Source organism: Lolium perenne, chromosome 7, assembly GCF_019359855.2.
Source record: "Lolium perenne isolate Kyuss_39 chromosome 7, Kyuss_2.0, whole genome shotgun sequence".
Classification (NCBI taxonomy): domain Eukaryota; kingdom Viridiplantae; phylum Streptophyta; class Magnoliopsida; order Poales; family Poaceae; genus Lolium; species Lolium perenne.
The window spans coordinates 283,829,817-283,973,995 of record NC_067250.2 but is presented as its reverse complement, the minus strand read 5'-3'; the positions used below and the strand labels follow the sequence as shown (position 1 = coordinate 283,973,995).

Below are 144,179 nucleotides of genomic sequence, written 5' to 3'. Positions count from 1 at the left end.
AGGAAGTTGAGCTTAAGGAAATGAAAGTTGAGTTCAATGCACTTGGGGTGTCGAAGAAATTTGATCTCTACAAAAACAAGGTTGAGCTCATGTATAATCACTAAAGTAGAACCAAATAACGATGAGCGACTTGAGCATCATGCACCATAAACGGATTAGAACGGAATCTTTTCGTGCCCGTTTTAGGTGGAAGATGCTATTGTATTTTTTTTCTCTGTAAAGAATTCTCATGCGGTTGTAATACATACTTTTTTCCACTGCCCTCTTGCTTCTATGAGTTGGAAATATATATGCTATGCTTGGACACCAGCTGATCCTAGTCAGAATGATATCCAGAGTTGCATAGTCGATCTTGACTACTTGGAATTATTTTTTATCATAACAGGTGTCCCTCGAAGTCTCTATAGATGCAGGAAAAAAATTCAAGAACAAGCTAGCTCTTTTGGTTCGATAGAGCGCGTTAGATAGACTTTTTTTCGCTTTGGGCTTCAAGCCTAACAGTTCGTTGCTAATCTCTAGCAACATTCTTTGTACATCACTTTACAAAATATTTGGGGAAACCCACGATACAATCAAAAAATATACATACTTTTCCTATTGTTAATTCGCCGCCCTGCATCAGTTGGAGTAGTATAATCATTTATGATCTTGGGTGCATACGGTCATGCCATCGGAAAAGCATTTCAAAATATCAAAATAAAAAATCTAAACAAAAATTTGTAAGTACATTTCGACATTCTACGCATGCACACCAAGTTTCACACAAAACCAATATTTATCATATCATGTGTAAAAAAGAGAGAAATTTCTCGTGAAGATCAATTTTTTAGCATCGAATTTTCTATTTTTTATACATGAAACTAAAAATATCTGTTTTCGTGATATGAATGTAAGAGCGTATAGAATATTGAGATATACGCACGGCATATTTTACCGAAACCTTTGTACATTTTTAAATATGTATAAAAAATATTTTTGAACAAAAGGGCAGTTTTAAAACAGATGAATCAAAGTCTCGTCTTCATTGCAATGGTTTGTGGCACACAAATAGGACCTTGGGTGCATATGCTACTGCCATCGAAAAATCATTTTAAAATTCTAAAATAAAAATGTGAACAAAAAATTTGTAGGTACATCTCGACATTTCGCGTGCACCTCAAGTTTCACAAAAAAACAAATATTTAACATTTCATGGGTACAAAAGATAAGGAAATGCCTCGTGAACATTGATTTTTGGCATTGATTTTTTTAATATTTTATACATGACAATTAAAATATCGGTTGTTAGTGATAGGACTTTCCGAGCACATAGAATATCGAGATATATGCGGCGCATTTTTTTCCGGAACATTTGTACATTTTAAAATAGCCTAAAAAGCATTTCAAAAACTAGGATGCACCGGGTGAAAAACGGCTTGTCCAGTGAATAGGCACAAACGAAAAGGGTACTGCTACGAGGAAATGAAGTAGCCGACGTACGTAATTCCTCCGTTCTGAAATACTCTACATTATATCCCCAAAAAAATTTGTGAAATACTCTACATTGTCGCTTTTAGTCAACAACAACACTAAAAATGAAGTGATTTTGCTCTCTTTATTGGTTTTTGTATTTTTAATGTAGCTTGGACTGATTGTTCAAATATCTAAATAGTACTAATAAATGCAATATTAGTTTATCTTATTTTTTTTAGAATGTAAACTAAATCAGAACGTACGGAGGGAAGGAAGTACGTCACAAAGTTCAAGGAACCAATCATTATGTTTTTCCGTCACAGCTGGTTTCCATGCACGCACAGGCTCAGGCACAGCGCCGTACTACGTCCGTCGTCCTCGCGCGCGTCGCCTTCCGCCTGCGGCCGTACGTGAGCGGACACATCCCTGACTGTGTAGACGTATGGACCTGCCGGGAGAGTATGAAATGCGATGCATTTGTTTGTGCAACGGGTAGGTCCGGCTGGTCGACGGCAAGCTGCGCCCGGCAGGGACATGAAGGTCACGCAGGAAGTTCGTGTCAGCACAGGTGGTGGGAGTGAGAAACATGATATGTTACCAGACGATATTTTAATGAACTTTGCACAAGATTGTCTAAGGTTTACTAAGATTTAGATACATCTAAATTTTAACAAATATTAGACAAGCTTCATGGGACGGATGGAGTAGTCGAATTTCGCTCGGGCTTCGAATTAAGGGCATATCTCAGTTGTCCCGCGGCTCGAAGAAAATCGAGGTGGCTTGAATTAGCCAGCCCAGATAGAATAACATAGAAAACGTGTGTTGGATTGTCCGTGTATTCTCCCTTTTTTTGCATCGGCCCTTCTCACAACGTCTCTATGGCCGCTTCGTTTTTTCTATGCGCGCAGATTGGAAGTACCGACGGGCATCGCTTGTCTTCGGCGCCACCATCAATAGGTTGCGCCATCTTATAGGATGTCATCAATGCCACCTAGGTTTGGAGTATGACGACAACATTGATGGTGGCCCTCCTCAGCGTGGGAGCATGACCAACTAGCGGCCATGAAGACGTTGGACGAACTCCCTATTCAGCCACCCGACCTCCCATATGAGGAGGCTCTTGATATCACCTTGGCTACCTCGTAGATAGAGGACCTTGCCAGATGGCCTTGCAGTGCAACGGTGCTTGCAGAGGGGCGCACTGCCACACCGCCATGGACTCCACATAACCAGGCCACATGGCGCTGCCGTTGGGTACGTCCCTCGACCGAGACGGACAAGAGGAAAGAATGTAGCCTCATTTATATATGCACACCGACAAAAACAAACATAAATGGTATCTAAAAAGGGTCGTGCCCGCTAGAGACACCCGAAACTCTCACTTTTCCCGTTGTCCTTTAGGCGTGCATTCAATACAGACCCATTTTAGCCCGTTGGCCGCAGTAAAAAATTCAAATAAACTTAAAGTGCGTGAAATTATGAATAATACTCCATTCGTTCAAACATAATTTACATATAATTTTTTTAAAGAAACCCCAAGCCCTAGTTTCAGGCATCGCCATCTTCTTCCTCATCGGTGGTGAGGTCGATGAACGGTGGAGGCTTCTAGGCCCCTGCTGCGCCCACACTGGGATCACTAGCGGCCCGTAGTGCTGCAGTTGCGGCACCTACTGCAGTTGCGGCGGCATGTAGTGCGTTGTTTGTGGCTCGCACTGCGGCGTAGTCGGCGATGACATGTACTGCTGTGGAGGAGGCGGCACCATCTGACTATCCCTCTCTGCATGGGAGAAGCGGTGGTGGAGGTGGCAGGGAGGTTGTGTGGTCTGCCACCATGGCCGTGAGCTCGACGACCTGTCCAGGCATGGACCAACAAATGTGACATTTTATGACGCTCTTGTGACGATACAGTGAAAAAACGTCGGGAAATAGTCATTTTTTCACAAACTGTGACGTATTTTGACTGAATCATCATGGAATGAGCGTCATATAATGTTACACTTTTGGCCTCCTCCTCGGCCTTAGACAACTCCATGGCTTGGGCGATGGCTGCTTCCTCGACGTACTCGTCAGGGACGAGCACCTACAGCTTCACCGAAGTGGGAGGCACGTCGTCCTCCATGTTATCTTCATGGTCGTCGTGTTCCTCCTTCTCTATGTCCTCGCTAGCAGTGGCGGCCTAGACTCTGGTAGTCCTTGTTGGGCTGAAAATCCCGCACGTCCTGGATCACACGCCGCTCCTTGTGCTCCCACGCCAAAAATTGGTGCGCATGGAGTACCAACTTCTCCGTTCAAAAGTATGCAACTGAACAACTCATTTCGTATATGTTAGATATTCATTTATGCTCTTTACTCTACTAGTGATATCTACTATTATGCAGTTTATATTCTTTACTCTGCTAATATTATTCAGTACTCTTCACTGTTACAATAATGTTTTAGTATATATGTTAGATATTTATACTATTTTCATTTAGAGAACTACTTTTATCTTGTTTGTAGAATGGACACATCTTTCTCAAATATACAGACTAATATAGAGCTGAAAAAGGACCTAGAGACATGCCACCATGATGAGAAAAATGAGTTGAATGCAGGAGTTATGCATGCGAGTCTAGAAATTATGTTTTCGATGTATCTATGCATGTATGCACAATTATCTGATGTAATATAATTTTTGATTCTGTGATTTTTTATTTCAAACTTATACATTTTTCTTTTTGTATTTCCAAGCCATATATGCACTATAATGATCTGATGTCATATATTTTGCTGAGGTTTCGCACCAAAGATCTATTTAGTAGCTAGTTTTTCTTATCATGTCTCGAAATTCTATTGTGAATGATTGCCTCTTTTTTTTAGAAGCGACTTCTTTTTTTTTGTTGAGCTAAAGCATGTTCTCGATTCAGTTATACTCTAAATGTTATTTTTACAAGTTTGGTATCCATGTTATGCATATTACCTTAGTCACTTAACCACTAGTAGAAAATGAGGCTTCCATCCGGCCCCATTAGTCCCCAAATCTTTCGAACCGTGACTAATGGGATCTTTAGTCGCGGTTCGGGAGGCGAACCGCGACCAAAGGCCTGGGCCCAGGGCGCTCGGTGGCCAGCTGGTGCACGTGAGGGGCTGCCCAACCGCGACTAAAGCCCCTCCCCTATATATACCCATCCAGCAGGCTCACTTAGCCATTTTGTGCCACTTTCTTCACAACCTTCACAAGTGGGTGGTTGGTTTGATTTTGGTTCCTCTTATGCATAGAAGATGTTCGATGAAATGCCCGAGAGATAGAAAGAAACATGATATGAAGTGTCCGAGCCACACTTGAGCTTTCTCATTTATTTTTCCTCGATCCTAGTTAGCAACTTGAACCTTTCATGTGTCATTGATAAAATATGCATGTGTGTAGTTCATTGTTTAATTTCTATTATTTCTAGCTACACTACTAGGAAAAGGCCTAGCCGTAAGATGGGTGTTAGTGGCGCACCAGGAGGGCAGTGCGCCACTACTACTTAGCAGTGGCGCACCGGAAAGTGATGGGCCACTATAAAAAATGTAGTAGTGGCGCACCTCTTCTGTGGTGCGCCACCACTAAGTTTGACCATGGGTTTGACCCAGCCTTGTACATAGCAATGGCGCACCATGTAGAGGTGCGCCACAGCTATTTTATGTAGCAGTGGCGCACCTCTACATGGTGCGCCATTGCTATGTAAAGGGGATGATGGACATGTTTGGGCATCACTTAGTAGTGGCGCACCATGCTTGCTGCGCCACTGCTAAGTGGTGCCCAAACATTTCCACACCCCCCCCCCCCCCCCCCGTGGATCGCCTTTTCGGGTTTGGAAAAAATAAAAGAAATAGATAGAAATTTCAAAAAATAAAATCCTTCGAGATGCCCATGTAATATGTCATCTAGGTTTAGTGAAATTTTAAAAAAATGAATTTTGATATATTATGCAAAATGGCGTCATCTTTCGGTAAAACGGGATTTCTGGTTGCATACGACCTCCGATGAAAAACTTTTTTATATCAAAATCTATCTACGCGAAATTTTCTATTCGAATTCAACATCCTACGACCGTTTGGACAAAAAATGGATTCCTCAATTGGAAAACAGAAACAGGACTTTTTTCAGGTTTTAGATTTTGGGAAAAAATAGAAAAAAAGTAGCGGTGGCGCACCCATGCCTTGGTGCGCCACTGCTAAGCTTCCCGCCCACGAATTTCAAAATGGGAGGAGCCGGCCACTTAACCCCCTCCTCCCTCCTCCCTCCTCCTCCACATATTCTCCTGCTTTCATTCTCCTCTCCTCCTCCTGCTCTCCTCCTCTCCTCTCCTCCTTTCACTCCGGCGACCTCCTACTCTCCTCTCCTCCTTTCACTCCGGCGACCTCCTCCACTATGTCGAGCTCCGGTGACCTTACTTTCCGGCGAGCTCCTCCACTATGGTGAACTCCGGTGACCTTACTCTCCGATGACCCTCCGGCGACCCTCTAGCCTCCATTACCTCTGGCCTTCGTCCTCTTGTTCATCCTCTCCTACATCTCCTCACCTCTCTTCACCTCTCCTACGTCCCTCATCCATCATCACCGGCGGCTAGGCTAAGAAAAATGAGAATGAACATTGCACAAATAAATCTAGTAACAAGAACGAGAAAAAATAACGAGCCAAAAAAAATCGAAACAAAATGTGTCAGATCCAGATCCAGATCCCGATCCAGATCCAGATCTAGAAATTTCAAATTTTAGTAGTGGCGCACCTTTTTTCTATCCAGTGGCGCACCTCAGATGTTTAGGAGTGGCGCACCATGAAGCTAGTAGTGACGCACTACCTGGTGCGCCACTGCTAAGCCAAATAGCAATGGCGCACCACTAGTGCGCCACTACTAAAAGTTAGCAGTGGCGTGATAGCAGTGGCGCACCACTAGTGCGCCACTGATGGGTAAAAGTGGTGCGCCACTGATTGCCCTTTTCCTAGTAGTGCTAGTTAGTTTAACAAATGCATGACGGTTAATTATATACTTTATATAATAATAATGCAGATGAATCGGCAATGGATGTACGGTAACCGACTCTCCGGCGAGTTCACTACGGCTTTGAAAGATTTCCTTGTAGTGGCTAATGCGAACAAGCAGGGGGGTTTGTTACCTGTCCATGTGTTTGCTGTAAGAATCAGAAGGGTTACTCTTCCTCAAGAGAAGTTCACCTGCACCTGCTTCGGCACGGTTTCATGCCAAGCTATAATTGTTGGACCAAGCATGGAGAAAGAGGAGTTATAATGGAAGAAGATGAAGAAGGGGATGATTTCATCGATGACAACTATCTTGATCATTTCGGTGATACTTTCATGGAGGATGCTGAAGGTGGGGAAGGTGAAGGGGAAGGCGAAGGGGAAGGTGAAGGGGAAGGTGAAGAAGAGGCACGTGATGAGCCCGTTGATGATCTTGGTCGGACCATTGCTGATGCACGGAGAAGCTGCGAAACTGAAAAGGAGAGGGAGAATTTGGATCGCATGTTAGAGGATCACAAAAAGTCGTTGTACCCCGGATGCGATAATGGTCTGAAAAAGCTGGGCTGCACACTGGATTTGCTGAAATGGAAGGCACAGGAAGGTCTATCTGACTCGGGATTTGAAAATTTGCTGAAAATGATGAAGAATATGTTTCCAAAGAATAACGAGTTGCCCGCCGGTACGTACGAAGCAAAGAAGGTTGTCTGTCCTCTAGGCCTTTAGTCGCGGTTGGCCAGAAGAACCGCCACTAAAAGTTCTCCGCCCCGACGGTCGTCTGGTGCCCACGTGGACGGGCCTTTAGTCGCGGTTCGTAAACAACCGCGACTAAAGAGGGGCTTTAGTCCCGCTTATTTAATACCGATTGTGCAACCGGTATTAATGGCCGTTAGAAACCACAACTATTGGCCATTTTTCCACCAGTGAACTAAATCTTCCAAAATAGCCAGATAATTATTTCTACCATAATGGACGCACGCACCACGCACGGCCATGTATGGCCCCGGACGCGTTAGATTAAAGGTGCGCGGTGGAGCGCATCCCATGCGCCTAGCAGCAGTTTAAATCCCTCCAGAGGGTGATCGAGATCAAGTCCCCAACGTACGTGTCAGCTTTCAGCTCCCCTTAAATACTCTACACCGCGCATGCTGGATCGATCCGATCCATGCTCCAATTCGTCATGGTCTCTAGCTAGCCCCACTCTCTCTAGATCTCCCTGGAGGCCTGGACCCTGGCTGTGCCGATCGAGCTATCTTAGCTGGCACACATACGATCGATCAAATGGCCTCCGAATGCGACACCGGCTTTTTTTTTCCATGGAGTCATGGGGTACTACGTACGTAGACCCAGCCACAACTTGCGAAATAGTATCTTGCGTGGCCCTCTTATACGTACGTCAGCGATGTAATCTGTACTATGCTGTAGCTAGGTTGTACCTGAACCGTAGTAGTAGAGTGGAGGAATGGAAGATGAGTTTTTGAATTATTCTTGAATATCCGACAGCGGTGGGGTCGCAGTTTGTAATTGTTCTTACTCTGTACTGATGCGGTGCTGATCTGGAGTACAATATTATGTCCGCTACGTACGGATGCTTGTTTTTTCCTCTCGAAACTAGCAAGGTGGTTCTCGCAAGGAATAGCCGGTCGGAGATGGAGAGGAGAAGACGCTGGCTCTCAGCCCTCTACAGTAACTGCCCCCCTCCTCCTCTATTCCGGGCCGCTCCTTCCTCCTCTCCGCCGGAATAGCCGGTCGGAGATGGAGAGGAGAAGGCGCCGGCTGTATATACCTAGGTTTTTTCTCTAGTTTTCGTCCCCTAGTGGCGGTTTGGAGCCGTTCCTCAGATCCCGGCGGCAAGATCTGGGGATTAGGGTTCCTCTTTTTGTTGCTATGTCTCCGATGATCGGAGCATGGAAACGAGAAGGGAGCCACGGTTTCTGCAAATAAAGTAGTTGCTGCGGGTCTTCTGATGCTGCCGAGGCGCTTCGGAGCAGAGTCCCCCCTGGCCGGCCATGGAGGCGAGGGGGAGGGGCGATGCTCCCTGTGTCACGCGGTGGAGCTTCTCCTGGCCGGCCGTGGAGGCGAGGAGGAGAGGCCTAGCTGTGTGTTCTCCCTGGAGGAGCAGAGACCCAGGTACCTCTCTCTGGCGCTGAGTTTGACGAGTTCTTGGGCTTCTCTTCCTCCTCCTTGTGGTCGTGGAGACGGACAGGAGGGTGAGAGACCCGGAGTTCGTCGATCTGGAGCTAGAAGGCACACTTGTGAGCGTGTGGTGCTCACCTCGACGGAAGCTCACTATCGGCGGCAGATCTCAAGCGGCGGCGTCCTCCGCCGTCGCTATCATTGGCCAAGGGGGCCTCTCCGCACCTCGGAAGGAACTGCTCCGGGGAGTATCTACTTCCTCCAGGCCCAAGTGCTGAAGGGGAAGATCTTCAATCTTGGGGTGGTGATCCATCCTGGCGGCGGACCAAGTGGCCTAGTCCCCGGCGTCGCCGTCAGCGACCACGGCCCAAGATTCAATCATCGATGCGGTGGAGAAGAAGGACCCGATTGCTTTGTTTTTTATCTTTCTGGGTTCCTTTCTGTAATTTCTTTGGACTCTTGCGCTATTGTCACTAAAGCCAAGGTCCTTTTTGTAAATGTACCCACCGTCTAATGGAGCTTCTCGGCCCTTCGGGGCCTTATCTGTTCAAAAAAAAAAAGAGAAAAAAATGACTTCACAGCGAGCGATTTATATGTGCGTGGGGATACGTGCCCAGACCACACACAGTTTACATACTCTCCGGTCAGGTTCAGTCTACAAATCTCGATGATTCCATTCCTTCTCGGTTTGGCCCATGGATGCGGTGGATGTACACGATTCGACGACCAGGCGGGCTAACGGACATGATTTTACAACGTACCAAATCAAACCATGGAAACACTTTTACTTTTATTATTACGTATAGATAGAAGTGACCTTAACTCAACTGGTTGAAGGAGTGGATATACAAACCTAACACCTAAATTTAAATCCTCACTAAACTGATGCAAGGACTAGACCTTGTACTCATATAATTTATCTTGAGAAGTATGCTTTAATCTTCACCAAGATTAAAATCCATTTTAAAAGGATGGCCCACCCCCTGCACCCAACCATAACCCACCCTCCCGCACCCCTCATCCCGCCGCAGCCGCCGGTGGTGCCGCCGAGCAAAGCTGCGTGGCGTGGCGGTGGTGGATCTCCTCCTGCTGCGGTGGGTAGCGGCGGCAAGGACCTTCCTCGACGCTGGCGGCCGAGGGTGGGTGGACAGTGGCAACTTGATCCGCGACGCAGGTCTCGTCCATCCCACTCCACGATTCTCAAGTGACGGCACGCCGACGGTGGCGATGATGTCCAGTAAGTGGCAGCCAGGTGTTCGATATGTGCCACAACACCTTCTGCATCTCCCCGCCTCCGGACGGCGCGAGGCACTGCTCATGGGCTTATCTCGCGGGATGAGAATGCATGGGCCAGCATCCCTGGGTATGATGGTGGAGGCGGCCCTCTTCTTCGCCGGAGATGGTCGGCCCGAGGATGGTGTGGTGGGTATAACGACCTGTCACCGAGTCCTGGCGGCGGGCTGGGGAGGCGTGGAAGCCGACGATCTCTGTCGTAGGCATGCAACGATCTTGCAGGTTCCAGCGGGTGGCGTGGGGCTGCTTGCCTGGTTGAAATAAAGGTGGATGTCCTAGAGTTCTTCTTTTGCGAAGACGGTGACCTTCCTGAGGCCGGTACTTCTTCATCTGGCCAGAGTGATGAGTTTCGGAAGGTTCCGCTGGAGAATTTAACAATGCACCTTATGTCTGAAGTTTGCTGGATCGGGTTGTATTCGTTCGTGTGCACCCATGCTTTTATTCCGGCCATTTGGTTCCGGAGGAAGCGACACAAAGCTCTGTTATGTGTTGTCATTAGATGTCATTCTGGTCCACAGTGAAATCAGAGGCGGAGAGTATCATGAAGGCCCTATTAGGGAACTAGCAATGGAGGTTCAAGTTTTTGTGATGTTGACGGACTTGCTTGGTGTTTTGGATGTCGCAACAAAAGTATGTAAGTGCGGTAGCAGCACAAGTGAGGTTCAGAGTCTTACCTCTCATGGTGAAATCCAAGGCCTGCCTCAATTGGTTGTGCCTGACAATTATTGAAGGCATTGTTTTGAGAGCGGGGACTATCCTCAGGGTGAAAACCTAACATTTTCTGATCGGACGACGACGACACTGGTGTATTAGGCATCGCTTTTGGAGAGACTGGAGTTCATTTGTTGCCCTGGTGGTGGTATATTGTAGCGGGAATTTTCTTAGTTTTTCTTCTTTTTCCCTATGTGTGCTTTCGTACTATCATTAGGGTGTTGTGTTGTTGCAGATGCTGGGTGTAATTGGTATCTATCTATATTAATATATTTCTTTTATCCAAAAAAGTTAGTTTTCATTCCTAGAACCGATGACAACTTTACGCAATAAATAGATCATCCTCTAAATTTCAAGTATTCTTGATTTTTTATATTCTATCATTTTCCCTGACCATGTTTCAATTGTTATGCTCGCTGGGATGCGATGGGTAAAATTACCAACCCAGAATTACTAAGATTGTCGCAGGCAAAGAAAATATATTAAATATAAGAAATATTAAAACTTGAGAAGGTAGTTACTCCCTCCTTCTAAAAAAAAGTGTCTCAACTTTATCTAGATACCTATTTTTTTAACGTGTGCTTATATTAATTAAGTAACATTGTTACGATAACAATCATGCTCTGAAAATTCCATCACACAAGAAGGAACCGATCCAATCAACACTTGCCCACACAGCTCACAAAGCAAAATCTGGGAACAACTGTAATAATTTTTTTGATCACGTCCACAATATTAGCAATAGCAGATTTGCTCTTCTCCACCATCTTCACTTCAGATATCAGAGTAGCACAATCGTTTTCAACAAGAATTGGACCACTGTAGTTAGGATTATAAATGACAGACTGGAGACCAAGAAGATCAGCAGTAGCTTCAGCAATCTCAATATTTTTACAATGGTTATTTTTTTCATGCAGAAAAGATAACATCTCCCTTTTTGTTTCGAAGAACAGCACCTCAAGAACCAGAGTTAGATTGTTCATTAAAACCTGCAGCAAAATTAAGTTTAGCCCATCCTTCCAGAGATTTTGTCCAATGATTTTTGGCCTTACTTTGCTTCTCACTATTCACATTCATTTGGACTAACATCGGTTGCTTTCCTTTTAGATCTGCAATTATCTCAATCTCCCTACTGTCCATACCACCTCTCAGATTATTAGCAACTTCACCAAGACAATTTGGTTGCTTATGCATAGACGGTAGACCATGCCAGATCAATTTCCTCGCTCCCAAAACACCTCATACCTGCGCATAGGCGTAGATACTTATACATTTCTAACTAAAATATATCTAAATGTATCTATATCTAGGTAAAAGTGAAACATCTATTTTTAGATGTACTTAAATGCAAAAGGAGCCGGTACGAAATCTCTGAGGATGGCATGAACCGAAGAAGAAAAGGCTGATCATCTATCCCCTGCTAATGGCCTGATCATGGATGTATTCAAGTGTTTCTTTCTTTGTCCAGTGCCATTTGTCTGCTAGACACGAGCCATCTCAAATGCCAGACATGGTGATTAGGGAGCCGTTGCATCCATCCAGAAATCTGCTGCACGTCTCGATCGGTTTTAATGTGTCACAGTACGTACGCCATCGCCGTGCCAACCCTCTCAGGCGCCGCTGCTGCTCTCTACGTACAACGCCGTCCTGCCCTGTCTCCTCTCCTCTGGCGCCAACTCACACGCACTAGGCCGTGCCTGCAAGCTCCTACTCCCATTCGCCGAACCATCCATACATCCAGCACGCAAAGCTTATCTCCAAACCCCTATATAAACCCCTCACGCCCTGCTCATTCGAATCACACGCAACACAAGCTTCGATCGAGCTCTCTACACTCTTCTCATCTTCTTGGGTACACGACACAAGCTAGTTGGGTAGAGTAAGATTTCGGATCGAGCAGCATCATGGCTCGCATGGCAGTGTCGGTGCTGGCTATCCTGCTGGCCTCTTGTGCCATTGCGACGGCGAGCTTCGACAAGGAGTTCGACATCACCTGGGGTGATGGCCGCGGCAAGATCCTGAATAATGGTCAGCTCCTGACACTGGGGCTAGACAAGACCTCCGGCTCCGGGTTTCAGTCCAAGCACGAGTACCTCTTCGGCAAGATCGACATGCAGCTCAAGCTTGTTGCCGGAAACTCTGCCGGCACCGTCACAGCCTACTACGTAAGCTTGCTGACATTGATTTCGCTGAGTGGTGTGATGTGCGTGGCTAATCTTGTGTGGTGTATTTGCAGCTGTCGTCGATGGGGGCGACGCACGACGAGATCGACTTCGAGTTCCTGGGGAACGAGACCGGCAAGCCGTACACGCTGCACACCAACGTGTTCACGCAGGGGCAGGGCCAGCGGGAGCAGCAGTTCCGCCTCTGGTTCGATCCCACCAAGGACTTCCACACCTACTCCATCCTCTGGAACCCCAAGCACATCATGTAAGCTTATTTGCTCATCGCCGGCCGCCGGAGCTTGACATTTTTTATTTCCAAGATCCCAAGTACAGGGACTGATCGATTTGTTCAAAATGCAGCCTCATGGTGGACGACATGCCGATCAGGGACTTCAGGAACCTGGAGGGGAAGGGGATCGCCTTCCCCAAGAACCAGCCCATGCGCCTGTACTCCAGCCTCTGGAACGCCGACGACTGGGCCACGCAGGGTGGCCGCGTTAAGACGGACTGGTCCCACGCCCCGTTCTCCGCCTCCTACCGCGGCTTCAAGGCCGACGCCTGCGTGGTCGTCGCCGGCGGCCGCACGCGGTGCGGCGCCTCCGTCAGCACGGAAGCTGCACCGGGCACCACCGCCGGTGCCGGGGCCGGCGAGTGGTACAACCAGGAGCTGGACCTGACGCGGCAGCAGCGTATGCGGTGGGTGCAGAGGAACTATATGATCTACAACTACTGCACAGACCCCAAGCGCGTCGCCCAGGGCCTCCCCGCCGAGTGCTCCATGTAGTGCTGCGCATTCATGACAGCAGCAGCGGACCGAGTCGATCGCCGGAGCAAGATGGCTGGCCGGAGAAAGGGAAGAAAGGTGGCGTCTGTATAGATCAAAATAAGGATAGGTGATGGGAAAATGTGTATTGTAGGACGGTGGTTGGTAGATTCTTCAGTTTGTTGTTCGGCACGGTCAGTTCCTGTGTAATATATGCTTCCTATCTTGTTCTTCTTCAAGTGTAATGTGGCTCTTGGAAACAGCGTAATCTTTATCGTTCCTTTCAAAGCACCTCCTCTGCTGGTCCACCGCCGCCCTGACCATCCCTCTAAGCCCCGACCCCTTCTTCTCGGACGTCGGCAGCCTGCACCTGCAACCTGAACCCTAAGATCCCCGTCGTCACCGTCGCCATTTCCGCCACGGCCAACCGCGTTGTCATTGGCTCCGGATCGGCGGACGCTCCCGGCCTTCTCCATCCTCCCACTTGGTCTGCAAGGTAGAAGACGAGCACGAATCTAGTCAAGATTCAACGGCTGCACGAACCGTTTAAATATAATGTGCATGGGAGAAGAAATCGAAAATCTCATACAAATGATTAGGGCATTGGTTCATGGTTATAGATGAGGGAAACACATATAGTTTTGGTTGAACCAACCCACTAGTTCAAATTCAAACTACAAACTAAAATGAACTATAATTTTTTACACGATAAACTCGTTTACGAGATGAAACGGGAGTTTGGTTACGAACCGGTAATCGCGGTATCTCTCAGTAATAAAATTCCTGATTCAGATCATCCGCTGGACATAGATGCAAGTAGGAGTAGCAGTCGCCAGGTGTTAGCATCGACGTCGCAACTCCCCGTAATTCCATAGCCAAATACGTCATTAGGTACATGTGGCTAGTGACGAAGGATGAAAAAAAATCTGAGGTAGGGCGCAGCTTTAATGATGCAAGTACCAAAATAGTCCTGCAACAATAATGACGTATATGGTTCAAACACAATCATTAAATACCAACTCAATGGCAAAGTTTTACCTCTTTTTTCAAAATCTAATGTAATTCATACGATTAAGAGATTTGATTATCTCTCGTTCGATGCACAACTCTATCTTGATTATCATCGTTGCAGGAAATTTCTTTTAATTGTTGATGCTGCCCAGGGTAAAATCAATGCCATCCTAATGGGGTGATAATGCGGTTGAAGAAAGTATGACATGTCTTTTAAATATCTAGAAATCTCCGAAGTCTCCAATTTCACGAGTATAAATAGTGAATAACTCGAGCTAATTATCTTATATATACTAAGATCCAATCTATAATAAATCTCTATAATACAAGCAATGTTATTTACATTAAATCCAGAATACGAGTCTATGTTTGGAGATAATAGTCTATGTTTTTGGTTTGTAATCGATTTTGTGTAGTGTTCATTGAAATAAACATAACTTTCTTATACGGAGTTTTTTTTTCCGATGTATGGCCACCTAAATTTTTTACTTTCTCAGATTCATATTAGTAGACCACTAATATAGATGTATTTAGACATATTTTAATTCTAAGTATGTGAAGTAATATAAATTAGAGGGAATAAAAAAATACACGTATCTAAATGTATTAGGGCGGTTCCCTGCTGGAAGATTCGCCCCTGCGTGTGGCTCTTTCGTTTCACATAACGATCGGCATCCTCGTTGGATAGAAAGATCTACCCGTTGCTCGGTTCGTGTCAGGGCATCCTAGTGGCGCGACGCAAACGAATGCTGAGCGACCGTTTGTATCCGCCGTGACCGAAAATGCGTCGTGCACCACCTCCAGTGGCGTGACGCAAAGTGATCGGACCGTCTGCGGAGACGCAAACCTGGCACAAATATGCGCTAGGTTTGCGTCTCGGCGGACGCTCGGCGGACGCTCGGCGGTCACGGAAAATGTCCGTTCGGTCCTCGCACGGGCCCGCCTGGCAGCGGCACAACTGCTTCGTCTTCCGCGGCATTACTTCCGGGCGGCGCGCTGCATCCTTTGCATGGCCGTGTTAATGGCGTGCCTCGGCTTCCGCGAGCGTGCGTAGCGTCGATGCGTCTTCTCCGCCAGTACTGGCACCGAGGCGTCGCTTCGGCAGTCTGCGGCCGCGTTAATGGTGAAGCCTCGCGTGCCGCGCGTAGTAATGGCGATGCCCCGTGTGGCGCGGCCGTCGCCCTGTCTCCGACCTATATAAACAGGGGCGCGAGCATCTCATCTCCTCCCCACTAAACCCTAGCCGCCGCTTCCGCTCAGCCCTAGCAGATCCGCCAAGAGCAGCGTCGGACGTGGCCAGGCTGCCGCGCCTCCACCTCCACCTTCACCTCCCACTCCTCCTCCTCCGGCCTCGAGCTCCGACGACGAGTTCGACTCCGAAGACAGCACCGACCTCCTCCACCCGGTCAGGGACGCCGCGGCCCTGGCTGAAGCGGAGAAGGAAGCACAGGAGGAGCTGGCGGGCCACGCGGCTTTGGACGCCGAGCTGGAACAGCGCAGGTTGGCGGCCGCCGCTGCAGCAGAGGACTCCGACTCGGAGATATCTTGGTCCTCCGATGACCCTGATGCACCGACGCCGGAGGAGAAGGCGGCGGAGCAGAGGGCCATCGTCGAGTCTTTCGAGACGCTCAAGGACGCCGCCGCCAACGCGAGGCTGGAGCAGGCACTAAGCCAGGACGCGGCGGTGCACCGAGCCATAGCGGCCGTGCGGGAGGCGGCGGAGAAGCAGACGACGGAGCGACGCAACGACGGTGCCGGCCCGTCAGGAAGCAAGTAGTCTAGGCCTATATATCTACTTTGTATAGTTTTTATGCATTTTTATGTACTACTTTGAATGTTTTTAACTATGTTGTAATTCAAAAAATGGGTCACCCCGGTGGAAGCGCACCCAGACGCAAACGGACGCACGGATAAAATATATCCGCGGGGCGACGCAAACGGACGCTCGCGACCATTTTTGGGCGTCCGAAATACGTGGCGCCACTGGAGATGCCCTCAGGTGACAACAAACTCCGTCAGTGCAAGGCATGGCCACACGGCCCGGGCGGCAAGACGACGAGAAGATCACTGACAAGATAAGCGACAAAGGACATGGGTCTCGTAATGATCCGTCAGGTCCCAGCTGCACCTGCACGCCTTCGTCGTCTTCACTGCTGCAATGGCCAAAGGTTAATGGCGTGCACGCACGCACGATACCGCCCAAGCTGCAGACCGCCGATACGTTGATGGGCAAGCTAGCTAGCTCATGCTCGCCTGTGATCTTGCCTCGGAGGAGCTAAGCTACAGGGCCTTATCTTTTCGATCTTCGAGTACAGATGCAGGCACAAATTGACACAGAGTCTAGAGACCTAGAGTGATATCTGGAATTTCTGAAATTCATTTCCCTTCTTTTGTCGCACGATTCTATTTGGAGTGTCGTCCATGTATGTTAGGTACAGTTACGGATCTTCTGTGAAAAGGAAAAAATTACTCTTCAATGATAGACACGGTTGGCAAGAAAAAAATTACTCTTCCATGGCGAGTGGCGCCGATCGGTGCATGATTAGTAGTTCAGTACCTTGCTGTACACGGCGGCAATGATAGACTCAGGAACAGGAGAGACCTGCAAGATTGTCAGATTTATGAATTCTGACGGAGACAATAATAGGGTGCCCTGGGCGTTTATTTCGGTCGCCCGGATCTGAAAACATTGAAAAAGATTGAGAAATGTTACCCAGTGATGTCACTTAATCAGAGAGCGTTGGAGCAAATGTCTGGTTTCTTGTAGGATTTGTGCAGCTAGTTGACATTATATACCATTTCCATAAAAAAAGAATAAATATGTGACAGATAATTAATTAGACACGGCTAGTTCTCGATCGATATAGAACTAACTTAATTTTCGACCAGACGGCGGAGGCAGCGTGTCATTCGAGCCTGACCAAATATAGCTGCAGCTTATTTGTTGAGTATTTTGCCCATCCAAAGCCAATCTCTAATCACTATTTCTTAGTAGTTTTTCATGAAGTTTGTCAACTTATTTGTTGAGTATTTTGTCCATCCAAAGTCATGTGTGATGTCACTTAATTTATGTGTAATTCATGTGCAACTGAGCAAAATGAAGTGTAATTGTACATCCATGTGAAATTTTAATATGCATGAATCAAGATGCCAATCTAGCGGTTCAAGATGCAAATCAAGAGACAAACCAAATTCTCAATCGATCTAGAACAAGCAGTAGGGTTAATTGGTTTTGTTGCAATCTCATGATCCAAATAATACGGATAACAATTTCCCCTATGATTGGAATCCTCTGTTTTTCTCATTTCTTTGTTCTGAAAGAGCCCTAAATTAATCAAAACCAATCAACTGATGATGTTAAAATGAGTGGAAACCTAATGCATAAGGAGGTAAAAGAAATATGAGAATGGACATGATTCAACACACTTTTTTGTTAGGAAACAAGCATGCACATTATCAAGAATGCGATTACAATGGGGGCAATTTACACAAAACTAACCTAAAGTTAAAAGGATTTCGAAAAATGAACTATCAGCGAAACAAATTCACGAATCTAACCCCTCCGTGTCATGCCGTAGGCTAGGGCGTGGCATCCCATTGTGTGACGCCCCAGCCTACGGCGCCACACAATGGGATGCCACGCCCTAGACCATGGCGTTGCACCTGTATTTTGCTGCGCCCCAACCCAACGCGTGGCACACCATTGTGCCACGCCCCAGCCAACGGCGCCACACAATGAGATGCAACGCCATGGAGACCGGCATGACACAAAAGGGTTAGATTCGTGAATTTGTTTCGCGGAAGGTTTACTTTTGAAATTTGTTTTAACATTAGGTTATTTTTGTCCAAATTGCCTACAATGGGGGACCAAATGTGCGGTACCTAAGGTCTGAAGGTGGACCAAATTGTGTGATGTACTGAACTACCCCAACCTGTACCAAAACCGAATTGCATGAACCAACCAGCTTGCCAAAAAAATCATGAGAAATCAACAAATTAGTGCATCTGTTGTGCATGTACTTTTCAAACTCAATAATAGGGCATCTCCAACGGTACGACGCGTCCGCCGAGCCGAAAAATGCGTCCGGTACCACCTTCACCGGGCGACACATAGTGACCGGGCCGTCCGCGGCAACGCAAACCTGACCCAAATATGCGCTAGGTTTGCGTCTCCGCGGACGCTGCGCGGTCACGGAAAGTGTCCGCGTTCGTTGCATCCGGGCCCGGTCGGCAGTGACTATTGATTGGCCAAAAAGACCATCTTTACAGAGATGGTTAGTCGAGTTAACCTAAAACTACAACGGTCGTACCTACTCGCCGTCGCACGGCCTACCACGGCCTGGGTTACTCGCAGTCGCGCGGCCTACTACTGGCCACCGGAGGGGCCAGCGCCGTCGTCGAAGCGGGAGCGCTTCACGCCTTCCGCGCACCGCGCACGCCGGCGATCGAACATCTCGTCATGCCGCCTGCGGCGTTCGAGGGCCTCGGCTAGAGAGGAGTCCCACAGGACTCTCCTGGCCCTAGAGTTGGTCGCCGCCTCGGCCGCTGCCGCCTCGGCCACCGCCGCCTGCGACCCCGCCAGCTGGGCGTGGAAGTGGGCCCTATCCATGGCCGCCTCCGCCACCGCTTCGTCCCTGGCGGCGATGGCGCCCGCAGCTCCCGGTTCTCCTGCTCGACCCGCGCGGGAGAAGAGCCCCTCCGCTGGAGCGAATCCAGGTCGGAGCACATGTACCCCCGAGCCATGGCGACCGCACAACTGTGTGGGCTTCCTCCTCCGCTGCCCAAGCCTAAGGGTGCAGGGCGCCCCAGCCAGGGTCTTGAAGGACGCGACCAGAACGAACTGGTCGCGGCCGCAGTCGAAGCGGCCGCGTACGACGTCGTCGGCGGCGGCGATGTCGTGGATGACGGCGTCCCTCCGCGGGTGGGGCCGCCGGATGGGCCGCCATCGCTGCTCGCGCCTCCGCGAGTGCCGCCCTCGCATCGGCGAGCTCGGCCCTGGCGTCGGCGATTTCCGCCCTGGCCGCCGCGAGGCGCTCACGCCCTTGTGCGCGCTCTGCCGCCTCCGCCTCCGCCACCTCCAGGTCCAGCTGGTCGGCCTGAAACGCGGTGGCGACTAGCTGCTCGTCCTCCTCCGGGTGGGCCTGCCGGCACATCTGAACAACTTGATCCCAGCTAAGGTTGTGCTCCATCATGGATGGATGCTAGGGTTTAGCTTGAGGTGTGCCCGTGTCCACCATATATAGCCACGGCGGGGCCGGAAACGGCGTTGCCGCGCAGGTCGTTTCCCGTGCGCGCGAAACACTAGCGAAACTTGCCAATGTATTGGGCAAGCGCGGGAACGACCGTCGTCGCGCGGGAACCGGTAATCGCTGGCGGCAGGCCTCGACGGGTCGTAAAAAGCCATTAACAACACTGACGATGTCTCCGCTAAAAAAATGCATCCGCACCGCTAGAGGTACCCGACGCAAACGGTCGCCCTGCATGGCATCCGCAGGCCGACGCAAACAGATACAACCGGACAGTTCGGACGTCCGAAATGCGTCGGCCCGTTGAAGATGCCCTAAAACCATTGTTCAAAAAGAAGGCCGATTCAGCGATTACTAGGCCGATTAATCGCTACTAGGGGCCTGACCGTATCGATTACCATTAATCTCTTGTGTTAATCCTTTACCCCGATTAATCGTATCGAAAGTCCGATTACTAGGTATATTCCCAATTAACTATTGCACTTGGTAAAAAAAGTTACAAACTTTTCAATGCATATAGCTAGTACAGGTGCTACCCCTCCCAAATAAAGTAGGTTTTGCAAAGCTTCCGCTTGATTGCAGCCTCCAACAGCTCGAATTCCACTGTCGCTAACTAGTTCCTTGCCCTCCCAGACCAGTTACTCTCAGTTGCCTAGATACAAAAGCTCGACCACCTTGAGTAGCTCGTGCAAGAGCTCAAGGGGTTAGGTGGTTGAGGTGTAATAGGGATCGTACCCTAGCTAGGTAGGTGGTGCGAGAAGATAAACTTCAGAGATGAGAGGATAAGAAGTGGAAGGAAGAAACGCGGCTTCGACTAGTGGATCCTGATTCGCTCGTGACCTCGAAGATTAGGTCACGAAGGAGAAGCATACATGTTTTTCTGGGATTTTAGGCTCTAGAGAAGTAGGACCAGACATATAGAGGCTCATATACTATTATTTTTCTTATATAAACTGTTTTTTACGTGCTAATTTGTGTAGGTTACACCGATTAATAGCCGACCGATTAAATCAGTTAATCGTCCAAATTCCGATTAATCGCTACTCCCAAGCCGACCGAGCAGTTAATGATTACCGATTTCCTTACCATTGCCTAAAACTATATCACACATGGTTCTAAAGAGTAATGTATTTTACATTTTAAAGAGTAATAAATTTTAAGGAGGTCTATAATTTGCTAGAAGACTCCAGAAGATCCAAAATCGCTGGTCCTGCATTTTGTGCAACACATGTTACTTCTCTCAAATCACAAAGGGAAAACATAATGATTGGTGTTACTAATTGAACCAAATTCTTCTATTGCTGTAAACCATATTTGCTTCACTATTTGATGATTGCAAATGGTCCTAAAACAAGAGGATGGACTCAGGGACAGTGTGTCTACAGTCTACTCAACTAGATAGCACCTACAGCACCTAAGATTCAAGACCTTGTCGTTTGTTTTGGGTGCACATATTTCGAATATGGAGTCTACCGTTCGCATGCCTATGCAAATGAAACCTACATCATTGCATGCTCCCTCCGTTTCATATTACTCCGTATATAAGGATTAGTCAAAGTTAATCTTTGCATTATTTGACCAACTATGTATGATAAATTATGAAAATGATAGTAAAGCAAATAGGGCAGAAGCTTCGGGTCGGCCGGTCCCGCGACGCGAAGGCCTAGGGTTCCGCCCCGTCGCGCCGCCGCCGCCAGGCCGTCCTCGCCTCCGCCCCCGACCCCCACCCCCACCACCTCCTCTCCCCCGGCCCTTGCTGCCGCTCCCCGCGGGCGGCAGGAGGGCCCCCAGCACCTAGCGCCCCCTCGCCTCCTCCTCTGGCCTCGCCGCCCGCGCCGTCGGTGCGAGCCGCCGGCAAAGCCCCGTGCGGTGCCGGCGGCGGTGGAGCAGCCTTTCCCCGCGCGCGTGGAGGGGAGACGCGGGGTCTCCTCGGTCGGCGGCGGTGCGCTCGGGTCGGCTTCGGCTCCGGCGGTGGAGGGTCTTCCTGGGTGGCGCGGCGGCGCATCCCGGGGCGGCGCAACGTCGGGTGGCAGGGGGACGGCGGCGCAACCTCTTGGTTGCGGGGCGGCGGGATGGCTAGGGCTGGCGCCTGCCTGGCCCAGATCTGGGCCCTTCGGGGCCCATCTGGGTCCGGGCGGGCCGGGTTCTGCCCCTGCTGCTTCCGGCGGTGAGAGGAGACGGCTTGGGCTGGGTGCAGCGGTGCTGGCGGCACGTGTACTGCAGCGCGCAGACGGGAGCTTCACGAACCCCCTCTGGTTCGGCCGGGCCAGGTGGGCCTGGTTTGCTCCTGTCGATGCGTCCGGCCGGTGCTCGCAGGCGGCGGTGGAGGCGGGTCCCTCCAGCGTGTCTGCCGACCTGCTGTCTCTCGTTCTCGGCTGGTTCTCCTTGATCCTGTTGGTCCCGTTTTGTTTGGCACGGTGAGACGGCGGCGATGTCTGCAAGGCCGTGGTGGCGCGTGCTGGTGGGCGGCAAGTATGGTGGAGCACGACGGCGCGTCCGGGGCGGGGTTGCGAGGGTCGGGAGAAATCCCTGTCGGCTTGGCTGACACCGACGTGGTGACGCCCGAGGGCGCCACCCTACCTTCCTGAAGGGCGTTGGGTGAAGCCCTCCTCCGTTGCCCTGCGTGTACCGGGGGAAACCCTAGGATCCGTCCGGGCAGCAGCGTCGTCATCGTCGCATTCCTTCTTGGAGGTGTTGCTTGGTACGGCGTTCCAGAGTGCTAGGAGCGTGGTAGAAATTTCCGGAGGGCGCAACGGCTGCGAGACATCTCCGTTTTTTGTTGATCCGACCATGTCGACATTCTTTCTCTTTTCTTTCTTTTATGTTTTCTTTTGGACGTGCTTGTGCTGATGCCCCAGCAAGTTGTATCGGGTTGTTGCTATATTAATATAGCGGGGCGAAAGCCTATTTCGAGGACGAGGAATATCTCAATATAAAATACAATGTTGGTTTGCTTCACTATATATGATTTGTCAAATTTTGCAAAGTTTGACTTTGACTAAGCTTTTTATATATATGAAGTAATATCAAACAAAGGGAGTAGGTTATATGGAGTTACATGGGGTTGTGGTGGTAAGTTTTCATTTCTTAGTGAGCATTCGAGGGCGGATCTCGCGCATTGGGTTTTCCTACTATCTAATCAGCAACCTCCTCCTATCATTTGTATGAACTTAATTATTTCCATTGCTAATGGAGAGAGGTTGAAACCTGTTTGGAAAAGAATAAGTTCCATCGCCCAAACAAAACACAGTCTCCACATGTATAATTGGTTCAACATACTAGACAGGGGGCGTACTAGCTTTCACGAATCATGGCAATACTAAAGCGACTTTTCAGGACCAGGCCGTCTTCATGCAGCCAGCTTCAGATAGCCCTGGATCCTGGACATCTTAAGCTAGTCAATGTGGAAGAATTCGGATCACCAGATGGTTTTTTGCCACGCAATTGAGCTCTCTTGATCAATAGTTTCCGTTTGTTCGTCAGAACTTTGGATCGTTTGGCAGCCTGATGATATACAGAGATAGAAGTTGATGTTGATGCGCGCTATAAATCAGCCTATCTTCTTGCCAAGATAAGCATGGCACGCACAAATGTAGCGTCAACTGTATAATCTGTCGGGCAGACATACAAGCCAAGTCACGGATGAAGCACGGGGGGACACGATACCGGCAAAGCAATATCAAGAACTAGCACAGATTGTCTGATTAGCAGGCTGATAGCTTCGTATGTACATGCACGCACAGCAGTTAGAGCGTCTTATGCTGTAGCCATAGTTACACTTGAACCTGTCTGCACGGCTATTCATCGAGCTGTATACAGCTAGCCAGCTAGTAGCGCTGTAACCGGGAGCTTAGATTTTTCCTCCGATCTCCAGCTGATCTAAGATCAACAGTGAGCCCTGCGTATTGGCTCAAATATAGGTGAAACAATGTATTCAGGCAGTCAAATACACACTTGATCCCAACATTCTGAAACCAAGAGAGTACATCGGAAATTTGGTTTGCAGTTTGTACAGATTCCAACTGATGTTTTCAGTCCATCGTGATAGACTACGTATTTGTATACGTATGTAGATAGGACTATACGGCTGATGTTGTAAACCGTGTAAACTCTGTGTCATGTACACTATATAAATCAATGACAGGCCACCCGATTGTGGTGTGCGTTCCCCTCCAAACTAAACCCTAGTCATTGTTCTTTCATGGTATCAGAGCCCACGGGCGATCTAATCTAAAGCTTCCGCCTTCGTCTACTCCATGTCGACGGTTCCCTCGACCAGCACCGCCATCATCGACGCGCTGTCCAAAGCGCTCACTACTCCGTCGGGCATGTCTCTCCCCGCCGGGAGCTCCTCCAGCGGCGGCCAGTCCGGGCCGTTCAACTTCGCAAACCTGATCCCCATCAAGCTCTCCACTGAGTCGTATTTGTTCTGGAAGGCTCAGGTGGTGTCGGTTCTCCGCAGCCATCTCCTCTTCGGCTATGTTGACGGCAGCTTTCCAGCGCCCTCTCAGACGGTGCCCAACCCCCAAGCTGCTGATGCTGGGGCTCCTCCGGTCATCGTCAATCCCGCCTACGTAGCGTGGCTGCAGCAAGATCAGGCGATACTGTCTTCGATCCTCGCCACTTCAACTGAATCGGTGGTCGGCATGATCCATCTTGCCGCCACATCTCATGAAGCATGGACTACTCTTGCCGGCAGCTTTTCTGCTCAATCCACGGCTCGTTCCATGCAAATCAAGCGTCAGCTGAACAAAACGAAGAAGGTTGATTTTCCGTCAGTTTCAGCTTACTTCAACAAAATCAAGTCATGTGCTGATACCCTCGCCTCGATCGGGAAGCCACTTGGAGATGAGGAGTTTATCACATACGTTTTGGATGGACTTGATGAGGACTATGACCCGCTTGTTGCTGTTATCAACAATCGCACCACACTGATTCCAATACGTGATCTATATGCTCAGTTATTGAGTATTGAGCAGCGGATGGAGGACCGTAAGGCTGAACTTCAGGATGGGCTGCACTCTGCGAATGCTGCGTCGTTTGGGAGAAACAGTGCTAAACCATATCGCTCGGATGGACGTGATCAAGGGAAGTCCTATGGTGGCAACGGCAGCTACGGTGGAAATTATGGTGGCAATCATGGTGGCTTCAGCGGTACTGGAGGACCGCGTCCTATACTTCCCTCGCCACCATCTTTCGCGCCATCGTTTGCTAACAACAACTCCGGTCACTTCAACTCGGGTGCCAACACTAGCGGAGGAGGAAACAGGCCAACCTGTCAATTATGTGGCAAGCTTGGCCACGTCGCCTCCAACTGCTTCAAGCGCTTCAAGCGTGAGTTTCGGGGTGTCGGCTACAACGACAAGTTCGCTGAACGTCAAGCAGCTTCCGCTACTCAGGGCCATACTCCATCTTACCCCGTTGACCCAAGCTGGTATGCAGACACCGGCGCCACAGATCATCTCACCAATGAGTTGGCAAAGCTGCACATGAAGGAGCCCTACCAAGGCAAGGACCGCGTCCACACTGCAAACGGTTCAGGTATGCGCATACTCCATATTGGTCAATCTTCACTTCCCACACAATCTTCATCACCACTTCGTCTCACCAATGTCCTCCATGTTCCTGATGTTACACGTAATCTTCTCTCGGTCAAGAAACTTACTCGAGATAATAACGTTTTTGTTGAATTTCACCCTTTTGATTTGATTGTTAAGGATCGGGGCACGAGGGAAACAATTCTTAGAGGACGTTGTCGTGGTGAGCTCTACAAGTTTGATCCTCCTTTTGGGCGCCAAGCTTTCAGCAGTGTCTTCAGTGGTGTTCGGGTGTCGCGAGAAAAGTGGCATTGTCGTCTAGGTCATCCAGCGTCTCCAATTATTCAGCATGTCTTAAGTCGCCATGAACTTCCATCTTTGTTAGATAAAAGTAATTCAGTTTGTGATGCCTGTATGCAAGGCAAGAGTCATCAGTTACCGTTTTCGCTTTCGGAACGTGTAATTTCTACTCCTTTGGAGTTTATATTTTCTGATGTGTGGGGTCCCGCTGAAACTTCGGTTAGTGGACATCAATATTATGTCAGTTTTGTTGATGGTTTTAGTCGCTTCACTTGGCTTTATTTGCTCAAACGCAAGTCCGATGTGTTTCATATCTTTCTACACTTTCGAAGCATGTTGAGCGTCTCCTTGGTCATAAAATTATTCATGTTCAGACATGGGGTGGGGAATATATTAAACTTAATTCTTTCTTTCAGAACATTGGAATTAGTCATCGCGTATCTTGTCCTCATACACATCAACAAAACGGTGTTGCTGAAAGAAAACATAGACATGTTGTTGAAACCGGTCTCACACTTCTTGCACATGCATCTCTTCCGTTTCGGTTTTGGAGTGATGCGGTTACTACAGCTTGTTTTCTCATCAATAGACTTCCTACTCGTGTTCTTGACATGAAAACACCACTTGAGTGTTTGCTTGGTGAGGTCCACGATTACACCTTTCTTAAAGTCTTCGGGTGTGCATGTTGGCCACATCTCCGTCCATATAACAAACACAAACTTGAGTATCGTTCCAAAAAATGTGTCTTCCTTGGATATAGCTCACTTCATAAAGGATATAAGTGTCTCCATGTTCCCACAAATCGCGTCTATATTTCTAGGGATGTCGTCTTCGATGAAAATGTCTTCCCGTTTTCTGCCATATCCAACACTATTCCTACACCAGAGTCTTCTTCTCCTGTCACTTCTGACCAATTTCGAGATGTTGCATATCCTGCTGTTTTGTTGCCTCATCATGGTGCAGGTGTTGGCAGGGGAGCTCGGCTAGAATTACTATCGGATGCAGAGAATCCAATGCTCACAGGAGCTCACGTTGATCACAACGATCTTGTGGATGGCCATGCAAATGGGAGCGCTCCCGAGGCGCACGACGTGCTGCGTCACCCACGTCATCTTCCACAGCCTCTTCGGATGGAGGCCTCGGTCCACCTCCCTCGCTGGGCCGGATCTTGGCTCGGCCCACTCGGACGCCTCTCACTTTGGGACTTCCCCGTTGTCTACTATGCCACGAGTTCCGATGGGCCGGTCACTCGGCTCCGAAACAATGTTCGCCAGCCCAAGATTCGGACCGATGGCACTGTCTCCGGGTTGCAACGCGTATGTCCTGTGTGCTCGCCGATGCTGAACCTCGTGATTTGCAAACTGCACTCCGGTCTGCTAATTGGAAAACTGCAATGGATGTGGAATTTGCGGCCCTTCTGCGGAACAATACATGGAACCGGTTCCTCCTACTCGTGGCGTCAACGTTATTGACTCCAAATGGGTATTCAAAATTAAGCGGCATGCGGATGGATCGATTGAGCGCTATAAGGCTCGTTTGGTTGCAAAAGGGTTCAAGCAACGCTATGGTCTAGATTATGAGGAGACATTCAGTCCAGTTGTCAAACCCACTACTATCCGTCTATTGTTGTCTCTTGCGATTACTCGTGGCTGGCATCTCAGACAACTTGATATTCAGAATGCTTTTCTCAATGGAGTTCTTGAAGAGGAGGTGTATATGCGCCAACCTCCTGGTTTCCAGGATCCGGACCGTCCTCATCATCTTTGTCGTCTGGTTAAGGCGATCTATGGTTTGAAACGAGCTCCCGTGCGTGGCATACTCGACTCGGTGGTGTCCTTGCTACTCTTGGTTTTGTGCCCTCTACAGCAGATACATCCTTGTTCATTTTTCAGCGATCCGATGTGACGGTTTATCTATTTGGTCTATGTTGATGACATCATTGTGATTAGTTCATACATTGCGGCTGCGGATCGTCTTGTTGCGGGTCTTAGTACTGATTTTTCGGTCAAGGACACAGGGACCCTCCACTATTTCTTGGGATTGGAGGTTCGCCGTGTTGGTTCATCGCTCACGCTATCTCAGCCCAAGTATGCACTCGAGCTTCTTCGCCGTCTTGGCATGCTCAAGTGTAACCCTGCCCCGACACCCATGATACCTCTTGATAAGCTCTCTGCTGGCGATGGTACGCTTCGGCGGTGATGAAGCCACTCGATATCGCAGCATTGTTGGTGGTCTTCGGTATCTTCTCATCACCCGGCCAGATCTTTCGTTTCTTGTCGTTAATCGTGTGTGTCGGTTCTTACATGCCCCACGATGCTCTCATTGGACAGCGGTGAAGCGGATTCGCGATTCGTTCGGTTGACTATTGGTCATGGTCTCTCTATTCGACCATCCACGACTAATTTGTTGTCTGCTTTTACGATGCGAATTTGTGGTGATCCTGATGATCGGCGATCAACCGGGGGATATGCCATATTCTATGGGCGTAATTTAATCGCCTGGAGTGCTCGAAAGCAACCCACAGTTTCTCGCTCTAGCACGGAGTCCGAGTATAAAGCATTGGCCAATGCCACTGCTGAGATTATATGGGTACAGGCGTTGCTTCAGGAGCTTGGTATCCGACAAGGCAATCCTCCTATCTTATGGTGTGACAACATTGGAGCCACTTATCTATCCTCCAATCCGGTGTTTCATGCGCGTACCAAACATATTGAGGTTGACTTTCATTTTGTACGTGAAAGAGTAGCTCAGAAGTTACTTTCTATCAAGTTCATCTCGTCGAAGGATCAACTAGCAGATATATTTACTAAGGCGTTACCTCTGCCCTTGTTTCAGGCATGTAGACGCAATCTCAACCTTGTAGACCAGGTTGAGATTGAGGGAGGGTGATAGACTACGTATTTGTATACGTATGTAGATAGGACTATACGGCTGATGTTGTAAACCGTGTAAACTCTGTGTCATGTACACTATATAAATCAATGACAGGCCACCCGATTGTGGTGTGCGTTCCCCTCCAAACTAAACCCTAGTCATTGTTCTTTCACATCGGACCAGTTATATATAGAGGCAAGCAACTTACAGAACAAGAAAAGAGTACATCAAAAAACAACATTGCAGCAGCAAAGGACATAAGCATGTATGGAACCTAAAATGTGCACAGAATGTTCAGTAGCCAAATATATTGGCTTCTCAAAAAAATTGAAGAATATTTTTCAAAGGATGTAGTATCTACACACCATATTCAGTCACCAAGGTGTCTTCGGCTTCACCGGATGCACAAACTATGTTTTTCCATCATTTCATGACAGGTACGTAAGAAATTTCAACGGTTACATAACTGAAAATGGATGTCCCAGACTCATGTTTAGTGCATAAACACACAACTTTCAGCGAGGCACATTTCGAACGAACATGAAAGATGTTTCATCTAGCACGAGAAGTGCCTTCAATTTCACGTTCCGCCATTTTTTGACAAAGGAAACACAACTATTATATTGACAAGTCAAATCCCAACACCAGACATACGCTTTACGCAATCTTCAAACAATATACACGGAAATTCCAAGCCGCACAGGACTGCTCAGCTTCATGCTCACAGATACTCCGTATTACATCTTCTATGATGAAATAAGACATCAGCAGTGTGAAAGCCCCATTCGAGCATTCGCCATGTAGCAAAAAGAAAATTAAAAAGCAATATGGATCGTTGTGACCATATCATCTGCTTCCACAAGTAAATAAGTGCACATACTTTGAACATCACTTCCAAGAACAACCTGACAAATGGCGCGTTGTTAGACAGCCTCCAGATCATGCACATCAGCCATGTTCTCTACAGTTGCAGCCATTACAAATTGTATGTGTGCATCCCCGGGAATTGCTCCCAGCCTCCTGTAGTGAGGACCTTTACTGTACCCCTGAGTAAATAGGGGCCATCCATTTGGGCTGATCGAGTGGCCCAGACGCTTTGGTACTCCACTTCTAGCCCATAGAGTACCCATCCTTTTTTTTCTGAAACGAGTGGAGTACCTCCTCAGGAGGGTCAAAATATAATTTCTTGTATTAGCTGCTCCTGTTAGGGGTACGGACGTGATTTTTCATTTTTTAGGGTGTTTCAGCGTAAGGTACCCACTTCGTCTCAAATCGCGTCTAAGAACCCTAGGAGGAGATGTTTGTTCCCGGCGGCGTGCTGGGGAGAAGGAGGTCTTGCCGACCGGAAAGGGGGGAGGAGGCGCAGCCGGGCCGTCGCGTCGAGGCCCCCGGCTTATGCGCGCAGGAGGAGCCAATTCAGGAGGGGTACCGCACTTGCCTCCTCGCGCCGGTCGGCCGGTGGTCATTTGGCCGTGGCGTCCATCCCCCGACGGATGTCGCGCTGGAGGGGACGGCCGGGCAGGGAGACAAGTCAGCGCCAGGGCGTGGCGTCCAGGCCGTTGTCTTAAAGGAGGGGGACGGGGATGCGGCGCGGCCGTGGCGTTCAGCCATCGGGTCCCTTGGGCGGCGATGGCGCACGGTCTAGGCGTCCAGCCGTTGGCTCCATGCGGTGGCGTTGTGGAGCAACGGTAGGAGCGACCGTTGACTCCATGGACGGATGGGCTCCGAGGGGTGGGGCAAAGGTAGGAGCAGCTCTGGAAGCAAGGTGGTCAGCTCCATCGACGGATGCACGGGACCTGCACCAGTACGAGCATCCACAAGTTCAGCAAGTGAGGATCATCCCACTCCCTATTATTTTTTTGTAGCGATGGGTATTACTATCTTTGAATTTAGAATTGCTGCTAGGGCCAGTCTCTATTTTGCTTTGGTTTGTGGCAGTTACATTTTTATAATTAATGTTGTCCTCTAGATAGGGCCAGTTATCGGCACAATCTTGAGTTATGAAATTTTGAACTACCCTCAGATAAATGGAAACGATGTTCATTTGTTCATTCCCAGCCTAATTTCCCCGTGAATTCGATCAGTCCAGAAAAAAATTGTCTCCAGATTCAATATGATGATCTCCAAAATGCTGATGATTGTGGTGGACTGGAGGTATGACTAACATATCTTAGTATGACCATTAAGCTGGATTATGCATATGAAGGGAAAATTTATCACAATATTTAGCATCTTGTTACTCATTCTATTTTCCCCAATATTGCAATTTCTTCTGTTTTTCGTGCGTAAGTGTATATTTTGATATGACAGATGAGGTTCTTTCTTGCTGTGTCAGTTGAACTTCTCTTATTCTGCTGTGTAGGAGCGTGTACCTGCCCCTACATTGGCTCTTCCTGATAAACTTGGACTAAGATGCCCAGGCAGGCTCAGAATCAGGCAATGTCCTGAACAAAATACTTTGGTTCATGACACTGCTCTTTTACCTGGAAGTGATGTTGATGTCTGGCAGTTCAGCGGCTGGTGGGAAGGAATAGTTGTCAGTACATATTCCGGTTTATCTTTTTTTTTTTGCGAGGCTATTCCGGTTTATCTGATAGTCTGCAAATATATTTCCCAGGAGCCTTTTCTTACTGAAATGATGTTTTCCCGTACTTAACTTTGTCTTCATAGAATGATGGTGAAATACACAAGAGAGTAAAATCTAATATGGAAGATCTGAGGAACAAAACAAAAGCGAGATCCTAACAACAAGAACAGAGTGTTTGTATTCAAAACAAATGTGCATGGAAGGCTCATCCGTGTATACCGAATAAAACATAATTGTTCCAAGCAAACGTGAGTGGTATTTAGTAAATAAATCTCACTCTTAAACCAACTCTATGAAGTGTGTGTACTAGTTATTGAAATTTAGAAGTGTGTACTAGTTATTGCAACATGTGTAAATTTTTTTGGATAGTTTTTTCCCTTCCAGTACTCTATGAACCAAAGCACAAACAGGCTGCAAGAGCTCCTGCAGCAAGTACCAAGCAGCAACAGCAAACTTACTGTGACATATAAAATATCAATGTGCCCGAGGTGAAATTTCTTTTGTATTCAGTATAAACTAACTTGCAATATCTTCTAGGATTATCCAATTACATTGCAGTAACTTTAATATGGTATGATGTGATTAATCACAGGGCGGCTGTAGTTTATCAATTCGGGAGGACCTTCTCAACAAATATGCTGAAGAGACGCTAAACTACTGCACTGCGGCTGCGGCTTCAAACAGTACTCTGCATGATGCATTGGATTCATCAGCAAACCTTGTGAAGGAGAAGGAACAACAAATATTACAACTACAGAACGAACTTGACTTTGTCTCTTCACAACTGTACAATTATAAGGAGAAGGAGAAAGCTCAGAACAAACAACATGCCAGTAGACTGCAAGATGAGAAATGCAAATCTAGGAAATATTGTAAACTTTTCTAGTTCATGTTTATATTGTATGTGGCTAGAGTAATGACTCCCTCCGTGTAGGAAATATTGTAAATTCAGCACAACAACAAAAATAAACATGCCCAGGGCCAAAAGGAATCTATGGTACTGCATAATTTGCATCCCAAAGTACCCAGCAGCACAACACAAATAATGCCATGCCCAAAAGGAATCCATGCAGCAAGCACCAAGCAGCAAGTTTACTGTGACATATAAAAAAATCTGGTACTACATAATTTCTATCCCACAATATTCATTTGTTGAACACACTGTAACCAACAATATTCAACTGAAACATGTGTCTCTGCCAACCCAATGATCAAACCAGCAATATTCAACTGAAACCCAATCATATCAGGCTATGAGCTTCACTGAAGGAAATTGAAGGCCGCAGTTTTGTTCAAAACTTGATATGATACCAGATACACTGCTATTTGTGTTTCTTTTCAAATTTTAGACCACTTCGAACGCACAGCATATACATTCAAGAATTAAAATCTGTGCAAAGAAAGTACTACTCTATGGACATTAAAACATCAAGAAACATCAACTCATTGGGCCCAAATAGAATGAGATATTTAGTATAATTTTTACCATCAGTTTTGTCCAAAACTAGATATGATAACACAGAGTTTTTCCACCACTTGGAACACACAGGCTATATGTTCAACAATTAAAATCTGGGAAAAGAAATACTACTGTACGGCCACTGCTACTGTAGTTTTACTGCACAGAGATATAAAAGAACTAACCAGCTCACGTCTTCGACCCAGGAACCAGGAGGAGGCGGCTGCAGACGGCCACGAACGGCAGACCGGGCGGCGCCGTTGAGGAAGAACAATCCTTCGACCCAGGAACCAGGAGGCGGCGGAGCAGGGTGGGTCGCGGGGGCAGAGCGACGAAAAGTGGCGGCGGCACAGTGGGGAGCAGGAGGTGGCGGGACAGGGTGGGTCGCGGGGGCGGCGAGACGAAAAGCAGCGGCGGCGACGAACAGAGCGCTCGGCCTCGGAGGCGAGGCGAGACGGGAAGAGCGCGCCGGAGAACCCCGCCGGGTCGTCGGAGAAGATGAGGTCGAAGGCGCCGTCGGAGAAGGGGAGCCGGTGGGTTCGGCGCGGCGCGGCGCACCAGCGGCGGCGCAGTGAGGAGCACGAGGTGGCGCGGCGAAAAGCAGCGGCCGCCGAGTGTGCCGGGACGCGGAATCAATTGACCACGCGGCGGCGCAGTCTGGAAGTACTGAATCCAAATTGTACGTGAGGGTTAAAGTGCAAATTAATGCACTTTGTTCTTTTAATACTTGAAGAAAATTAAAAATTAAATTAGTCCATAAGCACATACCGTCAGATCCGTCTGGTACTCCACGGCGCAGTGTGAGAGTACCAGGGTACCGTAAAAATTGCCCCTGTGGGACCTTGTATATTGACCTTTAGCATGCCAACAGGTAGCGGAAATACATTTGTACACCCAAGCATGGGTGTGGGTTTTGTCTCAGCCATCCGATTGTTGGAGATTCAGATAAGATGGCAGGTGAGAGAAATCCTTTTAAACCTTTTCCTCCATTTTTACAAGTCGGGTGGGCCCCAACAGTACAGGCGGAAAGCCACCCGACACGGAGCGATAGAGCCTACAGCCTAGCTCTTCCTCTCTCTCACCCGATACACACCATGTGACGTCCATGCGACAAAGTGACCATCACGCCGAGGGACACCATGTGACGTCCATGCGACAAAGTAGGACAGCTGCACAGGCCACCGGGCGCAGCCTCCGCAAGGGCCACTTTGTCGGCGTAGGCCTCGGCTCCCGCCAGCACGAACTCCGGCAACCAGGGCAGCACTCTGTTTTGGATAGGGGCAAGCAACACTAGCTCCGGCAGGTCGAGTAGCATGAGCGTGTCGCCTGTGTCCACCGTCAATGCGGGCAGCCCGTGCTCCCTCGCCGCCTTCGCCTCGGACGGCGGCATTTTTCTGACGCCCTGCTCCTTCCTGCCTGCCGCGCCAGAGGCGGAGTGCTTGAGAAACTCCCGCGGCAGCAGCAGCGCGACGAGGCCGAGCTCCTGCACGAGCTGCCAGTGCTTGTAGGAGGCGGACGCGACAAGGAGCAGCGTGAAGGCCACGGGCCACTTCGAGTTGGAGCACGCAGTCAGGTCTTGTTCGCCGTCGCTTTCATCGGCCGCGACAAAGATGGAACGCACAGCGGGAGACAGAGCAGCCGCGTCGGCCGAAGTAGGCGGGCGAAGCACAGACTGCGGGAGACGGAGCAGGCGAGCCAGCGGAGCAGGCCGTCAGCAAGAAGTAGGTGGAATCGCGTCGGAAGAAGTCAAGCCAGCCATTGCCTGCACGCAGCACAGATCACAGGTAGTACATAAACAAACACAAGGTCGGGCAGAGACAACATATTTGGATTCCAGCGACGGCGTATTCTACCTTCAAGTCAGCGGCACGGTGTAGATGACTCTAACAAGGCCTCCCGGCGGCGCGTTGGAGAGGACTGGTGGTACTTCGGCAAGGCAGCACGATGGAGCAATCACCATGCCCGTGAAAGATGGCCGGCGGGGGGAAATCTAGAATCTCTGCCGGCGGAGAGAGGCAGAAATGGGGAGCCAGAGGACCCATACTTGTTTTTCTAGATAGAGTCAGCGTCAGAGAACAGGGCCTAGGCTCATGCCCCGCGTCGGGCAGACAAAAGCCACACGAAAAGGAGCAGTGATGTGACGGCAAAAATGTGCGAGGTGGAGAGAAAATGTCACAGTGACTTGTTAATGCACGAATCTCCATGTTGCAATGAGTGGTACATGATACACCCACACCCATGCGTGGGTGTACAAAATCCACACTCTGGTCTCAAGGTTCTTGGTTCCGATCAAGTCTTTGCTGATTATCCTTGCTAAGAACTCACTGGAAAGACTATATGAAAGACAATCATGGAGAGAACGAGCTTTCCCATGTCACTGCTTTCTTGTGTGCATACCACCAACGCCTCAGCAATGAACCAATCGGAGTGAAGAGAAGTTCAGTATTTTGCAAGACAACATTAAGTGACAGAAGAAAGAAAATCATTCTACATGTCACTGCTATAAATCAAAATTGTGGAAAGATTCACCCACATCTAGAGAATTATGGAGTCTACAGTTCTTATATGTGAGATCCTAGTATTATTTCATTTGGCACAAAAGCTTAGGACTTACAAGAATCAAAACATAAAACATGGACATCCATAGAAAATATCATCAAGTCATAGCCTCTCAGGACTAACCATTGGAATCCAGGAACTGTAGACTCTTGTGCAGATTAGGCGAGAAGTAATCAAGATATATAATCGCCACTCCTGTGCAGCAACTCTTGTACTTATTTCAGATTAGGCGAGCAGTATTCAAGATAATTGCCACATATGGCTATTGGCGTCGTTCCTTTGCGAAGGCATCATCTTTGCTGGCCTCTCCGCTTGCTCTCGCCGAGTTGGGGACTCGCGGCTGTCGGTGAAAACCATGCTACGATTGGCGGGCGATGGCGGCGTTAAGCGTCGCTTCCTTCTTGAAGGCATTATCGCCGCAGTCTGCGGTTACTCACTCGTGCTGCTCCGGGGGAAACCCAAGATCCAGCCTGGATCGGAAGATGACGGCGCTCCCTGCGTCGCGCTACCTCTTGGGCCATCGTTTTTGGAGTAGCGGCTGGATAGAGGTGGATCTTGGTGGAGTAGTGTTCATCTACCATGTTGTCGTCGATGATTCTCAGCGGCATGGAGTTGCGGGGTATCGAAGACGGACGAGGACTGTTGGACGCGTGCAGGATGGTGGAGCTGTCTGGCATCATGGTGACATCGACGGCAGGCATGGCGCGGTCAATGCGTTGATCTCACTATCATTTGCAGAGTTAAAACCAAGTTTGGACAAACCGACGAGGCTCGCGGCGGTCATGCCGTCGCATCTGGTTACGAGTTCTTCAAGGGGACCTTTGGAAAACACCTTCTGAAACAGCTCAAATCTAACAATGAGGAGGAGAACTAAGAAAATGTCTTTTATTTGGAGAATCAAATGACTCAAATAAAACATTCTAGATCGGCTAGACTAAAATGTATAAATCATCACATGTTATGAGAGTAGCTCATCTGGAAAATGCCCTTGAACTACCACTCTATGTGAACTTCGTAGTTCCTTGTATGGGCTCATTTTTTAGGGTCCTTGATTTGACTTCCTGCTTGTTCTGCCCTCCACATGTCCAACGATAGTGTTTGTGGAAACTCGATCTATGACAGTATTATTATGTTTAGGTGGTTCATCTTCCTTGGGCGTCCACATTTCCGCTTTAGATTGTTGGATTTCTTGCCATCATCTGGAGGGCTGGTCTCCCTTTTCTTGGAATTATCTTGAGAGCTGATTTCCATCGTCTGCACAATTATGTTGGTCATGCTGCATTGTTCAGACGTGAAAGATAGGATATTGATGAAATGAAATTCCAATTGTATAGCACTAACTGATAAAGGATACGTATAGGATTGAAGTCAAATCCAGCAACAATCTTAACACACCAGACTTCAACATATTTTCTAGATGAAAATATGTATTTATTGAAGGGCTCAAATGTTTGTACCAAGCCGCCCACGACTACATCTTTTGATGCATGACGGAATACACTCCACCTTGTTAGTTTCTTTGGCCTTGTCACGAAGATGTGGTAGAGAGTTGAGGACGTGAATCTCTTCCTTACCGAAATTCAACACTAGTAGAAGACCATACATATTATTTACATTTAATGTGATATATACCTTTTTTTAGATCTAATGTGATATATAACTGTAGTAAAGTAATGCACTCTCAGTATATGCAATCATTCATATATGTAATAAAAAAAAGTTAATAAAGTTTGGTGGACCAACTAAATAAAATATTGCATCTAGTATCAGATTATGAAATAGAAAATTCGATAACGCAAATACCATTCGGTGTCCAACCACATTTGTTTGCTATATGAGCTAGAGCAAGCCAATTATTGCTTTTACGGGGACCGTATCCCCTAGTAATACCCATGTATGATTCTAACAGCTTCTATCAGTCTTTACATTGCTAATGTGCACATGCATTAATAACCTACAAATGTTGCAACTAGGTACATGCCACCGGTTGGAATAGTTCAGTGAGATTACAATATAAGGGCTTACCTCGTCGAAAATGAATCCTTTTAACACTTGAGAAAATGAACTTTATAGACTGTCTCTCCTACGTCAACAACATCCACATAGTCGTAAATTTGGATGAAAACTGTCCACTATGTCAACTACGCCGGTCCCAGGGCTGCGGCCGCAACGATTACAATTTGACATAGAAACATACCTGAATGCTTGTCTATCCTGAGACTACATTACTTATACACAAGATGCACATCCCATTCAATGTAAAATGATATGCCATGGCTTCTACTAGTGTTGAATTTCGAGAAGCAAAATATTAGGCCTTCAACACTCAACCACATCTTCGTGGCGAGGGCAAAGAAACTAGCATGGTTGAGTGCATTCATTCATAGATCAAAGATGCAGTTGAGGGTTGCTTGTTGCAAATAACTCGGCCAATCGACATTATAGTGGAAAAAATGCTATACCAACACACCGCAACATGAGAATGGGTACGTATTGCATTCTAAATTATTTATCGCATACAAAAAGATCACCCATTCTTGTGGGGCATACATTGAAATACATGTTGTCATTAGCTGGGAAAAGATGACCGATCATTTCACATAGGTGAGTGAACACTAATTTCATTTCCTACCCTTGTTCTACAACACTATGCTAGCATTTACATTGCTATCACATTTAGTCACAAATACATATTTTTAACTCAAAATATGTTAAAGTCTGGTGCTTTAAGATTGTAACGGCTTCAAATACAATCCTAAAAGAATCATGTAACAGTTATTGCTACGCAATTGGCATTTTATTTCATCAATATCCTCTTTTTCACGTTTTTACAATCTCTTTACTATTAAATGGGAGTTGGTCGTTTGACGCTCAACGCGTTTGATGGTCGTCATTGGAAGCATCCGAACCGTTCAATTCTTTAAACGTCTATCCCACCGTCCGTGAAACCAACATCGACATACAATCTGCTCTTTCCTTTTAACCCAAGTCTCTTCAAAATAAATCTGTGACGAGCATTCATTAGTCATCAATCACGTATCAATCACATATCAATAAAGGTATCAATGGTTGTAATCAAGCAAAAAAAAAAAATCAGCGCACGACCCAATAATCTGGGATTTTGATGGGCAATTAATAAGATTTGTAATTAATCTATTTCCCAACTAATCCTACCACATCCGCATGCTACCAAAAAAAAATGGTAAACACTATCTATCGGGTCCGAATCAGATACAAATTATCGGACCTCCTCAGTGTTGTTGATATCAGTCTTAATCCAACACTTCGTTTTCCATCCGTTTCCCCCGTAATTGCGCATGTCTCCCCAAAACACCGCCCTAATCGAGCGAAGCGCTGCCCTCGTTGCATCCACACGCTGCACCACTCAAATCTCTCCCCCCGTATGGCCGTCTTCCAACGCCCATCACGAGCCGTGGTGCGCACAACGGCGGCTAGATCGGGATCCGATCATAGCAGGCAGAAGCGATGGCTTCCATCACCGCGGGCATGGCGGCAGGCCATGTCGTTCACCTGCGGCGGCGCGACTCGCCTCCCTCTCCACCACCACATGGGAGGCGGTTGTGGAAGCTCACATCCCAGTCTTTTCCGCAGCAACCACAGCTGGTGCGAACGACTCTGCCAAGCACGGCCACGCCTCCTAAGATCCCAAGGTACATATATCTCTTTTCAATCTCGATGGCAATTTCAGTACAAAATTAGTCATCTATTGTTGAAGTACAAAATTGATGTTGTTGTATTTTATCCAAATTGATCTGTGATGATATCTTGTTTTAGTGAACCTTCGGCATGATCTCATAAAGACACTGATCAGTTTAGGTAGTTTTGGTCTGTATGCTTCGATGCTTATATAGGTAATGTTTTCCGTTGCTATTCAACATCAAAATCATGTGGTACATACATTGCCCTGCCACTAATTTTCTGATGTCATCATCTCTGCTCGCAGCCATTGCTCTGATCTCGTCAATGCTCTTCCTCGAAAATATTCGTCTACATATTGATGCCTATTTTTCAGTTTTTGTCGTCCCCCCCCCCTACCATGGTTTCACTGACATGGCCATGTTTTCATATTCTTAGTGAGCTGAAATAAGCACTCTTCATATGAAATTTACTTGCGCTTTGTCACTGAGTAGAGTATGCATAATCTCAACTATGCTTCCATGTTTTTAAAATCTTATTTTAACTATTTAAAACCATATTTATTTGTGCTTCCACCTTTTACATGCCATGCCTCATTGCATGAATATAATGCTTCTAAATAGCCATGCTTCCTATTGATATCAGTTTGTGCTCACATTATAATGTAGTTTATGTTGAATCTAGGCATATTATTTTGTACACTTGTCCCATGTTTCTTAAAATTTGCACCGACATGTTGCGGCAAGATATGAGTTATTTTGAGTTAGCATGAATTTGTTACTTCAAAATAGTCATTCTTTGCCGTGATAGAGCCATGCTTTGACCTTTTTGTATTTCTAGGTTTCATTGTCAGGAGCATTGTATTTAAACGCTGACCTCATGCTTCCTGCATTTCATTCTCTATGTTATTCATGATGCAATTCTAAATCTATAAGATTATCTTTTCTTTCTATGGGTACAAATGGCTTGTCAAACTACCTTTTTAAATGAAATAATAATGCAGTGATTCCAGACTACTCATCTTTGTTCATTCGTTTTCACGTTTACAAATATGTTGCTCATCCTATTTTGTTCATTCCTGTACATGTTGTGCCAAACTATCGAAGTGCTTCCGCAAAAAACTGTGAGCTCGTCGGCTAACTCGAGCAGCCAAAGTGGTGACAGGGAAAATCAAACTGGTGATTCCAATATCATTAAACCATGTTCCTTGATTTGGTGGTTGTCTGATTTGCCTATTTTTAGCATCGATTTAGGTCTACAATTATTTTTGGTGAAGGGTTGCAGTTAGGGATGTTCAAGAAGTGATTGTGAGGGGCTGAATCATTTGGAGTAGTCATACGATGTTGTTGCGATGGTAACTTCCCTTATGATATGCACACTACGTCTTACAAATAAGGACTGGGCGTATGGGGCTTATGGTTGTTTAATTGTTAATTTAGGTTTTATTCCTATCAGGTAAGATCAAGTTCAATCATCATTAGTTAGTTAGCTCCAGGTGGTCACTAAGGAAGAGGCCAACGTGTGTCTTCAGACGGACGCCCGCAAATGGTCCTGGTTCTCCTGGAGCATCTCTGGGTTGAGGATGCAATGCATAGGTGGCGTTCCTATCAAGTGAGGTCACAAGCCTCTGCCACCGCTATAAGAAGCGAAGTCCCTTGCTACTGCGGTGACAGCAACGAAGAGCGCACTGGGAGTCCCGGATCAATGTAAGAATTGAAGCATCATCTCTGCTAACTTCCTCCCCATGCTCCATTTTAGGTATCGGTTAGTATATTTTTCCTATTTTCAGCAAGGCTATCTAGGCATCAACTAACTGTGTGATGGACGTGATTGCTATCTTGCAGCTCACAAATATGTGTACCGTTTGGCAGGCTACACCTTGCATGATTCTTTTTCTGTTATCCACAAAAAAGCTATGGATAGGTTCATATTTTTTGCGATGGATTTGTACCCACATTTTGGAGCTTATTTCTGAGGACAGGTTAATCGGGATCGCCAAACTGAGTGTATTCTTCTCAGCTCACATTTGTCATCACATACTATTGTTAAATCACATACTATTGTTAACGCAAGGTATGGTTCTTCCCCTTCCTTTTTTATCTCTTGGAGAATAATTTCACTGATTTTTTTCCGAGGGCGTAGAGTTTCATAAATTATCTCCCTTGTTGGTCAGCTCGTCAAAATTATATTTTTCAGGTCTCAGCAAGGTTATGTTAGTGTCAGCAATATAGGGTTTGTAGTTAACAGAAATGGTTGCTTAAGATTAAAATGCTATGCAACCGGTGATGATGGGGAATTATCCTTTTGAAGGAGAACACGAATGGTTCTCTATTGGAAGGACTAAACGGATCTTCTAATTCCTTTGAACTGTTGGTGCTGAAATCACTTCGGAAACATTAGACTTTTATCATCGACGCTGACTATAAAAGGTTTCTAATCGGCCGAAGGTGCTATAAATTCATTCCGCAAAGGAAAGATAAGAGAACATAAATAAATCATTTTCTGGACAAAAATGTTTCTGATCATGCATGTAACAATATGCCTAACTATATTTCAAAGATGTGCATAACTCTATTGACACCCAGCCTCCGTTATTCACTTATTTTTTAGGTTGATAAGGTGAATCATAATGCCTATTCTGAAAAGAAATCAGTAGAAGAACACATTCATAGAAAGAAGACTCTAAACTTTCCTTGGAATATTCTTTTTGGATTTTTGTAGGGTTGTAAAAAAGGACTAGCATTTCTTTCACATGTCTAGGGAGCCACTTTATTTGTGTCACTCAAAATGAAATGATGAACAAATTCCATTTGCTCGCACTTCCTTGCCATGATTTTATTTGCTTTCACAAAATTTCAGAGTAGGATTTCCGATTAATGACTGCCTCAGTGTTTTAAATGTGGTCAACTTTAACTACAAAGTTAACTCTTCATTCTTCTCCATTTAGTTATTGATGTATATTACAAAAATGGTTACCACAAAGGGGATCTTGTTATGGCAGCTGATCTAGCCATCCGAGTATCAATTGCATTCATGATAAAAATTGTTCCAAGGTCACCCCCCTCACCATGAAGTGAGATGCTCTAGAAAGGTCATGATTCTTATGAGGTCTCCAGTCAGAAAGTTGGTGATATTTCAGTTTTTGCGTCAACAATAACAGTAGTTTTAATAGATTTATTATGGGTACTATATTGTCACTGATTGATAAGGTTCATAATCCTCAGTAACTTGAAGCGTTGTTTTGCCTATCCCTGTAGGGTGCCATAGTGGACATATATATCCACTCGTGTAATAGCTGCAGATAAGTTAGTTATTTGGCTTGTTCAGAAAATTAAATACTTTTTGTAATCTCCTAGCATGTATAATGTCAAAGGTCGAAATGGAAACTACTGGTTTAGTCCAATAGTTTCATTTTGTTCGCTTCATATATGGATTTTCCTGTGTTTTGTATTTCTTGGCCGGAAAAATATTAGTTAAAAGGGTATTGCAATCTATATAAGAACAAGGCGACCCTGTATATATATTCACAAGCAAAGTGCCTATATTTGACTCGCATACTAAAACATCAGGGATGTGAATTGAGGTCACCATTAGCACAAACTACACAAGCATGGGTATGCAAGTTCCACGCGCATTAGTTTAAATATGTAAAGAGGAAAGAAATTTGAGGAGTGAGAGATGATAGTCAACACGAGCAAGTAGATGCCAGAAAATAATAGTTACAAATGAATAAAATCTAACTAAAAATGCTTTTGATCAATGTATGAGGTATAATTTTGCTGGACCGTAGCAACGCACGGGCATTCAACTAGTACAAATAATGCACCACGTTCTGCTCTACAGGAGCAGGTCTACAAAGCCAGCATCGCAGAGCATGACCAACATAATTCTACAAACGGTGACGTCACAGAATGATCCCTCTGAATGATGCCAAAAAAGAAAATCAGCCCTTTAGATGATGCCAAGAAATCGGAGCCATCCAGCAGTCTAAAGCAGAAACGTGGATGCCCAAGTAAGAATGGACCACCTAAACCTACTAATCATGTCATAAATCAATTTGCCACAAACAATATCGTTGGACTTGTGGAGTTGTGGTCGTGGAGGGACATCCAATCTAGGACACCAAAAGACGAGCCCATAAAATGAACTATGAAATTCACAAGGAGTGGCAGTTCAAGGGCAGATTCAAATGACTGTCTCGTAGCATGTGGCGATTTAGAAAAAAAAAAATTGTTTTCCAATATTAGTGGTACATTTGTAATTTTTAGTCTTCACCAATCTGGAGTGTTATTACAGTTTTATTTGAATCATTTGATTCTCCAGATAAAAGGCACTTCCTTAACTTGACTGTTCTACATTACCATTCATTGCTGTAATTTAATTGGTGTGTTATACTTAATTATTCCATGGTGGAATGTTCTCCCTCACACAAAAAAGCAATACAGGTATGTTTGTGTAATCATCAGCAATGGTTTCCAAAAACTGTGCAGCTACACTGGGAAACCCTGTAGTAATTTTTAGTCCCGGTTCGTGTTACAAACCGGGACTAAAGGTTATTTTCCTCGACGCGCGGCAGTAGCCCACGTGGCGGGACCATTAGTCCCGGTTTGTTTTACAACCGAAATTAAAAGGGGGGGCCTTTAGTCCCGCCTAATTGGTCCCGGTTTGGAAACCGGGACTAAAGGCCCAGACGAACCGGGATTACAGGCCCGTTTTCCACTAGTGGTAATTAATAATAATTCATTAAATCATGACCACTTAATTTATATCTAACTGCTAATATAATTTAGATGATGTGGCTTAACGTGATGGCTCTATTATCAATTAGGAGAGTCCACCTAGTTTTTTTTTTTGATACTCAACATCTATCATTCATTAATCATTGGGCTTACAATCTTTGTGTAGACAATCAGCTAAGAAAGTATGAACATAATTAATTCAAAGACATCTACGCCTACTAGAGGATGCCTGCTTAGCACACAAGTGTGCTCCTTCATTTGCTTCACGTCCAATAAAACTAAGATATAAATACTCCATATTACTAGATAGGTCTTCAATCTCTTGCAGGATTGATGCAATGTCAGATCTTCCCATAACCCGATCATTCCAGAGTTTGACAACATCATTCGAATCTGTTTCCACCTCGACACAAGACATGCCAAGATCACTAGCAAGCTTGATTCCTTCCCGAACTGTCAAAGACTCCATGATTAGAACACTGGCTGCCTGGCAGTACCATATAGCCTCACTCCTAATCAGAGCTCATGTATGGTCACGCAGAACCAATCCTGATGCTTCATCTCCTGAGATCTCTGAGAAGCTTGCATTCACAATCAGTAAACGGACCACCAAAGTTCTCCCGAAGTGGCAGCCACCGAATGAGTCCATCTAGTTTAAAAGACTACTACAGACCGGAGAAAAAGAAGCTATAGATATGGTACGGTCTTCTCTTTATATTGAACGTGCTAAACTCTTTATATTGAACGTGTCAAAGGAAGCTACATCCGACGTAACTAATAATCATTCATTAAATCATATAATTTTATATAACTGCTAATATAATTTAGACGATGTGGCTTAACCTGATGGCTCTATTAATCATCCTTATTTTGTTTTTAGTATATAATAAATAGATAATACATCTTCCTTTGTCAGGTGGCTGAGACCAATGGATGCGTCTGCAACGCCCATCACCGAGGGCTTCGATGCTAGTGGCGCGATGCCCCAGCATCCATCAAATCCCATCTAGCAAAGTGGAGGAGCATCTCTGCTGGCCGACCCAAATCGGCGATCTAAAAGGTTCGTTTTTATTTGTTTTTGTCTGTCTGTCCGTTTTGGTTGGGTGGTGCGTCCAACAGCTCAGCCCAAAGTGCCCTCCGCTCGCTGTCAACGATGACGATAATGGTCGTTGTTGGTTTCACGTGCGCCGTAGATTATTCTCGCGATTTCCGTTTGGTTCCGCCCATGACGGCTTTGTTTCCCGCCCTCGCTCGTTTTTCTTTTTCCCACCGCGGCCCGAATACTTCGCGTCGTTTCCCCACCGTGAATGGAGGCAGCGACAGAGGCAGTAGCAGTCGACACAGCCTGCGAATGCGGAGAAGGCGGTGCGCGAGAAGGCGTACCACGCCACCGACGATGCAGCGGAGGAGGGCTGTGTGGCGTAGGCGGTGGCCTTAGCCATGGCTTGGTCCCTCCTGGGCAAGGAGGAGGAGGACCAATGGAAGGTGCGCACGATGCACGGTGGAGGCAGCAGCAGATGAGGTGGAGTGGGCAGCGGATGAGAGAAGGCCACACTTGGCGGCCGAGATCAACACCAGCGAGCGCTGTCGGGAGGACCAGCACATGGAGAACCGCCGCCGGGCCATAGCCAAGCAACCCTGCCAGGAAGAAGCCATATGGGTTGCACAGGCAGCGCTAGACGAGGACGAGGTCGGCGGCGGGAGGTGTAGACATGTACGGCCAGTGTAGTAGCGGTCGTTTATTTTCAGTTTATGCGAGCCTTTTTGTATAACTGGTTGTGAAATCCTGATCAACAATTAACTAACTAGCTTTATATGACACTTACAAACTGGGTCCAACAGCCCATGGCCGGACACGAGCGTTGTCGCGCAGTGTTCCCGCCAACGCATCCATTTTTCTAAACTAGTACAAATGCCCGTGCGTTGCCACGGGTCCTCAACTTTTGTTTCTCAATGCATATAAATAATTTAAAACTCAGTATAAAAATTTAAATCAAATCAAGGAAATTATAATGTACTATAGCATGCTAATATGAAACACAATAACAAGATAGCATTGTCATACAACTGCATTGTTATGAAGTACGTTATAATAATTGATATCGTTTATAAAATTAAATAAGCACTCCGCTAATTGTTTACATTAAAACTGGAAGTGGAGGACGACGCGCCCGTCGAGGAGTTGAAACTGGAAGAAATGTCGTCATTGTCGTCGTCGTCGCGCCAGCGCCCTAGCCCGGGCCCTGGACTTCTTCCTTGCCGCCGCCTTGTCGTCTGCCGCCTCCTGCGCCTCCAACCGGGCGAACTTGGTGTCAGAGTCCTCCTCCTCCTCCTCCTGCCCCTCCTCCTCGTCCTCGGCGTCGCTGCCAGCGCCGCCTCCGTCCTCCTCCTGGCCTTCGCTGGCATTGCCGCCTCCGTCCTCCTCCTCCTCAGTTGGCGTGGAGGCAGGGTCGTTGGGCGTGGAGCCCGGATCGTTTGGCGTCGCAGGGGATTCCCACCAATGCAGAAATCCGGGCAACTTGCCCTCGCTCTCCGAGTCCGACGGCAGCGTGTAGTCGCTCATGGCGTACCGGTGTTGGAGAAGAAGAAGAAGAGGAAGAAGGAAGCGGTTCGCTTTGAATTACCGTAGACGCATGGGTTATAATCTGCGGGGATTAACGGCGGCGCGTATAACGAAGAGGCCGCCGGTTGTTCTTCCGCGGCGGTTTGGCGCTCCATTGCGGCAGTTGGCGGGTTGATCGGCGCGGTTGCCACACCGGCGGTTGACATTCGCGCGCTTGCTGTGAATTCGAGGCCGATCGAACCTGGGTCGCTGCCAGGCGGGCCCGTGGGGAAGCAAGCGTACGCTTTGCGCGACCGCGTAGCATCCGCGGAGACGCAAACCTGGCGCATATTTGCGTCGCGTTTGCGTCGCCGCGGAAGCTCCAGACACGATCCGTCGCCCGCTGGAGGTGGTGCCAGACACATTTCCGGGCCGCGCGGACGCAAACGGTCGCTCACAACGTCTGTTTGCGTCGCGCCGCTGGAGATGCCCTAATTGTAACTGAAGGTAACTGAAGAAAACATATTACTACACTGAAATCAGCAAACAGAATAACAACACCTTGCTGTTTAAAAGGAAAACAGAGCATACGCTAGTCCTGTCGTGAGTTGTAATTAGCCATTAGCTGAAATGGTTTGCGTGTGCAAATATTCACGTCGTCGCCACGGTTGTATCAGAGACAAACCTGCTGCTAATTAAGAGGGAATCTGAACCTGCCTGTATTTTCTCTCATAGAAACGGTGGTCCAGCAACAGGTGCGAACCGGAACCACCCTATCATGTCTTCTTCTTTTTCTCGCTGCCGGCTACAGACGCGGCGGCCGGCCGCCAGCTTCCCTCGCCTTGCCGCCGCCGGCCCCCAGCTTCCCTCGCGCCGCCGCCGGCTCCCAGCTTCCCTCGCGTGCCCCTGCCACTGGCTCCCTCGCGCGGCCGCCGCCTGAGTTTTGCTCGCCCGCTCCCGCTCCTCTGATCCGTCGCGCGCCCCTGCCCCCGGCTCCCTCGCGCGGCCCCGGCCCCCACTCCCTCGCGCGTCCCTGCGACCAGATCCCTCGCGTGGCCGCCGACCCCAGCTTCGCTCGCGCACCACCGCCCCCCGGCTCCCTCGCGCGGCCGCCGGCTGCCTCGCGACGGACCGGTCCTCCCCCGCGCCTGCAGGGATGAGCCATGGTTCACCGCTGGCGAGGTGCCATTGAAGATCCCAGGGTTCCAAAAGGATTCGAGGGAGCGCGGGCGGTGTTGTGCCTCAGTTCATACCTTGTTGGCGATGATGATTCGTGATAGCGCCGTGCTGTTGGATTGATGCCGCTCGGGAAGATTGATCAGCCAGAAGAATAATAGGTAATGCCTATTTATATTGGTACATGATTGGTATTTGGTAGGTGATCGCAAATATTTCCTATTTATATTGGTACATGATTGGTATTTGGTAGGCGATCACAAATATTTCCTGCACATATGCTTTTTGTTAGGAAATTTTGAGACTTTATTGTGAACTTTTTTGTTAAGGAAATAAGGAAATTAGCATGCCAAGTTTAAGCATTCCACAATGTATCTCTGCCCCCTCTTCAAATTGAGGGAATATGCTCCATTTTGTATGAAATCTCCTTATTCGTCTAGATACTGGCTATGTCGTTTCTATGTGGCATAAGTTCAATACCAATCACATAGCTACAAGGCATAAATTCTAGCATTTTTAATCATAGATGTATTCTGTACATATGGTTCAATGGAAAATTTGTTTACCAAAGATGACACAACTCACATGTATTATTGTTTTTCATACTAAAGATGCAATTGCGTCAATGAAAGTGAATTATTTTCAGCATATAAAATTAACCATAAGTTGACAAGTGTTCTGCACTAATTGTACCTGAATTGATTTGTATGCTGAATTTTATTGCTTGGTTCAGCTTCTGACGACGATCTGGTCAGCTAATACAAAAGCGAGTTTTCATCCGGCAATTCCATACGCTGCTGCCGGCCAGCTGCAACCAACACCTGACAGAGGCTTATGAATGCGCTTTTTCCCATCTTCCTAAACCGGTATACCCTCTAGCCGCTAACAAAAACTGTGAGGCCCAAGACCATGTTCAAGTGGTTAGCCCGCAATAAAGAAGAGAACAGGAGCAGTTTGCCTAAACCGCTGTCTGGTATTACCTAAAATCATGTCTGAATTGCTTCTCATGGACATTTCTTGATTATTACATTTCTTGAATTAAGATGTATAAATATTGTTTGCTGATAAAAACTTACCTTGTGTTTCAGTTGCATTTTATTTCTGGAAGATGCACAGGAAACCACATAGGTAGCCAATGCATTGACTGCGAACGCACCAAGCATGGTTTCAACTTCAAGTAATTTTGTTTCTATTCTTTCACTTATCTGTATGAGCTCCCCAAAAGACAGTGAGCTTACATTTGTTGTATATTCAGATAAAACTTTGATTTGTGTAGGTAACTGTTCCAACAGTGTCTTCTGTTTACCATGAGTACCCAATGAAAAGCCAAAATACCAGTATTTATCTTCAGGTACTTTCTTACTTATGATGGAACAACTGTCATTTTCCATTCTTCCATTCATATTGCAACTTTATACTTTGTATGGTACTTCCTTTATTTTTCCAACTCGGGTTCTGCCATTCTTGTTTTCATATCTCTGATTGTTTTCTGATTATATACATTATAGTTTAAGATCATGGCAATACACACATCAAAAAATATAAATATTAAAACTACTTGTTTATTCCAAGCAATAAATATACTTATTGATGCAATAAAAAAAGCCTGCATTGATAACAAATCTAAGTTCTTAATCCCATTGATAGTGAAGAGAATGGTCATCCCCTCTATAGTGTGCTGACATGAAGATTGTCATTCTTTGCAACCCTGGTCCATAATTCGACGGCCTCTTTGACATGGCGTGATAGTGCCCCCGCAGATGCGACGAACATTGCATGGGATGCTTCTAATGCGTAGGCAGACTGACTTTGTGGCCGGAAAACTATCTCGCTCTCATAGGTTGTTGACAAACCTCCTGTAATATTTACAATTAGATAAAGAATACAATGGGATTTAAGTAACTACACCAGCACATCACCTTCCGTCCTTTTCATTGTCAACAGTGTGGCAGCTAAAGTCCACTTCTCGCGCTCCGCTAGTCTCCAACGTCCTATGTGACGCCCCACGTGTCGGTCCCATACACGGACAAAAATTATTTCTCCCCTGGCGAGTAAAACAATCTCATCTCAGCACATAAATAATAAGAAGTACAACAACAATTTGGCAAAATTGATACCTAATGTTCATAACTGCGACGTCTAGGCACGGAGTCTTCTGATAATATGATTGTATGTACATGAACTTGCTAACATACACCACCAGTCCAATAACATCTAGAAAAATAATCACATAACCAGGTCACAAACATGGCAGTTTAGTGGTACGAAAACAGTGATAAAATTCCAAGTACCTGCGAGCATTCTGTTCCCAAGGCCATAAACTGTCCTAAAATCCATGAACTGCATCGGTAGGCGAGGGACACTTATGTGTGCCATAGGTAGGTGTATCTCAGTTCGCCCACGTAAAATGATAATAAAATTTGACGGTATGGCTAAGGCGGTGGGTAATGGCAGTCCCGCTAGCTCAAACCACAAATTCTTTAAAAAATATACCGTTCCAATTTGTAGCTCGTTATTGAAGCGATCTACAAACTCTTCGTAAGCAAACGCCTCCATTTTCGTCCCCTAGAATATATAGCCAAGTCATGTCTCATATAGTTGCCAAGAGATACGAGAGATGACCGTGCAAAATTGCTTACTCTAGTGTCCGCTAGTATGGCACAGAAAAACCGTCCGCTTCTCCTCGTTTGTTTTACGTGTGTATATAAAACCTTGGCTGTTGTCTCCCAGCCTCCTGATTGGATGTGCGCGAGCTCGACATCATCGAATGTTACATGCCTGCATGGTTGAATGGTCAGAAAAATAGGCTATAAAAATGTGAGATGTACGGAAGTAGTAGTTGCATATAAATGCAAATATTTTACCTGGGGATTGCCAAAGAAGGCATGACATCGCCGGGCAGTGGTGCCATGACTCTCCTAGTTTTTCTCAGGTTATATGGGATAACCATGGTTGCCAGGGGCAGTGCTGAGCCTGCAGCTCGCTATGGACTGTAGTCTGCAAAATGAAGGATGAATAATGAAGGGAAAACATGGCCTACTGGGTATACAATATATAGGGGAGCAGATTTATGGCCACAGGCGGGAAGCCAAAAATTCATTTGTTGTTTTGGCGCTACTGTGCCTTTTTCCCCTGATCAAGAGTATTAGGTATAAGATCCTTGCCTGCCTTTCAATAACGCATCAACGTGAGAAAAATTAGGTAACATAAATATTTAATTGATTTCGTCGAATTCTTTTGCCAATGTCCATGTAGGACGGAGCTAAGAGATCCATGCCTTTATATGGCGCGATCATCTTGAGAAAAATCAGGAACACAAAATAGCAAAGATTGGATTATCATTTTGACAGTTTCAAAAATGCTAAGAAATCCATGCCTTTATATGACGTCATCATATTGAGAAAATTCAGGAGACACGAATATTTAGTTGATCTGGTTGACATTCCTTTTGCCAATTTACCAAAAAATATGCTATATTTAATGTTGGTTATTATGTTGGCATTGAAAGACTTCTGATGAAAAATATTTGATCATACTTCTTTATTTACATGCGAATTAACTTGAATTTGGCGATCCCAATCCTCTGTTTCCATTTATAATATGCCTATGTATTTGATCTGTAGAAGAATAACAAAGCCTAAATCCTTAATACATAGTTGACACATTCCTGAAGTAGAGTTCGGCTGGACAAAGGATAGGGCTCTGGTTGACACATTCATTATGCGTTTAGCTGCATATGTCTGTGAACGGAATGATTATGAGGAGGAGGTATTCTTCTTAACTTTTTGTCACCACATATAAAATTTTATGCTCTAGCAAGATTTATTGCAAACCAGGTGCCCTTTAGTTGGAAACTGCAACCACAGTTGTACCATTACATTAGGACAGTACTGCACAAGACAATCTTACTTGATTTTACTTTGCCGAAACATAATCACTATATTTTAAATTGTTGCCAATCAACATCTGGAAGTCGCATATAATGTTTTATTATTGTATAATGAGTTACTATGCCAACACATTGAAATGAGAACCAAAAGGTATTTATTCGACCTCATTACCTCAGCAAACAGCTAGAAGATTATGCATTTGGTGCTCTTAATCTGCTATACAATCTAGGAAGAGTTCAATATTCCACGACGCATCATTAGTATTGTTTTATGACTTTTTTTCTTCTGAAGTTAGAATAGCTCATCACATATAAAATTCGTGCAGCTTGTAACCGATGGATGCCTCATCACATTTCCGCAGCACCGAGCTCCAGTCGCAGATCATTGTTTGTCCAGGTACAACTCAAGCCATTGCTGCCCCCATTTTGTATGACGAAATGTCAGCTTGTCATGTCTTGTCAAATTTTGTTCGCATTTATTTCTTATTTATTGTAGGGAAAATGCAATTCCAGTTAAAATATTTCAGAGATTTTCTATGAAAAAATTTCAGGGTATTGGCTATTACAGAAGGAGTATTCCATAGAGAAAATTCATCCAGAGAGCACATAACTTGGCAAAATGAAATTCTGGACCAGCATCACATGAAATTGTGAAGGCATTACTGGACACACAATCTAGAGTAACTCAAGTGAGCAACAAAGCTGGCAGGTACACCCTTTGTCCCTCTCGGTGTAATTCAAGATGTGCATGCACACTTCTTTCTGTATTGTAAGAATGCATTGTTACTGATATCTGATAGTGGCAATAAATACTTGGTGCGCCATCAACTTATATAAAATCTGCTCATAGCATTATCCAGCATTCAAACGAAAACCGCTAAGGTCTTTTACAAGAGTAGACTATAAATCCACAAACTGTGAGTGTTCAAAATACCGAAACAACAACTTTTCAAAGAAAAAAATCTGACCCAAGCATTTTGACTAAATCTTTAACATGTTGTGGGATGTTGGCTTCACACTCGTTGTCCATGTAGGACAGCATGTGTATCACCGCTTTGTTCAAGAGTGTAACCAACCTACACATGAATTATACGTCAATACTGCCCAAGAGTTCAAATTTACAGTTCATAATATGTTAGCACCAAAATTTAGTACCCACCTTGACATTTGCTGGGACTTCTTGGCCATTCCACCACCGCATATATGATAGCACCAAAAATCCTGACATGAGGCTATAGAGAAAGCATACATTATTGTTAGCGAAATTGTAGACAAGATCTTGAAAATCAGTAATAACTACATGGATTCTAACCTGTCATTGTTGATTGGCAACCCACATGGTGTGATGCGACTCCAAAGAAAAACGTCATCTTTCCAACCTTTGATTGCATCTCCAAGAGCAATGTTCAGGTAGAATGATATCTCTTTCAGCTTAAATATATATTTGTGATGAAGTCCTGGTTTATACATTTAGGTTCGGGATTGGGATCAATTAGAGTAACCGTCCGTTTATCCAGGTTGAACACAAAAAGAATGTAGCATTGTGGAGATGGGCGATATGGTACCAAAATGCATAATTTTGAATTATGAAATATTAGGACGTAGGTAAATCAAGAGACCAATAAGTTTATCATCTTGGGACTCGAATTTGCATGGAGAATTGACCAATCTTACCGAGTTGCACTCGACACATGAAACTCCATCCACGGCCGGCATTCACACATCATTGCCATGATATCTCGCTTTTTGTCAATGGGTAAACGTTTCTTTGGTTCTGTGGATGAGTCGGTCACTAAGGTCTGAGATGAGAGAATTATTAGAGTTTTATGAAACATGACATGTGTTTAACTTGTAAGATGAATTTAAACAGAACCACTCACGCAAAATGCGAGATCGACAATGTGATAATTAGTCTCCAAAAACAACCGCTACATCGGTAGCATTTACCGTACGGCCATGTTGAAAGAATCGGTGTCTATACCATTTTTATCGTTTAGCAAGTCTTTCAATTGTTTAAGGCGATGCTAATCGGATATGGCTTAGAGCTCTTCACCCATATTTGTCTACAAAACAAACCGAGAAAGTTAACTACGGGATAAAACTCAAAATTGAAAATGGCGCGATTTGGACTTACTTCATGGCATCGTTGTCGCTAACGGATAGAATATAATTTCGCGATTCGAAAGTGCTTCATTCTTGTTAAACGACTTCTTGATAATCTTCAAGGGAGGTGTGGGGGCATTGGCTACGAGGTAGTTGTGTAAATTCGGTGGGAGGAGGACCATTCTGTCCCACATGAGGATATCACTTGGGTCTCCCTTCGTATCGAGGTTGTGCAAACTCAGGGGTTCCTTTTAACATATTCAAGGCGGTATTATGTAGGATAAATGGTAAGCTGTTTCTGAAGAGTTTGAGTCCATTACGCAAATTAGGGAGTATAATTAATTCATGGAAGAATTGATCTTCATACTTATCATACTTATATAATATAATATTTGAATCCTTGTGCAAATACGAGTTACAGGATGAGCTAGTTCTTGGCCTGTCCACTCTTCCATGAGTTTGAGGACAAACAAACCACATGATGAGCTGCAATAGTGTAAAAAACGTTGGTCTACATGGATCTACAAGTATAAGAAATTATCGAATAGTCCAAAAGGTAATACTACTGTAACATACCTATCTGTCTGTAATGGTTCTTGAATACACTCCACCCACTTCCATGTAGTTACCTCCGTGTCTTGCCACTTTTGACCTAGATTAAAATCACTCATCCGAGCGACAAGTTGAAGCTGATTTTGAAGACCTTGTAATTGTTAAATAGAAAAGGAAATGACATGGTGATATAAAAGGTAGACGTTATTTCACAAACAATTATAATGATAAATATGAGAGTATAAAGTGATTACCGTCCGTTGTAAGTCGGGGCGGTCTTTTGCTGAACCAAAGGAGTCAAGAATTTGTATACGGCGGTTGCGCACATCGACGTTACAGAAAACCCAATGATTTGTATTTTCGTTAAACGGTATAAAAATCTGATCACAAAAAAAAGTAAGTGGTAGCAATAGTATTTTTATAACTAAATTGAACTCGGTAAATTATGCTGAACTTACCATGTCATGTTCTAGGTAGATACGCACACGTTTTATAATACCATCACAATCTTTCTCGCTTATGTTATTGTTGGCATCTCTTCGCATTAATTGAGAAATATGTGTGCTTTCGTACCAAACTTTTCCACCAGCCTTATTGGTTAGGTGTTCTTTCGCCCTCAAGCAGTAAGTGTAAGCATTAATGCACTGTAAGATCAAAGAAGAAATTGTCAAATTATAACATTGATATACAATAATTACATGATGTTCTGAGTAAATGTGGAAATAATGTGGACATAAGCACTCTTCAAATTATAACTTTACTCACGTCTCCATCCAACCATCCATTGTTTGGAAATAAGCACTCTTCAAAATCACTGCGCCTTAAGCATGAGTCATGTATCCGGACCAACTTGGTCGTTAGAGGGAAAGACATGATGTATTTTTTAATATCGTCAAGCCTCTTATCATCTCCTGTAATCTCTTCCATCTCTCCATCGGTTGAGCTCATCTATGGAAGGTAGTAGAGTTTTAAAAAAAACTTAGTCAGCAACATTCTATTCAATTCACTTACCTGAGCGCTGCCTACCATGTCAATTTGTTTATTATCATTTTCTTTAATCTCTCCCACCTCTCCGTCGATTGAGCTCATCTATGAACAGTAGCCATAGAGTTAAAAAAGGTAGTCACCAAGATGATGGATTGTTTTTTTAAATGGAATGTGATAATGTGCAATAACATCATTTTCTATTCATTGCATTACCTGAGCGCTGCATGCTGTTTCACTCTGTTTCATATCATTTTCCTGAATCTCTCCCATCTCAACATCGGTTGAGGTCATCTATGAAAGGTAGTATAGAGTTAAAAAAAAGTTAGTCAGCAACATTCTGAATTGCTTTATTTAAATGGTATGTGGTAATGTGCATTAACATCATTTTCTATTCAATTCACTTACCTTAGCGTTGCCTACCATGTCAATATGTTTATTATCATTTTCTTTAATCTCTCCCACCTCTCCGTCGGGTGAGCTCATCTATGAACAGTAGCCATAGAGTTAAAAAAAAGATAGTCAGCAAGATGATGGATTGTTTTTTTTTAAATGGGATGTGATAATGTGCAATAACATCATTTTCTATTCATTGCCTTACCTGAGCGATGGATGCCGTTTCACACTTTTTCATATCAGTTACCTGAATCTCTCCCATCTCAACATCGGTTGAGCTCATCTATGCATGGTAGTCATAGAGTTAAAAATTAGAAAGTTAGTCAGCAATATGATGAATTTATATTTTTATATAGTGGCAGATGTAATGTTCGCATAAAAGTAAGGGACCGTATCAGAGGTCGGATTCCATACATGCATATAACAATAAACTTAACATGGAAGAGAGTAGAAACAGCATACGACCTACTGATTTATGCCTACGTATCAGAGTAGATATAGTTGCAGTTGTATCCATAATTTTAATATATCATAATATTTTGTTGCCAAAGACATATTGTTCTACTGATGTATTTACCATTGCCTTCTAATATGCTACTTGTAGTAATGGTAAAGCAGCAGTAGCAAGCTCTCTCATCTCTCTCTCAAATAAGAGCAGCAACAAACAATAGTGCCTCATATTCTCTAATTCAGCAATTAAATTACGATAATTGCTGCATCTCAATTATAGCAAGCTCTAATTTTTAAGTTTACCCTAGTCAAGATGCAGCAATATAGTCCAGTTTGGCTTTGAACCAAATGGCTGTTCTTGAAATTTTGAATCAAACAAGGGATAATACAGCTAATCAGGCATCTAAATTTCACCTAAGTTAAAGAACAGATTTAGACGATTTCTAATCCAATAGATGGCTAATGAACAGATTTATACCATGAAAGACATTACATAGGGCTAGGATTAATTTTACTTGGTGTACATTTGGTTTACAACAGCACAAATGAATGGAGAGAGGGTGATGGTGCATGAGCTTGTATTATAGAGATTTGATTACATACCTTGAACGAGATGAACTTCTCTGCAGGTCCGACTTTTGATGTCCCTTGAAACTTGTTTGAAGAATGGGCAGGTTAAAATCTCTCCCAGGTGGTGCTTGAGGGTACCTTTTATGTCTGCTTCCTTATCGCAATTTTGGTAAATGTTTTAATTACCATTACAATAGCGGGATGGTATCAAACCGGTAATTAGGGGAGATGATTTATTACCTACTGAAGCGTGATTTACGAAGATATTTTATTTATGGTAGGGAATATTTTGCGGGTCTGATGGAAATCAAATTAATTCAATTGCAGGCGTGTCTCCGGTTTCCTTATTTGCTTCTTTTTACCTAAATGGATATGTGCTCCTTCCCTGATCCGTGCTTATTAATTTTTCGGGCCTTGTTTCTCCGGGTTTAAATGCGCTGGAAATTAGGGACTAATCCCATGAGAAATATTTCACATGCCTTTTTTACGAATAGTGCGAGAGAAAAAGAAAAGACATGATCTTTGCGGGATCTCCGGATACCATTTTTATGTGTGCACAATTATCTTAAATTAAGTAATTACATAATCACCATTACTATAGCGTGATTTATGGGCCGAGTTGATTTTAGCATCCGGAGATCCTATTTGGGTCGAGTTGACTTACTCATTGATTTGATCCACGTAACTTTTGGGTTTATTAAATGAGAGCATCTAGAGATACTATTTGGGTCGAGTTGAATTACTCAGTGATTTGATCCACGTAATTTTTGGGTTTATTAAATGACAGCATCGGGAGATACTATTTGGGTCGAGTTGACTTAGGCACTGATTTGAGCCACGTAAATTTTGGGTTTATTAAATGAGATGCTTTATTACAAATATTTTATTTTATTTAAATTTGTCTATTATTGTATGCAAGTTTTTGCTTAGTATAAAATGTTGTAGGTTTGCCTTGGAAGCTCTACCAGTTTTGCTCACATGTGTTTGCTAGAAGGTTCAAGTTTTATTGATTCATGGTTTCCATTTATAATGTGTCGCGAGGATAAAAGATTATAAGCCAAATCCCCTATTTGACCGTGTTATAGATGTCCTTTTTTATTCTTCACGTTTGAACACAAAATGAATCGCTCTCTGACTTCATGTCTTCAAGATAAATCATGTCTTCCATTATCCGCGCAAGTAGTAGGAGTAAATTGGTGCCTAATTAGAAATATTTATGTAGTGGTGTCGATGTGCTCCTTTGCTCTTCGTGTCTTGTTGGAGCTCTATATGGTACTGCTTGCATGGTGGCGCAAATAAGGTAAACTTTATTGAGCTTCCTCCTTGTTGATGCATTTAAGCGATACATTATTCAGGATCTATTAGTCTTTGTTGTTTAGGAGAATAGGAACCCATCTCATGTACTCACTGCCTTCCGAGACGTAGGGTTTTATAGAACCAAAAGTACCGGTTGCCGTACTTCACTTAACAAGGCCATAGCACCCATGTAGCGACGCATCTTGTCACGTGGACCACCGATAAATGTTCCGGCAACATGGTACGCTTTCCAATAGCATCGGCACTACCACTGAACATCTGTTGAGCTCACCTATGAACATGTGGTAGTCATAGAGTTAAAAATACTAAAGATAGTCATCAAGATGATGATTGCCTTGACATGCATTAACATCATTTTTGAACGGTATCATAGAGTTAAAAAATAAAAAAGAGCTTAAGCAAGGAGATGAATTGCCTTACCTGAGCGTTGTCTCCTGATTCACTCTCTTTCTTATCATTTTCCACAATCTCTCCCATCTGAATATCAATCGAACACATATGTGAAAGGTAGTCATGGAGTTAAAAAATAAGATAGTTAGGAACGTGATGAATTAGTTTGTGAATAGTTTAATTTATACTGTTGTATTTCTTCTCTAATTCTTAATCACACATATATACCTTTATATCCTAAAGCAGTCACTGATTTTGGGTGAAAATTAGCACACTTAATCTGTGTTTCACAAGTGATTTAAAACTTTTATATGTGATAAGATGTTGATGATAAGGTCAATTTTGAGCTATTGGGTCATGATCGATAAGCTCCTTGATTAGTATGTTAAACACGCTAGAGTTTTCGGACATCTTATATACTATTATTCTTGTATAAATTCAGAGATTCAATACAGTATAGCATTGGACGCTTGGTAGCACCCCATAGAAAGTGGTAAGGGTGAATACATGTAGAGAGTATAGAGTATGGACACGGAATCATTTTGCTCGGACGGGTAGAAAGCCTTATACATATGGTTAGTGAAGTTTGATGTTAAGTGCGGTTTAGCGACTTCATTGTTTTTTAGTATTTAGTACTACAGGGTTACCGAATTTGACGATGGTTCAATCCAAAAATAGGTAAAGTTGCCTTATGTGTGCAGGTTATAGCATGGAATTAGTGAAGTCGACGACAACATCAACAGTAGTTTTTCCGGTAGCACCATTTACGTATTTTGTTCATATTTATGCAGGCGGTTCAAAATTTACGGGCGGCAACTTGATATGTCATTTTACCATTTCGAAGTTCTCGATTTGGATATAATTTGAACAGTAGGCTCATATTAGTATGTTTGTTTTTCTGTTCTTTCCCGATTTCTCTTCCCAGGATCTTCCCTTGAAGGCGATGCCGCCAAGAAAGCGGGAAAAAGGGGGTGACCACCGCTACCAAGAACGGCAACATAACCGCCCGACCACTTTGGACCTGACGCTCCCGTGCAGGAGAAGCTGCGGTGGCTTGCTGACCAAGAGAGTAAGTGCCTCAGAGCCCTAACTCCTTACCGATATGCTTTGCTTTTTATTCTTTTTTACTGATTTTGATTTAATGCTTGATTTTAAACGTCAGCTGGGATTCCTCATCTGAAGGAGTTTGGAGTGGACGGGGAGTACAATGTCATGGTCATTGATCTTCTTGGTCCAAGTCTGGAAGACTTATTCAACTATTGAAACAGAAAATTCACTCTTAAAACAGTACTTATGCTTGCTGATCAGATGGTAAGTTTTTCTTACTGTATCATAGCATTTTGTATGTTAATATTGGCCCACCTATTTGACATAATACCAACGGAAGTATCTATGTGCAAACTCAAATCTTATGTGTAATTGTTTTGTCATTTTTACCGCCAAATTAATGCATTCAAATATTTTTATACAGATTGCTAGGGTAGAGTACATGCACTTGAGGGGCTTTCTTCATCGTGATATAAAGCCGGATAACTTTCTTATGGGTTCAGGCCGTAGAGCAAGCCAGGTTGGTGCCATTCTTGCACATTTTTATTTGCCCGACTTGATTTATCAATTTTGTTTCCTTTGTATTTGCATAATTCGTAGTGGCATTATACTATTTATAGTTTTTGACCTGGTCCGTGATACGCTAAAGACAAGTTCTATCATCTGGTATCTTGGCACTTCAAACAGGGTAGAAGCCAGGGTTGGGCAAGCTTGTGGCTAGTCCAGCCTGATCATATACTCTACTGGGCATTGGGCTGGGCCAAAAAAATCACAAGCTTGCCCGATCCTGGCTCTAGTCACAGGCCCTGGGTGAAAGCCTAGTTGCCCAGTCTGTTTCCACCCCTGAATTCAAACCCCTCAAATGATAATTAGGAGAGGCTAAATGGTATCACTGAGAAATTCAACTGGGTTATAGATGGTCATGTACATGATCTTTTCTTGCTTTTAGTTAAGCAAGAGATTCATCTTGAAAGCTGATACAGTGATATTCATGCATTATGATTATAATGACTGTAATGGTGCTTTGTACAACTCTACTTAATTCTACTCCTGGTGTTAAAAAATAAATTATTATTAATACAACGATTCTTGCTCGATGGAATGATGCTTTGCAACGTAAACGATTAAAAATACTTCAGTTCTTGCGTAGGTTCGTAGGAACTGCTTGTGAAGCTGTGTCTTTTGGGGTTAAGTGGTGTGTATTTGGGCTTGGCGTGACGTGATTGCATGAATCCATGTGTCAACAATACATTGTGTTTCGTTGTTATGGTATGAAATCAGGAGGAGCAGGGAGCTCCTTAATCGAAAAGAGAAACTATCTGGGAGATTATCTAACTACCTATATTCACCAGCTGGATCGAGTCCCCAATCGGAAAAACTTGAGTACAAGTTTTTCTTTTTTACATAAATCGAGATATCAAATTTGTAGAAAGCAAATCATTAAAATTATCTGCAGGAATCAGTTAAAAATTGTCTCGAGGAGGCAAGAAACATTCCTTAATGTTGACTTTAGTTTGAAGGATGCAGCATCCACAATTTTACAAAGATGTAACGACACCATTATTGTTGTACTCGCAGTTCGTAGGCTACAGTCTGGAACCGATCTTGAACTCGAAATTTAATGTTAATGGCAAGGTTCTCTAATTCTTCAAAAGTATTCCAGAAAAAAGCATGCCTGATTCGAGAGGGGGATAGGGTGTTACATACTTGAACTCCCAGCTCTTATGATCCGCCTTGTGACACACGATTGATCTACAGAAATGAAGCCATAGCTTTAGAATAGTTTTAGAATTCACATGTTTAAGAAGTTTTTTAAGCCTTTACGTACCTGAGAACGGGACAAACTGATGAAGATCTACAGGGAAATATCTTGATAATACTACTGATGGTTTGGGGAGGTGCTAAATGAGGACGTGTTGTTCTGGGCTGGCATTCAGATTTATAGGCAGCGTTCCATATATTGGGATCTGATTGGATCCAAATCTTTTTAAACGTGGAAGGGAGAGATATCATTCTGCAGTTACGTTCTAAACGTTCCTCTCAAATCTCTACGCAATTAATGCTTGATATTCTTTTAAGTTTTGTGAGAAGGATGTCCTTGATCCGTGGTTAACGGATTGGCCATTTAGTTTAGAGGCAATTTCAGCACCTCCCCAAATGTTCTGATGTCTTTTATATATCTTGGCATGCAGTTTTTCTTTATATTAGTAATCCCCTCGCTTACTTGGGCATCATAGTAAGTGTGGACACATTCTTGGCACGTCTTAAACTTTACCAATTAAAATTCACAACAGTAGAAAATAAAAGAAATTGCAGAGAAAAATGTGGATGGCCAACGAAGGCAGCATCCCCTTAACCCTTTAAGAACTTGTTCTCACGAAGCTGATCCACACCTTAGCCATGGCTTTGATTCCCACATTGGACTTCAGAGACTCAATATATAAACTGAAACGCATGGGTGATCTCAGAAGCTATCTTAAACAAAAGGTTAACAAAAATCCGATAATTTTTTTTAATATTTCATTCGTAGAGCCTGAATGCTTCCTCTACCATATTGTTATACCACAAGACCAACACATTATTTTTAAAGTGTAATGTTGCACAGTTGTGCGCCACCAATTAAGCCAACGAGCATACAATAGAAATAATCCTTTGAGATGGCGCCAACTCGTAGTTTCCTAATACCTTCCCTGTGAGCAGCATCTCCTCCAGATATATCTACCATCCGACCATGGTGCCCCTGCTGCTGGAGAACGGCCACCGCTGCAAGCCTGCAACGATGGTGGTGGTGATAGGTGATGGATGCAAATCTTCTAAGTGAATCAAAATTCAGTCCAATGACCTTTTCAAGCTAGCCACCTGTTTAATTAAACAGAAAAAAGATAGTGAGATAGCAGCACCCATGTTGAACAGTTCAAGCACACTTTATAAAACATTCCAGGAAGCCATATATAGATCAATAAATTTATAGATGAAATGATTACCATAATGGAACTGATCTGCACAAAATTTAAAAGATAGCATAGTGAAGTACAAGTGCAAAGTATCTCACCTACGATGTAAGGATCTCCTTCCAGACTATGTTCTTCGTGTAGGTATTGACATGACGCCTCTTCTTTTTGCTTTCATCAGAGTTTGTTTTCTTGTTATCACCACTGGGGATGACAAGAATCTTGACGTTATTTCTAGCAGTAGATCTAGATAGGGCGACATATAACTGCCCATGAGAGAACACCGGCTCAGGCAAGTAAATACCGACATTAGGTATAGTCTGCCCCTGTGCCTTGTTAACCGTCATGGCGAAGCTAAGCCTAACAGGAAACTGCTTCCTCTTGAACTGAAAAGGGAACATCTCATCATCAGAGGGGCAAAGTGGGATCCTTGGCAGGAAGATCCTCTTTCCAGCATGTTGGCCCAAAACAATTTCTGCATCGATGACATTTCTTTGGAATCCTCTAACCACCAACCTCGTGCCATTACAAAGTCCGTTTGCGGGGTCAATGTTTCGGAGCAATATGATAGGGCAATTGATCTTGAGCTTCAGCAAATGTGGGGGCAGACCAGTAGGGGTCAGTGTGTTAAGAAAGTCAGGAAGACGGATGTCACCATCAAAGCTACGGTACAATATCTCTTGTCCCTGGAATCGATTTATCATCTTCAAATTAACCCTATCAACGCAATCATTTCGTGTCGACAAGATTGCTCTTGAGGTGATGTAGTTTGGGTCTGACATGTTAGCACCAAGGCTAGGGAAAACGTTGTCTATTAGTTTATCAAGGTCAGAGCCCTTCTTTCCAGTACACGGCACACATATCTCGTCAGGAAGACGGATGTCACCATCAGCATTGGTCTCTTCCTTACCATCACCGATGCGCAGTAGGTACTCCGCAAACCAAGGGTCACTATGTGCCCTCATATTGCGTTCGAGCTTTAGGTGAGTCATGCAATCCCAAAGGTAAGACCTACGTAGTGAAGCATCAATTATCTGAGCCCTCGACCCCTTACGGACAACAGGGAGGACCTGCCTGAAATCTCCACCGAACACAACCGTCTTTCCACCAAATGGCAGGTCTGGCCGGCTCATTATATCGCGCATACTGTTGTCCAACGCCTCCACTGCCTGTCTCTTTGTCATGGAAGCCTCATCCCAGATGATGAGAGAAGCTAACTGTAGGAGTTTTGCAGTACCGCTTTGTTTAGTGAAGGTGCAATACCCGCCATCTTCAATGCTCAGTGGTATCTTGAATCGGGAATGAGCTGTTCTCCCTCCAGGCATTATGGAAGCTGCAACACCAGATGTAGCTGTCGCTACAGCAATTTTTTTCTGACCGCGAATCGTTGCGAGCAGTGCTCTGTACAGAAAAGTCTTTCCGGTACCTCCAGGTCCATCCACAAAGAACACACCACCCTCATCGCCATGAACAGCAGACATAATTTTTTCATACGCGGCCTTCTGATCCGTATTTAGTGAGCCTGGTAGATTTATGTCCTCCTTGTTGGGCTCAATGACAGACTCCTCGAAGATCTCCCTTTCCACACCGGTGGCGTTGTCAAATTCCTCATCAATATCAGGAAGAGGAAATGACTTGATGTCCTTGCCCATTGACTGTAGCATATTTCTGATATCTATCAAAACTTTCTGCTCAGCTAAAATATTGGATGGATCGTTGAGGCGATAGTCTTCCGACATTGCGTCAAAGTGCTTATCCCAGAGCCCGCGCACATCGCTAGGCTCGCAGAATACCAATATTGTCGCAAAGAGCCTTCGTAGAGATGAAGGCATCTCGAAGAGTGTAGATTCAGTAAGGGAGTCATCCAATGTGTTGTCCCCTTCGATCAACCCCCTTCTCTCTGCAGCTTCACGAAAGGATCCCAACAGAATGCCATTAACCGTCTTTAGGTCATCGTAGCAGGTGGCCCCGGTGACATGGTTTAGAAGGACTCGCAGGTAATAGCGATCCCCTTCCGCTGGGTGAGCCGACACAATCCTTCCAACCTGTATCCTTTTTGTAGGTGTACCATCTTTTTTTACAGCCCTTCTCTGCCAGTGTTTATCCTGACCTTTCTTACCTTTCTGCCAAGTGTACCATTCGGGGAAATCCCTGTATAAGATGCCACGGGCCTCCTCATGTAATTTGTTTGCCGCGAAGTACTCTGTAAGCATTGACTTCTCAACACCTTGACGGTTAACTACTTGTTGGATATCTTGGCCCTGTTTGAACGAAACCATGTGACAGTTTTCTAGATGGAGCTGCAGTTGCATCACAGGTGGGTGATTTTTACTCAACTCAAAGCCGTATATCCTCCACAAGGCTTCAGGAGGAGTCACCCACCTCGCGTCTCTATATTGGGTGATCTCATCTATGTTCCCGTTGCCATCTGCCTTGTCAGCCTCACTCACTGTGATAGATGCCCGATCATGCCCCTTGTATATATACTTGAATAGGTACTTAACGGCCTTTATGCTTGAGCATGCCTCGACATTGATGTGACAATTAAAGTGACGCAAAAGGTGAGGGTTGTATGGGACAACCCACCTATTATCTAGCAACTCCTTTCGAACCATTACTTTAGTACCATTGTTACGTCGTCTGTATAGAGGGTATGAGTCCTTTCCCTGTAAGGTAGCCGCATTGAAAGGTCGAGGGTACTGATTCTTGCAAGCAGGACGACCCTTTGTGCATGGACAATCAGGGTTCAAAACACCACATGGGCCATGCATCATATGTTTCACTACCATCTTGTACAGTTCTGGGTACTTGATCTTATTAGGTAGCTCTGCTGAGATAAGCTTGTCATACTGTTCTGGACATGTGAGCTTGAATCGCCCCTCCATGATGAGCAAGAAGTGTGCATGTGGAAGGCCCCTCTTTTGGAACTCCACCACGTACACATATGCTTTCACCTTCCCGAGGATGTCCTTATGAAGCAACTTATTCTTTAGTTCTTCCAGTTTTGCCCTGAAGACACGCACAACAAGGTCTGGGCGATCTTGAGGGGTTTGGCCAGGGTAGAGCTCGCGCTTGATTTCATCCCAGTTAGGATTGCATGTCATCGTGAGAAAGATGTCTGGCTTGCCGTACTTCCTCACCAAAGCCATAGCATCCATGTAGCGACGCCTCTTGTCACGTGGACCACCAATAAATGATGTTGACAACACTGTACGTTTTCCAATAGCATCAGCGCTACCCTCACCGGCATGCAAGCTGTCCATCAGGCCTTGGTACAGGTCTGCCCTTATCTTATCTTGATTGTTCCATATATAGTCCAACCGTGAGTTCTCAATCTTGATATACGTGTCGACCATGGCTTCTGAAACAAACGCTTTCCATGGAGGATCGGGTTAAATATCCCAGGACGCATCTGGAATTTGTAGCAGTAGTAGTCCCGCACTGATACACATTTATTTCCTCCCGAAGCTGCATAGAGAATTTAGAATGAGTGGTGTTACAAACGGAAGATCATATGTCTTAGCATGGACTGCGCATGTAAGAAATAATCAAAACACAAACCTGGATCATTATCTTCGTCTCCATCATCATTGTTATCGACGGGGGATTGGGAGGACTCGTTGCTATTACGACGAGCTAGACGAGCTGCACGAGCTGCCATCACAGTATCATAGGACACATTTTCCTTCGGGATATCGGTATGCCACCCAAGCTCGCCTCTAGGGAAGAATAGTGGGTAGGACAATGCATCATAGCATCCATGATAGAACTTGATACCAAAAATATCTCTGTTTTTCCCTTGCAAGATCACGCTGTGGTCGAACTGTCTTCGTCGTTCGCTTCCTTCTACCCACACTGCGGCTACTTCGGAGGTTGTAGGTGCATTGTATCTCCTCTGGTCCATCCTTTGGTCGAGGTTTAGTGTGATGCGATAATCATCAACATCCTCAACCTGTCCCATACTCCGTAGATGTTCAGAGTATGGGTTTCCACGAAGTATGTTGACCATTTGTGTGATTACTTCTTTGTCTTTTGCGCATTGCTCTTTGCGGCAGCTACGATATCTGTGTTATAAATTGGGGTCATCATCAAAGAAGTAGAGCTCCAGGTGACTTCCTTGTAGACCATCTACTCTGCCAAATGACCTTATGTTGTGGTACATTTGGCCATGAGCAAGAAAAGTGTAGATAGGATGCTTTGATGTGTTAGTGGTATCGCCATCAAGGTTGCAGTATAGTGAGGTGAACGAGAAATGTCCATTGAAAAACCTTATGTTATCACAGAAATGCCTAGCATCAGGGTCTTGACTCGTCCAAAGCCTCTCGAGCTCGGGTGGTGTAACCGTGTTGGCTAGCTTGATCTGCCCATTACGACAGCAAAACCCTGGTGGCTCATGCTCGAACCTTTTTGCACCACAATGTTTATGTATGCAGTCGTCAACAGACTTGAGAATGTGTGTTTCAATTGGCATTTTGTTGTACACCATGTCATATGGATCTGGGACATTTGGAACCGAAGCAGAGCCATCATTGATCTCATCTGTTTCCACATCCTCATCGGCATCATGTTAAAATGATGGATAAAAACATTAGTCATAATATTATGTGCAATGTGTGCACAATATGGCATGTAACATGATCAAATTACCTTGTCCGGCAAACATGTATCCTTCCTCATCTTCGGAGTCTTCTTCCAATATGACACCCTCATCCTCACCTGAAGTATAACTATCTATCATTGACAACATGTTTCAAATATATATTAATGAATATGGGAAAACATATACCATTGGCTGGTGACTGTGTTTGAAGTTGTTGAACAATCTCGTATGTTGGAGGCGTAGTATCTGTGTACATAGCATTAAAGTATATGTGTCAGCTGCTACACTTTTTAGGAAAACAACACATAGAAATAAGTTATAAATAGTAGCCGCTTGAGCATGTTTCAAATAGGCATGTAATGAATACATGGTGAATTCTTACCGTCATCATTGGCTGGTAATTGTGTTTGATTTTTTTGAACAATCTGCGGCATTGGAGGTGTCGGCGGCGTAGTTTCTGCGAACACCAAATGAAAGTATGGGCATTAGAATCGTTAACGACTTAACTGGAGAAAAAGAAAAATGAAGAGATGAAAATTACCATAGTTAAGAATGGTTGATTGCGTTGGCGTCTCTGTACCATCTTCCATGGTTATAGATGGATTTTGATCCGCTGATGCAACCACATGCTTCTTACAATTTGCATAGAATGCTTCATTTCGTAGACCTAGCAACGCATGCCTTTCTCCAGGTGTTACATGTTTTCTCCGTGATATATTACTAACTTCCATGTTAGGGGTCACCTCCCTTGAGATTTGCTCTGTAGTAGGTTCGATATAAATTGGGGTTCCGCTGAAATCAGGGATATGCCAATCACATGTGGGTATGTAACCTTGAGGACCAGGGGCATTAAAAACCAGTTCAGGGGTCCAACATGGGTTCTCCATGGCGTTGGATTCTTTGCTCAGACTGTTGCGTCGTGAGTCTCTGAGAGCCTTCTTAGAAGACTTTTGTTCAGGAGTCATATCGGCATAACGGAGGCGGCGAAACTCGGAGGCGGCGACCGTAGGCGGTGACCGTAAGCGGTGCGTGACTTCAGGAGCAGCAGGCGTGGGCGTCGGGCGGCAGGCGGCGGACGAAACTCGGAGGCGGCGATCCTGGCGGCGATCCTGGCGGCGATCCTGGCTACGATCGGAGGTGTTGATCGGACTGTGCAATGAGGCGGCGCGTAAATTCAGGAGGCTGCTCCTGACTTCACGAGGCTTGCCATACCTTAAAGCACACGCAGAAAATAGAATCCTGTTTGGTTACATGGGAAAGGAAACGTTTTTATGGCTGTGCAGTGAAGGAATGTAATGCGATATGTGATTGTTTCATGCGATCTCTGATTGTAATGCGATCCATGGTGAACAATTTCCTTTCCTGGAATGTGCTGTACTTGCATATTTTATTTGCCGTGCTGAATTTGTTCGAGGCAAGGTGGGAGGGCAAAAACGTCTCATCAAAAATATGCTTGACGAAACCCCATACCGGAGGAAACAGAACACGTTCCTCCTTTTTATATAGTAGAGAAGAGATAGAGATTTGGTGAACGAATGGATCGGGATGAACGATCGGTGCATTTACGTGTGCGCGGTCTAGCCGCGCGAACCGAAGAGGACACGCCGGTCCGGTGGAGATTCTCTGATCGAGCTCATGACGGAGGCGGAGGTCGTTGGGTACGCCCAATTGTGGCCCAAGGGCGAGGAAGAGGCACCGTGGGAGGCGCGCGTTGTGATCCAACTCCCGATTCGGTGGTACAGTGAGCTGATGTCAGCCATCAGTGCATCACGCCGACGAGGCCATGCCACTATGGCCCAGAACAGTGCACTCCAGCACGACGCATGCCTACCAGGCGTCCGCATGTATGCAGAGTTCATCCAAGAAAAAGTAATAGAAATAGTCAACGTTCCCAGCGCTGACCAAAGGCACGTCGGCAAATCTGTCCAAAAAAGATGAGTACACAAGAATAGACCGGGAGTTATAAGTTTGGAGTGCTAAGGGTATCTCCAACCGGACGACCCAAATGGAAGCGCTGGGCCTTTTTGGGCCGTTTGGGTGGCCGCGCGGACACCCGGACAGCGGCCCGCGTCCGCGTGTCCGTTTGGGTCGCACGCTGCGCTCAACGCGCGGACGCAGCGCATAATCGAAAAAATAGAAAAACAAAAGTAAAAATGCAAATTTAAACGAAATTTGATTAAACATATGCCCTATTTTGGGCAAATTTGTACATAGCCCTATTTTGGGCAAATAACTAACAAAAGAAGCCCTCTATATGAGCTTTAAAATTTAAACTAAAAACCCTCTATTAGGGTTTGGTCGGCGGCGCGGTGGCCGCCGGTGCGCCGCCTAGCCCCTGTGGGCGTCGTCGGCGTCGTCGGCGTCGTGGGCGACATCCCGGCGGCGAGGCACTGTTGTGACTCGAGCGCGCGGGGACTCCGGCCACGGAGACCACAGGGCCTCCTCCCGAGGCCGAGTGGGGGTCCGGAGCCACCCGAGGTAGCGGCGGCGCACGGAGCGGCGCCTCCTCCCTGAGGCGCTGCTCCCTCTCCTGCCAGGCGCGGCGCCTGGCCTTCTGGCGCCGCTCCTCCTCCGCGCGGCGCGTGGCCTCCTCCCGCCGCGCCGCTTCCTCCTCCTCCCGTCGCGCCTGGCGGGCCTGGGCGTACAGCTCCCAGGCCTCGACTTCCTCCACCGCCTGCCGGGCCGCTTCCTCCATCTCGGAGGTGCGAATGGCCGCATGGAGGTGCGGCCATTTCGCGTCCTCCTCCGCCGCCGAGATGAGCAGCGCGGCGCGGAGGTCGGGGTCCTCCTCCGAGGACTCGGGCTTGGGCTCGAGCAGCAGCGGTGGCGGTTGCGGTAATGCCGCACCGCCGTGGGCGGCCTCTCCGATGTGGAGGCCGCCTCGGTTTCCTCCGGATGGCCGCAGCGCTGGCGGACGACGGCGGCTGCTGCTCGCCTCGTCGTCGTTGGCTCCGGGAGCGAACCGTCGCTTCGGGGCCATGGCGGCGGTTTCGCTCGGGGAGTGGAGTGAGGACTGGAGTGGAGGGCCAGATCCCCTCCAGTCCCCATTTAATAGCCTCCCGGGTCACCGACAGGTGGGCCCAAGGGAGACGAGGCGACCAGCGCCCGGACGCGAGCGGACGGCGCGTGCCATCCACAGCCACGCAAACCTAGCCCAGATTTGAGCCGGGTTTGCGTCATTCCGGACGCCGCGGCCGTCCGCTTTTGCGGTGCGTCCCCGCGTTGGACCGGGATTTTGTTCGGCTCGACCCATCCGGATGCGCGGGCGCGAGATGAGTCGTCCCGTTGGAGATGCCCTAATTCCTGGGATTTAGAGTTCAATGTTCAATTGCAACACCCACTATAACTTCAAGGTTTGTTTCAGACTTTACTCTTAAATTTATATATTCAACACATAGTCACCAAGTACCATTTGAACGCGTGACCGGTCGCTGATGCCACTTGGGCAACGCATACCCGTGAATCCGCGAGCCTTGATTAGTCAGCACGTCACCCTCAGGCCTCAGTATAGCACAGTAAGCCAAGGATCGATTGCGTGTTTTGACTTTTGATATATAGATAGAGACACATGAACCTGCCAATACGTATTTGCAGCTACTTTTTTTAGATTCAAGGCTCCACGAGCCCGACTTTAAATTAATAAAGCCCACAACGGCCAGAGTTTACAAAATGCTGAAAGACAGCTTACAGGTGACGAAGAACAAGCACTAAAAAAGAAAAAGACAATGAAGCGAAGCTTGATCTACGACGCCATTGTCCCGCGCTGCGATCTGACTGAAGAAGAAGCGAGGTTCTGGAAGCACGCCACAGAGGACTCGAACCATCGTCGAACACCAAAGGAAAAACACAATGCCAGTCGCTCCACCTCCGAAGAAAACACCCTGTTTTCTCGCCCCGGATCGGGGGGCGCCGCACCTGTCAAGAGGGGGATCTGCTCACCCTGAGCACGCCTGGGCAAAGCTAAGAGGTTGGGAAGACGCTGGCCACCGCCTCACCGCGTCGCTACCGGAGACCGCCACCGCCGCCACAGCATCCATCACCACGCCGCGACCCAAACTGCCAGAAAAGAACACACCGAAGCTGCGGGAAAGAAAGAGCCAGTGCCCATGGTTGGCACCCTAGCACAACCACCGGATCACTGCGGCTACCGGAGAAGGGACCCTTCCCTTCTCACTCACCAAGGCAGAGAGCACCGGGGAAAGCAGAACGCCGCACCAGCACCAGCCCTGCAACACAGAAGACGCCCGCTCCCAACAGCCAAAACCACCATCGAAGACACGACCACTGACCTAGCCATCCCAAGGCGGCGCCTTCAGGAAAGGGACGACGCCGGAGCGCCGCCGCCGCCCAAGCCGAGGCTTTTGGGTTTTCACCCGAGTTAGGCTAGGCAGGGAGGGGATAGAGTACCTCGAAATCGCCTTCAAGAAGGAGATCGGCGCCACAAGCGTCGACGACTTCGTGGCCGCCCCGTCGGCCAGGAGTTTCCCCCGGTCCAGCGCTCCACCTCCAACTGCAGCCACCCACCAGAGCAAGTCCAGGGTTGGGCAGGGTCGATCTTGACGCAGAAAGGCCACAGCTCCAGATCCGGCGCGGAAGACCATCGGGGCGATCTCCCCACCGCGTCCCTTCCACCGGCGCCTCGCCACCCGCGAAGCCAAGGCGCACGGCAACCAGCATCAGCAGACGGAGCCCGCCGGCAGGCCCACGCCGCCCTCACCCAACACGAGGCCGCCGCCTCAGAACCCAGAGCCCCACCGAGGCCACCGCCGTAGAACACCGCCCGAGCCTTCGGCCAGGCCAGAGACCTGCCGACGGAGCAGAGGGCGCCCCGGAACGGCGACGTCGACCAAAGCAATCCCGGCGCGAGATCCTCCAGCTAGCGAACGCGCGGGGAGGCGGGCGCCCAGATCCCCGCCGCCCCCTTCACCGGCGTCGCGGGCTTAGCCCGGCGGCGCCTTGGGGGGCGACGAGGAGATCCTGGAGGGGGGGAGGGGCGGCGGCGGCGGCGGGCTAGGGTTTCGCCCTCTCAGTCGCCTGGAGGGGCGACCCGAGAGAGCAAAACCGTTTCCTCTCCTCACCTATTTGCAGCTACTCACGGACGATACTTGGGCGAGTCGTACCCGTGGTTTGAATGCGTGAGGCTTGACTCATCAACGCACCATAAATAGCATGCTAGAGATTAATTGACTGTAGGGTGATGTGTACTCGGTTGTACCCTCTTGCTTTTTTCTGGTATGTTGCGATGACTTGATGAAGTCTACGCGTACTGCTAAGCTTTTTTCTGGTATGTTGCGATGACTTGATGAAGTCTACGCGTACTGCTAATGGTGAACACAGCGAAAATATAATTTGGACAATAATTGAAGAAAGCCGTCCATACATGATTGCTTCGTCTGATTCGGAAAATAAGATCAAACCAGGACGAGATGAGGACGACGAATGAAAACAAGCCAAGGGTTGCAAATTGCGTGCTGAGCCGTCCAATAATTTCAAGACAGATCAGTATAATTCTTCTATAATTAATAACGCATGCAATATTTCCGCATCCAATATCTACCTGTTAAAAGTACTACTCCGGGGCATGTGTGTCATTCTTCTATCACATACAGGGGTTTTAACATAGACACCACATTAAGCCACTCAATGCAAATTAAGCTCTACTACGACAAACTTTGCCTGACTCCGGCGATGGAGGGGCGAGGACAGCGGCGCGCCTTCGGCTCGTGCTAGTATTTGTAGTTGTCGCTAGGTGGTCCGGATAGCAATTTATAATTTTCTTTACTTTTTGGATTATTTGTACGATTGTTGATGATTATTAATAGATCGGTGGATTTCTCGCAAAAAAATTAATTTGATAATTATATCTAAAATTAATGGTTATGATTTAACAAAAGATTGCCTCGGAATTGAAAAATTCCGGGGTATGTGTCTCATTTTGTAGGGAATGTGACATGTGGGAGGAAGACAGAGAGGCTACATGCGTATGGAAATTTTTCCACACAACTTTTTATTTAGACTACTACCTCTATAATGGGTGATAACATATGTGTGATACATGTAAGGTCATATTTATTAGGTTGTAAGGGCTCTTTTGATTTGAAGGATAGGAAAAACATAGGAATAGGAAAGGTATATGATTGGAATGACATGTCTACTTGAATCCTATAGGAAGATGAAGTTTGTTTGATTGTAGCAAAGGAATTTTTCCATAAGGTATGAGCTAATGCTTTTTTCCTATAGGAATTACACTACAAGTTTCCTATAGGAATTTTTCCTATAGGCTATGTTCCTATGAATCAAACAATATGCACAAGAAAATTTTCCCATAGAAACCAAATCCTACACAATTCCTATGCAAATCCTTCGAATCAAAGGAGCCCTAAACTCATCTTGTTTGGGGAAGTGTGATGTTAATGTAACAAAGCTAGTTACCACTCTAGTCTTTTTTTTTTAATTTATTGTCATGTCATGTCACCAAATTACTTGAAATGTGTGATGTTACTATCTATGTCACTTCTACCATGATTAATTTTAATAACCATTTCGATTGTGGAGAAAAGAGAAAACAGTGGATTTAAGGAAAAGGTCGCAAATTAGTTACACTCCATTATTTTTGGAACATGCGTGTGTGATGGGTTACAACTACGCTGATGTTTTCTACTTCTGACATAGTGTGTGAAGTATCTTTTACCATTTTGAGAGGCTTTTCATGTGTGTTGTACCCGTGCAGAAGGATGCTTGGGGCTCAGGGTGACGGTTGATTTTTTGAGGCGTCAATGTTTTTTCGCACCGGACATGGAAAGGGCCTTCTGTGTGCCATGGGGGACCTTCAAAGGCCCGATCTGTACTAATGCCCCAGAGAATGCATGAAAATGGTTCACTATGTATCCTCCTCACGGTGCTCGTTGTTGTCCTCCCACTAGTACTGACCTGCTACTTAGAGCCGGTTTTGGCTCTTCGTCCTTAGACGGTTCCGCTATGCGGCTCACAACCAGGTCTCTACTAGCGTGCCATCTTGAGATGGTTCTCGTTCCGACTCAAAGAACAACACCTCAGACGGCTAGTAATAACATCTGCCTCCGACGTCCAGAGGCCCTGAGACGGTTTGTTTTCCAGACCGGTTATAATAATTCTGAACCCTCAAACGGTTGCTATCAAAGACCGTCTCAACCATGATGTCATGAGACGGCTATTACTCGAGACCGCCTGCAATATTTGTTGAATTGAGACGCATATTATACCCTTCACTTGGAACACTTTCTCATGTAATTTAATAGCAGTATAACAACATGATTCAGCAGCCATAAATATACACATATTTGCTGAAGTAGCCACCCATAGGGTTATATTAGAGCTATGCATATATAGTTGGTTAAATCCATACACATATATATAATATATCTAGGAGTGCATTATTACATCAAACTTCTACTAAAACCCATAGATACTGCAGTGCATCAAACTAGCATAATTAGTACTCTAGAAAACACATTCGTGCATTAATCACCACCTAGGAGTAGGATGTGAACCAGAAGATGCACCTCTGCATATTTTTCATGGAAGCCGAAAAGGACAATATCCTCCTTATGTATGTTGAACATCCTCACAACATTGTCCCTTTCAGCCGTCAAGATTGCATTGTTTGACCCAACTCTCATCTTCATCCTAACTTTCCATGGTCTCCTGCTGGTAATGCACAAAACATAGACATCAGCAGGGTCTACAACGAACTCGAACTGCGAGTGAGCTGAGTTGCTTTCATATTTGACCTAGGTGACAGTTTCTAGTGCCGGCCGTCTTAGGACAACCAGTTTTCGAAGCGGTTTCTATTCATAACCGCTTAAGATACACCCCTGAGATGGTTGCTGATATTGTCCGACTCCAAACTGGCTATTCTTATAAGCACGTAGTATTCCATCCCGATTCTAAAGTTTTCGAAATGGGTTGTTATTCACAACCCGTCTGAGATTTTCTGCAGAACTGGCTTTCAAAAAACTTGGATGAAACTGGTTGAACACACCGTCTCTAAGTAGCGAGTTTGTACTAGTGCCCATCCGCTAGTAGGAAATAGCCTACTGGTGTGCCAAAAACAGTCTTAGTTGCGTGTATCCAACACACATGTCGGTATGTTGCTGCTGGTATACGTTATCGGCAGCGTGTGAGACACCACGTCGTCAGTAGTATTGTTGGCACGCAAAACTGTCACGCAACACCAGGCTAAATGTCATACTTTCGTGACGACGAATGGATGATTTTCGAGCAAATCAACAAAGGAACCTCAATTTCAAAGAGGAGAAATGACCGTTTTCAGCACAAAACGAGGGCTGCTAGAGCATGGTAAAGAAAAACAATAAAAGAAACGAACATAAAAAAGTAGATTGTATTTTGTTGATTGTTTGAGTAGTTCAATTAGGTAGGGCTCCTCAATCGGCCATGTACCCATATTATATAGGACGCCTGGTCTTCGGCATTTCGGCAAGTACAACTTACGCGGGAAGTTTCCTTCGCGTACAAGCCTAACAAAATATTCCTAATCTGTACTCCCCAATTCGGTATAGTTTACTTAATCCATGCTAGCAAGTACTACTGGTTTGCGTCACGCGGTCAGCTATTACTGAGCCTGTCCAGTTAGTACGAAGTTGAGTTGGGAAAGTTCAGAAGAACCTGACATTTGTGTGTTAGGGCATCTCCAGTGGCGTGACGCATTTCGGACGTCTAAATTGTCCGCGGGTGTCCGTTTGTATCGCCAGGCGGACGAATGACTGCGAGGGGCAAAATGTCCGTTTGCATCGGGGGCTACCTCCAGCGGTTCGCTGCATTTTGGACATGCAAGTGTTTTTTTTTCGTGCTACTTCTTTTCATTTTTATTGAATGAGCAAGTTTAAACACGAAAATGTAGTACTGAATGATGCCATGTTGCTCCAATTGAATAGATTATAGCCTAAACAATTCACCAGCAGTCGAATAGGTTCAAACATATTTAACATACAAACAAGAACAAATTTAAAAACATATAAACTAAAACTAATTTTTGGCCTTCTTGTTAGAAGGCCCTGCCTCGTCGTCCAAACTCCTGCGCCTCTTGCTTCTCACCTCCTCGTCGGAAGAGAAACTGGAGGACGACGCGCCCGTCGAGGAGTTGAAACTGGAAGAAATGTCGTCGTCGGTGAACGGACGACGACGACGCGCCGCCCGCGCCCTTGCCCGGGCCCTGGACTTCTTCCTTGTCGCCGCCTTGTCATCCGCCGCCTCCTGCGCCTCCAACCGGGCGAACTTGGTGTCGGAGTCCTCCTCCTCCTCCTGCCCCTCCTCCTCGTCCTCGGCGTCGCTGCCAGTGCCGCCTCCGTCCTCCTCCTGGCCTTCGCTGGCATTGCCGCCTCCGTCCTCCTCACTCGGCGTGGAGGCAAGGTCGCTGGGCGTGAGCCCGGATCGCTTGGCGTCGCAGGGGATTCCCACCAATGCCAGAAATCCGGCCGACTTGCCCTCGCTTCTGAGTCCGACGACAGCGTGTAGCCGCTCATGGCTTGCTGGTGTTGGAGAAGAAGAAGAAGAGGAAGAAGAAGGAGGCCGTTCGACTTAAATTACCGTAGACGCATGGGTTATAATCTGCGGGGATTAACGGCGGCGCGTATAACGAAGGGGCCGGCGGTTGCTCTTCCACGGCGGTTCGACGCTCCATTGCGGCGGTTGGCGGGTTGATCGGCGCGGATGCCACACCGGCGGTTGACATTCGCGCGCTTGCTGTGAATTCGAGCGATCGAACCTGGGTCGCTGCCATAGAGGCCCGTGGGGGAAGCGAGCGGACGCTAGGCGCGACCGCGGAGACGCAAACCTGACGCATATCGTCGCCCCGCTAGAGGTGGTGGCAGACACATTTACGGTCTGCGCGGACGCAAACGGTCCCTCAGCGTCCGTATGCGTCGCACCGCTGGAGATTCACTTAGAATGTGGTGCTGAAATGCTGCCCATGGGCGCCCGGTTGACCTCTCAATCCCGTGTGCGAAGCACCGGGTCGCGTCGCCAAACTCGTTCTGCCTGTTACATCAAGAACACGGTTGAGAGAAAGATAATTTTATTTTAGCACTGGTAATGACGAAAATGGTGAATGGAACCTGGGTGCGCGCCCACCTATTTACAAAAAGTTCAAAAAAATGCTATTTAAAAGTTTCAAAAAAATGTGAAGTAAATTTTTGCATGTAGATATTATGTTGATACTTACTCGTGTGTGTTTTCACGGAGAAATACCATAGTGTGTGACCTACACAAAAATGACAAAATGCAAATTCCTATTCCTGTGAATAGTACAAATTCATGTTCACTATTCTCATTTGAACATTTTGTCATTTTTTGTGCAGGTGACACACAATGATATTTTTTCGTGAAAACTCACACGAGTAAGTATCAACATAATACATACATGCAAAATTTTACTTCACATTTTTTTGAAACTTTTAAATAGTAATTTTTTTGAACTTTTCGTAAATGGGTGCGCGCGCACCCAGGTTCCATTCCTCCGGGTCGCTGGTAATGATCGCATCATAAATATTGTTTGGGTAACTGCATGAAAACTCCAAGAACCATTCGACCTGAACAATCCGTACAAAACGTTCACATAGTGTGCATCCAAAAGAATCGTGTAGCAACTCTGAAAAAACATCATTACCAGAAATCCATGCATCTCCTCATCAGTATTATTTTCTTGGATCTGGAACCAGCAGTACCTCATCGTTGAGGAGTGAAAGGGACGAATTTAGGGAGTGGTGTTTTGGAACATGGGAGCATATGCTCCCTATATTTAAAAATGCATTTTACACATATTTTAAATTTCAAAAAAATTAAAACAAATAATACGCACGTACATGTTCATGTGTACGCGCTCACAAAGTCGTTTCATAAAAAATGAACTTATCATGTGACGTGTGTAAAAAGACAAAATTCAGTGCTTAAAACAATGTTTTTCGCAGGATAAGTTTTCTCTTTTTTACATAGATCACAAAAAATATTATTTTTTGGTGAAACTTGACACACATATATTATGGAGATGTACATGTAGAATTTTTTGTCAAAAAATTTCCACACTTTGAAATATATTTTGTTGGTAGAGGGAGCATACGCACCCGGGAGCCGAATTAAATTTCCGACGAATTTAAGCAATAAATCAGGTCGGAGTAGTAGCAGGAGCCATCAGGGGAGGCAGACCCATTCCATGGAGATGACAGTGCCTGGACGGCGGCACCTACACATTGGACGAACGGATGGTCCTCCCCGCGGTTTGCGTGCAATTATTCGCCATCTGCAAGTGTAGCGGCTGAGCAGGACCTGTAGTGACGACGTCTTCCGGCCCAGACTGTTCCCTCGCTTTCTTTCCCCAGATCCCGAGCGCCCGCCATGGCAGAGAGCCTCGAGAGAGGGGACAGAGGAGGAGAGGCCTGCGGGTCCATGCCTCGCCGGAGGAGAGGATGAGGGCGTGAGGGGTGGCAGGCCAAGGAAGAGAGAGGCATGGCTTTTCCTCTTCAGCGGGGGTTTCCGGATAAGGTTTCATATCCTTGTCCCCTGTGTTGGTACGAATCAAATTATTCCTTCGCTTCAGTTTAGTCCGCTCATGTACCCGGGGTGGTACGAATCAAATTATTCTTTCGCTTCAGTTTAGTCCGCTCAGTACAATAAGGTCTCGCTATAAAGAATAAAATATTATATTTTTGCTAAGTTAGAAGACAGAGATTAGGAGAGAATGGAAGTGAGATCTCATGCAACTTAGCATTTTGGGCACTTTGTGAGACTAAAATTTGGGCCATATGTTATCAAAGTACTACATTTTTATAACCCACTATTGTACATGCTAGTTACTACCTCCGTTTCAAGGAATAAGGCGCGCGCGTATTCCAAAACGAACTTTGACCATAAAAATTGAGCAACAAAATCTTGATTATATTATATGTATATAGTATCGTTGGATTCGTATTGAAAAACACTTTTCAATGATACTAATTTCATACAAATAATCTTTATCTATTTAAAGTAATTCTTGATCAAACAAAAAGCTCGTAAAACGAGGACGCCTTATTCCTTGAAACGGAGGTAATATATGTTAACTATAGATGACGTGACAAACTACTATAGCCGGTTGTTCGGCTAGACTATAGTTCTTGCTCTCATGTAGCTGGGGGATGGCTGACGCCTCGGACGACATGGCCACGCTAGCACGATCTATCTCTCCTCTTCCCTTCGTCCCCATACTATCTTCTTCCAGTTAGGGCTCGTTTGGTTGCGCTTGATCCGCCGGGATCCCTGACTTTTCCCTGGACAGGAAATACGCGAGGAAACTCTGGCCCAGTTTTTCCGTCGACCCATTTGGTGGACACATCGGGAAACTCTGACCCGGCTTTTCCTACCGATTCCCTGGGCTTGAAATCCACACTGACATCGGAAAGGAGTTCCGCGTCTAGCTCGCGATCGAGCGGCTTGTTGTGCACCTCGCGACCGAACGATTATGTCCCGTGATTTCCGCTCCTACCTCTGCCCCCGCTTACCAAATTGCAAGTTGCATTCTCCAAGGGATGGGAGCGGGTCCCAACTGCCCAGGGAAATCTCAGATGGGGCGTTAATTCCCTGGTAATTTTAACGTTTGCAACCAAATTAGATGGAACCTTCATGCCAATGGTGCTTTCTCTGTGAAATCTTTCTACAACGCGATCCTTCTTTCTGATTTACCAGTTGATAATAATAAGAAGATTTGGAAGATGAAGATACCATTAAAAATTAAATTTTTTGGATGGTATCTTCGTCGAGGGGTAATCCTCACCAAAGACAATCTTGTTAAGCGTAATTGGCATGGGAGTACTCGATGTGTTTTCTGTCATCAGGACGAAACAATCAAGCACTTATTCTTCCAGTGCCAGTTCGCGAGATCTATATGGTCAGTCATCCAAGTAGCGTCTACCCTGTATCCTCCGACTAGTGTTGCCAATGTCTTTGGCAATTGGCTTCATGGTGTCGATTCAAGGTTTAAGTTGCTTCTTAGGGTGGGGGCGCTAGCAGTTATCTGGGCGCTTTGGCTATGTAGAAATGACAAGATTTTTAATGATAGAAATTGCTCTTTGTTGCAGGTCATCTACAGATGTACAGGTATTCTCCGTTCGTGGTTACCTCTTCAGCGAGTGGAGAACCGAGATCTGTTTACGGAGGTCTGTACACGGTTGGAGGCTACGGCGAGGGATACTTTTTCCCAACATGAGTGGCAGCATAGTCTACGGATAGATGCCCCACCCACTTCTTAGGCGTTATATGATTCATCGTTCCGATATGTATCTCGCCTAGTTTTTGTTTTTTATCTTTTTTGAACCTGAGACAACATAAACGGCTGTGTGCATCCTGGTTATGCAGAGGCTGGATGTAATTGCTTATAAAAGTAATGAAAGCATCCTTTATCGAAAAAAAAGTGGTTACGGGTTGTCCACGGCGCCGCCAACCCATCCCACTGAATCCGCTCAAATGAATACCCAGGGACACACGAGAAAAACTGACGGACTCTCACGACGCGCCCGATACCGCCGCCGCGCCGCCGCATCGAGACCTCCGTCCATGGCGATGGCTGCCGGCGCCATCACCGGCGGAACTCGCCACAATTGCAGATCCGTCCGTCCGCCCCCACCCCGTGACCCCGTCCCCTCCGCTCCCCTTCTCCAACCGCATACATCCCCGTCCGGCGAGGTTCATGGATAGCCGCTTGCGTCCGGCGTGGTCCAAGGGGAGGAGCAGGTCGGTAGCCACAACGAGGAGCATGTACGCAGAAGGTATATAATCTGTCCCCTCTCCCTCTACGTCTTGATTCTCGGTGAGTTCCACCCGATGAACTGAATCAAGGAACAAGATGGGTCGCTGGCTGCGCTGGCTTTTCCTCACGGGGTGCTAGCCGCGTTGGCTTTTCCTCAGGGGCCGCTAGCGACAGCCCGTTCAGCTTGTATGGACATAAAAGGGCACGTGGTGGGCCGTCGCTAGCCTGCCCACTTACATGCTGACGGGATCCCGAGTCAGCGGGAGCTCAGGGTCATCGCAGGAGGCGGATGCAGGAGATGGCTGGCTGTTGGTTTTTGTCGCCGTTCATTTGGCGGAGAAGAAAAGGAAAGGAACGGGTAAGTGGCATCTCTATGTATTATGCAATTTAGTGGGAGGGTAAAACGGTCCAATAAAATATTAGACGAAAATTTTATAAAAAACCTTATTTTTTATTATTATTAGGTATATAGATGAAATAGCTATGCATAGGTTGGGGCGCAGCTCTCATATCTAAAAAGAACATCTGTACCGCCCTTTTTTTTTGTCAATTTTCTTTTTGTGAGGAGAGCATTAGCCGGGCGTGTACTATATAAAGTGAGGGTGTGCTGGTGCAGATTCCCAAGTAAGCTCGGTGATTTATTTGGCACTCCTGCATCGCTAGGCAGTTGTCGCTAGGTAGCTAGTTCCACCATACCCGACAGAGCTAGGTAGAGCACCATGACCACGCCCAGCACGCGATTCCATTCCCACAAGCTGCTGGTACTTGTGCTAACCCTAGTAGTCATCCTTGCAGATTCCCAAGTAATCTGCAAGGATGACTACTTGTACATCTGTACCGCCCTTTTTTTTTGTCAATTTTCTTTTTGTGAGGAGAGCATTAGCCGGGCGTGTACTATATAAAGTGAGGGTGTGCTGGTGCAGATTCCCAAGTAAGCTCGGTGATTTATTTGGCACTCCTGCATCGCTAGGCAGTTGTCGCTAGGTAGCTAGTTCCACCATACCCGACAGAGCTAGGTAGAGCACCATGACCACGCCCAGCACGCGATTCCATTCCCACAAGCTGCTGGTACTTGTGCTAACCCTAGTAGTCATCCTTGCCGCCACGGCTCAAGAGCAGCAGCCGACAATGCCACGCCCGGATTGCCCCGACAAGTGCGGCAACATGGACATCCCCTTCCCGTTCGGCATCGGCCACGGCTGCTTCCGGGACGGCTTCGAGGTGTTGTGCAACAACTCTCGCACCTTCCTTCCTGACACGGGAAGAACAGCAACATGGGAGACTGGCAGAGGCCTTTATTTGCCGCTCGAGCTGGAGAGCATATCTGTGGCCACGGGCGGGGTTCGTGCGTACACGCCGATCTCATACATGTGCGCCACAAGTGCCACCGCCACTTCCGTCGCGGATCAGAATATGTATTTGGAGACATCTCCGTTCGTCTTGTCGTCCACGGGGAATGTTTTCATAGGCCTTGGCCTGAGCGCCGAACAAAGTCTGTTTTTCACTTCTACTCCTGAGAGCTCGTTCCGTTGCCATACATATGATGTCCGCGAATTGAACACCAGCGACGGGGTGTGCACGAGGGACTGCTGCGAGACCCCCGTTCTCAGCTTCGCCACGATTATAGGCTGGTCTACCAAATTTAATGATCCTACAGGTTTGTGGCCATCCCACCCGTGCACCTACGCCATGCTGGTAGCGAAGTCATGGTACAACTACACTATGCCGGACCTTGACGGCATTAATACGCTACTCAACAAGTTCACCCAGGGCGTCCCCGCAGTGCTCGATTTCGCCGCGGGGGAGACTTGGTGTCCGGTGGAAGGACAGCCACGGCCTCCGGGCTTCGCCTGCATCCATGGCAACAGCTCTTGTGTCAACTCAACCCGCCGTACTCCTGGCTACATCTGCAAGTGCCTCGATTATTACGTTGGCAATCCTTACATCCCCAACGGATGCCAAGGTAAATATGTACTCCTACATATGCATACAGTAATTAGTTTCCGCTTAACTACGTACCAACAATTGTGTTGATTCCCTGCACAAATTGTTAAATATATTGTGTTGATTCTTCAGACATTGACGAATGCCAAGGGAATCCCTGCTCAAATGGCGGGATCTGCAAAAACAGGCTGGGAGGCTTTGACTGTCCATGCAAATCCGGAATGAAAGACGACGGCAAAGGAGGGCCCTGCACAGAGTCATTCCCTCTAGCTGCAAAGGGGGCCGTAGGTAAGCTATATATCCGTTCTTTGTTATAGGGGTGGGGGATCATATTTCCGCTGTTAGCTAGCCACCTTGTCCACCGGCCGGTAGAATCAATCAGCACCCTTTGGGAGCAAAGCCTTCTGTTGCCGATCTAAATCATCCACTTAGATATAAACACATGTGTTTCATAGCAACTGCTTGTGCTCAATTTCCGACCCCCTTTGCAGGCTTCATTACATATATGTTTCCTCTGATATAGTTCTACTCATATTCTGTTTGAGGTTTCGAGTATATAACTAAAGAAACTATTTCCACTACTTATAGTACTAAATATTCCTGCAACATTTGTAATTGCCAGTTTAGTGATCTAAAAAACCAAATTAACTTGATTCTTATTCATATAGGTGCAATAGGTGGTGTTCTTCTCCTGGTGATTCTATCGTTTATTATTATCCTTCACAAACAAAAAAGGAAGATGAAGGAATTGTACAAAAAGAACGGCGGCCCTACATTAGAGAAGGCAAACGTCATTAAGCTGTTCAAAAAGGGGGACCTCAAGCCTATTCTAAAGAACAGCAACTTGATTGGAAAAGGTTGCTTTGGTGAAGTTTACAAGGGCCTTCTTGACAATAAACTAGTTGCAATAAAGAAGCCAATTAATGGTAGTGTGCTAGAGAGTGATCAGTTTGCCAATGAAGTCATCATCCAATCTCAAGTCATCCACAAAAACATTGTTAGGCTTATTGGTTGCTGCCTTGAAGTTGACGCGCCTATGCTGGTCTACGAGTTCATCTCCCAAGGTAGCGTACATGACATTCTTCACAACAACAGCAATAACAAGGTGTTCCTCAACTTGGATGCACGTGTAAGTATCGCTGCACAGTCTGCGGATGGTCTAGCTTATATGCATTCAAAAGCAAATATTAGAATTCTGCATGGTGATGTCAAACCAGCAAATATACTCTTAGATGACAACTTTGTAGCCAAGATTTCAGACTTCGGCATATCTAGGTTGATTGCTAGAGAAAAGGAACACACTGGATCAATCATCGGTGACATGAATTATATGGATCCGGTATATCTACAAGAAGGCATACTCACCGAAAAAAGTGATGTTTACAGTTTTGGAATTGTTATCCTGGAACTTATTAGCACCAGGAGGGCCATACATTCTGAGAATAATAACTTGGTAAAGAGCTTTCTTGAAGCCCATAAGAAACAGAAAAAAACAACCGAGCTTTTCGACAAGGAAATTGCAATGGCTGAAGATTTGGAGCATCTTGATATTCTAGTAGTTATGGCCATGGAATGCCTTAACCTTGATGTAGACCAGCGACCAACGATGATGGAGATAGCTGAGAGGCTACTCATACTGAGTCGATCTCGTAAGGTGTAAGATATTTCTCAATTAATTATTTTCACAAAATTTGATAAAATAATGGCAGTAGAGGCCTTGTTTGGTCAGGAGGAAATGTGTAAGAGTGTGTTCTAGGGTGGCCGAATGTTTGTACACTGCATTTGTAATGTTTGGAAACACTATAGTTTTACTAGATCTGTAACTGTGTTACAAATAATACATATATACTGCTTTTGAGAGTGAATTTTGTACGTAAATGCATGGGTGTAGGAAGTATTTCCTATTGCCTCTCACATGCTGAATAGATGGTGCTCACCATCTGCTAAAAGGAGGTAACCATATTCAAAAATTATAAGCTACCAAACATAATCTCAACTCGTCTATTACTCATATGTGCCGGTGCAACCTGCCAAATGTGTCAGATGCATGATTCCAGTGTTCCACATTGGCCACAACTAGTGTGTAAACTATTGTACAAAGTGAGCACTTTAATTTGGGGTCCAATTTTTCAAGAGACGCCAAATAAAACACCCCAAATTGCTATATACTAGCGCATAATAGCCAGGATATGAGGCTCCTGGTTCGACGCCCTTGGCTTGAAGCAGAAATTAATTTTCGGAACTTCGATCTCCTTACTTCTATCTCCTCTATGATATGAGCATACTGCTCCATTGTTCCTTCTTGAATACTCCGGAGACAATGGTGCTTTCCTTTGGACTGGCGAATATTCTTGCCACGGGGCCCAATGCCAAGTGGCTTAGTCTGAGGTCTGCACCCCAAAAAAGTTTGGGGGGCTTGGGGTGCTCTCTATTCGTGCCCAATACTCTGCCCTCCTCTCCAAGTTTGTCTCCAAGCTCCAATCAGACTCCTTGGCTCCATGGGCCTGCTGGTTCCGCCGTAGATACAGATGGTCCGCTTCGCGCAATCTTGGGGACCATCACTGCCTTGACACCCCGAACGGAAAGACATTGTTGCCGGCCTCGGTCATTTCCACTGCATATCCAAAGTCATCATCGATGATGGCTCCTGCACGTACTTTTAGTTTGATCATTGGACTGTTTATGCGCCCCTCTATGAGCGCTTTCCTGCCCTTCTCTTGGGCTCTGTCAAACCTAATGTTTATGTTTCCTTCCTCCTCAGCTCAGGTATCTAGGGTAACTTTGGGCCATGCATGTCCAATGCTTCTATGGATGATTTCCTTACATTAACCTCAAAACTAGCTATGTGGTCTTGCAGCATGATGGATCTGATCACCGTGTGAGCCGCCTCACAAACAACGTGCTCTCGAACAAGTGTTTCCATCCCGATTCTTTGAGGTATCTATAGGTTGATATCTAGACAGGAAGGGTGTGGAGAAGCACAACTCCCCTGAAGTGCAAGATATTCTACTGGTTGGCTCAGCGTCACCGCCTCCCCACTAACGAGAGGCGCTTTCGGCACCATCTGACTATCCTCGGTTCCTGTCCCTAGAGAGACCAATCATGCAAACCAAATTTCAACAAGCTCTATGGTAGTTCTTCATTAATAGGTGCAAAGTACATGATGCAAGAGCTTAAACATGATCTATTTGAGCACACCAATTGCCACGTATCAAATTATTCAAGACATTATACCAATTACCACATGAAGCATTTTCTGTTTCCAACCATATAACAATGAACGAAGCAGTTTCAACCTTTGCTGTGAACATTAAGAGTAAAGCTAAGAACACATGTGTTCATATGCAACAGTGGAGCGTGTCTCTCTCCCACACAAGGAATGCTAGGATCCGATTTTATTCAAACAAAAACAAAAATAAAAACATACAGACGCTCCAAGTAAAGCACATAAGATGTGACGGAATAAAAATATAGTTTCACTAGAGGTGACCTGATAAGTTGTCGATGAAGAAGGGGATGCCTTGGGCATCCCCAAGCTTAGCTGCTTGAGTCTTCTTGAAATATGCAGGGATGAACCACGGGGACATCCCCAAGCTTAGAGTTTTCACTCTTCTTGATCCTATTGTATCATCCTCCTCTATTGATTTTTGAAAACTTCCTCCACACCAAACTCAAAACAAACTCATTAGAGGGTTAGTGCATAATCAAAAATTCACATATTCAGAGGTGACATAATCATTCTTAACACTTCTGGACATTGCACAAAGCTACTGAAAGTTAATGGAACAAAGAAATCCATCAAACATAGCAAAACAGGCAATGCGAAATAAAAGGCAGAATCTGTCAAAACAGAATAGTACGTAAAGACGAATTTTTCTGGGGCACTTAACTTGCTCAGATGAAAATGCTCAAATTGAATGAAAGTTGCGTACATATCTGAGGATCACGCACGTAAATTGGCAGATTTTTCTGAGTTACCTACAGACGGGGCTGCTCAATTTCGTGACAGTAAGAAATCTGTTTCTGCGCAGTAATTCAAATCTAGTATCATCTTTACTATCAAAGACTTTACTTGGTACAACAATGCAATAAAATAAATATAAGGAGAGGTTGCTACAGTAGTAACAACTTCCAAGACTCAAATATAAAACAAAAATGCAGTAGTAAAATAATGGGTTGTCTCCCATAAGCGCTTTTCTTTAACGCCTTTCAGCTAGGCGCAGAAAGTGTGAATCAAGTATTATCAAGAGATGAAGCATCAATAACGGGGTTTGGAGTTTTCTCAACTATGCATTGTATCTTATCTATGTAAGTTTCAGAGGCTCCTTTTTCATTACTTTTAGGCTTGCTATTCTCATCAAACAAATTTTCAGGAACAATCCAATCAAAATTCTTTTCTAGTGCCTCGCACATTCCTAAGAGCTTGCAAGGTATCGGTGCTTTAATCTCCCCCTCACCATTGACGTTATTAGTGTACTTTAATCTATCCATGTTCATCTTTTCAAGTGTTTTTGCAAAATCGGTATAAAAGCCAAGCCTCTTATGCTTAATAAAAATTTTTCTAGCTTCTTTAGCTATATCACCAAATTCTTTAAGAAGGACTTCTAAAACAAAATCTCTCTTTTCTCCTATTTCCATATCAGAGAGTGTAAGAAACATATGTTGCATTATAGGATTGAGATTAACAAATCTAGCTTCCAACATGTGTACCAAAGAGGCAGTATCAATTTCATAAGTAGGAGCAAGTTCTACCAAGTGTCTATCTTCAAAATCTTCAACCATACTAACGTGAGTGAAAAATTATTCTATATTATCTCTTCCAATGATAGACCCTTGCCCTACCGGTATATCTTTCAGAGTGAACTTAGAGGAAAGCATGATGAAATAAACAAAAGGTAAATAAAGTAATGCAAGTAACTAATTTTTTTGTGTTTTTTAATATAGAGAACGCAAACAAGATAGTAAATAAAGTAAAAGCAAGTAACTAATTTTTTTGTATTTTGATATAAGAAAGCAAACAAAGCAGTAAATGAAATGAAGTAAAGCAAGACAAAAACAAAGTAAAGATATTGGAAGTGGGAGACTCCCCTTGCAGCGTGTCTTGATCTCCCCGGCAACGGCGCCAGAAATTAGCTTGTTAACGCGTAAAGCACACGCCCGTTGGGAACCCCAAGTGGAAGGTGTGATGCGTACAGCAGCAAGTTTCCCTCAGTAAGAAGCCAAGGTTTATCGAACCAGTAGGAGTCAAGGAACACGTGAAGGTTGTTGGTGGCGGAGTGTAGTGTGGCGTAACACCAGGGATTCCAGTGCCAACGTGGAACCTGCACAACACAATCAAAATACTTTGCCCCAACTTAACAGTGAGGTTGCCAATCTCACCGGCTTGCTGTAAACAAAGGATTAATCGTATGGTGTGGAAAATGATGTTTGTATGCGAAGAACAGTAAAGAACAATGTTTGCAGTAGATTGTATTCAGATGTAAAAGAATTGAACCAGGGTCCACAGTTCACTAGTGGTGTCTCTCCAATAAGAAATAGCATGTTGGGTGAACAAATTACAGTTGGGTGACATAGGCATCCCCAATGGGTCTGCCGAAGATGGTACCCGGGGTTTACTGAAGGCCCATGACTCGAAGAATATGAAGTTCGGAAGTTCAAGATAGAATTAAGGAAAGCTAGAATTGTATTAGGAAACATAGACTTGTAATCTTGCGGCATGGGTCAGAAACCCTCCCGGACTCTGTAAACCTGTGTATCACGAATCCCTCGGCTCCGCCTCCTATATAAGGGGGAGTCGAGGGACAAAGAAAGCATCGAATCATTGTCTCACAAACTCATAGTTTTCACATTCGTCGAGTACTTTCCGGCTGAAACCTTCGAGATCTACTTGCCCTCTACTTCCAGCAAAACCCTAGTCTACAACTTGTAGGCATTGATAAGTTAATCCCTTGTCAATTGGCACCGTCTGTGGGAATTAGAGGTGTCAAGGAGCTGATCTCGATGGCACGTTCAAGATCGTCGACTTCATCAACTTCGAGCAACGCGATGGACAGAGGTAAACAGATCGAAACTGGTCTAGTCGATTTTGTTCCTCACCCGCCCTCCCGTTTGGATGCATATGCGTATCTGGAGGAGCCCATGGAGATGACGTTCGGAAAGTTCCACTTTCGTGTCGAAAAAGAAGGAGCGTATCGTCTCGAAATTCCGATCTCGTCGGGATTATCAGCGATCGATCCCGATTTTTTGAGCTCGACATCATCAATCGAGTCAGGCGACGAGGAGACTTCATCGCCACGCTTCATCAGCACCAGGGCAAGTGAAAAACTCGCCAAGATCTTCAGCAACATGTCCTTCGAGTCATCCGCGGACTCTAATATAAGCGATGACTAGAGCAACATCGACAGTTTCAACTTCATCGACAGATCCACTACTGTTGGAAAGGTCTTCACCAATCTCTGTGATGGTGTCACCAAACCCAGCAAGATTCAAAATCTAAAATATCATCAGATCTATGCCAAGCTATCCATTGGGGAAGATCAATCTCGATGTTTAGTTTGGTACTCGAGAAAACTACAGAATAGAGAGGCTGGAGTTCGAAGTCGTTGATTTCCCGTCACAATACCACGCCTTGTTGGGACGACCAGCATACGCCAGGTTTATGGCGGTACCACATTACACGTACCTACTATGGAGGCTACCTGGGCCTAAGGGACCAATTACAGTCAAAGGCAGTTTTGCGTTAGCTGATAAGTGCGACAAGGATTTCCATAGGCTGTCAGAAACTTTCGGGATGCAGGCAGAATACATGGCGTCAAGGCTCACAACTGACTACGATGTGTTACCAGATGTAGGAAGGCCTCTCAGGGAGCCAACCTTCAATACTACGAAAGATTCCAAGGAAGTACAGATTCACCCGACGGATCCAAAGAAGACGACGTCCATCGCAACAGACAAGGACCTCGCATAGGAAAGCGTGCTCGTCGAGTTCCTCCGTGAGCACTGGAAAATCTTCGCATGGTGTCCAGCTGACATGCCAGGAGTACCCAGGGAACTTGCCGAGCACCACCTAAACTTGGATCCAATAGCGAGACCAATCAAACAACCTTTGCGGCGTTTCTCGGAACCAAACCGCAAAGCTATGCTGTCGGAAATTGATAGACTGAGAGAAGCTAGTTTCATAAAGGAGTTACATACAGAGGCCACGTGGGTAGCTAACCCAGTGCTGGTGCCGAAGAAAAACACGAAAGTCCTTCGCATGTGCGTCGACTTCACGTGTCTAAATAAACATTGTCCAAAGGATCACTTCCCCCTCCCAAGGATCGATCAAATTATCGACTCCACGGCAGGCTGCGAACGTCTTTCCTTCCTGGACGCATATTCTGGTTATAACCAGATCAGATTAAAAGAAGAAGACGAAGTCAAGACAGCGTTCATAACACCTTATGGCGTGTTTTGCTACAAAACAATGCCTTTCGGTTTAAAAAACGCGGGAGCAACATATCAGCGGATGATGCAGAAGTGCCTGGCATCACAGATTGGGAAAAACGTGCAAGTATACATCGATGATGTCGTCATAACAACAAAGAAAGTGGCAACATTGATCGAAGACCTAAGGGAAACTTTCGACAACCTAGACAAGTTCTGCCTCAAACTGAATCCAACAAAGTGCTCTTTCGGCGTCCCTGCGGGAGAACTTCTCGGGTTCCTAGTTTCAGCAAGAGGGATTGAAGCCAATCCAGAAAAAATACAAGCTATCGTTACAATGGGGAAGCCAACAAAGTTAAAAGAAATACAGCAACTAACTGGGCGAGTCGCAGCTTTGAGCAGATTCGTCGCCAGGTTAGGGGAAAAGGCGTTGTCGTTCTACGCCTTGATCAAACAGGGAGAGAAGTTCCAGTGGAACGAAGAGGCAGACAGAGCTTTCGAGGATCTCAAGCGCACAATCTCGACACCACCAATCTTGGTGGAGCCGAAGGAGAAGGAACCTCTGTTGTTATACATTGCGGCCACACCTCAGGTGGTAAGCACAGCACTTGTTGTCGAAAGAGAGGAAGAAGGAAAACTCCATGGAGTACAGAGGCCAGTATACTTCATCAGCGAAGTTTTATCACCTTCAAAACAGCGGTATCCTCAGTACCAAAAGCTAGCATATGGAGTGTTTATAACCGGAAGAAAATTGCGGCACTATTTTTCGGCACACCCGATAGTAGTGGTCAACGAGGCACCCTTGTCCAATATACTAAACAACCCAGAAGCTACGGGTCGTGTCTCCCTTTGGGGAATAGAGCTCTCCCCTCGGGACATCACGTATGAAAAAAGAAAAGCAATAAAGTCGCAGATTCTACCAGACTTCATCGCAGAGTGGATGGAGTTACAAAATACAGGACCACCGGATTTATCGAGAACTTGGACTATGAACTTCGACGGGTCCAAAAGATTGGAAGGAGCTGGAGCAGGCGTGATACTAATATCACCTGAAGGCGACAAGCTAAAGTATGTCTTGAGGATGACGTTCCCAAACGCATCTAACAATGAAGCAGAATATGAAGCTCTCATACACGGGATGAAGATGGCGAAGGCTTGTGGCGCAACTGGACTAAAAATCTTCGGTGACTCGCAATTGGTAGCTCAGCAAGTCATGAATCAATGTGATGCGGTCAACGATAGCATGATAGCATACAGGGAAGTATACAACGAGCTAGAGAAGCTGTTTGATGGATGCGAAGTAAATCACATAAGCAGGCTGAGCAATGATGAAGCCGATATTCTCGCAAACATTGGGTCGCAATGTCTCGCAATTCCACCAGGAGTATTTTGGGAGGAGATAGCTGAGAGATCTACAAAGTCGAAAAAACCAAAGAAGAAGGAGAAAGAAAAGAAACCCTCAGGGGCAACAAAAGAAATATCAGAAGAAGAAGAGGAACAGGACTTGGTTATGATGGTGCAAATTCCTTGGATGCAGGTATACATATCATACATTCTAAGGCAAGAGATACCCGACGATTCAGTTGAACCGAGGCGAGTTATTAGACGATCTAAAGCCTTTACTGTGGTCAAAGGGGAGTTATACAAAAGAAGTATTTCGGGAGTGCTACAAAGGTGCGTCACACCCGAAGAAGGAAGGATGATCTTGAAGGATGTACACGAAGGAATCTGTGGTCACCATGCAAGCAGTCGAGCTATAGCAACCAAGGTTTTCAGAGCATGGTTTTATTGGCTAACAGCTATCGAAGATGCGAAAGAAATAGTTCGTACTTGTGACGCGTGCCAGAGATTTGCGGCAAAACCTCACTCTCCGGCAGCCGAACTGATGCCAATACCACTATCTTGGCCCTTTGCTCGGTGGGGTCTCGACATGGTGGGAAAACTACACAAAGCTTCGCCAGGAGGATACGAGTACATGCTCGTCGCTGTCGACAAATTTACAAAGTGGATAGAAGCGAAGCCGATAAATTCACCAGACGGAGCGTCTGCTATCAAATTCGTAAAAGGTATCGTCTTCCGGTTTGGGGTACCGCACAGCATCGTAACAGACAATGGTAGTAATTTCACATCCAATGAGTTTAAGGACTATTGTGCAGAAGTAGGCATCAAACTACACTTTGCATCGGTTGCGCACCCGCAAACCAATGGCCAAGTCAAGAAAGCAAACGGTATCATCTGCAATGGCATCAAGAAGCGCTTACTAGCACCACTGGAGAAAGCTCGACACACTTGGCCAGAGGAGTTGCCCAGTGTGTTATGGAGTATACGAACAACACCAAATACAGCGACGCAGGAAACTCCGTTTTTCCTGGTCCATGGAGCTGAAGCAGTATTACCAATCGAAATGGAGCACGATTCTCCACGAGTCACGGAATACAATGAAGAAACTTCGAGGAAAGCACTGGAGGATGATGTCGATGCACTTGATGAAGCTCGAGATGAAGTGTTATCACGGGTCACCAAGTATCAGCAGGATTTGAAGAACTACCACAGTCGACGTTTACGACCAAGATCCTTCCAGGTGGGAGACTTAGTTCTCCGGCTCACGCAAAAAACTCATGAGAAACTCGAGTCGCCATGGCTTGGCCCTTACATCGTCACAGAAGTAATCGAAGGAGGAGCGTACAGGATAAAAGATAAGAAGACTGGGGTTCCCGAGAAAAACCCCTGGAACGTGGCGCAACTCAGGCGGTTTTACGCCTAGAGTCGAAATATAGATCCTCCTCTGTAAAAATACAATGTACTGAAACACCCGCGAGCTTCCAGACGCACTCTTTTCCTTTTCAGGGCACCGAGTGGGGCTGGAAAGGTTTTTAATGAGGAGGGCTCGCAGTGCTGCAATATAGTAAAGATATTGATGGTATACATCTTCTCTTTCGACACGCTCGGGGGCTTAAACCCGACAATTACAATATAGTTCTTCAAAATTACAAAAGAGATAGTTTGCCTTGGTATAATATACCTCGCAAGTCAATAAAGATAAAAAAATAGTGATCAACAACAAAGCTCGGGGGCTAGTACCCGCAAACACAATATAGAAAATCTTTGCCTTGGTTTAACCTCGCAAGTACAATACAGAAAATCGCCACCGAAACACTCGGGGGCTAGAAAAATATACATATATCTTTGTTTTACAATATAGTTACAGTTCTTGTCTACAAAGAGAGCTATCTACTGAAGAAATATAGCTAGTCATGATTCAATATATCGTCAAAGGTAACTCTGCCTTCTTCGGGAGCGGCGCCAAGAAAATCGGCATAGTGGCCGTTTGCAAAAAAGTCGGCATCCATCCGAAGAAGGTCACCAATTATTTCCTCGGCTACAGGCGTAACTTTTGCATCAATTTTATCGACACCCGCTTTTCGTCGCTTCAGTTTATCATGAACTTTCTCTACAACCTTGGTCATGTCAAGTTTCGAGTGGCAAATTTGAAGCATGATAAGAGCAACCCTGGCGCTGGCTATTAGCTGAGCTTTCTCAAAACCATGGATTTTGTGTGAATCCTCAAATTTTTCCATCAGCTCAGGAAGCGTCTTGGGCTTAACATTTCGAGGAAACATGGAGTTGTAAATTATGGACAAGGTCTTGGTACAGAAGTCGAGGAATTCACGAACTTGGCAGACTCGGTCTTGAAATCTGACGATTTGTCGGGTACGTTCAGGGGTAGCCCAAAAAAGAACGCCATGGTCAAGTGCAAGGTTAATGAGATAATTGGATCTGGTGTCAACCCGTTGATCTTCAGCATCAGCATCTAAAAAGGGACCTACTTGCTGACAGCATACGAGTCAAGATTGGAAACAGGAAAAGGAAAAGGGGAGGGACAGGATTGAGAAACATACCCGTTATATCCTGACTTGCCACAATCATCAAATCAAGCATACAGTTTTCTCGAGAGGCAGCTTGCACAGCCTCAGCAGCTGCAGTTTCTTTCAGTACCATGGCTTCCTGAGCTTGTTGAATAGCAAGTTTTTCTTTTTCAGAAGACTTTCAAGATTGCTCCATTATTATGAGAGCATGTCTCTTCATCAACTGCAACTGTTGACGAAGTTTGTTCAAATCTTCAGTATGCGCAGTACTCGAAGAATTTTTGATAAACTCGCCAACAGAGGATTTTTTTCAAGCAAGGTGCAGAAGGCAAGACAGTTGGCGGGGGCACCACGGTATAGTTGTCAAAAATTAACTGGAAAAGGGAAAAACTTCGGTATCAATAAATTCGGCAAGATAGTTTTTTCATTGATAAGATCAGATATTTACAATAGCCATTACATGGAGGGTTCCTAGTGAACAAGTGGTTAAGCTGTCGCCATAACTATCGTGGCGACAGCATCAAAAGAAGGACAGCAAAACAAAAAAGAAGTGGTCTACTTGACCTCCGGCTTTGACGAACTTGGAGCTGAAGTTGGTTTGAATCCCAGGAAGGCAAGAATTTTCTTTGAGTTTGGCTTGGCAGCTTTGATTAAAGACACCCATGTCTTCGTCTCCATCTTTGGCACGTCGCCAACCTTGGCCCAGTCGATGTTTTGCTGACTGCTAGTAACCAAGGCAATGGTGCCTTCAACACCAACCTTCAAGCCTTCTTGTCGAAGATTGTGTCCAAGATCTTCTTTAGAGTTGAAGCATTTGGCCAGTTCAGCAAAAGTCTTGGGTTCTTCTTTCTCCGAGAAGAAATATGGGAAAAGCTTCGCCAGACCTGAGTCAGCATCGTCAATGCCTTGGCGTGCTTCGTCTCCATGAATCTCGAGTAGGGAGAGCGCGTCGAGAAGACGATCACCTTCAGGGAGTTCGAGTTCGTACTCTTGACGCGTCTTCCCTGACAATGGAAAAATACCTTGTTAAAAGAGGCACGTTAAGGACAGGATGGTACTCGAAGAAAAAAGAAACAGTTAGAGCACTTACTGACAAAACGTCGACTTTGCGACTCTAGTCAAGAGATAATTGTTTTCTCTCGGGTGGTTTGCTGAGTGATGTGGTCACTCAGAGAGGTTTCCGCGTCGTGAAGTCTTTTTCGAAGATCTTCAACATTGGCGGCGCTTGATTCCGCCTTCTTGCGAGCATTTTCGCTTTGCTCTAATTTTAGAGCAAGAGCGTCAGCACTGTTGTTGGCTTCCACAAGGTCGGCTAAAAAAAAATAACAATTGTCATGCTAACAGTTGTGATGCAGAAGATTAAAACAGGAGAAAAATAGAAAAGATAGTACCTTTCAGCTGGTTCGAAAGATCACGGTACCCGACGAATTGGGTACCGAAACGGAAAAATTCCTTCATCAAAGGCTGGAGAGATCCAAGGAAAGAAAAATCAAATATAGTGCGGAAAAAATTCGATGGCGACAAGCAAAAAAGAGGTAACATACAAAAAAGTAAAGGGTAAAACTCACATCATTCAGTGAAGAAGTCGTGAAACCACCACTTAATTGGGTGGGTTCTTCGACTGGTTCAATCCTGGCTCTCTTCGGTGAAGGGGCTCAGGGGCTTGCAGTTGGAGCAGTAAGATCAACACCTTGTTGAGGTGCCGAAGTTTCATCTCCATCAGGATGAGCTTCCGAGATAACCAAAGTACGAGACGTGCTCGTACGAGCAGTCACGTCAATGGCGGGATTGTCTTCCTCTTCATCACTTCAATAAATAGGTTACAGTATAAAGAGACAACATAGTCAAAAATGTCGAGAGCAAACAGTAAAAGAAAAACTTACGAGCTGATAAGGGCAGCTTCATAAGGGTTTAAAGTTGTCCTTTCTTCAGTAGGAGCAACTTCTTCGGCATGAGATGTGCCGGTCTTGGACGTGCCAGTGTCGACAACCTCGAGTCTCTTTCTTTTGTTTCCTGGGGAAATAGCAGAAGGAAGGGATGGTGTCGACTCGCTGGCGTCAGATTCAACTTCTTTTTCAGAGGAAGCCGCAGATTTGTGAGAACCTGTGATTTCCCTCTCAGGGAGAGAAGTACCCTGGTTGTCGTCAGTGACAACAGCATGTTCTTCAACTTCTCCATCTTCGGGAAGAGGAGGAAGAGAAGCTAAGACCGGATGGTTCTACAGAAAAATAGCAACAAGGAAATATGCAGGGATGTTAGTAAAAAAAGCAGTAGTCGATAAAACAGCAAAAGTTCGGGAAGACAAAAAGTCGATAGGACAAAATACAAGAAAAAAACCTGGGGGAGAGGATTGGTGGCACTGTATGGTTCCACGCGGCAAGAGGATGGAATAGGATCCTTCTTGCTGAGCGATGAGATTCTTCGAATAAGTTTCTCCAAGTCCTTTACAGCAAGATCCTTGGAGAGCCTATTGGCATCTTTTTCGCCATCGTAAGTCCAAAGGGGATTTTTGCGAGCCTGCAGAGGCTGCATTCTAATCCTAAGGAAATAGGCTGTGATCTGGATACCCGATAATTCTTTGCCTCGGGTATTCTGAAGCTCATGAATACGGGACATCAGGGCCTCTGTCGCCGTTTTTTCTTATTCAGTGGCTTCAGCATCCCAGGAACGGCGGCGAAGAATCTTGGCGTTTCCATCAAAAGGAGTTATGTTGTGCTCAACGGAGTTGGCACTTTCTTCATGTACATAGAGCCATCTTTTGCGCCACCCTTGGACGGAGTCGGGGAATTTGACGTCGAAGTATTCAACGTCAGAGCGGACGCAGATAACAACGCCGCCTATGTTGTAAGCGGCGTTATGGGAGCCATTGCGGCGGAGGCAGAAGATGCGCTTCCATAGAGCCCAGTTAGGAGGGACTCCGAGGAAGCACTCGCAGAGGGTGATGAAAATGGCGACATGGAGGATGGAGTTGGGGGTCAGCTGGTGTAACTGAACCCCATAGACAAAGAGGAGGCCGCGGAAGAAATCATGAATTGGGGTGGAGAGACCGCGGATGAGGTGGTCGACAAAACTAACCCGATACTCGATTGGAGGAGAGGGGTAGCTTTCTTCGCTGGGGAAGCGAATGACGCCTTCCTTCTTCATCAGGCCCAGCTTCTTCATCAGATTGACGTCCTGGATGGAGATTTTCGATCTCTCCCACTCCAGATCTTCAGCGGCCATCTTGGATTCGGGCGTGCTGTGGCGTGTAAGCCGCGTGCGTGGTGGCATCAACAGGTGATAAAAGAGTGCAGCTTGTGTGGACAAGATCAGGAAGCACTGGGCGCGATGGAGGTTTTTGCAGAGGAGAGCAGAGGTGCGGCGCGAGCGAAGGTGTGAACGGAGGAAGAAGAAGGACTTATATAGGGATTTAACGAAGCAAAGCACCGTTGGATGGAGAAATCGTGCGGTGGACAATGAACTCATAACGAGGGGGTAAAAAGGTATTTTTACTGTGAAGAAACAAAACAGGCGCTACAGTACGTGCGCCAGGAAAAGCGGAGGACGTGTGTCCCCCACTTGCACGACGTGACAAGATGACAGGAAATTAGGACCCACAAGACAGAGAGAGAGAGAAGCACTCGCGTTTTCCGGATGCAACGATCGTGCCTATCGTTAGTAATGAGGTCACTTTGACCAAGGGGAAAATCTCGATAGTAAAAAAAAGAGAGAGAGGATTGGCGGCAGGAAAAATTATTTCGGGAGCCTTTGATCAAATACAAGTTTTTGCCCAAATGCTCGGGGGCTACTTTGGAAAAAAGTAAAATTAGAGTATGACAATATAGAAATTGCGGGAGCCTATGATCAAACGCAAGCATTTGTTCATAGCCTCGGGGGCTACTCCCATCGGGAGCGCTGTTCGCGCACCCGATAGATATGAAAAGCTTGAAAAATAATGACAATATAGAGGCATAAAGTGTGGAGCCTACAACCAAGTCCAAGTCCTTGGCTGTAGCCTCGGGGGCTACTCCCATCGGGAACGCTGTTCGCGTGCCCGATGAAACAATACAAGAAGTGAGCATATTTCGAGTTACACAAATAACTCGACATATACTCCCATCGGGAAGTAAATATAAGTCATCCGTGACTCAATAGAATGTGCTATTCCAACAGCCGAAAAAGAACTCGACAATATATTCTCAGAGCGCTAAAAGTCGCGAATAATCTCTGAATGCCGCAAAACTTTGCAAAGGTAAGACCCCAGATTCATTCTGAGCGGCGTGGCACCGTCTCTGACGTCGGATTGCTACTTTTTTCCATATCAACAGATACGAAGAAAAATCCTAACGGACGCGTTAAGTACCCGATAAAATATGACTGGGACTCGACATAATGGTAAGACCTTAAGCGGCACCTGTCGAAGTTTACACCAGTATCCCGAGATCATGTCGAGGGACGTGATCTTGAAGTAGGTTTTTGCGGATTGCCACTAGAGCAGTTAACTAGTACCTGATCCGTCAGATGAACTAGCCCCAACTACCAATATCCCTGTACAATATAGAATTGCGTATCTAAAGATATGTGATGAGCTTGGTAAAAATATAAAATTGGAGATTTTCCCTGACTCTTCAATTCAAGCAAAATCTCGGGGGCTACTGACATAGGCATCCCCAATGGGCCTGCCGAAGATGGTACCCGGGGTTTACTGAAGGCCCATGACTCGAAGAATATGAAGTTCGGAAGTTCAAGATAGAATTAAGGAAAGCTAGAATTGTATTAGGAAACATAGACTTGTAATCTTGCGGGATGGGTCAGAAACCCTCCCGGACTCTGTAAACCTGTGTATCACGAATCCCTCGGCTCCGCCTCCTATATAAGGGGGAGTCGAGGGACAAAGAAAGCATCGAATCATTGTCTCACAAACTCATAGTTTTCATATTCGTCGAGTACTTTCCGGCTGAAACCTTCGAGATCTACTTGCCCTCTACTTCCAGCAAAACCCTAGTCTACAACTTGTAGGCATTGATAAGTTAATCCCTTGTCATTGGGCAATTGACAAATAAAGAGGGCATAACAATGCACATACATATCATGATGAGTAGAATGAGATTCAATCGGGCATTACGACAAAGTACATAGACCGCTATCCAGCGTGCATCTATGCCTAAAAAGTCCACCTTCGGGTTAGCATCCGCACCCCTTCCAGTATTAAGTTGCAAACAACAGACAATTGCATTAAGTATGGTGCGTAATGTAATCAACACAAATATCCTTAGACAAAGAATTGATGTTTTATCCCTAGTGGCAACAGCACATCCACAACCTTAGAACTTTACATCCTTGTCCCAGATTTAATGGAGGCATGAACCCACTATCGAGCATAAATACTCCCTCTTGGAGTTACAAGTATCAACTTGGCCAGAGCCTCTACTAGCAACGGAGAGCATGCAAGATCATAAACAACACATATATGATAGATTGATAATCAACTTGACATGGTATTCCATATTCATCGGATCCCAACAAACACAACATGTAGCATTACAAATAGATGATCTTGATCATGATAGGCAGCTCACAAGATCTAACATGATAGAACATGAGGAGAAGACAACCATCTAGCTACTGCTATGGACCCATAGTCCAGGGCTGAACTACTCACACATCAATCCGGAGGCGGTCATGGTGATGAAGAGTCCTCCGGGAGATGATTCCCCTCTCCGGCAGGGTGCCGGAGGCGATCTCCTTAATCCCCCAAGATGGGATTGGTGGCGGCGGCATCTCTGGAAGGTTTTCCGTATCGTGGCTCTCAGTACAGGGGTTTTCGCGACGAAGGCTATAAGTAGGCGGAAGGGCAGAGTCGAGGGGCTGACGAGGGGCCCACACCATAGGGCGGCGCGGGCCCCTCCTAGGCCGCGCCGCCTTATGGTCTGGCCACCTCGTGGCCCACTCCGTATCTTCTTCGGTCTTCTGGAAGCTTCGTAGAAAAATAAGACCCTGGGCGTTGATTTCGTCCAATTCCGAGAATATTTCCTTTGTAGGATTTCTGAAACCAAAAACAACAGAAAACAACAACTGGCTCTTCGGCATCTCGTCAATTGGTTAGTGCCGGAAAATGCGTAATAATGACATAAAGTGTGTATAAAACATGTGAGTATCATCATAAAAGTAGCATGGAACATAAGAAATTATAGATACGTTTGAGACGTATCAATATCCCTCTCAAGCAACCCTGCAATTAAGATACAAGAAGTCTCTTGTGTCCCCAACACACCTAATACACTTGTCAGATGTATAGGTGCACTAGTTCGGCGAAGAGATAGTGAAATACAAGTAATATGGATGATTATAAGTAGTAATTGCAATCTGAAATAAAAATGGCAGCAAGCGAACATGTAGCAGAACTTGTTGGAAACGGTGTTTCAATGCTTAGAAACAAGGCCTAGGGATCATACTTTCACTAGTGGACACTCTCAACAATGATCACATAATTTAATAAATAATGCTACTCTCAAACACTTTCTTGTTGGATAACAAACACCATTCATTGTGTAGGGCTGCAAAAGCACACATCAAGCCGGAGTAAACAAGCTCCACAACGTCATAAAGGAATCACACACGATGCGCACACTATCACCATCACACCGTGGAGAGTGACTCCGGAGTTCATATTAAAGTAACCTCTAGAGTGCATAATAGACAAGAGTAACATCTACATATTCAACTAGATTACAAAGCTCATGATCACATAAAGATCACACCATGGGAGAGAGAGATGAACCACATAGCTACCGGTAGAGCCCTCAGCCTCGGGGGAGAACTACTCCCTCCTCATCATGGGAGACAGCAACGTTGATGAAGATGGCGATGGAGTCGATGGAGATGGCTCCGGGGGCAATTCCCTGTCCCGGCAGGGTGCCGAAATAGAGACTTCTGTCCCCCGAATTAGGGTTTTTGGTGGCGGTGGAGCTACGGAACTCTTCTGGTATTTTTTCTCTCCATCTTAGGGTTTTCGGAGACGAAGGAATAAATAGGCGAAGGGGCAGCGTCGGGGGAGCCAGGGGGCTCCCTCCCCATAGGACAGCGCCGCCTCCTCCTGGCCGCGCCAGCTGATGGGGAGGAGGCCGTGGGCCTCTTCTGGCCTGACCCTTCTGGCTCCGTGGGTCTTCTGGCGAAATAGAATTTCTGTAATTTTTCTGGATTTTTCCGAGCACTTTGGTTTTTGGGCCTTTTCTGCAATAAACAGACATAATAAACAAAAACTGGCACTATGGCATCTTGTTAATAGGTTAGTCCAATAAATGCCATAATATGATATAAAGTGCATATAAAACATGTAGCTATTGGCATAAAACTAGCATGGAACATAAGAAATTATAGATACGTTGGAGACGTATCAAGCATCCCCAAGCTTAGTTCCTACTCGCCCTCGAACATAATTTCTGAAGTGACATGCTACCAACATAATCTTGATCAATACTATTGTAAAGCATATGAGATGAATGAAGTGACTCAAAGCAATGGTCTATAGTGTGCTAACAAAAAGATAATGACTAAACAACTGAATCATATAGCAAAAACTTTTCATGAATAGTACTTTCAAGACAAGCATCAAAAAGTCTTGCATAAGAGTTAACTCATAAAGCAATAGATTCTTAATAAAAGGTTTTGAAGCAACACAAAGGAAGATTTAAGTTTCAGCAATTGCTTTCAACTTTTAACATGTATATCTCATGGATAATTGTCAACACAAAGTAATATGATGAGCGCAATAAGCAGGCACATAAGAAATGATGCACACAAAGTTGACACAAGTGTTTGCTTTTAAGATAGAAAGAAGTAGGTAAACTGACTCAACATAAAGTAAAAGAAAGGACCGTCGCAAAGGGAAGCATTGGATTAAATCATGTGCTAGAGCTTTTCAAGTTTTGAAATCATATAGAGAGCATAAAAATAAAGTTTTGAGAGGTGTTTGTTGTTGTCAACGAATGGTAGTGGGCACTCTAACCCCCTTGTCAAACAGACTTTCAAAGAGCGGCTCCCATGAAGGACGTTATCTCTACCAGCAAGGTAGATCATCCCTCTTCTCTTTTGTCTACACATGTATTTTAGTTTTATTTATAGATGACACTCCTCCCAACCTTTTGCTTTCAGAAGCTATGGCTACCCGAATCCTCGGGTGCCTTCCAACATTTCACATACCATGGAGGAGTGTCTATTGCAAAATTAAGTTACTTACTGATAAATCAGGGCAAAACATGTGAAGAGAATTATTAATGAAAGTTAATTAATTGGGGCCGGACACCCCGTTGCCAGCTCTTTTTGCAAAATTATTTGATAAGCGGATGTATATGCCACTAGTCCATTGGTGAAAGTCTGCCCAACAAGATTGAAAGATAAAACACCACATACTTTCTCATGAGCTATAAAACATTGACACAAATAAGGAGTAATAAAGTTTTAAATTGTTTAAAGGTAGCACATGAAGTATTTACTTGGAATGACAGAAAATACCACATAATAGGTAGTTATGGTGGACACAAATGGCACAAGTTTTGGCTCAAGGATTTGGATGCACGAGAAGCATTCCCTCTCAGTACAAGGCTTTGGCTAGCAACGTTGTTTGAAGCAAACACAAGTATAAACCGGTACAACAAGACTTACATAAAAACATATTGCAAGCATTATTAGACTCTACACTGTCTTCCTTGTTGCTCAAACACTTTTACCAGAAAATATCTAGACCTTAGAGAGACCAATCATGCAAACCAAATTTCAACAAGCTCTACGATAGTTCTCCACTAATAGGTTTAAACTACATGATGCAAGAGCTTAAACATGATCTACTTGAGAGCTCAAAACAATTGCCAAGCATCAAACTATTCAAAACAATATACCAACTACCACATGAAGCATTTTCCGTTTCCAACCAAATAACAATAAGTGCTGCGGCTTTCAGCTTTCGCCATGAACATTAAAAGTAAAACGAAGAACACAAGTGTTCAAATGAAAAAGCGGAGCGTGTCTCTCTCCCACACAAGCATGTTAGGATCCGATTTATTCAGAGAATGAAAATAACAAAACGAAAATAAAAGCACACAGACGCTCCAAGTAAAGTGCATAAGATGTGACGGAATTAAAATATAGTTTCACTAGAGGTGACCTGATAAGTTGTTGATGAAGAAGGGGATGCCTTGGGCATCCCTAAGCTTAGACGCTTGAGTCTTCTTGAAATATGCAGGGATGAACCACGGGGGCATCCCCAAGCTTAGACTTTTCACTCTTCTTGATCATATTATATCATCCTCCTCTCTTGATCCTTGAAAACTTCCTTCACACCAAACTCAAAGCAATCTCATTAGAGGGTTAGTGCATAATCAAAAATTCACATGTTCAGCAAGGACACAATCATTCTCAACAATTCTGGACATTACCCAAGGTTACAGAAATTTAATGGAGCAAACAAATCCACCCAACCACAGTAAAAGAGGCAATGCGAAATAAAAGGCAGAATCTGTCAAAAAATAGAACAGTCCGTAAAGACGAATTTTTTCGACGCACTTAACATGCTCAGATGGAAAATCTCCAGTTGAATGAAAGTTTCGTACATATCTGAGGATTACTCATGAATTTTTTTCAGAATTTTTAGATTCTTCTACAAAGAGAAAAACTCAAATTCGTGACAGCTAAAAATCTGTTTCTGCGCAGAAATCCAAATCTAGTATCAACTTTCTATCAAAGACTTTACTTGGCACAACAATGCAAGAAAATAAGGAAACAAAGGTATTGCTACAGTAGTAAAAAGCACCTTGACTCAAAAATAAAACAAAAATTGCAGAAATAAAATAATGGGTTGTGTCTCATAAGCGCTTTTCTTTAAAGCCTTTTAGCTAGGCATGATAATTTTCATGATGCTCTTATAAAGATGGGAGTTGAATATAAGAGAGCATCAAAAAGCAAATACCAAACACATTTAAGTCTAACCCACTTTCTATGCATATGAATCTTGTACACAAATAAATTCACAAAGAACAAAGTGACAAGCATAGGAAGATAAAACAAGAGTAACTTCAAAACTTTCAGCATATAGTGAGGTGTTTTAGTACCATGAAAACTTCTACAACCATATTTTCCTATGTCATAATAACTTTCAGTAGCATCATGAATAAACTCAACAATATAACTATCACATAAAACATTCTTATCATGAGCCACATGCATAAAATAATTACTACTCCCCACATAAGTATAGTCATTCTTATTAATTGTAGTGGGAGAAAATTCAACAAAATAGCTATCATTATTATTCTCATCACCATAATCATCAAATATAGTAGGCATATTGTAATCATAATTAATTTTCTCCTCAATAGTAGGTGGACTGAAAATAACATGATCATCATTGTAATCATCATATATTGGAGGCATAGTATCATCATAGCAAATTTCCTCCTCAAAATTTGGGGAACTAAAAAGATCGTTTTCATAAAAACTAGCTTCCCAAGCTTAGAATTTTCCATAGCATTAGAAATAATGGTGTTCAAAGAATTCATACTAATAACATTACTACCACTATTATGCAGAAAAACTTCCATAGGTTTTTTAATTTTCTCTTCAAAAGCATCATGATATGGATATCCAAGCCTCGTACACTAGGACAGCCATTGAGATGATAATTAGGTCTAAGGTTGTACCAGTATTCTATTATAGTCTTGTTATTAGGAAATAATAATGTAGCCAGGTGATACGTCCAAAACATATCTACTTTCCCGAACACTTTTGCTATTGTTTTGCCTCTAATTTGTGTATTTTGGATACAACTAACACGGACTAACGCTGTTTTCAGCAGAATTGCCCTGGTGTCTCGTTTTTGTGCAGAAATTCAACTTTCAGGAAAATCCCTGGAATTTATGTCAAAGGGCTTATTTTTCCAGAAGATTCACGGAGCCAGAAGGGCAGGCCTGGGGGAGGCCCAGGGCCCCCACACACTAGGCCGGCGCGGCCTAGGAGGGGGGCGCGCCGCCCTAGTGTGAGGCCGCCTCGGCCAGCCTCTAACGCCCCCCTCTGGACTATTTAAGGGTTTCGATCTAAAAACGCGAGACGGGAAGTCGAAGTGGCCAGAAACCATCCAGAACGCCGCCACCATCGCGAAACTCCGTCTCGGGACCAGAAACTCCGTTCTGGCACTCCGCCGGGATGGGGAATTGGAGGAGATCATCGTAATCATCACCACCGACGCCTCTCCATCGACCAGCCATGTTTCCCCCATCCCTGTGTGAGTAATTCCCCCGCTGTAGGCTGAAGGGGATGGTAGGGATTGGATGAGATTGGTCATGTAATAGCATAAGATTGTTAGGGCATAGTGCCTAGTGTCCGTAATTGGTACTTTGATGATATTGTTGCAACTTGTTATGCTTAATGCTTATCACTAGGGCCCGAGTGCCATGATCTCAGATCTGAACATGTTATTGTTTCATGATGATATTCATTGTTTTATGATCTTACCTGCAAGTTGTATACACATGTCGCTGTCCGGAACCCGAGGCCCCAAAGTGACAGAAATTGGGACAACCGGAGGGGAAGGCGGTGATGTGAGGATCACATGTGTTCACGGAGTGTTAATGCTTTGCTCCGGTACTCTATTAAAAGGAGTACCTTAATTTCCAGTAGATTCCCTAGAGGCCCGGCTGCCACCGGCTGGTAGGACAAAAGATGTTGTGCAAGTTTCTCATTGCGAGCACGTACGACTAAATATGGAACACATGCCTATGGATTGTTTAGTACTTGGATACCGTTTTATTATTATCTGCAAATGCCCTACTTTGATTGTTACATGAGTTTCTCTCATCCATGCAATGCCCGTTCATCCATCCCTGTGCCTACAGTATTTTAATCCTGTTGTTTACTATAATCACTACTGCTGTCTTTGTTACACTGCTGTTGATATTTCACCACTGCTACTGCTATAAAACTGTTGCTACTGATAAACTCTTGCGAGCAAGTCTGTTTCTAGGTGCAGCTGAATTGACAACTCCGCTGTTAAGGCTTTCAAGTATTCTTTGTCTCCCCTTTTGTCGAATCAATAAATTGGGTTTTACTTCCCTTGAAGACTGTTGCGATCCCCTATCTTTGTGGGTCATCAAGACTATTTTCTGGCGCCGTTGCCGGGGAGCATAGCTTTATTTGGAAGTTCACTTGGATTGATATTGTTCGCTGTAAATTCTCCATCATGGGTAAACCTCGCGATCCTAAAGTCGCCATATTACCATCCACTACAAGAAAAGGTACAACGCTTAGTACCTCTGCTGCTCTTGATTCACCATCTGTGATAAGTCAACTTGTTTCACCACCACAAGCTTCACTTGCTGGTACTTCTGCTGAATCTGAAAATTCTTATAATTTTGATGATGCTTCTACTGTGCTTGATGATAGTGGTTCATTGGGATCTTTTCTAGATGCTACAATTGCTAGGTCTAGACAAATTGAAAATACTGAAACTCCTAATGAAAATATTATTACACCTGTTAATTCACCTGAGTCTGAATACTCTAGTGATGATCCTGATGAAGATTATGTGGAACTTGATGATGATTTTATTGTTAAATGCAATGCTACTACTGATGCAAGTAAAATTAAAAAGTTTCTTCCACAACATACTGTTAGATATAAACTGTCTCCTGATCCTAAATTTTCCACATCTCCTATAAACATTAAGGATAAGGATTATGATTTTTCTCTTGATCTATCTCATATAGCTATTGTTGAGAAAACACCCTTTTGTGGTACTGAAAAAGAAAGTGCTGTAAAACACATGAATGAACGTTCTACTTTGAGCAGTTTGTTTTCTGATGATGTCAAGATGCGTACTTATTTTGTTGCTAAAATTTTTCCTTTCTCATTAAAGGATGATGCTAAAACTTGGTATAATAGTTTGCCTCCTGGTTCTATTGATAGCCCAAGTGGTTTGCTTGATGTTTTCTTTCGGAAATACTTTCCTGCTAGCGCTCAACATATTGCTTTGCAGAAAATTTATAGTTTTGACCAGGAAGATGGAGAGAAATTGCCTGAAGCTTGGGCAAGATTTTGTTCTCTTATCAGAGCTCGACCTGGACATGATCTGGAAAAGCATGATTTACTTGATATATTTTATAGTGGACTAACCATTGAGTCTAGGGCATATTTGGATAGTTGTGCTGGTTGTGTTTTCAGGAAAAGAACTCCAGACGAAGCTGAAGAATTATTGGCTAAAATAGGCCGGAATCATGATGATTGGACTACACCTGAACCAGCCCCGACGCCAATATTGAAGAAGAGGGGTTTGATTAAATTAAATGATGAAGATATGAGGGAAGCCAAGAAATCTCTTAAGGAAAAAGGTATTAAATCTGAAGATGTGAAGAACTTACCTCCCATAGAAGATTTATGCAAGATAATTCCCCATTCATCCATGATTGAGGTAAACTCTCTTCAACGCTTTACTAGGGAAGATATTCCGTATTCGAAACCTACTGCTCAATGCTTAGACAAGTTTGATAATTATATTGTTAAGCAAAATAATTTTAATATGAGAGTAGAGAATCATTTAATGGAAAATTCTCGAGCTATTAGTGAATTGCATGGTATTGTGGAGAGAACCTCCAATGATGTTAAGATGCTTGTTAAACATTTTTAATTGATTCAAACTCAAATTGATCAACTCACTAAAGTGCAAAGTGACTTATTAAAAAATAGTTCTAACGAAAAACATGCTTATGAAGTAACAACTAGAGGCGGTGTTTCTACCCAGGATCCTCTATATCCTGAGGGGCATCCCAAAAGAGTTTAACAAGATTCTCAACGAACTGAAACTAGTGCTCCTTCTAAGAAAAAGAAGAAGAAACATAAAACTGTTGTAGAATCCTCTGAGCATGTTAATGATCCTAATAGTATTTCTATTTCTGATGCTGAAACTGAAAGTGGTAATGAACATGATAAAGATAATGATAAGAATGATGCTTCTGATAAAGAAGAGATTGAAGATGAACCTGAAAAGCATGTTAAAAATAAAAAGTATACTAAAGAAGATTTTATTGCTAAGAAACATGGTAATGAAAGAGAACCTTGGGTTCAAAAGCAAATGCCTTTTCCTGCTAAGAAACTAAAATCAAAGGAAGATGAACACTATAATAAATTTTGCGATTGGATGAAACCTTTATTCTTACAAATCCCTTTGACCGATGCTATTAAATTGCCTCCTTATTCAAAGTATATGAAAGATATTGTCTCTAACAAAAGGAAAATTCCTAATGAAGAGATTTCCACTATGCTTGCTAATTACTCTTTCAATGGCAAAGTTCCAAAGAAGCTGGGCGACCCAGGTATACCAACTATTCCTTGTTCTATTAAGAATAATTATGTTAGAACTGCTCTATGTGATTTGGGAGCAGGTGTTAGTGTTATGACTTTTTCTCTTTATAAGAGACTTTATTTAGATAAGTTGATACCAACTGATATATCTTTGCAAATGGCTGATAAATCTACTGCTATTCCTGTTGGTATATGTGAGGATGTTCCTGTTCAAGTTACTAATAACTGCTTGATATTAACTGATTTTGTTGTGTTGGAAATGCCTGAAGATGATAATATGTCTATTATTCTTGGGAGACCTTTTATTAACACCGCAGGGGCTGTTATTGATTGCAATAAAGGAAAAGTTACTTTCAATGTTGATGACAAGGAGCATACTGTTTATTTTCCCAAGAGGATTGATAAAGTATGCGGAGTTAATACAATTTCTAATGTGAGAACTATCAAAGTGGGAGCTATTGATTGTCCTATATATGAGCATAAAGAGGGATATCAAAATATTATGATTGGATCCATATCAATTCAATACAAGGTAACATGATTGATTTGAGGTTTATTTCATCTCATGCTATGTAAAATTTATTTGGTGGCAAGACTTGATCAACCTTGCTAACAAATACATTTTGTATGCATAGAGGAACTAAACAACATTTATTTCTTCCTCCACTTGTTTTACTTGCTGTAGCACTATTTGTTTTGCAAAGTTCTTTAGTTATTTAGAGATTTGAAAATCTTTTTCTGCCCTGTAATAATAAAATTGACACCCAGAAATGTGCGTTTTTCAAAGTTTTCAAAAATTTACAAAAATTATACTGTTGGTCTTATTTTTCGAAGAGCTACCTGGGAGTGCCAGGGGCTGACCAGTGGGGCACCATGGGGCTGGACCCCATGGGCCGGCGCGGCCAACAAGGGGGGCGCGCCACCCTGTGGTGTGGGCCCCTCCTTGCCCCACTACTTCATCTCTTTCTCCCATCTCACTCTCTCTCCCGAAAAAACTCGCACCAGCTTTCTCTCACTCGCGTTTCTGCTCAAGAGCTCAAGATTTCTCGATCTCTTTACTCAGCCTAGATTTCTGTCTGAAATTTGGCACATTTTCTCCTCGGTATGTGACTCCTCCGATTATCCAAGTAGAATTTTGTTTGGTTGAGTATATCTTGAATATTTTGCTGCTGTAGGTAACATGTTTAGTGAGCTTGCATGCTTGTTCTAAGTTGTAAGAATTAGTTTTGATGCATGTTTAGTACTCTAGCAAGTTCCTATAGTAGTTTCCCTCAATTATATGTCACCAAATCAAATTTTATAATGTTTGTTGAAAAATTTCAGAAAAGGAAGATGGATAATTATAACTTTGGAGAAGTGTTTGAAAGAGATACGACAAGCACGGGGAGGCCCTCTAGGACCGCCACTCGATTCAGGCGATCCTATAATGAGGATGTCCTCGCATCGAGCTTCGAAGCCGAAGAGGACAATGGAGTCCCTAACGCTTCATCTTTCCCATGTTATAACTTTTTGAGTAATGCAGGGTTGCTGGATGATTTCTTGGTCCTCGTTGGTAATGTGGGTTTAACTACCTATATGGAAGATGAGAGGGATCAATACTACATGCTGACTAAAATCTTTGTTGAGAGCTTTCAGTTCAACAACAAGCACTATCAACCATCAGTTGCATTCAGGATTTATGGTAACCTATTACTATGAAGTTGAAGGATTTTTGTACTGCATTGGATATTGCCCCTGTAGGTACAGCAAAGAAGATTGAGAATAATCCTAAGGCTTTGCTGGAGCTCTATCGAGATGTCACCAATGATGATAGCCGCACCATTCAGCGCGGCAAGATAAGAAACATTCAACTCCCTGCCATTAGATATTTCGCTTACTATCTTGCTACTAGCATTCTTGGTAGGGAGAACACTAGCAATATTTCTAGTTATTATCTTGCTTTCTTAGTTGCTGCACTTACTGGAGAGACACCTTATCATCTTGGTGCTCTTGTTGCTCGCCGTTTGTCTAACAAGGGGCCTATTTTTGGAGGAATTGTTGCATCACGCATTTTAGAATATCTAGATCTTCCTCTTGACCCTACTGATGTGAAATTAACTCCTATAAGGCTTGATATTGCTGCTATGAAGAGTCACCAATTTGTTACAAATGACTCTAGTTTAGATTATATTGTCTATAGGATGTTCTTTACTGACGGGGATGAGAGGAAAATCCCTTTGCCGCAGCTAGATTTGTTCAGTATTCACAGGAAACCGTGGTCGCGCTCTAAGGAGGAGGTGGATGAGCAGCTGAAGATACATGGATTCCACCAGCAGCATGACTCTGAGGACGCCGAGTCCTCCCACGACTACACTGTCACGTATCCTGGTGCGTCTTCCAGCACATACCCGGAACAGGATCCATCTTCGTCGTACTACGGAGGTGCTACTTCATGGGCACCATGGGATTGATCTCCACTTAGGCCAAAAGCCTAAGCTTGGGGGAGGTATACCGGCATCACTCATTCTTTGCATATTATAGTTGCTGGATACTTGTACATACTTGTTTAGTTTCTTAAAGTGGTTTTCTAATAAGAGGGAGATGATATTTGGGAAGTGCTGCCTGAAAACAGATTCTGGACTGATACCAAAAAATTTCTCAAAAACATCCAGAACGTTATTTTGCGAAGCCAATTTTTGTGCATGTTCCCCAGGTTGTTATCTAACTTTCATTAGTTGAACACTTTTCGAGCTGAGCAGCGGAATAATTTCTTAAAAATTGATTACTATACTGCTGTCAAGTTTGACGAATTCCTGCTGCTTTGTGTTTATGTGACTCTTCTAGTTTTCATTTTCTTGTTTTTGCTTTGTTTCTTTCCTAAAACAAAAAAAGACCAAAAATATTTCTGTTGTTTATCTTCACCATTTGTTTATTTTGGTTTCTTGCTTTTACTTTGCTTTATTTGCTATCGTTGGTTTGCTATAAGAAAATCTAAAAAGATTTTGCTTTGTTTGCTTGTTTCCTTTTGTTCTTGTTTCCAATTCGAAAACACCAAAAATATTTGATGTTCTTCTTTGGTTTTGTAAAGTTCATTATGGAGTTCAATGGTCTTCGGTGGCTGGAGTGTGGTTTTCATTCCATATTATTCAAGCTACACAGGTGAAAGGCAATAATGATGATCTACGACAATTCGACTGTGGTGAGAGGCTGGTATGAACTCTATTTATTTTCATTTTTGTACATATACTCATCCATGTGAGCATGCTTAGTTGGTTCATGTGAGGTATATTTCATTTAAGAAAGTCTAGTAGTTCATGATCTCTCATGTTTAGCTCCAGTTTATTAATATGAGTAGCATGTCATAGATGTTTTCTTGCATTGTCTTATTCATAAATATGTATGACATTGTGGTATCCTCCTCTGAATAATTCATTTGAATTGACTTGGCACATGCTCACGCATGCATATGACTGAACAAAAGTCAATTAAGCCTCGATGATTTACTTTGCCTCAGAGTTCTTGTATCACTTTTATGCCTCCGTTAATTTATTTTGCCGCAAGCATGATTATGACGGTTACTGCTCTCTTGATTGTCGCTCCCCAGTCTATTGCTAGCCTTTACTTGTACTGAGCGGGAACGCTGCTCGTGCTTCCAAACCCCTGAAAACCAAGTTATTCCAAAGTGTCCACCATAAATACCTATGCATGGCATTTCAAACCATTCCAAGTAAATTCTCATGCGCTACCTTTAAATCTTCAAAATGCTTCTCAATTTGTGTCGATGTTTTATAGCTCATGAGGAAGTATGTGGTGTTTATCATTCAACCTTGTCATTTACTTTTGACAGACTTTCATAATGGACTAGTGGCACATCCGCTTATCCAATAATTTTGCAAAAAGAGCTGGCAACGGGGTTCCCAGCCCCAATTAATTAACTTTCATTAATAATTTTCTTCACATGTTTTGCCCTGATTCATCAGTAAGCAACTTACTTTTGCAAATAGACACTCCTCCATGGTATGAGATTGATTGGAAGGCACCCGAGGATTCGGTTAGCCATGGCTTGTGTAAGCAAAGGTTGGGGGAGTGTCACCCATTAATAAAACTAAAGTACGTGTGTAAACAAAAGAGAAGAGGGATGATTTACCTTGCTGGTAGAAATAACGTCCTTCATGGGAGCCGCTCTTGAAAGTCTGGTTGACGAGGTAGTTAGAGTACCCATTACCATTCGTTGACAACAACAAACACCTCTCAAAATAATTTTACTCCTGTTTTAAAAATGAAAAGCTCTAGCGCATGTTAATCCCTGCTTCCCTCTGCGAAGGGTCAATCTTTTATTTTTACATTGAGTCACCATCCTTTCTTTGAGCACTTTCTTGAGAGCACAACTGTCATTCTTAGTATAATATGCTTGTCCCAAAATGTGATTAACTGTGGTATAATTTTGATGCTTTTATCTTTGACAATCTCTATTTCTAGTCTTTCCATGAACTTCAAAGGTGACCGAGCATTTATGTTTTGTTGTACAAATACGGGCAAGCGAGATACCACCTTATCATATCCTTTTATGAACATTGCAATCCTGCGTTATAGACATGATTCATGATGCTTATTATTAATTTGTTGGTACCTTTTCCATGATTGACATAGCTATTAGATGATTTTATTTGCATTTTTTATCTTATTATGAATTGCCTAAGTACTTGTCCATATCATGAGAATATTTACATCATATGAACAAATGTGTTCGTGAAAGTTCTTTTATCGCACTCAGTTGTTAACTGAATTGCTTGAGGACAAGCAATAAGCTAAGCTTGGGGGGAGTTGATACGTCCAAAACGTATCTACTTTCCCGAACACGTTTGCTATTGTTTTGCCTCTAATTTGTGTATTTTGGATACAACTAACACGGACTAACGCTGTTTTCAGCAGAATTGCCCTGGTGTCTTGTTTTTTTTGCAGAAATTCAACTTTCAGGAAAATCCCCGGAATTTATGTCGAAGGGCTTATTTTTCTAGAAGATTCACGGAGCCAGAAGGGCAGGCCTGGGGGAGGCCCAGGGCCCCCATACACTAGGCCGGCGCGGCCTAGGAGGGGGGCGCGCCGCCCTAGTGTGAGGCCGCCTCGGCCAGCCTATGACGCCCCCCTCTGGACTATTTAAGGGTTTCGATCTAAAAACGCGAGACGGGAAGTCAAAGTCGCCAGAAACCATCCAGAACGCCGCCACCATCGCGAAACTCCGTCTCGGGACCAGAAACTCCGTTCTGGCACTCCGCCGGGACGGGGAATTGGAGGAGATCATCGTCATCATCACCACCGACGCCTCTCCATCGACCAGCCATGTTTCCCCCATCCATGTGTGAGTAATTCCCCCGCTGTAGGCTGAAGGGGATGGTAGGGATTGGATGAGATTGGTCATGTAATAGCATAAGATTGTTAGGGCATAGTGCCTAGTGTCCGTAATTGGTACTTTGATGATATTGTTGCAACTTGTTATGCTTAATGCTTGTCACTAGGGCCCGAGTGCCATGATCTCAGATCTGAACATGTTATTGTTTCATGATGATATTCATTGTTTTATGATCTTACCTGCAAGTTGTACATGTCGTTGTCCGGAACCCGAGGCCCCAAAGTGACAGAAATTGGGACAACCGGAGGGGAAGGCGGTGATGTGAGGATCACATGTGTTCACGGAGTGTTAATGCTTTGCTCCGGTACTCTATTAAAAGGAGTACCTTAATTTCCAGTAGATTCCCTAGAGGCCCAGCTGCTGATACATCTCAAACGTATCTATAATTTCTTATGTTCCATGCTACTTTTATGATGATACTCAAATGTTTTATACACACTTTATGTCATATTTATGCATTTTCCGGCACTAACCTATTGACGAGATGCCGAAGAGCCAGTTGATGTTTTCTGCTGTTTTTGGTTTCAGAAATCCTACAAAGGAAATATTCTCGGAATTGGACGAAATCAACGCCCAGGGTCTTATTTTTCCACGAAGCTTCCAGAAGACCGAGGGAGATACGAAGTGGGGCCACGAGGTGGCGACACACCAAGGCGGCGTGACCAAGGAGGGGCCCGCGCCGCCCTAGTGTGTGGGCCCCTCGTGACGCCTCCTGACCTACCCTTCCGCCTACTTAAAGCCTTCGTTGCGAAAACCCCAGTACCGAGAGCCACGATACGGAAAACCTTCCGGAGACGCCGCCGCCGCCAATCCCATCTCGGGGGATTCAGGAGATCGCCTCCGGCACCCTGCCGGAGAGGGGAATCATCTCCCGGAGGACTCTTCATCGCCATGATCGCCTCCGGAGTGATGTGTGAGTAGTTCACCCCTGGACTATGGGTCCATAGCAGTAGCTAGATGGTTGTCTTCTCCTCATTGTGCTATCATTGTTGGATCTTGTGAGCTGCCTAACATGATCAAGATCATCTATTTGTAATACTACATGTTGTGTTTGTTGGGATCCGATGAATATGGAATACTATGTTATGTTGATTATCAATCTATCATCTATGTGTTGTTTATGATCTTGCATGCTCTCCGTTGCTAGTAGAGGCTCTGGCCAAGTTGATACTTGTAACTCCAAGAGGGAGTAATTATGCTCGATAGTGGGTTCATGCCTCCATTTAATGCAGGACGATGTGAGAGAAAGTTCTAAGGTTGTGGATGTGCTGTTGCCACTAGGGATAAAACATCAATGCTTTGTCTAAGGATATTTGTGTTGATTACATTACGCACCATACTTAATGCAATTGTCTGTTGTTTGCAACTTAATACTGGAAGGGGTGCGGATGCTAACCCGAAGGTGGACTTTTTAGGCATAGATGCATGCTGGATAGCGGTCTATGTACTTTGTCTTAATGCCCGATTGAATTTCAATCTACTCATCATGATATGTATGTGCATTGTCATGCCCTCTTTATTTGTCAATTGCCCAACTGTAATTTTTTCACCCAACATGCTATTTCTTATCGGAGAGACACCACTAGTGAACTGTGGACCCCGGTCCATTCTTTTACATCGAATACAATCTACTGCAATACTTGTTCTTTACTATTCTTTGCAAACATCATCTTCCACACTATACATTTAATCCTTTGTTATAGCAAGCCGGTGAGATTGACAACCTCACTGTTAAGTTGGGGCAAAGTATTTTGATTGTGTTGTGCAGGTTCCACGTTGGCGCCGGAATCCCTGGTGTTGCGCCGCACTACACTCCGTCACCAACAACCTTCACGTGCTCCTTGACTCCTACTGGTTCGATAACCTTGGTTTCTTACTGGGGGAAAAACTTGCCGCTGCACGCATCACACCTTCCTCTTGGGGTTCCCAACGGACGAGTGCTTTATCGTCACAAGCAGCTGCCACCGGATGGTAGGACAAAAGATGTTGTGCAAGTTTCTCATTGCGAGCACGTACGACTAAATATGGAACACATGCCTATGGATTGTTTAGTACTTGGATACCGTTTTATTATTATCTGCAAATGCCCTACTTTGATTGTTACATGAGTTTCTCTCATCCATGCAACGCCCGTTCATCCATCCCTGTGCCTACCGTATTTTAATCATGTTGTTTACTATAATCACTATTGTTGTCTTTGTTACACTGCTGCTGATATTTCACCACTGCTACTGCTATAAAACTGTTGCTACTGATAAACTCTTGCGAGCAAGTCTGTTTCCAGGTGCAGCTGAATTGACAACTCCGCTGTTAAGGCTTTCAAGTATTCTTTGTCTCCCCTTGTGTCGAATCAATAAATTGGGTTTTACTTCCCTCGAAGACTGTTGCGATCCCCTATACTTGTGGGTCATCACCAAGTCATGTGGTGGGCCATCTAGGGTTTTAATAGAGTCCGTTTGACTTGGGCCTGTCCAAGTCGAACTAGGTTAGGCCCAATAGGGGGGCGGCCGGCCACCTCTCCCTCTCATATAAGGAGATGGCACAGTTAGGGTTTAGGGTAGTCTAGTTTTGATTCAGGTCATGTAGAACCTTGGGTTCCAGTTATCACCATCCCTGCGGGGTTGGCTCCATGACGGCGTCTCGGACGTTCGTCTAGTTATTCAATAAAGATGTGTGAGTTCTCGAGTTGTCAAGAGTAATCATATGTGCTTGAGTATCCTTGAATCTGTCAAGGGAGTTCAAGATCTATCGGTCATATGGATCATCAAGGTGCATCGTGAAAGATCGGGAAAACTAGTCCCTCATCATGTGGTATCAGATTGCTAGGTTGATCACGGTGCAGATTGGTTTGTTGCTCAGTTGTTTCTGCTCGATTGTTGTGGCTACCATTGGGTACATCGCCGCCATGCTGTTGGTGAAGATCAAGGAGGAGGAAGCGGGCGACAGAGTCAAGTTCTCACGGCCTTCGTGCATGCGGAGGTGGTGGCTGCAAGGAAGAAGAAGGAGGAACGCTACTAAAGTTCTGCCATGGCAGGGTTTCGTCGGAAATCTGTGCCGCGGCAGGAAATTTCGCGAGGAAGACGATAGATCCGTCCGGCGGCCGGCGCGCCGCCCGGCTGACCGGCTCCACGCCGGCCGGGCTGGTCCCACATCCGGCCAACCGGCCACCAAACCGGCTGGTCCGGCTCCCGGGCCGGTCGGACCGGCTGCCAGGCCGGGCATGTCGGGCGCAGACCGGGCCAGGTGCTGATGCCGACCGGGGCGGGTACTGTGCCGCCCAGCGCCAAGGACCGGTCGCCAGGCCGGTCAACCGGGCCCCAGGCCGGATGGGCCGGCTCCTAGGCCGGTCAGACCGGGCTCTTATGGTATTTTTGCTCTCCATCTTAGGGTTTTCGGAGACGAAAGAATAAATAGGCGAAGGGGCAGCGTCGTGGGAGCCAGGGGGTTCCCTCCCCATAGGGTGGCACCGCCCCCCTCCTGGCCGCGCCAGCTGATGGGGAGGAGGCCGTGGGCCTCCTCTGGCCTGGCCCTTCTGGCTTCGTGGGTCTTCTGGCGAAATAGAATTTCTGTTATTTTTCTGGATTTTTCCGAGCACTTTGGTTTTTTGGCATTTTCTGCAATAAACAGACATAATAAACAGAAACTGGCACTGTGGCATCTTGTTAATAGGTTAGTCCAATAAATGCCATAATATGATATAAAGTGCATATAAAACATGTAGCTATTGGCATAAAACTAGCATGGAACATAAGAAATTATAGATACGTTGGAGACGTATCAAACACGTGGCGACCTATCGGGCCGGTCGCCGCCGATTAGGCGACCTCCCCGGGCAGAAGAACGAGCTGCGAGCAGCTCGCCACCTCATCCAAATGCCCTCGCCCGAGCGGCGCGCCCGGGAGGCTGCTGCGTCGGCGGAGCGCGGCCGACAAGAGCGCATGCGCCGGCGGAACGGGAACCACGAGGCCCAGGCCGCCGGCCGCGTCCGCCTGGAGGTGCGCACCGCTGTGGAACCTGCCGCCCTGCAAGAACTGGAGCTATGCGGGAAGTGGATGGTGCCGCCTCAGGAGGCGGAGCGCGAGCGCGCCCGAGGCGCGCGAGCGGAAAGGAGGAGGATGAAGTCCTCCGCCGCGCCACCCAGCTCGTAGCTGGAGTGGAATCCTCACGCGTACAACCCGTCCGCGTCGAGTGAAATCCACGGCCCCGACGGCGAGCCGGCGAAGAGTCGCCGGCGAGGCCGCCGGCCCCGTACGTATTAGGATAGAAGTAGTAGGCTAAAAAATGTAATGGGTACTTTTTAATGAAAAATATTTGTTATATCCATGACACGCGGACCACGGGCGGACAAGGGGCGGACGCGCGCGGCCAGCCATCGGCGTCCGCGGCCACGTAAACTCGTCCCAGATTTGGCCGGGTTTGGGTCGTCCCGGACGCCGCGGCCATCCGTTTTGGGGATGGATCCGCACGCTGGGCCGCGTTTTTGTCCCGTTCGACCCATCCGGACCCGGCTTCCACCCCTTCACGGACACGAAGAGAGTGCGCCCGTCCGGGTGCAATGCGTAGCCAGTCACGTAGGCAGGCTCAAAAGGAAGGTCGGACGTTTATTCCCAGTACGGAGAGCAAATGCTACTGGTCTTACCTGAGCCGCCGGCGCGTCCTCCCGCTTCTCCTTTCAGTGCGTCTCCGGGGCGGCAAGAAAGACGAAGTCGCCGACGAGCTACCTGCTGTTTCTTCCTTCGGCCATTCATCCTGTCACAGGTGGCCGCCCCGGTGCCCCTCTCCTGCTCGCCATTGCAGCCTCGCACTGAACCTAGCTCCACTTCCCCAGTAGCGCGATCAGTAGGAGATACGGCGAGTGTACAGTAGAGAGAGGCGTTGAGAGTCGTCGCGTTTTCCCCCCCGCTCTCGCCGGCGAGCCGCGGGTTCCCTCACCCTCCGCCGGCCGCTCTGGCGGCGGGAGGGCGGGGGAACCCCGGATCTCTGCCGTGCTGTGTAGATAGGGTGTGTGGAGTTTGTTCTCTGGCTGGATCCGCCGTGGAGGTGGTGGTAGATCCGGGGCGAGTTGTGCTGCTGCCAGGCCTTCCCCTCTGCGTCGCCGTTCTTCGGGAGGTCGATGCGGTGCTGGCGGATTTTGGTGCTCGGGAATCGTCCGATTCGTCGAGCTCTTTTACCCTGCAGGTGGTCGTCAAGGCGTTGGTGACGGCCGCGTGTGCTGGGGTCCCTAGCCTCCGGTCCTGTCCTCGTCGGGCCAACGATTTCCTCCAGTGGTGGTGCGGGACTAGTGAGGTGGCTTGTAGGAGGTGGCCTGGATCTCCGTCTTCCGCGCCGGCAGGCAAGGAGGACGACGTCCACAAGGTGTTGCAGTTCCAGCTCGAGCCTTCCCTGTCGTGCGAGCTCGCCATGGCTGAGGATGGCGACTTCCCGTCCGCGATGTTCCCGTCTGTGGCTTCCTCTGATGCGCCGGCGCCGGGTGGGCGCCGGGAAGACGGTGCGGCGGCGCGTCTCCGTCCCGCGCTTGTGTGGGTGTTGAGTTGGGTTTCCAGGGACTTGGTTGTATTTCCTGTGTTTCCTGGGGTGTTCTGTAATGTCCCTTGTGGCTAATAGATCTGAGGTCTTTATCGCAAAAAAAAGTAGGAGATACGGCGAGAGCAATATCGAAAGGACGAGAATCGGTCCAAGCAATTAAGGCCGGTGTGGGGAGAGGTTGCATCTTTGGGGATTTGGATACGAACGGGAGACGCCGAGGGAGTGACCGAGCAACACGGAGCGAGATCAGCTTAATGGACCACATACGTATGATGAATAGGCCCAAACTGAGAGCCCGGGTTCCAGTTGGCACAGCCCAGGCCCGCACCTGGTCGGCTATTCTGGCTAGGCCTCTGGGCCTGGTCTTCCTTCTGTTTTTCTTAAGTTTTTGCAGAAAATAATAAATAGGAAAGAAGGAGGGGCTTTTGGGCTTCTTTCTACTAGTGTATAGTTCGAAACAACATGGAATTTTTTGATTGTTTGTCGGACACTATTTCTATTTACATTTCAAATTATGAGGAATGTAATTGGGATTAACAAACAAATTATATCATTCAATCTGAGGTAGTTATGTCTATAGTAGTGTAGGACATTCGGATAGTCCATTGGAATGCTAATTTTTTAAAATTATCGGATTTCGCATGGGGTACTCTTTTAGAGGAGATAATGGGGAATGCGTGAGCTGAGGATAGGGCTGCACGGGTCAATCAACTTTGGGGCAAAATTCAGGTCGGGCAAAACTTTTTCCGTCATAAGGACAAAGAACATGTCTCAATCAACTTGTTGCAACGAACGGATATATTTCCTAGTAATCTTAAATAAAATAAAATATGTGAGATTCGTGACAAAAGATTTATCACCATTACTTGTTTTCCTAATTAATCATAATCATTCATTTTATTTTAGCAGTGGTTGAAGTTCATGAGATATATGGTATGCGGATCTAAAGAAAGATATAGCACGTGATATTTTCTTTTTAAGGCAAAATATTTGTTGCCATTGATTATTACCTAATTAACAGCCATGTCTTAATGGGATACGTCATGATATCATTTAGCAGTACTACTTTCCTATTATAATTGTGCGGTAGCTGACCATCTTAAAAAGTCCTTATCCATGACTTGTCATCTTGATATTAATCAGGGTTTTATCATGGTGGATATCTCAATTGTTAATGCTCCATACCTCCCAATGAATTTCTTCGATCTATGTGACTCCAGGAACCTGCTGCCCAGGCCTATAAAAAAGGAGGCAGACCAAGAGGGAGCATATCTCACATCGATACCACAACTCTCGCAACACAATTTTATTGGCCCTGGAGCACAAGGAAGTTATAACAAAACTACCCACACAGGCTATCAACGATGGCTTCCAAGATGGTCTGCGCGCTCTTCCTGGTCCTCCTGTTGGCGCTTACCACGAGCGATGCCCAGGTGTTGCCGACCCCTTGCTGCCGCATAGACTGCTGCGACGGCAAGCCCGAATGCTGCGCCCCATGGCACCGCCCGCCCATCACCGCCGCGGCACCATCTACTTTGCAGGCCCCTACCAGTGCTGCCGTGAAACCTGGTTTCGCGCCGCGCAAGATTTTGGCTGGATACTAGTGATCCAAATATCTGTCGTGGGGTCTTAAAATTTTTTCCTCACAATTTCTATAGCTAAGTACTCATCTGTACGGGTTTAAAGGGCTAATTGCAATTTTATTGGAGTGATGATACCATATACTTAGGCTATTTTGTGCATTAATTGCGCTAAGTTACTCCCAGCATAGCCCTCTCTCTCTCTCTCTCTCTCTCTCTTCCCCACTATTTTTTCCGGTTGCCTTTGTGTGTTTCCGGTGAGTTTCCTTGATGACATGTGAAATCGATCAGAAGTAGTTCGTGCATCAGTTGTGAACTCGTTCGGCTCTCCCTTTGGGTTTCCTTATGGGGTGTGAAACTGATGAGAAGTAGTGCATGCATGGCCTTCCTACTCCTATATCGATCTCTTTTTTTAAAGCACACAATGGCGTCCAAGTAGGAACAGGACACGGGATGGAGAGCCACAAGGACATGGTGGCCCACGACGGTAACCAGAACGTCCTGGAGAAAGTGCTCAAGGAGGGCATCAAGGGCGTGCTGGAAAAAGAAAGCGAAGCAAAGGCATGCTGGACATGGTGTTGGCGCTCCCTGCGCCCTTCATCGTTCCATATAGGTGTGAAGGATGCATATTCGCTCCGTGTGCAACAAATGCGACGTTGCCGGTGACATACGCGTCTTTTTGTTTGTTTGAAGTGTCGGCTGCAGGTTCCGCATGATCTACACGGCGTTTGCGGGAATGGAATCGTGACTTTGAAATTTTTGTGCAAGGATTGTGCTTGCACATACGGGGTGAACAAAGCCAGGGTATATCTTTCATCTGCGGTAGCCACTCTGAAGATTTCGTTGATGAAGATGACATAATTGCTCCCAAGACCGAGGAGTTTGATGGTCTAGGGAAATGTTTCGTGAAACTTACTAGTGGTGAACAAGATTCCAAGTGTCAAATTCTTATGTAATCATTCTTCACCATATGTAATCATTCTTCACCATATTATGCAATCATCCTTCACCATATGCAATGCATTATCACCATATATTTTCAGTGTAATATGGTCATATTATTTCAGTGCAAATGGTCATGCATGCTCACGAAGCACAAACATGAAAAAACAAATTTAACCAAAAGATAGCACTAATTACAAGTTTCGTACATAGTCCATGCATTACATCGTACTTGAGCAACATAGAGCAAAACATAGTTGACAAAAGAGAAATTCAAATGCTTATTGCGAATTAAGGAATTCCACCGCCGGCATCAACAACCTTGTCCACCTTCAACCTAACATGAAGCTACTCTCGTCCCGTGAAAGCCTTCTGCTTCATGTGAGCGAGGTCATAAAAAATTGACCCCCTATGTTTAATGACATCCCGCATACAATTATGGTGGCTCAAGAAAATTTTGCTTAACTTTTCATGAGAATACGGGCGCGGCAAGATGTACCTCCACACCGGCTGGGAGAAGTTCGCGCGCTACCACGACCTCGAAGTTGGCTGCGTGCTCACATTCTCCTACCTTGGTGAGGCCGATATGAGCGTCAAGGTGTCCGACGAGACGCGATGCCGCCGACACTACCACAGCGACACCGACAAGGAGGGCGACTAAGTGTTGTTTCTTCGCAGCGAAAATAGGCACGGAGGTTTCTGGATGTTCTTCCTCGAAATGACCAACAGGGCTATCATCACCAGCTGGATTTTCCAGTTTGGTGACTGGGAGTGCCTGGGAGTGTTCTTTCTTTGCGACGAACACACGAAATCTACGATGCCAACACTAGTTAGGTTTCGTTATTTTGCAATGTTTTAATTTGTGTCAACCATGGTTCAAACTATGTATTCGTTTGTGGAAACCATGTTTCAACCTATGTCTTAGTTCGTGTAAACCATGTTCCTAATTATGTATTAGTTTGTGAAATGTTTCTTCTCTGTATTGAAATAAATATGCAAAAAAAATTAAAAAAAATAGTATTTTAATGTTTGGGAGCGGCGTTTGGGGGACGCGGCTGGGGAACGACGTCCTCCAAACGCGGTACGAACGAAAACGTTCCCAAACGCTCGATCCGGCGCCATTTGGGGGGCGCTTTGGGGGATGCGGCTAGAGATGCTCTAATCTTGATAGCCGGTAGCACGTACTTCACCAAGTACTCGTGGCAATCAGCCTTGCCAACTTTGTCCATTTGAACTCCCAAATTCCTCTTAGCCTATAATAATATAAATAAAATACTCAATACAGCATGATGATGAACAAACCCACCCATCATGATGAAAGAGCAAACCTGTTTTTGCTCCTTTTTTGATCTTGGACCCACTCAACATACAACCACCACCATTCTTCACATCAGAAGTACAATCCCATCTCTATCATATCTTGGGCTTGCCATGGCCGACAACAACATTATTCTCTAGCTGTGGCCCTTGTTCTTTGTTTCTATACGAGGTTTCCTCTTATAGGGCTTCGGAGAAGAACACAAAAAATCTAACTTATCGCAAACCTTAATATGCCCAAGATCTATCCAAGGAGTAATCCAGTAACGGGGATGATATCGGAGACGTACCCTCGTAGACTGATAGCAGTCATCGTTCCACTAGAACGTGGTTGATGTAGACGTACTTTCGTTACCGACCTCAGGGTCGTGCAGAAGTCCTCTTCCATGACGTCGAGTGTCGCAGGTGCAACACCTCGTAGTTTCGCACACGTACGGTGCTCAATGATGTACCGCCTCTGATCCAGCGAAGTTGCGGAAGTAGATCTTCTTGATCCGGATCCCAGTAGAACTCCCGTGTACTGGGTGGAGTTTTCTCCATCCCTATGCAGCTCTTCGGGGAACCGCACGAAGAAGAAAACTAGAGAGAGATATTTCCCTATTTTAATTGCCTATGGGTATCTTTATATAGGGCGCAAAGAGGGACAATGGTTTATAAGGGGGCAAGATTGGAAAAAAGGAGGAGGATTTGGGGGCAGCCGACCAGCCAAGGCCTCCCACCCTTGATACGTCTCAAACGTATCTATAATTTGTGATGCTCCATGCTTGTTTTACACCAATTCATATATGTTTTGTTTACATTTCGTTGCACTTTTACATAATTTCCGGCAGTAACTATTAACAAGATGCCACAGTGCCAGTTCCATGTTTTCTGCTGTTTTTGTATTTCAGAAACGTTGTACAATAAATATTCTCGGAATTGGATGAAACAAAAGCCGAAGTCGATATTTTACCGACACGAAGACGAAATCTAGAGGGGATCGAAGAGGCGCAACAGGGTGGCCAGACCTACCCTAGGCGTGGCCTAGATCTAGCCCACGTCTAGGGATGGTCTGGGCCCACCAGGCTCCCCACCGACTTAATACCTCTGCCTATTTATATATCTTCTCAGCAAAACCCTGGATACCCGACCCTCCATCCACGAAAATCTCTGTCGCGGCCGCCATCGCAGAACCCATCTCGGGGGTTCTGAAGTTCTTCCCGGCACCCTTCCGGAGGGGGAAATCATCGCCGGAGGCATCTACATCGTCATGCCCGCCTCCAAAGTGATGTGTGAGTATTTCATCCCTGGACTATGAGTCCATAGCAGTAGCTAGATGGTTGTCTTCTCCACTTTGTGCTCCATGTATCGATCTTCTGAGCTGCCCTACATGATCAAGATCATCTTTATGTAATCCTATATGTTTGGTTTGTTGGAATCTGATGAATATTGTATACTATGTTGAGATTGATTATATATTCATATCATATGCTATTTATGATCTTGCATGCTTCCCGTTGCTAGTAGAAACTCTAGCCAAGTGGACAATTGTAACTCCAAGAGGGGGTATTTATGCTCGATAGTAGGTTCATGCCTCTAGTTTTTTGGGAGAGTGACTTTATAACTTCTATGATTGTAGATGTGGTGTTGCTACTAGGGAGAAACAACAATATTTTATCCAAGGGTAATTCTATTGTTTATTTTACACACATTGCTTAATGTGATAGTATGTTGCTTGCAACTTAATACTGAAAAGGGTCCGGACGCTAACGTGAAGGTGGATTATTAGTCATAGACGTAGTTCGATTACGGTCTATGCATTATGTTGTAATGGCCATAACAAATCTCATAGTAATCATCTTGTCATGTATTGGTCGATATTCTGTCAAATGCCCACTGTAATTTATTCACCCAACATGTTATTTATCTTTATGGAGAGACACCTCTAGTGAACTGTGGATCCCGGTCCTATTTCCTTTCCTGATAAAATCCACTGCAATCATGTTCTATTTACTTTATGCAAACATCTTGTTCCACTCGATACGTCTAATCATTTGTGTTCAGCAAACCGGTGAGATTGACAACCTCACTGCAAGTTGGGGCAAAGTACTTTGGTTGAGTTATGTGTAGGTTCCACGCAATTGCTGACGCTGGTAGTGCGTCCTGCCACTAGTCAGCTAGCAACACCTTCAGAAGTCACGCCTTTCTCCTACTGGTCGATTAAACCTTGGTTTCGTAATGAGGAAAAACTTGTTGCTGTGCTCATCACACCTTCCTCTTGGGGTTTCCCAACCGCTTCCACAACAATGCTCAGCAAGATTGTCTGGCGCCATCAATGGATGACCATCAAGATTTTCTGATGGCAAAAGAAATTACAGAGTTGTATAGTATTTATCTTGAGTTAGGACATGAAGTGTTCGAAGAGAAAATTAAAAAACCTATGGAACTTTATTTGCATGCTAATGGCAATGTTATTAGTACGAATTCTTTGAACACCATTATTTCTAATGCTATGAAAAAGTCCAAGCTTGGGGAAGCTAGTTTTCATGATCTTTTTACTTCCCCTGCTTTAGAGGAGAAAATTTGCTATGATAATTACAATGATGAATATGATATTTTCAGTCCACCTACTATTGAGGAGAAAATTGATTATGGTTACAATATGTCTCCTATATCTGATGATTATGGTGATGAGAATAATAATGATAGCTATTTTGTTAAATTTGCTCCCACTACAATTAATAAGAATGACTATGCTTATGTGGAGAGTAATAGTTATTGTATTCATGTGGCTCATGATAATAATGTTTTATGTGAGAGTTATATTGTTGAGTTTATTCCTGATGCTACTGAAAGTTATAATGAGAGAGGAAAATATGGTTGTAGATTTCATGGTACTAAAACACCTCTGTATATGCCGAAAGTTTTGAAATTACTCTTGTTTTATCTTCCTATGCTTGTCACTTTGTTCTTTGCGGATTTATTTGTGTACAAGATTCCGATGCATAGGAAGTGGGTTAGACTTAAATGTGTTTCATATTTGCTTCTTGATGCTCTCTTTTACTTCAATTCATATTTCTTCTGTGAGCATCTTCTCAAACTACTGCGCCTAGCTGAAAGGCATTAAAGAAAGCGCTTATGGGAGACAATCCATGTTTTATTTACAGTAATTTTTTTCTTTTTGTTGAGTCTTGGAAGTTATTACTACTCTAATGATCTCTTCTTATCATTTTTATTTCGTTTTTGTGCTAATAATAGCACCTAATATGAAGAAAGTAATGTTTGGGGAAGTTGCAGCTCTTAAAACAGATTCTATGTTGTTACCATAAAAATTCGAAAAAATAGCCAGAGCGTAATTTTGATCTGTCATGTTTTATGCATAGTCCAGATTAGTAGTTGACCACTTTTCGAGATGAGCAACAGAGGATTTTCAGAAAAATCGATCTTTACCTGCTATTCTGTTTTAACAGATTTCTGCACTATTGCATTTGCCACTTAAATTTCTTTTTTTTTGAGTTCTTTTGATCAAAGAGATTTTTGAAAGGTTCCTACAGTATCTTATGTTTTAATAGATGTTTGATATATGTTAGTATTGAACCCAAGTGGATTTTTTTATTTTGATTGTACTAATGCTGCTAATGAAGAATTGTATGAAGTTTTGTGCGAAGGAAGTTTTGAAGTGTAGGGGGAGAAGAATGATGTGATGAGATGAATAATGGACAAAAGCTCAAGCTTGAGGATGCCCCTGCACCCCAAGACATATTCAAGAGGTACAAGCATCAAAGCATGGGCATCCCCTCTTCATCAACAAAGCAACATGCCATCTCTCTATGCGCTATATTTTTATTGCTTCATACACTATGTGTTGTTCTTGGAGCGTCTTTATTTTTGTTTTGTTTGCTATAGCATATGTTGGATCCCGACACATTTGTTTTGGAGAATGACCCGCTTATTTTAATTGCATATAACCGCTCTAGTTTTCGTTGTTATTATTCTTCGAGTGTTCTAGTTTTCTGGTACTGCGTTTAGCTCTTGTTTTTTCACTTGAATTTTTTTCAGAGCACGTGACTATTCTTTATTTATGCATGATTATCTCTCTGGTCCATATTGTATTTCATCTCTGAGATTTTTTCAAATAATTTGATTGGTGTTGGATACGAGTAAAATATTTCATGACTATAGTGATGCAAAAGGAAGTTTGTCTACACTGTGGCATATACTTTGGCATGTCATGTTGGATGTTATTCTTGTCATATGCTTAGTACTTATTGTTTTAGCGTGCATTTTTTCAAATGGCTGAGAGTGCATAATGTGTCACTGAAATAATCATGTGTTGTTTCTATCATAAAAGCATAATATTGTGGTATTCTCCTTTGATGCTTTATTGGGTTGACTTGGCACATGCTTACACCATGTTATGACTATAACCAGTCAACTAAAGCCTTTATGATCATTTAGGTTTTGACTTGTAATATCACTTTATTCTTTGATTGATAATGTTTTATCGCTATGCATGATTATGACCATTATTGCTCTCTTAGTTAGTCGCTCCTAGTCTTTTGCTAGCCGTCTCCTGTGCTGAGTATGATTTCTACTCGTGCATCCAACCACCATGAAATAATGTTTGACAATTTTGTCCACCATATCTACCTAGTAGCATTATTGCTATTCCAAGTAATTTGTGATGTTTTATCTTCCAATTAAATCTTGGCATGAGAAAATTAGTCTGTAAAGCTCTCACGAACTTGTTGGCACATTTACTTTCTTGTACTTAATAAATTTGATCATTGTGCCTATATTATGAAGTTTATATGTTTGCAAATTGCGAGTTGGGAGTTAGTAGAACCATGGTTTCATGGGGAACACTTTCGACATTGCACTTATATTCAGTTGATGTCATGATCTTATAAGTCCATGGAGTTTGTGTATGAGTTAGGAAAACGCATGGGCCGCTAATCTAAGCCATGCATTATTCATGGTGGAAATTTAGAGCTAAGCCATAGTGAGCATTGTATGAAGCATTTGCAATAAAAAAGCTATACCAATAGTAAATAAAAAAATTGCTGAGGTGCTCATTGTCTGTTTGTCTTATCATTTTTGCATGGGATTGCTCCACAAGAGTACCTCCATATCATCGGGCAAGAGGTACCCCGTTGCCGGTTCTCAGTGATACACATATACATACAATGATAAGAACTTATTTGAGACCTAAATTGAGTAGCATGAGGTTTAGGTACTCGTATTCAAGGGGCATGAGATTTTCAACTTGTGATTTGCAAGCATATAGCTCATTTTTTACTCACATTAACTTTAACCATTCAAAATGCTTATGATAGGGGCAATGCGATCTCAAAGCTAATAAGTACCATACTTTTTGGAAGGTTTATAAACTTGTTTGTTTTGTTTACTCTGCAAAGAGTCTCTCTTTGACTTTTATGTTAAGTCTTCACCTTCTACTTTATGCACCAATTAAGAGATCATAGTTGTCATTCTTAGTGCAATATGCATAGCCCCAAAATTATTATTGATTGATTCATCATTGTGCTATTGTTTGCTCTCAAATTACTTGTATCTAGTCACCCTCTGAACTTTGAAGGTGTCCTTGCATTTATGTTTTGCTATTCCATAAGGACATGTTGAGTACCACTTCGCTATGTTTACTCTATGATCATAAACACACAATTGCTTTCAATGCACTATTATTCATGATCCTTTGTTTGAGTTACTCTTCATGTTATAACATAGTTGCTAAGATCAATTGAATTATTTTGTTATCACTTACCTACTCGAGGACGATCATGAGTTAAGCTTGGGGATGCTTGATATATCTCAAACGTATCTATAATTTTTGATGCTCCATGCTTATTTTACACCAATTCATATATGTTTTGTTTACACTTCGTTGCACTTTTACATGATTTCCGGCACTAACCTATTAACAAGATGCCATAGTGCCAGTTCCCTATTTTCTACTGTTTTTGTATTTCATAGAATTTGTACAGGAAATATTCTCGTTATTGGACGAAACAAAAGCTAAGTCAATATTTTACCGAAATGAAGATGAAGTCTAGAGGGGAGTCGAAGAGGCGCAGCAGGGCGGCTAAACCTACCCTAGGCGCGGCCTATACCTGGCCCGTGCCTAGGGGTGGTCTGGACCCACCAGGCGCCCCACCGACCTAATTCCTCTGCCTATTTATACATCTTCTTGGGAAAATCCTGGATACCCGAGCCTCCATCCACGAAAAGTTCCGTCGCGGCCGCCATCGCAGAACCCATCTCGGGGGGGGGGGGGGGGGTCTCAAGCTCTTCCTGGCACCCTGCCGGAGGGGGAATTCATCGCCGGAGGCATCTACATCACCATGCCCGCCTCGGAAGTGATGCGTGAGTAGTTCATCCCTGGACTTTGGGTCCATAACAACAGCTAGATGGGTGTTTCCTCCACTTTGTGCTTCATGTATCTATCTTGTGAGCTGCCCTACATGATCAAGATCATCTTTATGTAATCCTATATGTTTGGTTTGCTGGTATCCGATGAATATTGTATACTATGTTGAGATTGATTATATATTCATGTCATATGTTATTTGTGATCTTGCATGCTCTCCGTTGCTATTAGAAACTCTGACCAAGTGGACACTTGTGACTCCAAGAGGGGTTATTTATGATCGATAGTAGGTTCATGCCTCTAGTTTTCTACGAGAGTGACTTTATAAATTCTAAGATTGTAGATGTGCTATTGCTACTAGGGAGAAAACAACAATATTTTATCCAAAGGTAATTCTATTGTTTATTTTACACACATTGTTTAATGGGATAGTCTGTTGCTTGCAACTTAATACTCAAAGGGGTGCGGACGCTAACCTGAAGGTGGATTATTAGTCATATACGCAGTTGAATTACGGTCTATGTATTATGTTGGAATGCTCATATTAAATCTTATAGTAATCATCTTGTCATGTATTGGTCGATATTCTATCAATTGCCCAGCTGTAATTTGTTCACCCAACATGCTATTTATCTTTATGGAGAGACACCTCTAGTGAACTGTGGACCCCGGCCGGTCCTATTTCCTTTACTGATAAAATCTACTGCAATCATGTTCTATTTACTTTGTGCAAACATCTCTTTTCACTCGATACGTCTAATCCTTTGTGTTCAACAAACCGGTGAGATTGAAAACCTCACCGCAAGTTGGGGCAAAGTAGTTTGGTTCTGTTGTGTGCAGGTTCCACGTTGTTGCTGATGCTGGTAGTGCGTCCTGCCACTAGTCAGCTCGCAACACCTTCAGAAGTCACGTATTTCTCCTACTGGTCGATTAAACCTTGGTTTCGTACTGAGGGGAAAATTTGTTGATGTGCTCATCACACCTTCCTCTTGGGGTTTCCCAACCGCTTCCACAACAACGCTCAGCAAGATTATCTGGCGTCATCACCTGAGCACCATCAGCTCCCCGCCCGATCGGCCTGGGTGGGTCGGCCCGTGTGGCCCGATCGGCCATCCCCTTCCTTCCCCTATGGTTCCGTTTCCATATGAGGACCAATTAAGGTAGGAAGGCCCTTTTATAATTAAATAAAACATATTTTTACTTAATTAAATATATTTTATACATATCCTTTAATTGCCTTTTGTCTGAGACACCTCCCCAACTATTCCAAAATCTTTCGGATAACTCCGGGACCTTATTTCGGATATATCTCTCAATTCCGATGAATCCAAAACTATCTCAAATTTCGTTGAACCCTTAAGTGTGTTACCCTACAGTTCGACAATAACGTAGACATGACCCGAGACAATTTCTCTAATCAAACGATCACTAGGGGTCTGGATTACCATGGTGATCTATATGCATTCCACGAAGATATGATCAACATTTGAACCATTGTGTTGAGTCGTATTCTTTTTGTTCATTCGGCGCCGATATTTGTCCGAGACATGATCATCGGTATCAATATACCTAGTTTGATCTCGTTATCGACAATGCCATTAAACTCGTTATGTTTGATTCCATCCCCATGACCTAGTCATACGCTGCGCAGCTTTCATGGATGTAATCACACCGACTGGGCCCTTTGTATCTCTCCGTCACATGGATGAACAAATTACGCTATCGATGCATACGCCTCAACCCATACCATTGGAATACCCAACTACACATTTATGATCACCATGGTACGGTGTGACGGTTGATGCAGCCAAAATAGCCCCCGGTAATAGTGATTAGATATGATCTCACGGTCTAAGAATTTAGTAAACAGTCAAGTATTTAAAACTTCATTTTTTCTAAAAAAATGTTCATGTTTTCAAAAATACGCAAAAAATTTAAATATTAAGATTTGAAAAATAAAAAAAAACCAAAATAGAAAAAAGGAAAAAGGGAAATAAAAACAAAACAAAAATAGAAGATGAGCCGGCATAACCAGGAGCTGGGGTACGCGGTGCCTCCTGTACATGACGCTAAAGGTGATGTATAGGAGCTCCCCCACTGCGCTGCCCTAACTGGGCTCCACTCTCCTGACCCAGCCTCTTTGCATTGTTACTGTCACTCATTAATGGGTCTCACCAACAATATACTATCATTCGTCTTCTTTCTTTTTTTGATTACCTTTATGCGTCAAAATTTAGTACCATGTATTATCTCCCCTAAAATAGTACTCCGTATTGTATTTCATCTAAAAAAATGTACCATGTATTAGTGTGCATTAGTTTAGTTAAAATAAAATATAGTGAACTTTAAACAATTATGTACATAGAAAATATCAACAATTACAACATCAAGTTAAGTATGACCTACTTAGTCTTTGACCAAAACTGATTGCAAAAAAAAATCTTTGGCCAAAACGATCACTCACTGCATTATTTTCATAAAAAGAGTGACATTTTTTTTCCTTTTAGATGATTTTTCAATGAAGAGATGGGAAAAAACTTAGGAAACTTTTGCATTTACCGTTACAAAATTACTCTAAGCCAAGAACCGGCACATTGAGCTGTCCAAGGCTTCTTGTTTCACTAGTAGAAAAAGAGGCTTCCGTCCACCCCCATTAGTCCCGGAAATATTCGAACCGCGACTAAAGGGGGCTTTAGTCGCGGTTTGGGAGGCGACCCGCGACTAATGCTCCAACCGAGACGAAAGGGTACCCCTTTAGTCGCGGTTGGTAATACCAACCGGGACTAAAGGGCTATGGAGGGATGCGGCCGGCGGAAAAACCTTTAGTCCCGGTTGGGGACACCAACCGCGACTAAAGGGTACCCCTTTAGTCCCGGTTGGTGTCCCCAACCGCGACTAAAGGTTTTTCCGAGTATTTTCACTCCCACGCACCCTGCACCCCCCCTGGATCGCCTTTTTTTGGTTTGTAAAATACAAAAGAAAGTGATAGAAAATTCAAAAAAAAATTGTTTTCAGATTCTTAAATGTTATGCAACCTACTATTCGGAGAAATTAAGAAATTCGAATTTTCACTTTTTTTGCAAAAAAAGTTCAAAAAATGGTAAAACCGCAATAAATTTTGCATACGACGTCGGAAAAAAAGTATAATATATCAAAAAAATCCTGGGAAAAAGTTACATCCGAATTCACCAGGGTTTACCCGGTTAGCCAATTTTTAGATTCTCAAAATTCCAAATGAAAATAGAAGATTTTAGTTTTTGCTATAAATTATGGATTTTATATTTTTTAAATTTTTCAAAAAAATAAAATTAATAATTGCATCCAGCATAAAGATTACTATTACTTTTACCCAATTTTTAGATTTTCAAAATTTTAGGTTTTAGGTTTGGCAAAAAAAAATATAAAAATAATAAAAATAATAAAAATTTAAAAGTTAATGTTTATTTATTTATTCACGATTATTATTACATCATTATTTTTGTTTATGAAAAAAATTATTTGAAATTCAAATAATTAAAAAATGTGACATCGACCAACATGTTAATAGGATTGATATGATACTACTGTCAACAACATGCGCGCGAAGCACTTGGAAGAGGGATGGGAAAAGAACTCGGAAGTTAAGCGTGCTAGAGGTGGAGTAGTGGAAGGATGGGTGACCGAGCGGGAAGTTTGACCACGAGTAAGTAATTTGACTAGAGATAAGTGTAGTTAGAGATAGAGACTAAGCTATGCAAATAACCGAAATAATAGAAATTCTGAAAAAAATAGAAAAAAAACGGAGTGAAAAAAAATTAGAAACCCAATTGAATTAATTTTTTTTAACGAAATAGCCTTTAGTCCCGGTTGGGGACACCAACCGCGACTAAAGGTCCTTCGCACAGGCGCATGCTAGCCGCCCACGTGGACGGGCCTTTAGTCGCGGTTCGTAAGCAACCGCGACTAAAGGGGGGGCCTTTAGTCGCGCTTAATTGGTCACGGTTGCGCAACCGCGACTATTGGCAGTTACGAACCGCGACTAAAGGCATTTTTCTACCAGTGTTTCGTTTTGGTGGATGAGCCCTTCTGAGTTCTTATTTTAAACTTATTCAATCCTTGACAATTAAAATACAGAGTGCATCATTTTTTGAACTGAACACTACGAACTGTTTCGCCCCAGTTTCTTATGGGGAGATCTTCAAACCCATTTTGATGTGTTACTGGATCTGTTTCTCGTTTCGTGGCACTCAAATGGACCCAGACTCCGTGCAAACCATAGTAGGTTGTACAATTTCGTCACAACGTTTATTTAAGTTTTCAAGATTTGGTAGCGATTCTTCTTTTTTGAACAATTTATGAGACAAAATCAGTACACAAATGTAGTGAACCAGGGCCAAATTAACTGGTACTGAAACAAAAAAAAAACTAGATAGGAAAATGCAAGAACATAAAAGTGAACTGTCCGAATACCGCCATATATAAACATTTAAGTTCCGATTGGATTTTCGTTTCAAATACCGTTCCGAGCTGTGTATTACGGAGCACACCTGCTTTTTTAACGTGGCTTCCCTTGTTTTTGGTTAAAAAAACAGGGAACTAAGCGAGGCTTTATATTGCTTGAGTGGTACAAATGTTGTATGTGCGCTCCACACCATACCCACAACACCGGTCAAAAATGTAGGGACAAATGTTACACACTGTAAAATATTGATACGTACGAATCATTTTTTACCATGATCGGAGGATGCGTGGGAATTACTCACTTAGTTGGATGCGGATGGCTTAGGAAGCGGTTGATGGGACTTTTACAGCCGTATGTGAACTAGAACTGGCCAAATATGTACCCACATCTTCGGTTAGAATAGCACCAACAATTGGTCTCGGAAGTATCCCGAAAACCTTTCCACTCTAACTTTAATTCCGGTTTTTTTTTTTTTTGAATTTTCACCGGGGAGGGAACGAATCCCCACCTGAATATATTTCAAAGTTGCCTATGAGGCTTTTCAGCCTCTACAAGATAGGTTCAAATGAACAGAATACACGGGGGTTACAGAGAGGAGAATAAAAGAAAAACACACACACCCCAACAAAACACAAGAATGGGGAGAAGGAAAGGCCACCCCGCAAATCCTTGGGGGACGGTTGATCGAAGAGAAGACTCATCGCGACCCAAGCTCGGCGGTCACAAGGAAGAGCCAGACGGACACGGCGGAGGGACCCAACAACGACACTGCACCATCAACGTAATCGAAGGGCAGCGCGCATCCGAGACCACACTACGCACCGACACCACCTGTGTCGAGGGTGTGGCCGAAAGACCGCGCGCAGCCGAGACAACGCCACGACGCCTGTGTGCCGCCGGATGGAGCCAAAGGGCATGGAGCACCCACACCGCACGCAGGGGTCACCGTCGTAGTCGAAAGACAAAGCACCACCGAGGGCAACCCCAACCCCACTGGGTCCGATATACCCGAAGGGTAGGCCAGCCAAGAGCACGCACATAGACCACCTGCGCCGAACATGCCATAGAGCTCCGACAAGAACCCGAAACCGGAGCCTAGCAACCGGCAAAAGAAGCCACCACCACCACTGTCACGGCTCACCTCACATCGGAGAAGAGACCGCACCCATGGCCGCCATCTGCATCACCACGGGGCACATCAGAACAGACGAAAGCAGCGTTCGCTGCCATTGATGGCAAGACAGAGGGGCTCAACACCCAGCCACGACGGCTCCTAGGGTGGGGAGCGCGTCACCACCATGGCCGCCATCTGCGAAGCCATGGCACCCGCCAGCCCCAGCGGTCAACCCGCTGCAGGATGATGGCTGAGTAAAGAGGCGGACGACTCTCGCAGCCAAAGATCCCCGCCCATCCCCGGTCGCCCCCCACGTAGGGAGCGAGCCACCTTCATGGCTGCCATCTGCAAGCCGAGAAGATGCCAGCCTCCGCGGAGACGCCGCAACAGGCTGATGGACGAGACGGGGAGAGGAGGGACAACGCCGACACACGCCGGCCATCACCAAGCATCGGGGCAAACGGCCCCGAGCACCTCCACACAGCCACCACCACCGACCAGGACCAGCTGCCGCCACACACCCGCTCGCAGAGAGAGGCGCCCCAGCTGGCCCATGCGGGCCCAGATCGAGCCCGCCAACCCACCGAGCCCGGAAGCCAGGACCCGCCCGCTGCCGCCTCCTGGAGCCGCCAGGACCGCAGCCGCCGCCGCTGGTCGCCACGCCGTCGCCGCAGCAACTGCGCCGCCGCGCCCCAGCCCGCGCGACGCCCTGGCCTGGCGATTTCGGCCCGCGCCGATCTCACCACGCGCGGGGGAGGAGGGGCCCCTCCACCGCCCACGACCAGCCTTTGGCCGGCGTCGCCTTCCGGGCGGCGGCGAGGGAAGGGAGGGGTTGGGTGGGGACGAGAGGGGCAGCGGCGCGGGGGTCCTCTCCTGTCGCCCGCGGGAGCGACGAGGAGAGGGACGCGGTCTTCTCTCCAGGAACCCTTCTTAATTCCGGTTAAAAATCGATGGCAGACAACGTACCTCACCTGTCCAGTTCCTTAGCTGAAAGATCACATCACATGTCTTAAGATCTTCCGAAGCTGTTCGATTCGATCATGGGTAGGGGTGGAAACTGGTAGTGGATAGTCCATATTATCCGATATTCGTATTCGAAAAATTAAAAATGGAAGTGGTAATATCCGAATCCGGACGTCTGTAGAAATGGATATGGTAAATATCCGGATCCGTTTTTCAAAAAGCAAATACAAATATGGTATTGAATTTTGAAGCAAATGTGGATATGGAAATGGATATATCCGTATCCGAATAAGATTATGTCAGCAAATTTTAGTAATTCAACCCCAATATGCCAATTATCTAACCTAGAGAAACTAACAAATGGGCAAAATGTTCTTTTATGTCATTTCATTTAAACTACTATGCATTATATCAGTATATTTATCTCTCTACCATTCTATAGTTGGCGCATTATAAGACATGAATATATTATTTCCTTATATTCGTATCCGCTCCGAATTGAGAAAACATCCGATCCGTATTCGTATTCGAGTAACATCCGCTCCGAATTCGTATTCGGCAACATCCGTATCCGCATCCGTATTCGTTTTGGAAATATGGAAACGGATATGGGAAGGGCACTATCCGATCCGCATCCGATCCGTTTCCACCCCTAATCATGGGTGACGCGCACCACGCTGTATTTCCCGTGCCGGTACACGTCAAACATCGCTTCGACTGCGGCCATGTCTGCTTAACACTGGTCAAGCCGTACGACGTCGTGTCGTCAACCCGTAAGAATGACGAAGTCTCCGTGCAGGAGAACGCACGGCATGCCTTGAAGGCTCGCTGTCGAGTGCCACAAGATGTCCATCGAGGGCCCCTACGCTAGAGCTACAGGGATTCGATCCTTTATACAGTTTATTTATTGCTACAATTGGAGAGCTGATATCGCCGCACGCGCGTACGCCGCACGAACAGCACGGACGGGCTCTTCTGTAGCCCCCGTAGTTAAAGCCATGATGTAATTGACACACATACAGTGTGTGCTGGTCTTCCTTTGACATGGAGACCGGTTTCAGCGGTGTCAAATTAGGTTATTAGGGTAGGCACCGTGTGAAATGATCTTCTAATCTCTGTCAGATGTGTTAAATTACGGTCAGTGGCGGAGGACGGAAAAAAGTTGAGGTCGGGTGAACTTTTAAACCTAAAAAAAGTGAAGCAAAAAAATAAATTGTCTCGACACATTAATAGTTTATATGATGGTAAGCATAGTCACTCGATACTATGGTAATAGCGGGAGTGGTGTTTTGTAACATGGAGCATATGCTCCCTCTATTTTGAAATGCATATTACACATATTTTGAATTTCAAAAGAATTGAAACAAAAAATTCGCATGTAAATCTTCTCGTGCTACACGCTTACAAAGTTGTTTCATAAAAAATCGACTTATCATGTGACGTGTGTAAAAAAGATAAAAATCAGTGCTAAAAATAATGCTTTTTACAAGGTAAGTTTTCTCTTTTTTATATAGACCACAAAAAATATTGGTTTTTCGTGAAAGTTGACGAACGAACATGTATTATGAAGATGTACATGTAAAATGTTTTGTTAAAAAATTTCGACATTTCGAAATATGATTTTTTGGTAGAGGGTGCATACGCACCCGGGAGCCGAATTGAATTTCCGGGTAATAGCAACATATTCAAATATAAGTAGAACTTACAAACGTACTGATAGTAAAGCTTTAATGCCGTCTAGAATCACATGTTCTGAAGTCCCCTGATTTTCTTCCACTATGGTTTCAACAGAATCTTTCAATTGTTTTGTGTCACTGGCCATAGAATTTCTTGTCCTTCCTTCCACTTCTTGTTCTTCCTCTTGATGTGCCACATTATTTCCACTTTCATGGGTGTTCCGTTTAAAGCTATTTCGGGTCTCTTCTTTCACTTGATTTCCCATAACATTTGCAATTCCATCATGGATGCTTGGTTTAGATCAGCTAGCACTAGCAAGGGGCACAAAATATGCATGTCTTCAAATCTACAATTGAAAACATGAAACACATTAGTAGTTTGTCCATGTTACCGATCTCACAAATCACAGTTGACAAAAACTTCTACAATTATACCTCCCCCTTAGCTGCAATATTCTTCCTCTTCCTATCCATCTTAATTCTTCTCTAATAGCTCCGAAATCTCCAGAAAACCTAGAGACTAGAGGCGCCGCGTGATTTGCAGGGCTAGTGGCGCGCGGCCGGGCAGCCTGACCGGAGGACGGGGGAGTCGGAGGAATCTCATCGGGAAGAAGCAGCCAGGGCGTCGGGCAGCCGGCGGCACATTGATTCGACTGTCCCCAGCGAAACTCGCGTCGCGTCTGGCGACTGGCTGACTCAGCGTCGAAGTCTCGAAGATGAACAGGCAAAACTCGCTCACGATCGCTGGGTCCTTCTCATGATCGGAGCGAACAACGGGATCGCATGACACGGCTGGACGGTTCGTTTCGCAGTAGACCACGCGCAGCCCAGCTAGCACCTAGCAGAAGCGAGTTCCGTTGCTTCTTCTCCTCCTGCTGGCCCACCTCCTCTTTTTCTTTTGTTTTTTTTCCTCAAAAACTGTACAGAACTGATGGTACATCCATATATGCCTATATATAATCGATTTTTTGCAAAAATAAGGTAGGGCAGGTGCCATACCTTGCCCAAAGGGGAGCTCCGCCCCTGATTACGGTACAAGATCGACCCGTGGTGATTTAGACATTATATTCTTTATTCTTCTTTGAACACTGGAAAGTGGAAACGCAATCGAGTCTTCCACCATTGCTGCAGAACTGGCTGTCGGAGATGAACCACTTGGGGCGAGGTCGACGTGCGATGTTGCGCTGAGGTTGAAAAAGATCCTCCGAAGTGGCTCTCTCGCCTAGAGGAATATGATCTGTCGGAGCATCCAGCTCCAAGGTGCGAAGTGCCCTCCCCACTTGACCAACAGGAGTAGCAACACGACCTTGCTATCGTTGAAGAACTTGGCCAAGAGGAGCTTCAAAGAAAACCCTAGGAATTCCATACCTCGACTTTCCCCGACTCCGCCCACCACCATTGCGGTCAGATCGAGGAACAAAGGGTGAGCTGCCCCGAACACAACAATCTTATTCAAGGAGACTGCAGAAGGCTCGCCTCCTCCCATCTCTGGCTGCGACCGTACTGCCGGAGGGCCATGTCCAGAATCATAACCACCGCCAGCCATTAGACACTGCTCGGGAGCACTGATGTTCTTGATCTCTGCGTCGTAATGCCAAACTCTACTAGGGGAAAACAACCTAGACTTAGACTAGTCTCTGCAGAGGAGGCCCAACCTCCCCTCCCCTAGTCACTCCGGCGAGAGGATAGGGAGAGGGGAGCCGAAGACATGGAGGCAACTCTCATCTTGCTTTACAAGAGAGAAGGGGAGGAGGGAAATGAGGGAGTTATTCAAACATTTTGTACAGTCACATCCATCATGCAATGCTCCGTAAAAGGATAAGCAGTACTGTTTTCAAGCTTGATCTTTGCAAAGCTATGGTTCACGTGTTACTTCAAATATCCATATGCTAAGAGCATCTCCACTGGTTGGCGCTCCCAGGCCGAAATCCGGCTCTATTTACCGTCGGATGATTGAAACTTTCGATCTAGGGAAGCCCAGATTTCCAGCGGCGAACCCAGAGAAGCGAGGCGAAAGCGGCGATATATTTGGAAGTGAAGCTTCCGGTACAAAAATAGGCTAGAAGTTTGCCGATCATCGCCCACAGGTTTGGCGATCGTCGCCCACAAAGTTTGGCGACCAAAATAGAGCTGAAAGTTTGGCGATCATATTACAGACACGACGATCAAATAGCAGTCACCTCGGCCTCCTCGAGCGGGGTGAAGACGGGCTCCTCATCGATGGCGGCGACCTCCTCGGCGTTTGCCACAGTGGGCTCGTCGTCAGAGATGACGGGCTCCTCCTCCGGTGGTGATGGTGCTACGGTAGTGCTTGGTGTGGAGGTATCCGGGGTGGAGATCTGCGTCAGATTGGGCGAGGAAGCATCGGCGGCCGGTTCGCCCTCCTCAAGCTGGTTGAGGATGATGTCGCTATGTGCCGCATACCACGCCTGCACCTTCTCGTCCATTACCTCCGGGTTCGCCGCCATGAGGAACGCCCAATCCGTGTTCCTCTTCTTCACCTTTAGTAGGTCGATCCGCACGCTCTGGTTCTTCAGCATCGTCTTCTAGCTCGCGTCGAACTTCTCATCCTGTGCTATGGTGTGCGTCCTAGCGTCGGTCATGCATGCACTTCTCCAGGGAAGCCTGAAGCCGCTCAATCGGCGGGTCCATGGTCTTCGCCGACTTGGCTGCCTTCTGGCCAGTTTCGGGTGGCCTTCTACCATGCCGGGCACCGGCGCCATCGGGTTGTACACGTCTCCCTTCGCGAGAGCCGCACCCTTGTCGGCCCATTTCTTGCAGTTTTTGATGCGAGTGAAGACATGGAGAAACTTGAACTCGGCATTCTTGTTGTCGTCCCGGTACTGTTGGAGATATGCCCGAGAGGCAATAATAAAATGGTTAGTATTATATCTTAGTATTCATGAAAAATGTTTACATCCTATGCTACAATTGTATTAAGTGGAAACATTGATAAATGTGTGTTTTGTAAACAAACCAGAGTCTATAGTAAGCCTCTCGTTTAAACTAGCTTGATGATTAATTTTGATGATCAAGGTTTTCTGATCATAAACATTGGATGTTGTTAATAACAAGATCATGTCATTAGGAGAATGATATGTTGGAAACACACCCATAGTAAGCATAACAATAAGATCAGGTCATTAAAGTTCATTTTGTTGTAGCTCTCAAATATATAGTAACCTATTCCTTCTACCATGAGATCATGTTAATCACCAACAACGGAGGAATGCTTTGATGATATCAAACGCCACTTCATAACTTGGTGGTTACAAAGGTGGCATTGGGTATTCTGACAGTATGAGTTGAAACGTATGGATCAAGAGTGAGATTTGTCCATCCAAATGATGGATAGATATACTCTGGGCCCTCTCGATGTAATGTCATCCAATTAGCTTGCAAGCATGTGACTAGTTTACAAGAGATGTCATATCACGGTACGAGTAAAGAGTACTTATCAGTCACGAGGTTGAACTAGGTATAGAGATATCGATGATCGAACCTCAGATAAGTAAAGTATCGCGCGACAAAGGGAATCAGTATCGTATGTTAATGGTTCTTTCGATCACGAAGTCATCATTGAATATGTGGGAGCCATTATAGATCTTCAGGTCCTGCTGTTGATTATTGATCGGAGAGGTGTTTCGATCATGTCTGCATAGTTCACGAACCATAGGTGACACACGTAAGGTTCGATGTTGTTTAAGTAGATATGGAATATGAGATGGAGACCGAATGTTTTTCGGAGTCTCGGATTGGATCCAAGAAATTGCGAGGAGGTTTGTAATGGTCCGTAGAATAAGATTCATATAAGGGAAGTTGATTTAGGGTCCCGGAAAAGTTTGGAATTTTTCCGGTATCGTACCAGGAATCTTCTAGAAGGTTCTGAAGGTCCCACGACGGGGCCCACCTATCTCGGAGGGACCACATGGGCTAAATGGGTGGTGCACCATGCCCACATGGGCTGGGGACGGAGCCCACCATGGCCCATGCGCCCCCTAAAGGGATAAGGCTAAATCCCTAAAATTAAGGGGGGGGGGGGACTTAATTAGGAGGCAAGTCTCCCCCTTGGCCACCGGCCCTAGATGAGTTGGGGGGCCACCTTGGCCGACCCTAGGCCCTATATAAAGTAGGGAGAGGGCAGGGGGTTGCACACATCCTTCCCCAAACAGTAGCCGCCCCCTCTCTCTCCCTCCTCCTTCCTCCTACGCAGGCTTGGCGAAGCCCTGCAGGAATTCTCCTCCACCACCACCACCACACCGTCGTGCTGCTGGGATTCCGTGAGAATATACTACATCCGCTGCCCCGCTGGAACAGAGAGAGGGCGTCATCATCGACACCATGCGTGTGACCGAGTACGGAAGTGCTGCCTGATCGTAGCACTAGAAAGGACCGCAACATAAACCGGAGTTCACAAGTGTACATCTACATCAGCCATGAGATCTGATCTCGTTAATACTTTGGATCTACGAGGGTTAGTTTCTCATATATCTCGTTGCATAGATCTCATAGATTGGATCTTGGCTTTTCCATAGATTGGATCTTGGTTTTTCCATAGATTGGATCTTGGTTTTATTCGTTCTTGCGGTAGAAATTTTTTGTTTTCTATGCTACGAACCCCAACAGGTACATGTGGTATGCGGTATGCCTGAACCATCTGCAAAACACAGGGTGAAACTCGTCGCAAAAAAATCGGCATTAAGACCGTCAGGCTGAACTACATCGAGGAGAACAACATATACTTTGCAATCCATGCTAGCGCCGCTCTCCGGACGGCGATCAATCTCATCTTGTATGCCATGCCACTTGCTGTAAGTAGCTGATGAGCGCAAATTGCACACCGTTGAGGAACCCCAAGAGGAAGGTATGATGAGCACAATAGCAAGTTTTTCCTCAGTAAGAAACCAAGGTTTAATCGACCAGTAGGAGAAAGGCGTGGCTTCTGAAGGTGTTGCTAGCTGACTATTGGCAGGGCGCACTACCGGCGTCAGCAACAATGTGGAACCTGCAACAACAAAACTAAAATACTTTACCCGAACTTACAGTGAGATTGTCAATCTCACCGGTTTTGCTGAACAGAAAAGATTAAATGTATAGTGTGGAAAGATGATGTTTGTAGTGGAATTAAAGAGAATAGTGCTTGTTGTAAATAAATAGAATAGGGTTGTAGTAGATGAATTTATCAGTGTAAAAGAAAGGACCGGGGTCCACAGTTCCCTAGAGGTGTCTCTCCATAAAGATAAATAACATGATGGGTGAACAAATTACAGCTGGGTGATACGTCTCCGACGTATCGATAATTTCTTATGTTCCATGCTTGTTTTATGACAATACCTACATGTTTTACACACACTTTATGTCATATTTATGCATTTTCTGGAAAGAACCTATTGACGAGATGCCGCAGTGCCAGTTCCCGTTTTCTGCTGTTTTTGGTTTCAGAAATCCTAGTAAGGAAATATTCTCGGAATTGGACGAAATCAACGCCCAGCATCTTATAATTCCACGAAGCTTCCAGAACACCCGAGAGGGACCAGAGGAGAGCCACAGGGGACCCACACATGAAGGCGGCGCGGCCCGGGGGGGCGCGCCCCCTGTTGTCTGGTGGCCCCAGGTCCCTTCTGACGCCGCCCTTCCGCCTACTTAAAGCCTCCATCGCGAAAACCCTATACGAATAAGCCACGGGACGAGAAAACATCCAGAGCCGCCGCCATCGTGAAGCCAAGATTCGGGGGACAGAACTCTCTGTTCTGGCACGCTGCCGGGACGGGGAAGTGCCCCCGGAAGGCATCTCCATCGACACCACCGCCATCTTCATCAACAGTGGCGGAGCCAGGTTATCAACCATGTGTTGTCAGCATAATGTTGTGTAGTCAAATACATATATTTATATAATTTTTTTAGTATTTTTTACATACTTTTAACTTGTTTTGTCAAAAAACTTTGTAGTCATTTGACTACACAGCCTAGGCGTGGCTCCGCAACTGTTCATCAACGCTGCTGTCTCCCATGAGGAGGGAGTAGTTCTCCATCGAGGCTAAGGGCTGTACCGGTAGCTATGTGGTTAATCTCTCTCACATGTACTTCAATACAATGATCTCATGAGCTGCCTTACATGATTGAGATTCATATGATGAGCTTTGTATCACTATCAATCTATGTGCTACTCTAGTGATGTTATTAAAGTACTCTATTCCTCCTCCATGGTGTAATGGTGATAGTGTGTGCATCATGTAGTACTTGGCATAGGTTATGATTGTAATCTCTTGTAGATTATGGAGTTAATTATTACTATGATAGTATTGATGCAATCTATTCCCCCTTTCATAGTGTGAAGGTGACAGTGTGTATGCTATGTTAGTACTCGGTATAATTGCAATGGTCTATCATGCACTCTAAGGTTACTTAAATATGAACTCCGGATGTTGTGGAGCTTGTTAACTCCGGCATTGAGGTGCTCTTGTAGCCCTACGCAATGAATGGTGTTCATCAGCCAACAAGAGAGTGTAGAAGTAGCATAAGAGAAGAGAACTTATTTATTTATGTGATCAATGTTGAGAGTGTCCACTAGTGAAATTATGATCCCTAGGCCTTGTTTCCAAATACTGCAATCATCGCTTATTTACTGTCCTGATGCATATTTACTTCCTGCACACCAATAAGCACTTTTCTGGCGCCGTTGCTACTACTCATGTTTATTCATACCACTTGTATTTCACTATCTCTTCGCCGAACTAGTGCACCTATACATCTGACAAGTGTATTAGGTGTGTTGGGGACACAAGAGACTTCTTGTATCGTGATTGCAGGGTTGCTTGAGAGGGATATCTTTGACCTCTTCCTCCCTGAGTTCGATAAACCTTGGGTGATCCACTTAAGGGAAACTTGCTGCTGTTCTACAAACCTCTGCTCTTGGAGGCCCAACACTGTTGATGTCTACGTTCCCCCTCCTTTCCTGTAGACAGTGTTGGGCCTCCAAGAGCAGAGGTTTGTAGAACAGCAGCAAGTTTTCCCTTAAGTGGATCACCCAAGGTTTATCGAACTCAGGGAGGAAGAGGTCAAAGATATCCCTCTC

General features: G+C 45.1%; 2 protein-coding genes, 3 long non-coding RNA genes and 1 other non-coding gene across 13 annotated transcripts; all 6 read left to right on the top strand.

Annotated features, from left to right (window-relative positions):
- Positions 1-12,376: 12,376 nt before the first annotated feature.
- LOC139829936 (probable xyloglucan endotransglucosylase/hydrolase protein 23) lies at positions 12,377-13,761 on the top strand. The gene is made up of 3 exons (XM_051342968.2): positions 12,377-12,759; positions 12,831-13,024; positions 13,120-13,761. Exons 1-3 carry the CDS (start codon positions 12,499-12,501, stop codon positions 13,541-13,543), a joined length of 879 nt encoding a protein of 292 aa, XP_051198928.2. The 5' UTR covers positions 12,377-12,498; the 3' UTR covers positions 13,544-13,761.
- Positions 13,762-24,617: 10,856 nt separating this feature from the next.
- LOC127318210 (small nucleolar RNA Z247) lies at positions 24,618-24,756 on the top strand. Its single transcript, XR_007861764.1, has one exon. It is a non-coding gene; the product is annotated as a small nucleolar RNA Z247 (small nucleolar RNA).
- A 4,960-nt stretch (positions 24,757-29,716) lies between these two features.
- Positions 29,717-31,806, top strand: LOC127312443 (uncharacterized). Its single transcript, XR_007858360.2, has 3 exons — positions 29,717-30,319; positions 30,853-31,565; positions 31,670-31,806. It is a non-coding gene; the product is annotated as an uncharacterized lncRNA (long non-coding RNA).
- A 14,955-nt stretch (positions 31,807-46,761) lies between these two features.
- On the top strand, positions 46,762-56,621 carry LOC127312444 (uncharacterized). 5 transcript variants are annotated; one of them, XR_011748426.1, is made up of 8 exons: positions 46,762-47,370; positions 47,943-48,182; positions 48,298-48,386; positions 48,486-48,560; positions 50,833-50,977; positions 51,425-51,495; positions 51,650-51,807; positions 56,213-56,621. It is a non-coding gene; the product is annotated as an uncharacterized lncRNA (long non-coding RNA). The 5 variants fall into 5 exon arrangements; XR_007858364.2 differs by lacking the exon at positions 50,833-50,977 and having other exon boundaries at positions 46,763-47,370; positions 47,943-48,199; positions 56,213-56,620; XR_007858362.2 differs by lacking the exon at positions 50,833-50,977 and having other exon boundaries at positions 46,764-47,370; positions 56,213-56,616.
- A 2,236-nt stretch (positions 56,622-58,857) lies between these two features.
- On the top strand, positions 58,858-72,830 carry LOC127312445 (uncharacterized). Of its 4 annotated transcripts, none has more exons than XR_011748475.1 (4): positions 58,858-58,929; positions 59,023-59,171; positions 59,332-59,427; positions 72,400-72,830. It is a non-coding gene; the product is annotated as an uncharacterized lncRNA (long non-coding RNA). The 4 variants fall into 4 exon arrangements; XR_011748474.1 differs by lacking the exon at positions 72,400-72,830 and adding an exon at positions 67,417-67,826; XR_011748476.1 differs by lacking the exon at positions 72,400-72,830 and adding an exon at positions 67,405-67,826.
- An 8,350-nt stretch (positions 72,831-81,180) lies between these two features.
- Positions 81,181-84,029, top strand: LOC127317471 (wall-associated receptor kinase 1-like). Its single transcript, XM_051348028.2, has 3 exons — positions 81,181-82,195; positions 82,309-82,464; positions 82,845-84,029. The coding sequence occupies exons 1-3, from the start codon at positions 81,259-81,261 to the stop codon at positions 83,834-83,836; spliced, it is 2,085 nt and encodes a 694-aa protein (XP_051203988.1). The 5' UTR covers positions 81,181-81,258; the 3' UTR covers positions 83,837-84,029.
- Positions 84,030-144,179: the final 60,150 nt, after the last annotated feature.

Excerpts from the sequence above, each read along its gene's own strand:
- LOC127317471 (XM_051348028.2), top strand. The coding sequence starts at position 81,259 with ATGACCACGCCCAGCACGCGATTCCATTCCCACAAGCTGCTGGTACTT. Across the intron at positions 82,196-82,308 it reads CATCCCCAACGGATGCCAAG|ACATTGACGAATGCCAAGGG; the intron begins GTAAATATGTAC and ends TTGATTCTTCAG. Across the intron at positions 82,465-82,844 it reads AGCTGCAAAGGGGGCCGTAG|GTGCAATAGGTGGTGTTCTT; the intron begins GTAAGCTATATA and ends TTATTCATATAG.
- LOC139829936 (XM_051342968.2), top strand. The coding sequence starts at position 12,499 with ATGGCTCGCATGGCAGTGTCGGTGCTGGCTATCCTGCTGGCCTCTTGT. Across the intron at positions 12,760-12,830 it reads GCACCGTCACAGCCTACTAC|CTGTCGTCGATGGGGGCGAC; the intron begins GTAAGCTTGCTG and ends GTGTATTTGCAG. Across the intron at positions 13,025-13,119 it reads TGGAACCCCAAGCACATCAT|CCTCATGGTGGACGACATGC; the intron begins GTAAGCTTATTT and ends TTCAAAATGCAG.